The following is a 121,896-nucleotide window of genomic DNA, read 5'->3' on the forward strand; positions in this document are numbered from 1 at the left end:
GCCAAGTGGGCTGGGGAACAAAATCAAGGGTGGGCCTCTTAGGCACACCAATTAAGACCAAAAGCAATTTTAAAATAACTATGCCAAACTTAGTGCAATTACAAAAATACCTTTTCGTTCCGTAAAATCCGGGACGGGTTGTTACACTTCATTACCAACGTGCCGCTCAACAATAAGGATGACAGGGTCACCTCAAACGACACACCTAAGCACAAAATAGGACAATTTAGTAACCCTAACATTGAATTTGAGAAAACGAAAGTCGTAATTGGATTCGAGGACGTCAAAAAACCTAACAAGGGACCTCGAGTTCCCTCACGCGTCGTTACGGGGCGGCAGTCTAGAAGGCCATGCGTCATAGTACATGCCGAGTTGAGTTGCTGGAAAGTTGGCCAAAAAGTCGCTAGTGCAGCCATGGTCTCCGCAGAGCACGATACCTCCAAGAAGGCATGTGTGCTCCATGCGCTGGCCATGGCAGCCTTTCACGAGCACCCATACGCTGCAAGTACGTTGTACTTATCTTCTCCACGAATTCTACAGATTTTGCAGGTGGAAGGGCTAACTTCCAAAGCTCATTCCGAGCTTGATATAACACCAAAATGAGTAATTCAAGGTCCTATGTAAAGCTAGAAATATAGGGAAGAAATATATACCCTTTCAAGGCTCAATGGAGGTTGGAGCTGGTTGAAAAAGTGACTGGAAGGTGGCCAAATAGCCACGGTTAGGTTTTCCAAAAATGCACAATGCCTCACATCAGGTTTTCCTTGTATCCACGCGTGGTCAACACCTAAAACTAGCCTGATTGAATACTATAACAATATCTAAAAGGTTCTAGGGAGCTTACCTTTACCGTAGATGGCAGAAACTCGTCGAATGAGGGTTGCATAGTGACAGTGCACAGTGCAAGGAAAGAGAGGAACTTGGGGTAGAGGTTCGTCCTTCAATCCTCGGTTTGTGGGATTCATAAAAGACGTGGGGGGGGGGGAGATGGTGGTGAGTGGTGTCATTGCTAATGTTGTTGTTATGTGTGGTACCTTCAGGGAGGGTTGGTTCGAAGAAAAGAAGAAGGCCAAGAGGTGAGGAAGAGAGTTTTTGAGAGAAAGATGATGATGAAGTCACGGGAAGAAATAAAAGAGGGGGAATGAGAGAGAAAGGGTCGAGAGACAAGGGAACACGTGGGCCTCTAGTTACAAAATAGGGTTCACTAAAGGCAAAATATATAAATATCTCCCAAACGTGAAGTATCCGAAAAACGTTCGACGTCTCAAAATTTGTAAAAACTTCATTGTAGCTCCAAATTCGAATCTGTTCCCGCCCACACGTTCGTGGCGATAAGTAAAATAAGAATAAATAAAAAAAGTTTAGTCACAAGCGTTACGTCGAGACGGTCAACAAAAGTCAACGTTTATGCCACAATGGCAATTTGATAATTTTATATGTTCGATAATATAACATACGAAAAATTAAGGACAGGTATCACATAATTGGCGGGCCTCACCAAGCATGTCAGCGAGCATCTCGTACCCAGATCATAAACGAACCACATGCACCGCACCCGTAACATAAATGAGTAGAACATGCGAATAAGCAACATAGGCCAGCAGGTCAACATAAGGGGCAGTCGATGGCTCTGCTGCCCTAGCAGAGGCAAATCTAAGATGAAGTACAAAGGTTCGTAGCAGAATAGCTGCATGGATTCCAGCGCATTAAAACCATCGATGAAGGTCAACCCCGTGAGGCGCATATCCAAAAAAGATCTAAATGATCCTGGATATGAAGTCCTCTACTACTTTGAAAGAGATACAAGGTCTTGCCAGGCGAGCAGCAGCACTCAATCGTTTCTGCTTGTGATCTACCGACCAATGCAAGCTCTTTTTCAAGGCGATTAGGAAGGTGCGATGAGATAAATGTACCAACCGATGCAAGCTTTTTTTTGAAGAGGTACCTAACATAACCTCCTCTATTATCCAACTTAGAAGCAGCGAAGGACCTATACATTTTATGTGGTGATATCTCAAGTAGCAGTGAGCTCAACCCTCATACAAGAAGAGTTGGGGGCTCGACTACCTATATTCCACAGTTCAAAAGCTCTTCTCGATGTGTAATCCAGATGCTCGAAAATCAAAACATTGATTTTGGCGCTAGTTGTCGTAACTCGGAAACTCAAGTTGTACCTTCAAACGTATGCATTCATCATCATGACATAGTATTTCCCATAATCCAGACGTGTGACGATAAAGGCACAAACATTAGCGGACATTTCGACGAACGCAATAACTTAGCCCAAAAGCACGTTAAAGGCAGACTAGCACTAGAAAGATGCATTAGCCCAACCCTTGTCTTCATTACCTAAACGATTCCATACACGGAGCAGCTTAGCACCAACAATCGAGCACCGCCTCTGATGCGCTCAACTCAGCCCTTGTTTCAGAGACAATTATGTCCAATTATTTTAATCGGAACCTTGTCTCCAACTTTCCACCAAAACCCCCATGACTTTATAACAGTAAAGATTTTTTTTATTTGTATTTTTATTTTTAAACAAAAAGACCGTATCAAAATTTAAAAAAAATTGGAACGGAAGTAATGCAGTGGCGGTTCATGGAGCCCACCCCACTCCAGTCTCCCACTTATTCCCCTTTATTTTTTTTTTTTTTTGGCAGAACGCTTCTTCTTCCTTCCATTTATCTTAGACTTGTCTAGTACGCTTCTCGACCTTCTCCTCTGTCTGTTTCTATATCATTCAAATTTCTCGCAAAATTTTTCGGCCATTTTTCTCGTTTGCGGGTTTTGAGTGACTCGGCTTCATGACTCGGCGGTTCGCGTCCGACTTGGAGTCTACGAGCAAGCGATTCGAGGCGTTCGAGTTCAGCGCCGACGACCAGGTGGTGGAGACGCAATCCGCCAAGATGATGGCCAAATTCCGAAACTTCATGAAGAAGGTACCCAGGAACGCCAAAAAGGCCAAGAAAAAGTGCCTCGGTTCCCCACTCACCCAGTACACGTTCCTCCAGTACTGTAAGTTTTCACCATTCGCTTTTCCTAATTTGCCTTTTGAATTGTGGTTTCTGACTAAATTCGGGAACAAGAAATTGGAAATTTGGGGATTTCGGAAATGCATCGTTCTAGCTCTCCAAAATTGCGCCAATTAATTAACTTCAAATTATCGAATTTAAATTCTGCTTCAAAATGTTGGAAATGAACCGATTGACTTTGACGGTGGAGGTAGTAGTAGTAGTAGGGTCATCACTGCCTGAACCCTTTTACTGATTTTTAAGTTTTCTGAGTTTTTTTCTTTTACTTTCTGTGTAGTTGCAAAAGAAGCAAAGAGTCCACAAAAGAAAATTAGCACTGTATTATTATTAGACGATGATTCTGGTACTAGTGCGGATCGTCAATGTGGATCATCTGATTCGTTTCATGTGGGTACATTAGCAGAGGATGGCGCTGCAAGACGGATGTCTGGGTCGGATGCTTGTGCTCTTTCTAGTTCTTCAAATCATCAAGTAAAATATTCATGCTTTTTCCAATTGCTTCAAGTGTCTAACTCCTAACTTGTCCTACTTGGGCAAATTATTTTCAGTGTGGTTTGAAAACCTTAGAGCAACTGTATTTGGCCCTGAAGTTTTAAATATGATCATACTTGGTTTCTTTCCATTTTGCTAGACTCGTCATTTTACTCATTTTAAGGGGATGCCAAATGTTCACTTTAAGCATATTGTTGATAACGACTTGATTTATATTGTTGCAGAGTAAGCAAGTTTTTATAATTTCAGATGACAATGACAGATTTGAGAAATGCTCCTCATCAACTTTGGCCGTTAGTCCATTAGAGAATGAAGGTGACTTTTTAATTCTGTGACGTACATATCATATAGTTATGGTGCCTCTTTTTCTCATTATTTTGTGAATGCCATTTATCTTACCCAATATTTTTTGCATGATTTTAGCTCCATTAGAAGAACAAACATCAAAGTCAAGTTCTGGTGGATATGCAAGGGTAAGCTTGCCTCCCTTCCCCTTGTTATATTCCCCTTCTTCCTTTTAAATGGTAATTTGAATCTTGTTATGGTAAATGTAAGAAGCATAGCAAACAGGAGGAGCAAGAAGACAAACATAATATAGAGTGTAGAAGTATGAAAAAATGAAATGTTTGATGAAAACTACCCCTCAATGTTTTTTTAATCTCCAGATAGTAGGATATCCTCTCATTATTCTATTCTAAATGTTTGAGCTTGGTGGATCACCAAGTTTATGATTACCATTGTGTCATCAGGACTCGAATTGAAAGGTTTGTTAGAGTTATTCCTATGAGGCTGGTTAAGATTTTGCATCTGAATTGGAGAACATAAAGAAATATGAACGAAATAACTTTGAAATTAACCTAACTCATTTTTACGTCAGCTGGATGAGTATCCGAAACACTTCACCTCTCCTGTCTTGGGAACTTCTTTGAACCAACCTCTTAATCAATGGCTTGATGCTTGGATTTTAGGTTTTAATTGTAAGAAGTTCATGAAAGAGTGGTGTACATGCGGAGGAGGATGCTTTAAAGGGGACATGTATATATGACTAGTAAACTATGAGCTACATGCATAACAGTGTGCTGGAAAGATATGTCATTTTGTGTCTTCCTGACAAACTTAGGTATAATATAAGTCTACTCGGGGGTTTTTCTGGATCGTCCCTCTAGCCTGTTTAACCTTGGGCTTCATACCCTTTGCAATTGTGGTGGAGATCCCTAACCATAAGAGTTTGGTCTTTGGATGCCCTGAAGAAGGTTATTATTCTTTCTTAGCAAGTGTTCCTTAAACCAGCTGGTCTTGAAAGATAAGTGAAGTGTTGCTGTTTATTTATTTATTTTTTTCAAGAACCAAATGTGTCTAAACAACAGAAAAGTTTCCTTTGGGTTTTAGCCTCATTAATCATTATGCTACTGTTATTAACTACGCATTTTCACATCTAGCTGCATTATGATCAAGCGTCCTGTTTCTTTTTTTCATCCTTTCTAAATGCTTTTCAAGCATGGCTAAGACTAGATGTAACTAGGTTGAAATGATTAGTGTTGGGGCATTCGGATAATTTTGGAGTTTTTTGAGATTGGAGTATTTCTCGATATAACACATAGCTGCATAGTCATTCTAAGGGATGCTTTCAACCTAAGGTAGCTCTCGATCCTCAAAGCCTTGTTTAATAGATAACCTGTTTTCCACTTTGTGAAATGGTTTGATGCTAAATATTTTGAATTATTGTTATTAGCTTAGTTGGATGATCTCTGGTTTATAGAAGATATGTCTAGCACAAGAATTACTACGTTTGATCTAACATCATTAGACCCATGACAACCTTAATTGTTGACTTCCTAGTTACAAAGCTTACTAGCATGAATTTGGTATTGTGATGTTTATTTGGGCTACAAGATTTAGTTTTTGGGACTTGTCCCTTCCAATAGAGATCTTTGTATTGGAGGGGAATTATATTTGAGATTGTTTAGCCATATCTGCTTCTACACCACCCTTAAATAGGCAATTGGTAGAATAAATAAATGAATGTGAAGCTGTGACTATATTACAGTGTCCAAGGCCCATCATTATTGCTAACTGTGCCTTTAAACAAAAAAGTTGATGATCAGGTGGATGTTGAAATGTGATTGATCTGTGATAGGGGGAGCTTTATCAAGTAAAAATTGCCTCTCTACACACCAAATAAAAAAAATTAAAATATCAAGTAGTTTGCATTGAAGATTTATTGGTGAAAAGGAAACAAGAACATTCTATGGATAGCTGTTGTTTCTTTCTTTTGCATTAGGGGAGTTACATGATAGTATATTCACATAATGTGTGTGCATGTGGATAAAATACATTGCTTAGACATATCAGTTTTTTTCAGTTTACACTATTTAGTAACTTTTTGTAGTAAATTGTTATTTTGATAGATTTTAGATACTTTATGTGGGACAGAGAATCTCAGTTAATTTTTTTTATGCTGTTGTCTTTAGGTAGATGGTTTAACTGTAAATGGGAATTTGAGCCAAGGGGAATGTTTATCTTGAGGTGGTAAATTGGTGATATTATTGAGATTTGAGTCAGAATGGTGTGGCAGGGTTAGCTGCAACTGCTTTTGTGTTCCCTTTTATTTATAAAGGAAGACTTATATGCAATTAAATTTGGTGTAGGTTGAAGAAGCTACACTCAACCTTCATCTTAAATCAAGGGATTCTAGAGGAGCTGGAAATGCAAATAAAGATTCAGGTTCGTGCATATTTAGATAAATGGTATTGGATCTTTGTGGTATTGGATTGTATCATGTATTTTTCCCCTTAAACACCTTATAAATGTGTAGCGTTACATATTTACTTGAAAGATTCTACCTATTTGATTGAGCAAATAATGATTCTTTGTCTACAAATCAATGTGGTTTACACTTGAATATGGAGTGCCTTAAACAAGCACGATTATTTTTAAAAGGGCCTTCTTCCTAACACTTATTTTTTACTTTATAAAACTTAATATGTAGCTTCTTTCTTCCTCAATTTACACTAACATTAGATTTTATACTAAAGAATTGGTTTCAGCATATTCGTATTGAGAATAGAAGATCAAATTTGATATTATATATATTTGGTTTTACTTTATCTCCATTTTAACCTGTCTTGCTTTGCCTCTCTGCTGTCTTGGATAGGAAGACATTAGATAATGGTATGTTTTGATGATTTACATTTTAATAAAATTTTTGTTTCTCTTCAAATAAAATCTAAACCTTTTGAAGAAAAGTGAATACTACTTTTGAAAATTAGCTAAACTACTTAAATGTTCCATGTGTAACATTTGACTTTGTTGTCAATGCAGGCATTGAGCAGTTGAGCTGTTATGTTTATGAACCTCATGTGGACAAAGAGGAAGATACTAAATCATTGGATGAGAGGTATGGACATGGTGGAGTTTTTGTTTTGATGTTCACCAGATAGTTAACTATTAAAAAGAATTTGAAAGCTCACCACCTTGAATCTTGAGGAAGCAATGCACTGTCACCAAACTTAAGCTTGGCTAGAATACTAGACCTCCAAGGTTTGTTCTTGCATGGCACCAAACAACAGCAGAGTCACTTATCTGACCACAAATACCAATACCAGAGAACCAAATATTAGCATGGTAATCTTACCTAATTTAGCTATAATGGACATGATAATACACTCCAAGCATCAGGTGTCTAAGAGCAGCACATTTGTAACTGTTTCTCATCTGCATAAGGCAAAGCAATAAACTATACATTCTTAAAATTTAGATTAGCCATCTCAATTTTTTTTCTCGAGTTGTTTTTCATTATATTGTGTTAATTTATGTCATTGTAATTTGCAAATTATAGTTTTTTTTTTTTTTTAAAATCTTTTATTATTTCTTTGCAATTTTATACTACCTTTGTTGAGTGTATCGCCCATTATATTTAAAACTACTTGTTTTGGTGTTAAATTTTTGGCAATCTTCTTACATGTATGTTTATTGGCTTTGATATTATCATTCTCATCCTTTTTTACTTCCATTATGGTCCATGTTGGTTGTTTATTGTAGTGCCGATAAGCCTTTTGAAGTGAGTTATCCAGAAGGAGATCCTGATGCAGTTTCTATAAGTAAGAGAGATCTTGAGCTTCTACAGCCGGAGAAATTCATTAATGACACTATAGTTGACTTTTATATTCAGTAAGTTTGACCTGGCCACTTTCAAGTCTAGTTTCTCTATTGGAAGCATTAGAACTTCCTTTTTTTTGCATAACAATGAAGGCATTATAACTTTCAGAGAAATTCGTTAAATGTGTAGGGAGGCTTCTTGCATTTTTTTATCTTTTATTTCTGGATTTGAGCTTTTAAATAGTGCAGAATTTCAAATTTGTTTGGGTTTGGGCTGCCTTTGTGTTCCATATAATTTACTATATTGTGTAGATCATCAAATTGTCAGGCACACATGATGCTTTTTCCTTGCCCAATCCTTATTGATCTGATGCTAATTGATATTTACAACTTGAATGTCTATATTCACTTTGAATTAAACATCAGCTTCTTTTTTTATTTTTTTTATTTTTTTTGAGGAACTCATATAACCATATTAATGTGTAAGTAAGACTTTCAGGACAGGTACTTCAGAGAGGAATCTATTTCGTTGATGAAACAAGCCATTCCCCTTTCTGAGATCATAGTATTCTTTTGATAGTTTACCACCTTTACCTTTAATTATCAAACTTGAGAACTACAAAGTGTAAAGATCTACTTGCAGTTTGGTTCTAGCTCCTATACCCTTTCCTTTTATCTGATTGTACTTCCTACTTCCAGATTAAAAAATAGTCGATATTGAGTAATTTTCATTTTTAACTTTCTCACAGATATTTAAAAAGTAAAATTCAACCTGAGGAAAAGCATAGGTTCCACTTCTTCAATAGTTTTTTCTTTCGGAAACTTGCTGATCTAGACAAAGACCAATCAAGTGCCTGTGAAGGCAAGGCAGCATTTCAGGTTGTTCGTAAATGGACTAGGAAAGTGAATGTGTTTGAAAAGGATTATATCTTCATTCCTGTAAACTACAGGTGAGAAAATGCCGTGCATTTTTTTTGTTGCTGCTTGTGGCATTGGAGAATTAGACCACCGTTTTAATATGAATTATTACTATATCTTGTGCAGTCTCCATTGGAGTTTGATTGTCATTTGTCATCCTGGAGAAGTGGTTAATATCAAAGGCAAGATCTTTTAGGACTGTGATTAATTTCCCTTATGTACTATGGTTTTATTGTTTCAATTTGTTTTGTCTAATTATCTTGCAGATGAGAAAATTGAAAGCTTATCAAAGGTTCCATGCATCTTGCACATGGATTCAATTAAAGGAAGTCATAGAGGCCTCGAGAATCTTGTTCGAAGGTAGCTTCTTATAGCTCAACCTCAATAGTCTCCTTCTGGTTGCCAGCCATAAAAATTCATTGTTCTGGATTTCAACAAAAGCTATTATGAATTTTTTTATTCATGCTTCTACTTGAGTCTATTTTGGATTCTATCAGTCTTCTGATTTTGTTTACATTTGGTCGATGCGGAAGCTAGAATTCCCATTCTAAAAAATTAATGGGCCCACTTGTGCAAATTTTTTCTATCAAACAAAAATAACGATTTCATTAACTAATAGTTGAGGTGTTAGATGTAAAAGAATATATTGCTTATATTGGAATTTGTTCTCTTATCAAATTATAAATTAATCCCAATGATATGCTATAACATTGAAAATTTGAAACTATGTCCTTCAGTTTGAGACTACTGATCACAAGGATTTCCCTGATAATTTACATTGTCATGAGATGACAGATACCTATGTGAAGAGTGGAAAGAGAGGCATGGTGACACATCAGAAGATGATTATTCAAAATTCTTACATTTGAGATTTGTAGCTCTGAAGGTAATGCCTTGTGTTTTTAGTGACATCTGTATCATTAACTAAAGAAACAATCTCTTTCCACTTTAGATATCTAACATTTTCTTACTATTAATCATGGAAATTTTTTAAATATTGGGGAGGAGTTGGATAGTATGGGGATGATTGGCAGCTTCCATGTCAAAACATTTTAGACTCTTCAGTTTGATTTGTCTTGATGGGAGGGGAATATGATTTATTGTTGTGTTTATGCAGTTAGTTTTTAGTTCTCTTCTCCAAGGTGTCCTTTTTGTCATTCTTTCCTTGTGCCCTTTTTTCCTTAATAAATGTTTGTCTAACAAAGGGAATTAAGTTACCATTTGTGATATTTGCTTTTCTTTCATATTATTCAGTTACCACAACAGGAAAATTCATTTGACTGTGGCCTCTTTTTGCTTCATTATGTGGAATGTTTTCTGGAGGAAGCTCCTGTCAACTTTAGCCCTTTGGAAATCACAAAGTCCTCCAAATTTGTAAGTCATCCTATCTCCTTTCACCAGAGCCTAAGCAAAAAGATTGTATATGTTCTGTTTTCCAGGCCTTTATGAATGATACAACTTTTCTTAGTCCTATGATCCTATCTCCTATCAGCATAAAAAAGTTAGTTTCGTTGTCAAATTTTCCCTTGTACCTTCTGTTGCTCTCTCGTGTTTTTTGGTTGACTTGTTCTACTATTATTTATTGATTACACTCAAATTTAATCCATAGTAATCCTTAAGTTGTCAAGCTTATGTTGCCTCCGCATGTTGTCAAAGTCATGTGCACCATCCATAGTATATACTGTTGGCCACATTTTGTATGAAGCATTGGGTTTGAATGGATAAGCAACTATTTTCAAAGGAATGATGAAACAAGAAATGACAAATTTGTTGCCAACTTGGTGGTAGAAGATGGATTACTCAAGAAGAAAACCTCTCCCTTCTAATTCTTTAATTCCTATTCTAATCTCCTTAAAGTGAAAATCATGCTCTTTGACCTTAAATTTAGAGGGTTTATCCATTCTAGTCCAATCCTCTATACCAAATGATGCCAAATAGGTTGGCAGATATCCAATACATCATGCCTCATGGTAAGTTCTTCACCCTAGCGGCTTTTGACGATATGTATAAGCAACTAGATACCAAAAGGAGAGTTTGATATCTATAAACTAGCTAGAGCAAGGGAAAAGAAGACAAGGGACCTAAACCAGGTAAGGTGCATCAAGGATGAGAATGGAATGGTTCTTGCTACAGAGAACGCGGTCAAAGACAGATGGAGAGGTTATTTTCATAATCTTTTCAATGAAGGACATGAAAGGAGTACTTCTTTGGGGGAGTTAAGTAACTCAGAAGAGTGTAGAAACTACTTCTTTTACCGTCGAATTAGGAAGGAAGAAGTTGTAGCTTTGAAAAAGATGAAGCATAGAAAAGTAGTGGGCCCAGATGATATACCAATCTAAGTGTGGAAAGTCTTGGAAGAGACGGGTGTAGCATGGCTCACAGACATTTTCAATAGGATTTTGAAAACGAAGAAGATGCCAAATGAGTGGCGAAAGAGCACTTTGGTGTCTATCTACAAGAATAAGGGTGACGTACAAAATTGCATGAACTATAGGGGTATTAAGTTAATGAGTCATACAATGAAGCTCTGGGAGAAAGTAATTGAGCATAGACTGGTGCAAGAGACATGGCTCTCGGACAACCAATTTGGGTTCACGCTAGCGCGCTCTACCATGGAGGCAATCTATCTGTTATGAGGATTGATGGAAAGATATAGAGATATGAAAAAGGATTTGCACATGGTCTTTATAGATTTGGAAAAAGCGTTTGATAGGGTCCCAAGAGACATTCTTTGGAGGATTTTAAAGAAAAAAGGAGTACGAGTAACATATATCCAAGCTATAAAGGATATGTATGATGGAGTGAGGACTGCCGTAAGAACTCATGAAGGACAAACCAAAAGCTTCCCCATAACTGTAGGGTTACATCAAGGCTCATCTTTAAGTCCTTACCTTTTTGCATTGGTAATGGATGAGTTAACGGGACGTATTCAAGATGATATTCCTTGGTGTATGCTTTTTGCAGACGATATAGTGTTGATAGATGAAACTCATGAAGGAGTAAATGCGAAGCTTAACCCTTGGAGAGAAGTGTTGGAATCTAAAGGTCTTCGCCTAAGTTGGTCAAAGACAGAGTATATGGAGTGCAAGTTCAATGCAAACGGAGGCTCAAATGAGTTAGGGGTGAGGATTGGAGACCAAGAAGTACCAAAGAGTGATCGCTTTCGCTACCTAGGATTCATCTTGCAAAGGAACGGAGAATTGGATGTAGACCTGAACCATAGAATACAAGCTGGATGGATGAAGTGGAAGAGTGCATCCGGTGTGTTGTGTGACCGTCGTATGCCACTGAAGCTTAAGGGAAAATTTTATAGGACGGCAATAAGGCCACCAATGCTTTATGGCACAGAATGTTGGGCGGTGAATTATCAACACGTACATAAAATGGGTGTAGCAGAGATGAGAATGCTTCATTAGATGTGTGGGCACACGAGAAAGGATAAGATTAGGAATGTGGATATCCGAGGTAAAAGTGGGAGTAGCAGCCGAAATTGAAGGAAAGATGAGAGAAAATCGATTATGGTGATTTGGACATGTGAAACAAAGGCCTATTGACGGTTCGCTTAGAAGATGCGATTACGGGACAAAGGTTAAGGGCCGGAGGGGTAGAGGAAGACCTAGGAAGACTTTGGGAAAGACTCTAAGAAAAGACTTAGAGAGAAAGGATAAGATTAGGAATGAGGATATCCGAGGTAGCAGCCGAAATTGAAGGAAAGATGAGAGAAAATCGGTTATGGTGGTTTGGACATGTGAAACAAAGGCCTATTGATGCTTCGGTTAGAAGATGCGATTACGGGATAGAGGTTCAGGGCCGAAGGGGTAGAGGAAGACCAAGGAAGACTTTGGGAAAGACTCTAAGAAAAGACTTAGAGTACTTTTTTTTTTTTTTGACTTAGAGTACTTTAGATCTAACGGAAGACGTGACACAATCGAGTGCAATAGCGTTCTAGGATTCATATAGCCGATCCCACTTAGTGGGAAAAGGCTTTGTTGTTGTGGATCATCTAACTGCTATTATCCCAGCTTGAAAACCCATCTTGTATTGCACCCCAAATGGGAACAGATAGATGAACAAATTTATTATCGATAAAATGATGGATTGTGGGGCCTAAGGTTACTTGTTCCCTACTATTTCCTTGTGTTTAGGATATGGAGGCAGGGAATTCATTGTTCTTCTACCCTCTGCCAAGGTTGATAAAAATTTACTGTTTCTTCACTTGTGGAAGAAACTAACATAAATTTTTATTCGACTTTTCATTTGAGAGGATTTACTGATGCATTTGACCATGTATTTTTATCTTTAACTGGTGTATGACTTTGTAACTGTGGGAAATTAATTTGATATGCTACAAAAATTTTATAATTTTTCAGCTCACAAAAAATTGGTTCCGTCCTGAGGAAGCTTCTGCCAAACGATCTCATATTAAGAAGTTAATTTGTGAAATCCTTGAAGATCATTCTCGGGAAGCACTAAATGCTGATTGTACCGATAAGCATCCTTCCTCTCAAGGGATGGACGAAACAGACAAGCTAGAAACTGGCATGAAGTGTCCTGAAGATCTGTCCAGCTTAACAAAAAAAGTTCATGGTAATTCCTCCAGTTCCAATGCTAGTGGAATTGAAATTTCGTTGTTAGGAGATTCTCCTCCTGTACAGGTACGGTGCTTTAGAAAATCATGAAAGGTTTATTTTTTTGTTTTTGTTTGGGGGGGGGGGCTCTGTGCGTTGTAACCAAGAAGTTCTTTCGGGTTAATTTCTGATGTAAATTATCTGCAGGTTGCTTCTCGGGTTATGAGTTTAATGTCGCCAATAGAGGTAATCCTTTTTTATTTATTTATGATCCAGAAGTTCCTTTGGCTTTTGGGTGTTATTATTTGCAAGTTGCTAATAATGCGTACCATGTTTTTGGAACTTGACTGAAAATTTAGTGCTGGATGACATTACGAATGTGCTCCACCATGATTATATTGCATCAGTTTGACCACACTACATGCCATTTATATGTATCTGATCGTTCAGTGTACCATGTGTGCTTTGTATTTATTATGATTCCAAAGATACTTGACATGCAACTGATTATAAACTAACTGAAAGTACAAAGAAAATGATTTTGCTATTTTCATAGAAGATTATTTTACATAGAAACAACGATGGTGCATTGCCAAAAAACCGTCCAAAGAAGATTATTTTACATAGAAACCGTACAAAGAAGATTATTTTCCATAACAAGTATTTTGAAGACAAACTCTGCTAGTCTCCAAAATTTTCCCAGAAACTGTTGGAGCGTCTGCCCTTTGGCCATTAATAACATCAATGTTTTTTAGATTTTACTAGATGCTTTGTACGTTGCATAAAGTTCGCAAGGTGTCTGTGATCCTTGCTCCCAAGAAAAACAAAAAATAGTTGTACCTGCTTTTAGTCCTTGACAACTCGTCAGGCATGTTTAGTTATGATATCCGGGAATGCTGTCTAAAGTTGCGATGACTGTTCAAAGCTTATATTGCCTTAACCATAGTGTTCATATGGATTGTCATAAAAGAGTAACGTCAGACACGTGTGCCATGCATTCTATGGAAATTTGCTTCCAGATTATGTCGTGTGTGGTGTGCACTATTATTAATTTTGTCGACATTATGCTCTGCGAATGGTTGAAAATATTTCCAAACAACTAAAGGTGTCCACTTTATCTTGCTTGATACAGGAAGTTGACGATAGTGATGATCAGATTGCTGATTCACCGGTCAACGTGGAAGATTGTCAGCAAGGGACTGGATTAGCTTCGAAATCACTCCCAAAATCCTGTTTTGAGAAGAGATTTAGAGTTGCTAGGCATATGGGAGGAAATGGTGATGCATCTAATAGCGGATTACAGAATTTATCTGCAGTGGGGATAGATGAAAACCGTTCGATAATGGAAAATGAGGCTTTGAACTATCCAAGGAAAACAGATGCACCTGAATCTTCAAGTGAAAATTACAAAGATTATGTTGTGCTGGATTCTCAAGACGAAGACGACATGCAAGGCGACTACAAAGATTGCGTTGTATTGGATTCTCCAGACGAAGACGACATGCAAGGCGACTACAAAGATTGCGTTGTGCTGGATTCCCAAGATGAAGATGAAATGCAAGACGACAATGAGGTTAAATACTTTTCTTCCTCTCTAGAAAACGAACCTTCATTTCATCAAGATTCTGACTCAATCCAAAACATCGATCGCGAAGGGATTCAAACGCGAGTGAGTCGTGAGGATCCAGAGTCGGGATCAGTCGACCAGCAGCCTCGAAAAAGGCAACGGATCACTCGTGCAAGACGTAGAAGACGGCTTACGCCCCTTTTAAGGGGGTTGCATTTGTTCTGGTCGTTTTGGTAATACAGCACTAGTGATCTTTTACTGTATTAAGAATAATTGCTTAGTAAAAAGCAGTGGAAAGGGTAACGAGCGTTCGGAAGTAAAAAAGCTAACACAATGGTTCCGTCGTGTATGCCTCCAAGATCTTACGGTGGACGAAGAAGTGATCTTCGTTCAATTTACTCCCTCCTCGAATAATTTCGCCAACGAAGAAAACAAATCTCATCACCTGCAAGTGGTCCTTTACTACAACAGTGGTAGAAAGGTGTTGAACCTTTGCATGACGACGTGAGTTCAAACTCCAACGGTGGCTAATCTAATATATAATCTTATAAAAATTTATCGCCTTACCAAAAAAAAAAAAAAAAAAATCTCACCACCAACACCACTTTTCTATTATTATTAGATGAGTTTAAATTTTAAAATTTGTGTAGTTTTGAGCGGTGATGAATAGGGTTGTTAGAGCATCTTCAATGGAAGTCCTCATTTAGGGACTCTCACCACTATTTTGAGTTCTTATTTAAAGACTTAAAGTGAATCTTTCTGTCCTTAAAAGAATACTACCTCCAATAGTAGAGTCCTTATAATAGAATCCTTAAATTTGAAGTTTTTATGGTTTTACGTGATAATTTGATTTAGTGCACAATTTTTGCTTATGTTAACTCTTTTTATTAATTAATTAAAAGCATTAAAAGAAAAATCTTCAATCAGGATTGTGAGTACAGTTTTCCACTTGTACTGTTGTTTGTTTATGTTAACCATTTTTTAATTAATTAAAAGCATTAAAAGCTACAATCAAGATTGTGGCTTCGTTTTTTCACTTAAAGTTTCCCTATAGAGTCCCTATATGTGGGACATACACTATCTCACTTTCCGATCCATTGCAGATTTATTTTATCCTTATATTTTTATACTCATTTATACGATGATTGTTTCTATTTAAGGACTCCAACGGAGATGCTATTAGCAGTACCCCATTTAAGGGGGGTGAGTGAAAATGCATCCAAACAAAGTAATTTCTAATAACACACGTATGTCCAGCGTGGCTTTCTCAATTTCTTTATTAATTAGGTAATGCCAGTGTATGCCTACATGTAGTCCACACAGAAATAAGCCTTCCAAGTTTTTGTGTCCTCTGTTACTTTATTATTATGGTCTAGTCGTATTCCTCTTTACTTGTAAGTAAGAAGTTTTAAGTTCGATTCTCGCCAAATGTGCATTTGAATCATATTATTATGGTTAATCCATTATAAGACTTAGAGGGGTGTATTCAATTAGGAATTTAAGAGATTTTCATGGATTTTTATAGGAGTTTAACTGATTTGTAGAGATTCTATGTAAAATTTTGAATTCAATTCCCTAGAAATCTTATGGAGAGATGTAAGATTTGTGGATGCTTAAAATACATTACTAAATCTCTCTAATTCATTCTAATTCCTCAACTTTCCAAATTCTTTAAATTCTAATTCTAATTGAATACCCTTAAATGTTATAAAATTATAATTGAATACTTGGATTTCTAAGGATTTTAATAAACTATCTTAAAATTCTGATTGAATACACATTAAATTTCAAAGAATCACTTAAAATCCTGTCTAGATTCATTAAAATAATTAAAATCCCTCAAAATCTCAATTGAATGGTTTTAATAAAATTCCTCCACAACTAGGAACCGACAAAGTATTACTAGCAGGTTTAAAATTTTTGAATTAAATGGTCCGGACCATATGGAAGCCGCCAAGCCAGACCCCAAAACAAAATTAGAAACAAAATTAGAACTTAGCATAATATCTTTCTATACAAATTCTTTTGGGAAATTTTATTTGAACCTATGTAACTTCTTTTTACACTTAACTTACTTTCTTCACCCATTTTGTTTTTTTATTAAAGAATTAATCTCTCTTTAAACCTAAATTTATTACCAAAACTATCATCTCAAACCCAATTCAAAATGTTAAATTATCTTTACAGTCATTCCCTTTATAAAATAACATTTGTAATTGAATATTAAAAAAAAAAAAAAAAAAAAAAAAAGAAGTAGCTATGGAAAGGCTATTGGGAAGAGGGGGTGGAGCAAGGATGCCCTCTTTCTTTTTTTTTCCTCCTACCAAACTCAAACATTTGCCTTTTTTATTTCTATTGATGTGCATAAGCAACAAATCAAACAATTCATCCTCTTATATTTATCAACAAGCAAGGAAGTTTATAATTTAAGAATATTAGTAAGAAGTTTTTCCTTAGAATTTTCCAATTGCAGAAAGTTTAACAAACCATTAAGGACATTGATGAAAAAAATTGAAACCCAAATACTCATCTTCTAAACTTTAAAAAAATTGAAATCAAACGAACAAAATATTCATAAATTGAGTCATATCTTAGTTGGAGGATTCAAAACTTCAAAATCATCATCCATCAATAAAAAAGTTTGTTTTTCTCTACAAGACCTATTAGGGTTTTAACTAGAATGAACATAAGATAAACAATAAGTGAGAGTAAGGTTTAATGGGTTTATTGATAAATTTGAATTTTATTATTAATTTAGTTTTTTACTTAATAGTAATTATGTAATAGGGTAAAATAGACAATTAACAATTTAAATTTAAGTTGAGTGTAGAAAGAGATTACATGGATTTAAATAAAATTTCTCGTTTCTTTTTTTATTTATTTATATGGCCTAATTCATCCAGGAACGCAGGCAAACTGGAAGCTTTACATTTGAGAGAGACAGAGAGAGAGAATGGCTGACGACGATGGGGTGAAGGCAGAGGCTTTAGAGATACTGGGAATGTTCCAAGTGCTTCCGCGATTGGTTGTGTTCGACCTTGATTACACCATCTGGCCTTTCTATTGGTACGCTATTTTTTCTCTTTTTTTCTTTCCCGACTACAACTTGTTTGGTTGCCCAGAAAAGTCAAGGAAATTCTTGTTTTTCTCTCCTTTTCCCATGAAGCAGCGAAAAGCTTCCATTAATTGTGATAACCCAGATGACTAATGAATATATGTAATCCTACTTTCCCTGTCAACTGGAAACAAAACCATGATTTGAGGTTTCGGATGTTGTGAATATTCTTCTGCATGGTCCATTATGAATCCTAGAATGCCACAACTCTTGGGTTTGTACCTTTATGAATCCTAAAACGTCAAAACTCTTGGTTTTGTACCCTGTATTCTGTTAGCTCAAAATACTTCGTATCCTTTCTTAAATCTCTTTTCAAGTCTTCCTAGGGTTTATGGTTTAGGGTTCACATTTGTAGGCTATAAGCCATGGACGGAGCTAACTTGCGCTAGGGGGCGGATGTGCGTGCTCAATTTTTTCGTAGGAAAAAATGTCCATGCTTGTGACATTAGTAAGGTGTATCACTAGTTAACTTACTTGTGACATTAGCATTTTTTTAGTATATCCATATTTTTACACTAAGGGGAGGGGGATTTAACTCTTTCAGTTGCTACTGTCAACGTTGAAAGAGCATGTTCGTCCATGAAATTTTTGAAGAATTGATTGAGAAATCGAATAGAAGATCAATGAATGAATGATAACATGATTATTTTTCTAGAGAGATATTTGATGGTATTGGTAATGAAGTTGTCATGATATTTGATGGTATTAGTAAATACTTTAGCCTTTTAATTGTGACTGTTGTTTGAGGATGCCCCCATCCGCACAAATCTCTAGCTTCGCCCTTGCTATAAGCCATCCATGGATAGACACAAAGAAAAGAGGAAACAATCTGTGAACTGAGTTATGTCTAACATACACAGTTTAGCATGTTCTCTTTGTTGAATTATAAGTCTATAGCTGATTAAGTATTAGAAATAAGATGAGTTTTAATGTGTGTATTCACTTGAACATATCTGCCAAGTGTAAGGTTAAATGATGTAAGGCCATGAGTGCCATGTGGTATTTGATCCATGTAATTAGGTTGATGAGTGACTAAGATTAAAAGTAGTGTTTTGTGTGGTCCTAAAGCTAAGGCCATCAATTAAATGTAAAGCAGTGTGAGTGCGCATGGTGTGTGCTGTACAAAGATTATTCCTCTGCAATACTTTTGCAAGAGAGAACAGAAAGTAAATTTTTCGGTTCAGCTTCTTCTGTCTTTTGTTCTTGCTTCTGTTCAGCCTTCTGGAAATCAAAACCCAGCAGAAATCAAAGTAACACTAACATGGCCTCAGAGCCTTGTTTCGATTAGATCTGGGCGTGTTTTCTGTGAGCTCAAACATCACCGTTTCTGGACTCGGTGAAGTTTGCCGGAGCTTATCTGTAATCTAAGAACTACGTGTTTCTGGATTCACACAAGCTCACGATGGCTGGATCGGTGAGAACTACGAGTTCTGGAGAATCAAAATGGTTACAATTTTCAAGTCATATGGACTGTGGAATCTGGTGGAAAATGGGATTCCGGTTTCTGATTCGAAGAAGAAGAAAGCTAAGACTGATGAAGATACAGATGTTGATGCTGACGATGATGAGAAAATGGCTGCAATCTTCATGAAAGATGCAAAAGCTCTCGGAATCATTCAAAACGCAGTCTCTGACCAGATTTTCCCTCGAATCGCAAACGCAGACTCAGCAAAAATGGCATGGGATCTGTTATATGGCGAATATCACGGTGGGGATCAGGTAAGATCTGTGAAACTCCAGAACCTTAGACGAGAGTTTGAATACACTAGAATGCGTGATGATGAATCCTTGACTGGGTATCTTACTCGTTTAAATGATTTGATAAATCAAATGAAGACGTTTGGTGAAACTCTGTCAAATGAGAGATTAGTTCAGAAGGTGTTAATCAGTCTCACTAAGATATATGATCCTATATGCTTAGTGATAGAAAACACCAAATGTTTAGAATCTGTTGAACTGCAAGAGGTACTAGCTATATTGAAGAGTCAAGAGCAGAGGTTTGATTTGCATTCCTCAGATGTAGCTGAGAGAGCATTTTCTTCTCTTACTGTTAGTTCAAAAGGGCAGAATCGAAGTTATGCTCAGTCTAGTACTTTTAAACCACAGAAAAATTGGAATCAAAAGGGTAAGAAATGGGATTCGAAACCAAAGTTTCAGCAGAAATCATTCACAAATGTTGCACAGAATAGTACTCCCTCACAGATTATGGGTCAAGAGGGTGTAAAACCTCAGTGTAAGGTCTGTTCAAAGTTTCATTATGGTGAATGTAGATATAAGGGGAAATCCAGGTGCCATAACTGTGATAGATTTGGTCATTGGGCCAGAGAGTGTACTGTTGGAAAGTCTGTTCAAAAGGCAAACTGTGCAAGTCAAATGGAAGTAACAGGAAACTTATTTTTTGCAAATTCTGCAGTTGCTGAGACTAAGGTTAATGGAGATTGGTACATAGATAGTGGCTGCAGTAATCATATGACAGGAAATGTTGATCTTCTTGTTGATGTGAATACAAATGTTGCAGGGAAAGTTCAAATGCCAACAGGAGGGTTAGTTAATGTGGCAGGAATGGGATCACTGGAAATTGAGACTAATAGAGGAAGAAAATACATTCGAGAAGTCATGTACCTACCTGGTTTGAAAGAGAATCTATTAAGTGTAGGACAAATGGATGAGCACAGATATTATCTTGTGTTTGGTGGACATATGTGTACTGTTTTTTATGGTCCTTCTCTGAAATGTCAAATTATCTGTGTAAAAATGAAAGAAAACAGGTGCTATCCTCTATCTCTACAGCCTGAGAAACAACTTGTGTTGAAGACCAGTTTTGCTCATTGTTCTCTGACTTGGCACAGAAGATTAGGCCACCTACACTTTGGTGGAATCAAGAAATTGAAGGATAATGACATGGTTCATGGATTACCATATCTGGATGAGTATGACAAAGTGTGTGAAGGCTGTCAATATGGTAAGCAACACAGAGAAAGGTTTCCTAGTGGTCAAGCACAAAGAGCTAGTGCTCCACTTGAATTGGTTCATGTAGATCTGTGTGGACCAATGAGAATCGAGTCTACTGGAGGAAACAAGTACTTCATGTTGCTTGTAGATGATGCAACCAGGATGATATGAGTGTATTTCCTTAGATTCAAATCTGAAGCTTTTACTTGTTTTCAGAAATTCAAGGCCATGACTGAGTTGCAAAGTGGAATGAAGGTAAAATGTGTAAGGAGTGATAGAGGAGGGGAGTTCTTATCAAATGAATTCAAGCAATTTTGTGACACAGAGGGAATCCAAAGGCAACTGTCTCTCTCTTACACTCCACAGCAAAATGGAGTGGTTGAAAGAAAAAACAGAACTGTGATTGAAATGGCCAAGTCTATGCTTCATGATAAAGGAATGCCTTATTATATGTGGGCAGAAGCTGTGCATACTGCTGTCTATCTGTTAAACAGATGTCCTACCAAATCACTGGATAGTATAACACCTTTTGAAGCTTACAGCAAAAGGAAACCTGGTATTGCTCATTTGAAAGTTTTTGGCTCGGTTTGTTATGTTCATACTCCATCCGAGCTAAGACACAAGCTAGAACCCAAGAGTATAAAAGGAGTCTTTGTTGGATATGCAAAATGTGAGAAAGGTTATAGAGTATTTGATCCACTCTCTAAGAGACTGATTCTGTCAAGAGATGTTGTGTTCGATGAAAACTCAGCTTGGAATTCGGAAAGAAGCGCAGAAAGATATATGTCACTGCCTACTTATGAAATTGACACGGTGGATACACCAAGAAGTGAGAATACAGAAAATGACACTCAAGGTTCAAGTGGTTTATCACCTGGTATATTGGAAGAAGCTGCAAGTGGTATTGATGATACACATGACAATTCTCAGTCAAGTGCAGGTGTGAGTGACACTCAGGCATTTGATCATACTCCATTAAAATGGAGAAAGCTGGATGATGTACTTGCTCAATGCAATCTGTGCATTATAGAACCAGAGAAATTTGAAGATGCAGTTAAGGATGAATCTTGGATGAATGCTATGAAGGATGAGCTCTCCATGATTGAAAAGAATGCAACTTGGGAGTTAGTAGACAAGCCAAGTAACAAGCCTGTAATTGGAGTAAAATGGGTGTTTAAAATCAAACTCAACCTGGATGGATCTGTGCAAAAGAACAAGGCAAGGCTTGTTGCAAAGGGATATGCCCAGAAACCAGGAATAGACTACAATGAGACTTTTGCTCCTGTTGCTCGGTTAGATACAATCAGAACCCTTATAGCATTGGCTGCACAAAAGAGGTGGAAACTCTATCAACTTGATGTCAAGTCGGCTTTTCTAAATGGTGTTCTAGAGGAGGAGGTTTATGTGGAGCAGCCTGATGGTTTTGTAGCTAAAGGGGAGGAAGACAGGGTATATAAACTTCACAAAGCCTTGTATGGCCTAAAACAGGCACCACGGGCCTGGTATGGAGAGATCAATACATATTTCTTACAATGTGGTTTCACAAGAAGTTTAAGTGAACCAACACTATACATCAAGGCAGAAGAGAAAGACATTTTGATTGTGTCGATCTATGTGGATGACATAATCTATACTGGGAGCAACAAACAAATGCTTGAAAAATTCAAGGAAGACATGACACGAAAGTATGAGATGACTGATTTGGGTCTTCTCCATCATTTCCTTGGAATGGGAATAATTCAATCAACTTCAAGCATTTTCATCCACCAAAAGAAATATGCAAGCTCTCTGTTAGACAAATTTGGTCTAAAAGAGTGCAAACCTGTGCTTACTCCATTGGTTGCAACTGAGAAGTTAACCACGGATGATGGAAGTGGTGCAGCAAGTGAAGAGTTATACAGAAGCATGGTGGGAAGTCTCTTATATCTCACTGCAACCAGGCCCGATATTATGTATGCATCCAGTCTGTTAGCCAGATTTATGCACTGCCCTACCAGTAAGCATGTTGGAACTGCTAAAAGAGTGCTAAGATACATTAAGGGCACACTTGATTATGGTCTGGAATATGTGAAAGGTAAGAACTCAATGTTAATTGGGTTATGTGACAGTGATTGGAGTGGTCAATTGAGGACAGTAAGAGTACTTCTGGTTATGCTTTCTCCTTTGGCAGTGGAGTATTCTCTTGGGCATCTGTGAAGCAAAATTGTGTTGCTCTTTCCACTGCAGAAGCAGAGTACATTAGTGCTTCAGAAGCAACTACTCAAGCCATTTGGTTGAGATTTGTTCTTGAAGATTTTGGTGAATTTCAAACTGAAGCCACTCCAGTGCACTGTGACAACACCTCAGCAATTGCAATCACCAAGAACTCTGTGTTCCATCAAAAGACCAAACACATTAACAGAAGATACCATTTCATCAAGGATGCACTGAAGGATGGCATCATTGATCTGGTGTACTGTCCAACTAATGAGCAACTTGCTGATATCTTCACAAAACCTCTGCCTAAAGATCGGTTTAATTATCTCAGGAGCATGCTAGGAGTGAAATCAGCTCAAGACTTAAAGGGGAGTGTTGAATTATAAGTCTATAGCTGATTAAGTATTAGAAATAAGATGAGTTTTAATGTGTGTATTCACTTGAACATATCTGCCAAGTGTAAGGTTAAATGATGTAAGGCCATGAGTGCCATGTGGTATTTGATCCATGTAATTAGGTTGATGAGTGACTAAGATTAAAAGTAGTGTTTTGTGTGGTCCTAAAGCTAAGGCCATCAATTAAATGTAAAGCAGTGTGAGTGCGCATGGTGTGTGCTGTACAAAGATTATTCCTCTGCAATACTTTTGCAAGAGAGAACAGAAAGTAAATTTTTCGGTTCAGCTTCTTCTGTCTTTTGTTCTTGCTTCTGTTCAGCCTTCTGGAAATCAAAACCCAGCAGAAATCAAAGTAACACTAACACTCTTGCAAACAGTTTTGGCAATTTTATGTTCAGCCAAACTTACATTTGTTTTCTTTTTTTCAGTGAATTGCGCTCCGAAACTGAAATGCCATCGATGTATCCCCATGCTAGAGCAGTATTGAATGCACTGAAAGAAAAAGGAATCGACCTTGCCATTACTTCGAGGTCACCAACTGTGGATATTTAGACATTTTTTGAAAAATTGAACATCGAGTCAATGTTCGTTGCCCAGGTGATGCTTCAGAGCACAATGCCTTTTTCTTTCTTCAGTTTCAATTGGGATTAAGAGAGCTGCCAAAGATGTGCTGACTGTAACACTTCGTCGATTGAGTTTTATTTGTAACTCTGAATTGCTGTTTATACAGGAGATTTTTCGGAGTTGGACGCACAAGACAAATCATTTTCAGCGAATTCATACGAGGACTGGGGTCTCCTTCAACTCAATGCTTTTCTTTGATGAGGAAAATAGGAACGTCCAAGCGGTAAGATCATGCCTTCCATTTCTTCTGTTGCAATTGTTCTTATTGCTATTGTTACGATTACCTTTTGGATTTGTGCTATCAACTTTTGAATTATTATATTTCTCACCATCACCACCACCGTCGTCTCTTAATATCATGAAAATAAATATGAATAAATCATCTGTTGACCCTTGATCGTTTCCAAATACATGACTTTTGCCTAAAATATTTTAATTTAAAAATAATGAAGAAAAATTGTGTGAATTATTTGCTAGTGTTTAAGAACTTACTACGGCTTTAAATTTTGATGCTTACGGAGGATGATGGTATCAAAATGTTTAGAAAAAGAAGTGATTAGGGTTAGTAACGTTAGTTTTAAGTGTCGACACTATGCGTGACATGACTTTCTCCAGCACACTTGGGCAAAGCTGAAAAGGAACAGTTTACAGATCTAATCATAGGCAACTTTTACAACACTTAGAAGCTGGTGTGAACCAACTCCCTCTTTTTTGGTGCGGAAATAGCCCCGCCCTTTTTCCCTTCCAATTTTGCTTCTCCTTATCAGAAATCACTGTTTATCTATACAATGTGTGACAGAAGTGTTACTTCGCATCAAGTCTCCGTGCCAAGAGATTTTATTTTTATACTCAGTCTCACCCATTTATCAAAATTTTGTAATGGTATTTACAGGTTTCAAAGATGGGCGTAACAAGCATTTTGGTGTTCAATGGGGTAAATGTTGCAGCGTTGAGGCAGGGTCTTACAAATTACGCCGAAAATGTGAATACATATGAGCGGAACATGCAGAAATGGCGCACAATGTACCCCAAAAGTTCAAGCTCATCTGGGAAGAATGAGAAGGAATAAATCTTCCATAGATGTTGAAATACGTACAACTTGAAACTTATTGATGCGGTTCCCTGTATTGTAAGCCGGTTATGGCGATGATTTGTTGTATCAATTACCAAGAAACGCCCTAGACAGCTAGAGCCCTCCCATCTCGCCGTCTCCTTCATGTGTATTGTAAGCTGGATGTTCAGGAAACGGTATCAGTCAACCAAATAAAAATTTGATGTTATTATGAAGTAGTAATTTTCTATGCCATATATGAGTTTTGAGTAGATTTTGGGTCCCAAAGTGATCCCTCTGTGTTGTTCTTGTAGCAGCAGCTTCAAGGTTTCGGGTATATTCCGATGAAATATAATTTCTCAGACCGAGCTGATAATCGTTTAATCTTCTTGCATTCGAAATCATCGTTGTGATTATGTCGAATCTCTGATTCCAAACTACAGTATCTCCATTACATTATCAAATAACATTGTTAATTTTTTTTAACAACTGAAATTTACAATTTTCAATAACACAAGGATTTTATAGGGCTGATTGCATTTGGGAACTGAATTCCAAGTGCATGTTTCGTCACAGCTCAGTCTCATACAAAGGAAAAATTATAAGAGCTTCGTGGCAACTCACAAAACAACACACAGCAGTAAATACAAAATATTTGTTTGCCCTTGCCATTCGCTAACTGGTTCAAGCTCGATACGGTCTCAAACCCTTTCACATTCGGAGTACATTCCTTCGATTCTGGCGCCTCTACACGAACAGAAAACATTACAGTCAAATTTCCCACAAATATTGAATGCATGAGAATGTGTTTCTGAAGACTCTAACAATACTCAATGCCCTCGACACATTGGTTGCATTCGACTTTGATATGCACTCAGCATGATCTATGAGAAACAAATAAAATTCTGAAACAACTATCTCTTAACTCCAAAGCGTAACCTTTAAGGCGCTGCATTTTCATCCTGCCCTCACCCATTTGCCCATTACAGAATATGCATAATATCCCAATAAGTGGGAAGATTACGTAAAAAGAACGACTCACATATGCATTTAATGTTCCTGTATGTAATAAACTAAAAAAAATTTCGATAACTCCTGAAAATTAAGAATTAGAAGATGACAGTAAAAGAAGGCGTGGGTTTTGAATTACCTCGTGTCATATTCTTTAGTGAAAACTTGTATTCCTTCTCTTAGTTACAAACTCCTGCTGATTCATTTCTTTCAGTGGTGATCTTCCAGTAATACATGCTTCAAGTTTTCTTGCTGAGGGTGATATAGAATTGTTTTCATTCTCTTGGGTAGAATCATAGAGCTCGTTATCCACTTTCAAATTCATTGCTGGTTTCACCTCTTCCTTGCACGTTTGCAATATTGTATCCAAAAGATTCATCATCTCCACATCCTCACAAGTGAATTCACCCATACGATCACAGAATTCTTCAAAGTGAACAAGAACGTGCTCCCTGTCTTTTGATAGACTTGCGGTGTCTTGAAAGAGAACCCGTTTTTCAAACTCAAGCTGTTTGGCTATGCCTTCCAGTCTCCTCTGTTCACCCATCAGTTTGTCATTTTCCAGTTTGTTGGCTTCCAATAATGCTTGAAGTCCAACTGCTTGTCGTTTTTCAGTAAACAAGGCTTCCTCCTGATTTTTCAAACTTTTTCGCAAACCAGATACTTCCTTCTCCAACTCAATGAGTTTTGTGTTCTTCTCTTCAATCTCTAGCTCTGTCATATGTTTGGCCTCCTTCAAAGCTTCAGTAAGCTTTTCAATTGTAACCAAATTTTCTACAACTTCTGAGAAGGACGATATAAATGCACTTGTCAAGTCTTGCTCTAATGACGATGCCAGTACCTGAAGATTTTTTATTTCCTCATCTTTCTCATTTATAACCTTGAAAAGCTTGTCTTTCTCTAGTCCAACGGTTTTCTCTGCGTCAATGCTTGCAAAAATTGCTGCTTCCACTTCTCTTGTCATGGCCTCTTGCTCCATCTGCATGATATCATTTTGGAGTTTTTCTATGCAGCTATCCTTCTCCTGCGCATTTTCATAAGGTTCTCTGTGATTTCTGGGATGAATTCCACTTCCTCGTTCTTTGCTGCAACTGTAGCTTCTAGAAGGACAATCTTCTGCTGCAAAACTTCCCTTTTTTTAGTCTCCTCTTTGATAATGGTGATGAGGCTGTCTTTCTCGTGCATAAGGGTTTCTTCATACTCAGCTTGTGCAAGAAGTGAATCCTCCATTTGTCTACATTTTTCTTGATTTCCATGCCAGCACACTTTCAATCTTTCAGCTCGAGATTTCCAATTCTGTAATTCAAATTCTAGCAGACTTGCTTCACAAACTTCCTCAGCCAATTCAAGATTTGCCTTTTCTAAAGCCAAAGATACTTCTCGTTTCTCCATTTCCATCTGCACTAATTGTTCTTTCATGTAAAGTTGATGCACAGATGATTCCTCAAGCATCTTTTTAAGTCGTTGAACCTCTTCCTCCATGATCACCTGCTGCTGTTCAGCGAGTTCCAAGGACCTTACCCTCTTCATTAGCATTTCTGCTTTGACGTGCTCTTGTTCAAGCTTAAGATGAGCATTTCTTAAATCACTGTTCTTCATCTCCAACTCTGTTTGAAGTAGAGAGATCTTGTCATCCATTCTATTACACAGCTCCATCTCAGTGCTTTCATCAGATTTGTTGGAGTAAGCCTCTGAGAGTTCTGATTTAAAGATCGTAAGTAGTACTGAAATCTCTACATTTAAAACGTCGATCACTGAATGGCAGCTTTTTAGCTCCATCTGAAGCTTCTGTATTTGCTCCTCTCTATCCTTCAATTCAAAATTGTGCCTGCTTTCATCTCCTTTCATCTTCTCTATTAGGAGACTCACTTCAGATTCTTTTGCTTTCAGATTTGTGGAACAGTTGCTATGTGTCTGCTCCATGCCCCTAAGCTTGTTTCGCAACTTTGTTAGAGAAGCTGGGGCACAATTTCTGATTTGAGCTTCCTGCAGTTCTTTTATAGATTCTCTCAATTCCCGATTCTCTTGCTCAAGGTGAACAATTCTAAATTCCGTTTCTTTGGAGAGTGATTCTTTTGTTGACAGTGAGTTTCTTAGCTTAGCAATCTCTTCATCCCTTCGAACAGTCAAGCTATCAAACTTTGACCTTTCTTCTTCACACTGGGCAAACACATTTTCGTAACGTGATCTGAATTCAGACACTTCAACCTCCAAAAACTTCCTCTTGCTTTCTTCATGAGCTAAAGCATGGTTGCACATTTCCAAACGTTTTTGAACGCCTTCAAGAATTCTAGTTTGGGAATCCAAGTTTGTCTGCAACAAAGAGAGCTCTTCAAGCAGTGCTGATTTTTCCCTCTCCCACTCCTCTTTAGCCAACTGGAACTCAGCTCGGAGCCGTCTATGCGCTTCTTCAAGATGTGTAAACTGTTCTTTTTTCCATTTCAGCTGATCTTGAGCATTTCTATTTTCCTCCTCTAACCCCATTATGACATCATCTCTTTGTCTCAGTTCTTTGGCTTCACGAGCTTTCTGCTCTGCCTCGAAACACTTCCTCTCTATAGTCGATAAGAGTCTTTTAAGGCCCTCAATCTCTTTAGTACTTGCACCAAAATTCTGCTCCAACTCTACGTTTCTCTCAGTAGCTTCATCTAAGGCAGATACTAACTCTCTATTTTCCCCTTCCAATTCTTGCAATTTCTTCTCACTATCAGCTCGGAGTTTTTCATGCAAAGTAGTCAAATGCCTAAGCAACGATTCTTTTTCAAGCAAACGAGACTGGAGGGTTTCAGAAGCCTGCCTTGATTGAGAAATTTCCTCAAGCTTGACATTTAGTTCTTGAGCTTGTTTCTCATTCTCCCGCTTCGCTTCTTGAAACTTGATCAACTGCTCATTGTGAGCTTTCTTCAAAGCATTAGAGAGTTCAGTCTTAACCCGGACTTCAGTCTTAAGCCTCTCCACCTCTGCTTTAGCTTCGTCTAGTTCTTCATATACGTCCTCCATTTCCCCTTATCATCAACTTGTGAGAGGCTTTAATGCAGTAAAGATCTGAAGCATGAAGAAACACATTAACGTGAGCATTTTCGTATAGAAAACTGAAAACAACCAACCACATAGACAGACGCATGAGAAGAAAAAGCGGGGTTTGAAGTATTTAAGACTAAGAATTCCATGAGTATCATGTGCCTTTGGTAATCCCACATCTGCAGCATATGGGATTAGTTGTGGTGGGTATATGGATCATGGCACTCTTTCCTGCAACTTCTGCCCCGCTAGTTGACACCCTTTGGTATCGGAACATACACTAGGTCGTGTACAGAATTGGGCATAGTATGGTTATGACTCCATTGCTACCTACCTATAGACAGTTGGGATCTGCTGCTAACGGTGACTGGAATGGGGCTCCTTAGTTGTGAAAAGGGCAAATTGAGCCATAAATTCGACCAGATTTTCCGAATATAATTTGATCGAAAACTTGCAAGTATCTACTGGAAAAAGAATAAAAACAGATGAAAAACACAAACATGAACCTGATTCTCGAAACACCAATCAATAAATGGGGCAACAGAGAAAACCCACATTAGGATTTCTTATCAATGTACTTGTCTGAGTGCAAGAAATTTCACCAAATCGTCGAACGGGTTAACGAAACTAGAGTTAAACGATGGTCAAAACTCGAGATTTTCATGATTCAACTTCGGTTTTGGAAAGATTTGGGCAATATGGAACCTAGAACACCAAAATTATGACCTTGGAAGTGGATTTATTCAAAATATAAGCAAGAAATTAAAGGAGAAAACGAGAAATACCTGGAACGGAATGAGTGAATAGCAGATGAAGGGGGTTTATGTTTCTTTTTCTGTTTCTGTTTCGAATCTGGATTTGTGTGTGTGGGATTCAAATGGTTGAGTTGAGTGGGAAGCAAATTCGAATGGTTTCAAAATCTGATATGAGGGCCAAAATGGGAAAATTCGTTTTTATATCTTTTCGCAACCACAACGGTCAGAAATTTCTTTTCGCACCACAACGGTCAAAAAATCTCTTTTAAAAGGATAACCTTCTTAAAACAAAAATATTATTCTTCTATTTCTATAACATTTATATTATCTTTTTAATAAAGATGAGACCTAGATGAGTAACTGTAGTATTATTCTTCTTAAAGTCATAAAATATTTCGGTTTGAATGTGGACTAGTCATCAAACCGTCACCCATTAATACAACACCAACATTATTTGATTCCAAATTCAGAGCAATGCCTATGGTACCCTCTTCAAATTCTACTAATTCACCTACCATTACTTCATCAAGACCATAAATACGAGCAATGTCATCCCCTACTTGAAGTACAGTACCGGTATGTAAAATCTTTACTTCTCTATTATATTGCTCAATACGCTCGCGGATAATATTACTAATTTCATCTGCTCGAATGGTTACCATGAGTATTTCTTTTTTTTTTTTATGGAAGAAAAAAATAATGCCTGCAGTAGAAGGACTAATCCGTTATTTGTATAGAAGTAAACTACATATTGTAATAAGTTATAATTTTTTTGTCCCAATTTAAGGGCACACACCTCTACATAGTAATAATTGTCGATAAGTTCAAAAATTTTGCAACATTTTTCGGTTGCAGAGTCAAGGCTTCTGCTGGCTTTGTGATTAGAGATGAAAATCGAATCCCTAGAGTTGCGGGTGCGAGAAGTATGAGAAAAAACACCATTTCAGTTGCGGATGCTCTCGCGAGGCATGATACTCTAAAAGTTGCTTAGAATAAGGGCTTTAAGAATGTATGGGTGGAGGGGGATTCTAAGCTAGTCATTGAAGTGGTTAAATACAGATACAAGACTCCATGGAGAATTCGATCCATTACAAAGGATATTAGAAGCTTGGCGGCTTCCTTTCGGACTATTTCTTGGAATCACATTTTTCGGAAGCGAATTTCCTTGCAAATGTAGTCACTAGTTTAGGAATTGATATTACTGATAACTACGTTTGGAAACACAGTTCCTAGTGCCAAACTTGCTTATGCTTTTGATGGAGTTGGAACTGGTTATAATTGTGGTTTTTTTATTTAATGAAGTTATTTTGACAAAAAAAAAAAAAAAAAAAAAAAAGAAGAAAATATGTAATATCACAAATAAAAGTTAAAGGTAGCCTAAAATATTCCTCTAAAGTTGTTCGGGGCAATGCTTTACTTTTTAGAGTTGATGTCACGTCTTTGAGCTTAAGAGTATATATTACTTTGTCAACATGGACATTTCTTAGTACAAGAATTCAATTTTTCTTACCGTTGGAAATCAAATGATTGAGAACAACCCATGTCGACCACTTTCAGGGAGTTGTGAGTGCGTTGCCAAGTGGGCTCCGCCACCTGCTTTTGGTCGGCTCACTCGTTATCTTTCGCACACGAATGCCACGCGCCTGACACAAAAAATAATATGATGTGGGTGACGTCACCAAATCGCCTCAAGCAAGGCCTCTGGCCATTTTAGGCCGACTGCTTGGTACACGAAGTTGGGCCCACAATATGTGGGGCAATTGGCATGAGCTGGAGCATGTTTCGGGGGTTCAATTGTCCATTGGGTAGTGCAATTGTAGAGGTGGAGTTGCTCTAAAGGCCGGAGACCCAACCTTTGACTTTGAGGGGTTCCCGAAAAATTTCAAAGCAATGATTTCAGATCGCTAAGGAGTCCTGAAACCGCTTAGGTCCCCTATAAAACCGCCATTGGCTCTGGATACCGGTTTATAGGAACCAGCAGTGCGTATAAAAAAGCAGGGAAAGAAGATAAAGGAGAAACAAAAAGAGGCTGTTTCATTTCATGGAAACCCAATTGACATTGACAAGCAGAGGCATGTAAACCATAAGCTATGTCTCACACTCACAGCCGGGCAAGCCGGTCCCCAGCTGAGTCATCCAAATACAAAAACACATTAAAGCTACTATTACAATCCAGCTTATTAGTCTAACAAAATGAGCCTTACATGAACCAAAAGCTCAACAATCATAAAAAGCATTATTCTGATAAAAGCATGGAAGATTCAAATTCACAGGTTTGCATCTTCTTGAAAGCATTCGTGGAAGACAATTGTGTCTCTGCCGACATAAAGGGATTTCGCGCGTGAACCCTTATGGTTTTTTTTTATCAGTTCGCAGACTCGTCTTTCTTCACGAATGAATAACATTTAACATCCTGGATCCTCTCCTTTTCTTAAGTAAATAACATTGGCAAATACTTGCTGGAAACAATCAAGAAGCACCCAGCATGCCTTTTCACACAACTATACAAACAACGAATACTAATTCAAATGCAACTCACTAACAGAATCACGAGATTGGAAACATGAGCAAGGTTCACCGGTGTCACTTTTTGCCTACGTATGGTCTCTTTCCTCAATAAGCAAGTGTTCAAGTTCTTCCCTTCGCCGCTCCAAGTCCTATGATTGTTCCATACAGGTGAATGAATGTAAGCAAGCTTCCATGATAGATTAAACATACATAACGTTGACAAGCACAACTTAACATAACTCAAAACAGACTATTTAGAAATACTAGTAGATTTTAGCAGAAATCTTATAGTGATTTAAGCCTTTGATGTCACGGGCCTCACGGCTAAAGCTTGATATCCCTATAGTAAGAAGCATACAGAAAAGGAAGCATGATAAGCAAATGGTGAGAACTTACCTCAAGATCCTTTACTGCTTGCTCCCTTGAAATTTCTGTCTTCTGCCGAGACCGTTTGAGAAAGCCAATGCATAGGATTCCCTTAAAATTCAAATATTAAAGATTAGTAGTTTGAAGGGGCAGAATATGAGGAAGAAAAAGGGCACACTAGACTTTAAGTTATATTTGAAGTGGCAAAGGCAGGGCAAATGGCTCTCAACATATAGATGTAATATATTCAGACCAAAAGATATTGAACAATAACGGGATAAATGATTTGTGAGGGATAAAGAAAATATAAAAGTTTAGGGAATACCCATGCATCTCCTACTGCTAGTTAATCATAATTCATGAACCAGAAAACAAGGGCTGCACTATAGATAGCCTAAGTAGAGCCATAGCCCCTCCAAGAACTTTACAATCCCCCTATGGTTGATGTTACACAGCTCATATATATGAAGGGAAAGTTTAAACAACTAGGTGAGTGCCCTTCCACCCCAACGCACAACAAATTCCCTGAAGTCGTGAATGGGTTAGTTGCTTAGCAACAATTACCCAATCACTCATGGAATTAATCGTGTTCCTAGAAGAGAAACGTTAACCTCAGCTAGCAACAGGAGCCATGCTGAGTCCTAGTTAAAGAAGAATCTTAGTTTTGATTACAATCGGCTTCATCGAACCAAATAAACATTGGATTCTTCCAATTAAAAGAAGAAACAGACAAAACCACATGCATACTCACGCACAAGTTTTCAAAATTGTTATAGGATTCGGCTATTTAAACCTACCGAAATAACATAGATCCCACCACAAGCAAGGAGCATATAGCTCGCTATGTCCTCTAGAAGAACTAGATCCTTTTTTGTACTGGAAGTGCTAGGAAAAGCTCTTGTCATGACCGCAAGGCTGGTACAAAGAATCACAGCGTCAGAAACCACGTAAAATTTATGCAACAGCCATAAAAAGGACTTGCTTCAGCGTAATACAGGCACACGCTATCCAAATTATGGCACTAAAGCAAGCTTAACTTTAATGTTAGCCCCAACATTATTATACTGTTACAAGGCTAGGCAATATACAGATTGGAACGAATTCAGTCGTGCTCCAAAATCTCGAGGTGCAAAAAAAATACTCTATGAGAGTGAAACATGACATTTCTCACTACATCTGCAAACTTACAAGATTTGTAGCATACCTCTACCAGCCCAATACTCCAATACCTGCAAATAGTTAACACAATATTAAAATTAGATCATGGATGCAAAATTCGGCACCCTAGCACCAATATTTCAGTTAACTTTGATGCAACCCTTAAATAGTAAATTGCTGATTTAGCCTGAACAGAGTCAGAATGAGAGAAATGGAGACGAAAATTCATCGTGACTGCCGTTATCAGCAAAGATTTAATGTTATCAGGTGCCAGTTTTGACGGTTGATGCATGCGCTACTAGCTAGAAAAACATATAGTTTCAAAAAGATAGTTTATTTGATATTCAGTTTTTATTGTTTCAATATCTTTGGAGTGGAGATAATGATAGCATCTTAGAACACCCCCTTCCATCAGTTGTTGGAGAGGAATGGGGGTCCCGATCATCGAAAATATGTGAGAATCCAATTTGAGAGATCATTTTCATAGACATTTGAGGTTCAAGGAATCCTAAGAGAGATGTCTTTTTACACTATGTTTGGTATCAAAGAGTGAGGAAGAGAAAATCAAAGTTCAGAAAGTTGTAAGGTTCTCTTGTGTTTAGTCACATGAAGTACATAAAGCGCAACCCCAAGCCAACAAGGCCCTTGCTTTTGCGGGAACCGGGAAACGTCTATCGTACGCAACATTACTCTTAAATAGATTGTTTTCACGACTCAAAAATGTCACAAAGCAGGAGGGGATCCAACACAAGGACTTCGCAGGAAGTACATGGCAGGAAAGTTTGATTAGAAACTACAAAACTTGGTAACATGTTAATGGGTAAAAATCGGTTCAAAATTAATTTCGAATATCGTAATTTAAATTTCATAAAAGTGAAAACGAACCTTCCAGAACTTCATAACGAATCCCCATTCCGTCTCGGCCACCACCACAATCACTCCAATCACGACGGCGTAACACCGAAATATCCCATCGAAAACCTGCAATTCACAACCACACACACAACCCCATTTGTAACTAACTCCACACTAATGCATAATTCACATACATACATACATACATACATACATACATATATATACACACAGAGAGAGAAGAGAGAGAAAGTACATCAGATCCATCACTGAAAGATTGAATGGCAGAGAAGACATTGACGACGATGCAGAGAAGGGCGGTGAGAGCGGTGAGGACGCTGAAGCATCTGCAGAAGATCAAGAAAGGGTCGGGTCTCGCTCTCGGTGTGGTTGTATTCGAAACTGGAGACGTTCTCTGTCCTAGGCCGCTTTCTACGTCGGCTCCATTGTTTGTCGACATTTTCTCGCGCTTTCTCAGCTCCGAGAAAATTTACAAGTAATGACACCAATCAATGCAGGTAGTAGCTCATATTTACGAATCCTAATGCATTGTCGGTTTCTGTCATGGCTATCAGGTTATGGATTTGGCGCTCTCTCTCTCGCTGTGAGCGGGATATTTTCCATACTTTGACCTGCTGGCGAAGGAAGGAACTGTATCGAACCGCAACGTGGATCGTTGATGGTAGGGCCTGGTTTGATATTTTATAACATCTCCTTCTTATCCAATCTTCAACGCAATGATATTTTAATAAACGGATATTTTATTTAAACGAGTTTTAACGAAAAGTCAATCCTGGTACTATTTATTTTTCCATTTATTTTATCCTTATTATTAAAACTAAAAGTTTTCAAAACCTTTTCATTAGCTTTCTTTTTTTTTTAAAACATATTTCTACACTTAACTAACTTTTTACATCTATTCGGTTTTTAACCAAACTATCATATCTCTTTAAATAAAAATTTATTATTTTAAATACCCTCATAAGTCTAATTCAATATGTAAATTTATCTTTACATCCATTTGGAAAATTAAAAATTCAAAATCAAAGCATTTTATTAACCTCAAGTCCGACAACTTAATTTTCTTCTCTTTCCCAGTCTTGTTCATAAATATCTCTACCAACTTTATAAATTTTGACGTGTTCATCTTTATCTGATTTCTCCCCTATTCTTATAGTTATTCACACCTGCAGAAATCACTTTCATCTTATCATGCTTTGCCTAAGATGCCTTGGTTGATATTTCACCTTCTAATGTGCTAAAATATGAGCCCCTTTTAGGGTTCTTTAGCCTGTTTTGTCATGTTTGGATGTAAATTAATTGAAAGGAGTAATTATATGTCCTGAATAATTCATAAATCGAGTCACAGAGGATTTAAAAGTTCAAAATCATCATCCATCAATAAAAAAACTTGTTTTTCTCTATAAGAGCTATTAGGTTTTAGCCGGAATAAACGTTGGATAAACACAGATTGATGGTGGAGTTTAATTATAATGTGTGCGTTTATTAATAAATTTGAGTTTTATTATTAATTTTATTTTGTACTTAATAGATGTGATTAAAGGCAATTAAATTTAAATTCTTTAGTATAAATTGAGTTAAAAAATTTCACTTAAAAATCCTCCATCTTTGAATTGGTTAATTCATAGATTAAATTAATAGGGACGTCTGACTTTTTTAAGTGATAGACTTTCATGGATGCATTAATTTTTTTTTTTACTGACTATTACATACTCTATAAAACTTCAGACTTCTAATTATATACTTTTGCAAAAAAAAAAAAAAGTACATGATAGATTTTTGCAGAATTTTAAAAAGTTCAATGCTAGAATTTTGAAAATTATGTGGCTGCCATGGACTTTTTAATACTAATTTTACTAATAAGTATTATTATTTTTAAGTTTTTATTATTGAAATGATGATCATGCCATGATAAAGAGGTTTTATGAGGTGGTGGTGGTGACAGAGAGGTCTTACATTAGCATCTCTCAATTTTTTTCTCAATCCGCTTGGACAAAACTTTACGTTCATAGTATTGAGACTGTATGGAGAAGTGTGACATCCCGTCCCGGAATTATCGGAAACGTACGTGTGAAAAGACTGTTTTGCCCCTAGTTTGTTTTCGTTATGTTTTTGGTTGTTTTGTGTGGTGTTGGCCAGAGTTGGACCACACACACACCCTGTCACTTTCCCTCTCCCTCTGTCTTTTCCCTGTCTCTCTCTCCCGAGCCCATTTCCTTCCTCTTCCTTTTGAAAGTGTACGGACACACACAAACACACTCAACCACTTGCAGATCGAGGGAACCAAGTACACCATCAAGTTCGTGAGGCTGAGAGGAGTCCAATGGTGCCATTTTCAGGTAAGAACTTCGACGTTTTTACGTCGATTTCACAAGCTCCGTTTGGGGTACTATTCATGCAAATTTAACCTAGCTAGTTTTTGGGATTTTGAAGCTTGTAGTTGTGTTTGTGAGGTTCCCAGGAGCTTGGGAGTGCTTCGTTGGATAAATTTGGACGTCGGGAAAGCTTGGTTCGAAGTTGGCCGGTTTTTGAGTTTGAAGACAGGTATGATCGTGTGGTTTTTAGCCTTTAAAAGTAGTCTATCGTGATTCTCCTAGGTTTAAGCGTCATTTTGGTTCAAGAATCATGAAAATTGGTTGAAAAATGAGTGAGAAAACCTAAGTTGCAGGTTTTCCCAGTTTCCGGCGCCGGCGACGTTGCGGCGATCGAAGGAAGAAGGCGACGGAATATTCCGTCAATTCTGACGGAATATTCCTAACCCGTTAACGGAACCAGTTAGACTTAACGGAATATTCCGTCAGTTTGACGGAATATTCCTGACGGCGTCTGTTGACCCGTCAGTGTGCCTGGCACGTTGGCCGCGCGTGGGTGGCGCGTAGGGCCGTGCCTGTTCTGGCGCGTGGGGCGCGTGCGGGGTCCAAAAATTATTTTAAAAATATGGTTGTGATCCTGAGGTTGTGTAGAGCACGTTGGTATATTCATTTGTCCATTTTGAGCAATGTATGAGAAGTTATTACGAGAAACGGTGTTATGTGCTTTAAAGTTAACTTTTTATAGTTGTTTCGCATCTAGGTGACACGTACCCAGAGGACGAGCGTGCACATGCGAGACAGGGGGGCTACGACCCTTCTACATACCAGTGAGTGGGCTTTTGTTTTCCGTATATACCTATATACATTTATATTCCCAGAAATTGATTTAAAAAGGGTTATTTGCCTTATGCCATGTACTTTATTATTTATCGTTTATGCATCGTTGCATGCATTATTGTGGCATACATATACATATGCATATGTCATATATATTTATGTGTGGTGCTGTGGAGGCATAGGTAAGTGCCAGGTAAGCGTTAATTAACGATTGCATTACATAGTGTTTAGAGATGCTTAGAGAGCTCATAACCTGCACCCCCGGTGTTAGTGCTCCCGCCCAGAGTAGGGCACAGTCCTTCACGTGTTGTTCACCTCCCGCACCATACGCTCAGCTTGGATCCAAGTTAGGTGCATAGGCCTGTCGTACAGACCACAGTAGGTGGTTCCGACTCGTAGGTGACCCGCGATTATTCGCACAGCCTTCACGTGATCGGAGCACTAGAGCGTACATACATGTTACACCCAGGCCTGTCGTACAGACCCCTTTAGGTGGTTCCGACTCGTGGGCAGGTTTAGTTGTTGAGATTGAGATTTGAGCTATAGATTCAGCCGTACAGGTCACTTTAGGTGACTCCGGCTGCCAGTGATAAGTTATTGACACGGTTTATACCTGAGCACTTGCATATTATTATGAGGTTTTGAGCATGACGGCATACCTTTGAGCATGATGGCATATCCTTGAGCATATTTGGCATATTTATACCTACGTATATATGTTTATTTTCTGGGAAGTATACAGGTTTTACGGCGATGGGTTAGAATGTATTTTATGAAATGGTTTTCAAAGAATTTGTTTTTGCCCACTCACGCTTTTGTTTTGCGCCCCTCCAGGTTCTAGTAGCTTAGCGGGTTCGGTGGTTTTCCCAGAGGACGTCCCGGCATTTCTGACAGACATGCACCGATGTAGGGTCACCTTCGGGTGCACTATTGTTGTATCTTTTCTTTGGACTGCTGTGGTCTTTAGGCTCTAAATTCAGCGTCTCACTTACGCTAGCACCTATTTTATCACATTACATATGCTAGTTTTAAATTATTCGTACTTTTATATTATTTCCTTTAGCTTCCGCATTGTGCACTTGGCTACGTCACCTCCACGTGATGGCCAGCATGCCCTGATTTCGGTTGGGGTGTGTCAGTTTGGTATCAGAGCCTAAGTTTGGCAGTCCTGTGTCTTTTGTGAGTATTCTAATGGTTTTGGTGCCTTCTGTCAGAATTATGCCGCCTCGTCGGGAACCACGTCGCTCCGATGAGTCTAGTTTCCCCGATATCACTAAGCTGGGGGAAGCTATTGCTACCGTTATCCAAGCAGTTATTCGCCTTCCCCAGAGGACTCCTCTGGAGACTATGTACAATCTGAAATTGGATATGTTCCACGGTCATGAAGGACACGAGGAAGCAGAGCGTTGGTTGGAGCATATTGAGAAGACTTTTCGAGTATTGAATAATCAGGGGAATCTTCCTGTGGAGAGATGGGTCAAGATGACCTCATGGTTTCTGGGTACGGAGTCTACATCCTGGTGGGAGCAGGAGCTTCGTCGTTTGACTCCAGCCGAGCAGACTGACTGGAATGTTTTCATTAGATTATTCAAGAGGAGATTTGTGCCCCCTGAGTACATCGATCGCAAGAAGCAGGAATTCACTGAGTTGAAACAGCGGAAGATGACTGCGAACGAGTACTATCGGAAGTTCACCGACTTATCTCGCTACCACCCTGAGATTGCTGGTAATCCAGCAGAGATGCTTCGTCGTTTTCGCATCGGCACTAAGAAGAAGTGGCGTTCGATGTCGACCTCCACTCATTGTGATACTTATCAGGAGTTCTACGAGGTTTTGCTGAGAGTTGAGGACTCTGAGAACATGACAAGCGAGAGTGATGACGATGAGAAGAATGGTAATCAGAAGAAAGATGTCAAGGGTAAAGGTCAAGCGTCGCTCGGGCCTCGTCAGACTCAAAACTTCAAGAGGGGTGGTAATAGCTCTAGTTCTTCTAGTGGTGGTTTCAGTGCCACTGGTCAAGGACGAGGAGGTAGATTTACTGGTGGCGCTCGAGGCCAGAGACAGGGTGATGGTGGTCGAGGTAGGGCCCCACTTTGCCGAAGGTGTAATAATCGGCACACTGGCGAGTGTAGGCGGGGCAGTAGTGGTTGTTTTACTTGCGGGCAGATGGGACATCGAGCCACGCAATGTCCCCAGAGTCAGCAGCAGAGGCCGCAGCAGACTTTCCTGCCACCACCTGCCCCTATCCAGCAGATTCAGGGTCCGAGCAATTATGGACAGGCAGGTCGGGGTGGTGCCTACCACTACCAGGGTGATGCTGTTCCTTATGCCCCGGGACAGTATCAGTATCCTCAGGACCCCTATTCCCAGGGTGGTTACCCTCAGTATTCTGGCGGCTATATGTCGTACCCTCCAGCTCCAGCCGGCGGTTCTCAATGGTATCAGGGAGGACAGTTTCAACCAGGAGAGATTGCTACTAGCAGTGCAGGGTCTTCGAGGCAGACCGGTCAGCCCAGTCAGGGGCGTGGTACGCAGGGTCGTGGTACTCAGGCGAGCAGAGGTCGTGGCGGACGACAGCAGGGCCAGGGGCGTATTCACAACATTTCTCTGCAGGATGCTCAGAACAACCCGGATCTGATCATAGGTATGTTAAATATTCTTGGTTATTTTGCTAGAGTCTTAATTGATTGCGGAGCTACACATTCTTTGATTTCTCATACATTTGCTCAAGTGATGCAACCTCGCCCCACACCTCTAGGGTACGAGTTAGAGTTGGCTATGCCTAGAGGGGAGGGATGTATCATAGATCGTGTGTACCCAAGATGTCCAGTGACAGTTAAGGGAGTAGTTATGCCAGCTGATCTTATCCCGTTAGATATTGTTGATTTCGATGTGATTTTGGGCGCGGATTGGTTGCACCCCAATCGTGCCAATATTGATTGTTACGGGAAAATAGTTACGTTTCGCCGTCCTGGACTACCTGTGGTTACTTTCGTGGGTGAGCAAAGTGGGGTGAGACATGGCGTTATTTCGGCGTTACGGGCGAAAAAGTTGTTGACTAAAGGTTGTCAGGGGTACTTAGCCCATGTGGTGTTGGATGAGGCTCCTCCTAGTAGTGTTGGGGATGTGAGGGTAGTCCGACACTTTCCAGATGTTTTCCCCGAGGATTTGCCTGGGTTACCACCAGATCGAGATTTGGAGTTCACTATTGAGTTGCTTCCAGGTACTAATCCTATTTCTTTGACTCCTTATCGTATGGCACCTGCTGAAATAAGGGAATTGAAGGTGCAGCTGCAGGAATTAGTGGATAAGGGTTTTATTCAGCCTAGTACTTCTCCGTGGGGAGCTCCAGTATTGTTTGTGAGGAAGAAAGACGGAACTTTGAGGCTGTGTATCGATTACAGGCAATTGAATCGGGTGACGATTAAAAACCGTTATCCGTTGCCACGTATCGATGATTTGTTCGATCAGCTTAGAGGTGCTTGTGTGTTCTCTAAGATTGACTTGAGGTCTGGATACTATCAGTTGAAGATTAATAGGGATGACGTTCCTAAGACGGCGTTCAGGACTCGTTATGGTCATTACGAGTTTCTGGTTATGCCATTTGGGTTAACGAATGCACCAGCAGCTTTTATGGACTTATGAATCGGGTGTTCCAGCCTTACTTGGATAGGTTCGTCATTGTTTTTATCGACGATATTCTGGTGTATTCTAAGTCGAAGGCGGAGCATGTTCGACATCTTACTTTGGTGCTGAAAAGGTTGAGGGAACATCAATTATATGCTAAGTTTAGCAAGTGCCAATTTTGGCTAAACCAAGTAGCGTTTTTGGGGCACGTTATTTCCGCTCAGGGTATTTTGGTTGACCCTCAGAAGGTTGCAGCGGTGGAGAATTGGGAGCAGCCGCGAACCGTCACCGAGGTGAGGAGTTTCCTTGGTTTGGCGGGGTATTATCGGAGATTTGTTAAGGATTTCTCCTTGATTGCCTTACCACTGACGAGATTGACGAGGAAAGATGTTAAATTCGAGTGGGATGATAAGTGTGAACAGAGTTTCCAGCAGTTGAAGCATTGTCTCACTTAAGCACCTGTTCTGGCACTCCCGGACGATAGTGGTGATTTCGAGGTTTATAGCGATGCTTCCTTGAATGGTCTAGGATGTGTGTTGATGCAGCATGGTAGGGTGATTGCTTATGCTTCACGTCAGTTAAAACCCCATGAGTTGAATTACCCTACTCATGATTTGGAGTTGGCTGCTATCATTTTTGCGTTGAAGTTGTGGAGACACTACCTTTATGGTGAGAAGTGTAGGATCTTTACTGATCATAAGAGTCTCCAGTATCTTTTTACTCAGAAGGAACTTAATCTTCGCCAGCGGAGGTGGATGGAGTTGCTCAGGGTATTGTGCACTTGGCTACGTCACCTCCACGTGACGGCCATCATGCCCTGATTTCGGTTGGGGTGTGTCAAGAAGAGTATTAGAGCATCTCCAATGGAAATCCTAAATAAAGTCCCGACAATAGTATGGTCCCTATATAAGGAGAAAAGGCTTCTAATGGGTTAGAATAAAAGTTCTCAAAGTATCTTAATATATAGGAATTCGTCGAATATCTCAAAGCAATCCTCAAATGTGATAGGGACTCAAAAAGTGAGTTCACCGTTTATTTTGAATGAGAAACAAGTCCACCGTGTGGGAATGCCTTCCTTTTTTTGGTATTTTTTTTCCTTGGTTTTTCTTTTCCAAAAATGGCGATAACTTTTTTGGTTTCTATTAAAAGCAACAATACTACAACGAAATAAACCATGATTTTTTAATATTTTAATTCCTACATTTAAGAATTGGAGGTTACAAAATTCAAGTTTTTTTTTCCATGTAGAAATTATAATTTTTTTTATATTTATGATTCTAAACTAGTGAATTGGTGCATGTCATTTTATAAATTCAGAATATTATCAAAATTCCAAGTTTATTTCTCTCATATAGAGATATGTTACAGACTCGAATATTCCTCCAAGTTGACTGTCGGAGTCTCTAAATAGAAACTCTCATATAGTCTGTCATCAATGTGTAGTGAAATACCTCATGAAAAAAATCATTTGTTTAGATTAAAAAAAAAAAAAGGAAAAGGAAAAATTACACATAAGAGTATACTTTTAATACTTAATTGTATATTGAGACAACACTTTTTAAATATTACAATGAAAGACGAAAGTTAATACATGTAAAATATGACATTATTGCCTTTTTGTCTTTTTTCACACTTTTATCTCTTCATTTATTGCTCCATTCTCTCTCTCTCTCTCTCTCTCTCTCTCTCTCTCTCTCTCTCTCTTCTTTTTTTTAAAGAAATATTTGTTCCAATTCATCCGGCTCATTAACTAACCGGGAATTCCACCACCTCATTTTTCATGCAACCTACAATTTAAAGAATTATAAAATAAAACATATCGAGGATCACCCCACTATCTCTCCTTCCTTTCTCTCCCTTCTCCAGGAAACTAAAAGGGTAAAAATCACCACCACCTGCATCCAAATGTCTGCCGTTACCACTCCCAAGATCACCCACTTGATATTGATTCCTTCCACCCAACAACCACATCATGCCCACCACCATGAACACCCACCCGAAACTCCAATCTTCATATTGAAATATGAAATTGGTACATTGTGCTTCTTTTTCTCTAGTCATGCCAACTGAAATATGATTTGTAAGAGACATCATAATTTTGAAATCAAATAGATTTTAAATAATGTAAATGCAAAAATCTTTTTTGTTCTTTCAGTTTCCTGGAGAAGGAGAAAGGAAGGAGTGGGGCGCAAACCCCAAAATGTTTTTATGTTTCTTTAAGCGGTGGGTTGGTGTTAAAAATGAACATGTGTTAAGTTATGGTTGGTGGACTCCAAGTTAGCTAACGAGCCCGGAACCTAGAATAATTTCTCTTTGTTTGGGGGCACCATTCAAGCAATATGCATTGTTGAGAGATCCAATAAATGGTGTGGTTTTATAGTCACAATTTAAAAAGAAACTTTTTCGATGATTGGATTTCTCTGTGGTTGACACTTGTGATCAAAATGGTTGAAATTTGTTTACTTTTCAAGATAATATTTGTTTTTTGTTAATTTTTTTTATGTATTAGTTTGTCCAATGTCGAATTGAATCTCAAATCCACAACTCACTGGCTATAAAATTAAAATAAAAAAAGTAACCAACTTTATTAAATTACTAATATTAAGAACAATACTAGGCTGAGTAGTTTGAAAACAGTAGTTGGTGTATGGGTGAGTTTTTAAATGGATGACAACAAATGTCCACACACAGGCATGGTGACATATGATGACAACAAGTTGAACTGATTATGCAAAAGTAGTTGAGGACAGAATAAACTGATTCTGCAAGATTGAGGACGGGATTAATTGATTCTGTAAAAATGGTGGATAATGGGTTGAACTGAATCTGCAAAAGTGGTCGATGACTGATCGAACTGGTTCTGCAAAAATGATCGAAGACAGATTGAACTGATTTTGCACAAATGGTTGAAGATGGGTTAATTCTGCAAAAATAGTCGAGAACGAGTTGAACTGATTATGCAAAAATGGTCGATGATTAGTTGAGTTTATGACACAAATTAATTTTGTTAGAGTTATGAAGGCTGGTTTCATAAAGGCTTAGGGGTATGGTTTGTATTTTAAAATATTAGTTCCATGTTTTTAGGCTAGGGTTTAGTTGTTTTTGTTTCTCATTAACATGTTTAAAAACTAGTGAAGTTTCTTAAAATATAATGAAAGTTTTTGTCTCTATATATAAAGCTTTCAAAAAAATAAAAAATTAAAAATAAAACCATTGATTATAATTTCAATATAAAAAAGAAAAATAATGAATACACACTTTTCTAGGAAGCTTTAATGAAAATCAATTATCTCAACTTTTTATTAATAAAAAAACCATACACTAACTTTATTTAATAAAGAGGCTTTAAATTTTAATAAAAAAGACTTAAGTTTTAATAAAAAAAACAAAAATTTAACATAATAATTAAAAAAATCAAAAATAAAAAACAAAATCTGATGCGCGTGTCCCATCACTCAGTCACACATACTTTCCCTCCCTCTCTCTTTCTCCCTCAGCTGTTATTAGCTCCTCTCTCTCTCCCCTCTTTCACATATTCTCATCAAATTTCTCTCTCCTCTCACCTCACCCATTCACATCAATTTTTTTTGGGAATTTTAACGAAAAGTTCGCAGTACTAAACCATAGTTTAACACTAAAAAGTCAATCCTGGTACTATTCATTTTACCTTTTATTTTATCTTTATTATTAAAACTCAAAGTTTTCAAACCATTTTCATTAGTTTTCCTATTTTTTTTTCTCCCATCTCTCATATCACTCTGATCTCATAAATATTACAATTTTTACTTGTTATTTTATTGTATGTTTATTTGACTATTGTTTAATATTTTTTTTGAAACAAACTAAATAATAATATTACAAGACAAAAAATAAAGAAAATTTTCATTTTTCAGTTTGATAAACAATGCTTATTTCAATTTCGAAATAGTGATTTTATCTTTAGTTTGGACAATTTTTTTAAGTTTGTGTCATATCATGTTAACACTAGTTATTTTTACAACTGAACATTGATTATTTATAGAATCGAACACTAATTATATTTAGAACTTAACACTAACTATTTCTCAAACCAAATAATGACTAACCCTTAAACCGAACACTAGTACTATCATTATTTCTTAAACTGAATACTGACTATTTCGTAAACTAAATACTGACTATTTATTAAACTGAAGACTAATACTATCACTATTTCGTAAACTAAACATTGACTATTTATTAACCCGAAAACTATTACTATCACTAATTCGTAAACTAGTACTATCATTATTTTGTAAATTAAATACTAACTATTTCTTAAACCGAACACTTATATTATCACTATTTTGTAAGCAAAACACTAACTATATCTTAAACCAAACACTAGTATTATCACTATTTCTTAAACTGAAAACTGGCTATTTCTTAAACTAAATACTAATACTATCACTATTTTGTAAACTAAACATTGACTATTTCTTAAACTAAATACTAATATTATCACTATTTCGTAAACTAAACACATACTATTTATTAAAACTGAACATTGGTACTATCACTATTTCATTAACCATGGCAGAGAAAACAATGGACAACAAACGAAGCTCAACTAGAAAATGCACACTAGCATCTATGGTTTTGGGGGCCAAGAAATTAGTGGGCAATGGTTTGAAAAATAAACTTGGAAAAGGCATGTCATCAACATTAACTAGATACAAATGATTAGTTGTTATACTAATTAATGGATGAATTGTGAACATTCTAACAATGAATAGCAAACCCAAATAATTATTCTATACACGAGAATGTTGTCAAAAGTATTATGATGGTCGAATCTCTTCAAAAAGTGTCATCCAAAGCAATTAGTCATTTAAGTATGAAGATAACAGGTCTTTCTCTAATTTTAGGAAAGATGAGAGCCTATTCCATTCTCACAAAAAGTTCAAATAGGAAATCATTAGCTAAGATTATTACGGGAGATAGTTTATTACATTTTCGTTGAAAATGACGAGGGCGGGAATATGAGGGGAGCATTGAAAGTACTAACTATCATCATTAAAGCTCCTAAACATGAAATAAAGAAAAGGAAAGAGGCACGTGGGGTTATGAGGCTAGGGTTTGAAGCTACTAAAGAAAATAATAATAAAAGGTTTAGCCCACTGTAATATATATGGTAAGTTTACATAATTTGCAATGCACACGTTTTATTAAGGTTATTTTTTGTTTTTTTTATTTTTATCTTTATCATTAAATAATTTTATAGGATGATTTTTGGTTAAAATGCAAACTTTTGAAACTATTTTCATTAGTTTTTATTTTTCTATTCCTCTTAAACCATGTTTCTTGTTTTAATTTGATGTATTCTATTTGTTGCATAAAAAATATATATAAAAAACCGAATAATGCGTTTGCATAGAGAGGTTAGAATAGGAATTGGATCCTCTCGAGACAATGCTCAGGATTCCACTAATCGGACAACATGAACTGTTGAATTTTGATCCAACGACTACAAATAGAGTGTCCTTTTAAAATTATAATAATTGTAATTGTTGGATCAAAATTCAACGGCCCATCTTGTCCCGTCAGTGGGATCCGAGGCATTGGCTCGGAGAGGATCCAATTCCGTTAGAATATTCATAGGAGTGGAATCGGTTTTATGTCAGTTTCAAGTTTGTCAGACAATGTCAATAATTTAATAATCATCAGCACCAGCAGCACCTGAAGAAACGTATTACCTACTACCACTCCGCAGTTTGCGGTCTGCAGTCAAAAATCCAGAGGAGGAAGGAGAGGAGAGAGACGAATAATGGAGAAAACAGACGCCATCGATGGAAAAGTTGACGAGGCTTCTTCTCGTGAGGGTTCCGTTTGTGGGTACGACTCACTCCATCACCTCTTGAGCGCCAATCTCAAACCCCATCTCTTCCAGGTGATCCATTTTCTCATTTATTTGATTCATTCTTTCAATATTTCTGGGCTGGGCTGCCTATCGATTCTGGAGTGGCTCAACGATTCCGATCAGGATCTGCTTTTCAGATTTGCACGGTGGATTGTTCTGTTCATTACCAAATAGGAAAATAACTCAGCTAATCCAGTTGTTCATATCCTTCCTTTTATACAAGTGAAGCGATTGTCTAAGACTACGGGAAGGGAAATTCAAACTCGAGTGCACAAACATTTGTTCGTCAAATTTATTTAGAATATAGTATCTCTGTTGACTCTAAATACCATTTACATTAAATTGGCTGTTAATTTGCTTGTTTGGCATGGTTGCTACCTGAAAAAAAATTGGATGTGTAATGGCGTTATAAGATTCATACAGCGGACCTCGCTTAGCAAGATAAGGCTTGGTTGTTGTTGTTTGGTGGTGGTGGTGGTTGTTGTTGTAATGTTATTGTATTCTTCTGTTTCTCGTTTCCCTTTCGGGAATTGAATTTCTAAATACTGATCCCGGAGTGAATTAAAATTCTTGCAGCTTCCGTTTAAATCAGATTATATCACTTCCGTGATAGTTGGTTTTATTTGTTATTTTGCATTGAACGGACTCGGACATGTTATGGCTTATCTTTTTTTATGATGCAATTAACTTTTTCAGGAAGTCAGCCGTATTCTTTTGGGTCTGAATTGCGGCAAGGCACTTGAAACAATTTCTCTCCCAGAATCTGCTAAGGCTCTCTCTTCAGGACATGATTTTGACCTCCAGGTAGGAAGTTACTCTTAACTTTTTTTTGCGATGGCATAACTGTACCGTTCACATACGAGTAATTCACAATCAATGGAGGTCTGCTAAGGCTCTCACTGCAATTTGCAAAAGTACATCAAGGCGTATTGAGTCTCGAAATTGTTATGGAAATCATCTCTTTGTTACCCTTTAGCTCATTGAGCTTTTCTTTTATGCAAATGTAATGGAGTTTTTATACTTGTGCACTTTCATATGGCTTATCCTGAAATCAATTTCTCCCTGACTAGTCTGAATTTTTTTATCCATTCTTTCAGGCCTACTGCTTTCTTGCTGACAAAGAGTTGTTGAGAGAACCCCGAATAGTTAGGGTTGGTCTAATTCAAAACTCAATCGCTCTTCCAACTACTGCCCACTTTTTGGACCAGAAGAGGGCAATCTTTGAGAAAGTAAAGCCAATAATTGATGCTGCAGGTGCTTCAGGTGTCAACGTGTTATGCTTGCAGGTTGGTGCCCTTGTGCCATGTTGGGTGAAACTCTTTCTGATTAATTTCTACTGGTGTCTGATAATTTCAAGCGAATTCATTTCAATTTAACACAGGAAGCATGGACAATGCCGTTTGCCTTTTGCACGCGGGAGAAGAGGTGGTGTGAATTTGCAGAGCCTGTAGATGGGGAATCAACGCGATTTATCCAGGATCTTGCAAGGAAGTATAACATGGTCATTATAAGTCCAATTCTTGAGAGAGATGTCAATCATGGAGATACTATCTGGAACACTGCAGTCATAATTGGTAATAATGGAAACATAATTGGCAAGCACCGAAAGGTAAGCGAATTAGTTTATCTGTTGTTATGTTATACGTTATATCTTTTCTGTTTAATGCATACTAAAGAATGGTAGCGGACAGAACCATATACCAAGAGTTGGCGACTTCAACGAGAGTACTTATTATATGGAAGGGAATACTGGGCATCCAGTGTTCGAGACGGCTTATGGAAAAATTGCTGTTAATATATGCTATGGAAGGCATCATCCTTTGAATTGGTTAGCATTTGGCTTGAATGGTGCAGAGATTGTTTTCAACCCTTCCGCCACTGTGGGTGAACTCAGTGAACCAATGTGGCCCATTGAGGTTAACTATTGCTCATCTGTTTCATTTTCACGCGTCACTGCTTTGCTTTAATTTCTCTCATTTTAATCTGCAAATCCATCTGGCCTGAACTAAGTTACTGTTTAGTGTTTACTCATTCTTCATTTTATAGGGTCCACTATTTCTTCCCGTAGTCATCAACTAACACACGGTTGGACTGTTCTGTGTTATAGGCTCGTAACGCTGCAATTGCAAATAGCTACTTTGTTGGATCAATCAACCGTGTAGGAACTGAGGTTTTCCCAAATCCATTCACTTCTGGTGATGGGAAGCCAGGGCATGCAGATTTCGGGCATTTCTATGGATCCAGCCATGTTTCAGCCCCAGATGCCTCGTGCACTCCATCTCTTTCACGCCATAGGGATGGCTTGTTGATCTCGGACATGGACCTCAACCTCTGCAGGCAGTTAAAAGACAAGTGGGGATTCCGAATGACTGCTCGTTATGACCTGTATGCAGACCTGCTTGCTCGTTACGTGAAGCCGGATTTTGAGCCCCAAGTCATTTCCGATCCCTTGTTGCATAAGAAGTCTCCCTGAGTTTTAGTTTCAAGTAGGCATGCAATCTGAACATGTAACATGTGATTTCAAAAAATGCATTTGTAAGAATCCATTTCTCATCAGTTTCAAAATAAAAGTGTTGGGTATCTGTAGAATCCAGTTCCTACAGATACTTCCAACTGAAGTTTTCTTCAATAGCCCGTGAGCAGTCCTGGAAGTGAACGGTGAAGATTGACTAAAACAAATGCAAAAGTATACATGAGCAGTCGAAAAAAAGGCGAGAAGGGATGAAAATCACCATCATCAACACCAAATCAATATAGGTAGTAAAACTGCTTAATTGGGTTTAGGCCTAACTAAAGTTTAGTCTAAGATTACAGTTTTGAGTTAAAAACCGAACCAAACTGGGTGAATTAGTTCGATTCGGCTGGTGGAGCGGGTTGGTCCTTTTTGCTTTATCCCCAAAGATAGAGGTGTACTTTTTGAGCCTAAAGCATCATCTCCGGATCTTTTGGTAAGATCTTGAGAATTCATGAATTGTATCCGTTCATCGTTTAAATAAAAATATTTAAAATGATTTCTGACTGGACGATGTACGACATGATTTACGAAGCCCTAAAATCCTCACAAAAAAAATTCGGCGAGGATTGAAACTCTTTTTTTTGGAGAAATTCTAATGTACAAAATCAAATGGATATACCATGTCACCGTGCTGTTGTGGCACGTTGTATTATCTTTTATGATCCATGAGGTTGTTGTATACAGAGTAGCGCATAAAAAAATTCCTCTGATCTTATTATAAACCTTGAATTTTTGTTAGTGCTTTGTAAATTGAGATTCTAAAATTTTTAACTATTAAATATTTGGTAAAAAAGCACAAAAATAAAGATTTTACTGTTAAAATTTTGAAAAACCTTTTTTCCTTTTGGTTGCTTGCTTTTGAATAAATAATTGACATTATTTTCAGCAGCATATACTGCATTCTATTTGAGTGTGATACTTCTGCCCACCGTAATATTTTTATGTACAACTTATTAGATTTAATTTTTTTTTGTCATGTTACAAATTATAAGTAAAAGGTTTTAGATTCAATTATCGATAAAGACGAATTTGAACTACATTATTACTAGTTTATTATGAAACTTAGTCTACCTCTTTTGATATCATTTGTTACAAAAAAATCCATTTGAATTTCATAAATGATTGGCTTATTGTTTTCATGTTGTTCTATCAATTGAACATCACGAGTGTGTAAGACGACCTTATCCACTAGTTTGGCGGCCACAGCGGCCCCTCTCGCCCCTCTTTTTCATGCACAAAAACAAGACGCGCGCACGCACCAACGCAACACATATCCTCCTTCTCTCTCTCTCTCTCTCTCTCTCTCTCTCTTGCTGTATCAATGGCTTCCGTATCTGCTCCCACCCCAAGTCCTCACAAGCTCAACTTCCCCAACCCCAAACCATACCCCTCCTCCGTCGCCAAAAGAGCATTCTACCCTTCCTCCCATTCCCAAACCACCTTCTCCTCGAGGTTTCCCGATTCGTCCCTCTGCCGATGCCAGAAGACCCCTTCTTCCTCCTCCGACTCAACTCAGTGGAGATGGGACTCTGCGCTCCAGAACCTCATCAAAAACGCCGTCAAAAGCCTGGATTCTTGCGTCAATTTTAGACCACAACCAGACGCCCAATCCGCATCGTTTCAGACCGACGACCCTGATTGGGACTGGGATCGCTGGCGCCGCCATTTCTTAGAGGTCGAACAACAAGAGCGCCTTGTCTCCCTTCTCAAGGTCTCTACTTTTACCACAATTCCTTCTCTCTCTCTCTCTCTCTCTCTATATATATATATATGTATATGTGTATTTATATATCTTGAAGCGATGATGATTTTGCTTATTTATGTGAATTTTGTGTTTGAAACTTGAACAGTTGCAGTTGGGTCGGGCTGTATATGCAGAGGACTTTGAGGATGCTGCGAGGCTCAAAGTTGCAATTGCCGCTGCAGCTGCAAACGACGTCGTTGGAAGAGTCATTTCTCATCTCAATGTATGTGCTTTTACCTCCCTTCACTTACTTTCTTTGTTTGCACTCTAATTTTGGTTTTCATTCTCTGAAAAGAGATTTTGTTCGTTTTCAAATTTCAGAGAGCTATACAGGAAGAACGATACCAGGACGCCGCATTTTTCCGAGATACTGCTGGTGCCGGATTGGTTAGTCAATTCAACAAGGAAATGAGTTTCTGATTACTAATATGAAAATGTACCTGTGTTTCAGTTTGATGCATTTGGATTAAGTGTGTTTGGGTTGTCGAATTTCAATTGGGCATTGATAAAACTGCGCTTGGTTTAATTATATGTGTACTTCCAATTTTGGGTTCTAGGTGGGTTGGTGGGCTGGTCTTTCTGAAGATAAGAAGGATCCCCATGGCATAATTATTCGAGTAACTGCGGAGCATGGAAGATATGTCGCAAGGAGTTACAGTCCCTGGTAAGTTGTTTGCTTTGTTTGTTTAATTTAGGGTGTACCTTTTGTTTTTTGTTGTAACCAAGACCAGCAGAGAATTGGTTATTTGGTAACACTAGCTTCTCAACCAATAAAAAGTAAGAGAAAGTTCAAAATTAATAGTTTATAGTTTCTTTATTTTGAATTGTAAGACCTAAAGGTTTAATATGAAGCAGTGGGGAGAAGTATGGGGGTTGAGAAGCCAAAGAGTCGACGCATGTTAGCATAGGGGAATCCAAACTGACGAAGACTAATGAAATTGATTTTCAGCATCTTATTCGTTTATTGTTCGTGAAGATTTATGAGGGCCTGGGATAACCCCTTTTTCCTTTTCTTAAGCGGACTTTTATCTATACCCATTTTAGATGCTAGTTTGTCCGAGTGGCTTTGCATATGTTCTCGCCAAAAAAGAACAGGAGTCTAAAAACAAGGGATGCTACTGAATTGGATCTGATTATACTAGGAGCAAGATACTGTTTTAAAAATTCCCCGTGCATGTCCCTACTTATCACCAGTAATCTAAAAAGTGGTTTAGGCGGTGCTCTGCCGCGATTAACCCGAAATCATCATTACATCAGCAAGGCTATTAGGCGGTTCTCCACCACGATTAACCCGAAATACTGTATAAGATATATTTATGGAATACTTCTCATGTCTCATTTTTTGTTATACTTCTGGTTTTGTTAAGACTTATATATTATTATGTAGTTTCCATTTAAAATTTTACTTTGGGTTTCAAGTAATTTATGCAGAACGGATTTTTCCATTCTGCACGCTACTGGTGCTTCCTGCAATATGTATTTTTTTTTATTAACTTTCATCTTCTTCAGGGAGCTTGCTACTGCTGCAGCTGGTGTCCCACTCTTTGAGATTTATTTAACAACAAATAAGAATGGTGAATACAGACAGCAGGTAATCTTGTCATGTAGAATTTTTTAGTTTAATCTAATGCATAAATTACAACTTTCTAGTGGTTGAAATTTAAAATGGGCAATAATAGGCTTGCATTTTCCAGTAAATGCTTGGGACTGTTTTGACTTAATTACGTTGCATGCCTTTGAAAAATGTCAAGAACCATAGGAAAATAGAAGAGAACTCTCTTTTTCAATATTGCTTCTCAAAACCTGCCCCTTCAAAATCTTACATAAAAAAAATTTCATTTAGGCAGCAAACCCTAAGAGAAACCTTTAATCTTCGATAATAACAAGCAGTGAAACATAATGGATGAAATATAAAAGAGTAAGTAATGTTCCACAACGAAAAAGGGTAGGATTTTTAAACATATAAAAATCACACAAGATCCCAAAACAAATAATGGTAAGATGCCTTTGAGTGTTCTTCATCAAATAGACAGATTCGGGTATTTTATTTATATAAAGAATCTGTTATCACATGCATCTGAAATCCATGGTCGATGAAATCTTGAATTATGAAATTTATCTTGCCGGATAGTCTGGCACCATAAGATGGTTATTTTGACAAACTGAGTTTGGACCGTTGACTAATTTGAATGTGCTGTCTAGATTCATAGGATGATATCGTTATGTTGCCGAACTATATTATCTTCAAAACAGAAGTGGGATGGGCAAGCGTAGAGGTTTGACAGGGCCAGTTTGGAGGTTCAATTAGAATGACATAATATACGCACATCAGTATTTTAATTGTAGTGTTGAATATTCAACTACAAAAATTTAGATTGTTGAATACTTTTAAAATTTTGTCAAATGAAAATTTTGAAAAATAAAATTCTGACTTTTGTGACAATTAACATTTGTTTTCCCAAAAAAATATGTGTAAGGAGAAGCGAGAAAGTGCTGATGATTTACTTGTGCACTGTCCACTAGCTGTAGGTTATGGTCAAAATTATTCGGTGAGGCAGGGTGAGCTGTGTGGTTCCAGCAGGATGTTGCGCATTATTGACTGAAAACAAAAGACATTTTCCTTTTGGTGGTGGAATGAAGGGTAAAATCCTGTGAGGATGCAGCTCTTAGTGGTAATTGGATCATTTGTCTGGAAAGGAATAGGACATTAGAGTATTATAAAGGTGTAGTGTGGAAGAACTATGGGTACAGTTTGTGCTTCAAGTTGCCTATCAGTCTCTAGATATGAAAGAGGTTACTTTTCTTAATAACAATTTTGTTTAATGTTGGTTGAACTGACCAAACCCGTTTTGGGGGTTAGTTAATGAAGTGGCCAGTTGTTCTAGTTCCTGGTCAATCCTATATTTGTGTCGATCCAGTCTGGTTTTAATATATAAGCAATGGCATTTGGTGTAAGTTAGTGAAGACTTAAATTATTCTTTGGTGTGAAATAGGATTGGAATAACAAATGATAATTTTGAAGTGGTATTTCATTAATTACTTATTGCTTGTCTAATGCACAAGTATGATTTATCAATTTGTATGCTTAGAAATTTGCAGCTAATGTACTTAATATTTCTATGCCATAAATTTCAGGCTGTGTATTTAAAGCAGGGAGGGGTGTTTCAGGATTCTTCACAAGTTAGCTCCAAATCATTGGATGCCAGTGGCAGCTTGAATCCCTTTGATTCAACTGAAGAAAGAGGTGATCTATTTGTTGCAGATAGTGAAGATGCTGAAGATTGTGATGATTCAGATGATGGCTCTGATCTTTCTGAGGACATCTCTGGTTTTCAAAGTTTCTTGAGAGATATGATTCCTAATGTGAAGGTCAAGGTTTTGAAAGTGACCTCACTAGGGAAGGTAGACAGGGATCTAATATCGAAAGTGATTGAACAGATTATTGAGGAAGATGATGAAGATAAGGATAGTGAAATAGTGAGTTTAGATGCTGAAGATGAAGAACAGGTTGAAGGTGACGAAGAGACAGATGTCATTGAACTGGATGCTGATCCTGGAATTATTCAAAATGCAGAACGACGTGAAATTGCTGTCAAAGTTGTTGTTGGTGGTCTTGGGCAGAAACTATCAAGCAGACCGCCTACTAAAAATTTGCTCCGAGTACCTGCTAAAATAGAGAAGAAGGGACGTTTATCATTTTCCTTTACTGTTGAGAAAGATATTAACCAACAGGATTCCCGTGGAAGGGAACAGTCTTCTGTGGATAAAAAAGCTAAACTTGGAGGTCAACAAGGCATTGATAATGTTATGTTTGATCTCTCTAAGTTCATGGGTAAAGAGAAGATACCACAGAAGGTGGGCTGAATTTTCACTGTACAATTTGAACAACATCCACCACTGTTTATACACTAAAAGTTCTTGCTATTCTATTTTATGTTTTGACTATCAGGTACTCAAAGATGTTGGCGAGTTAATAAATCTTGCTCTCAGCCAGTTTAACGACCATCAACCACTGTCAGGAACAACCACTTTCAATCGCATTGAAATGCCGGCTTCTCCAGATCCTTTAAATGGTGATTTTCTTCAAAATTATGTTTCATCTTTTCCACTTTTTGATGCTATAACGAGGAGGAAAGTGAGAGCACAAATCTGTTTCCCCAACCCAACATCCATCCCAAAATTTTACTGTTTCTCCTTGTCCCACCATAAAGTGACAAGAAGAAGAAAAAGAAGTTGATCCCTTGAGAATTTTGTATCCATAGACAGAGACATCATCCCTTGATCACTATCTTGGAATCCCAGCTATATTCATGCGACTCATATGTGCCTGTTTAATGCAAATCTCCACACCCATCTCCCAAGTAACACTTAATTTCCTTTCATCTAATGTCCCACCCTAATCTCTTTTTCCATCACTCTAGGTATATCCCAAATAAGCATATTGTCCTTTCCCCTCTTTATAATTTTGGGAAGTTTTTTGTACACAACTTTTTATTACCGGAGGGTTGCTATTCTTTAAAAGGATTTATTGCCAAACTTGCTTGTATTATACTTTTATTAGTAGGAGCTTGTTAGTTTGTAGACTCTGAATTCAGTGGATTTATTTTCTTTTCCACCTTTTGATTACCGAAATCCGGTTTCTGATCTCTCCCTCCTCCGAAAAGAGGGAGAGAAAAAAGTAATGTTTGATGCTGTGCAGAAGTTCTTATGGTTGATTACCCTGTTTTGTTTCTAGAATCCTTGATAAACTCTTCAGCTCACATAGGTTCATTTTATCAGGGATTTACATTGGTGCTCATGGGCTCCACACCTCAGAAGTTATTCACCTGAGACGTAAATTTGGTCAATGGAAAGAGGATGGAGGGACTGAAGAGCCTCTAAACCTTGAGTTTTATGAATATGTAGAGGCCTTAAAACTTACTGGGGATCCTTATGTACCTGCTGGCCAGGTAATTTAATTTTTTTATTATTTCTAGCTTCATAACATTATATTGAAATAAAACCTCATAGGGTATTTTGTATTGAAACAAAACTTCGTAGGCTATTTTTCTTGCTGATACAAGTTGTTAAGACTTGGTTGACTGGAAACAACCTTAGCTATTCCAAAGCGCTGGTCTCAACTTTGGAATGAGCATTTGGGCTTAAGTTTTGTTTTTCATTGACTAGTTACCTAGTTTTTCTGAAACTTGGTCCTTGTACCTTATCAATTGGTTTCTGCAGGTGGCATTTCGTGCAAAGATTGGGAAAGGATATCAGCTTCCTCATAAAGGGATTATACCAGAAGAATTTGGAGTGGTATGGTCTTAGCTTGTTAGATAGAATTTTTTCTGATCACTAATTATTTTTCTTTATCTTTTGTCCACTTGGCATGCGTGTGTTTCCTTTCTTCAGAAGAGTATCTTTTCTTGATTTTTATTTGTTTTGGAAACTCAGGTTGCTCGATATAAAGGACAGGGGAGGCTTGCTGAGCCAGGGTTTCGCAATCCCCGATGGGTCGATGGTGAACTTGTTATTCTTGACGGGAAGGTTTTATACTTCTCTGCTTTTTATATTTTCCTGTGTTTTTATTTCAAAAAGTACTCATTCAGTATCTCTAGAATGCATAGTGACTATATGATATACCTTTATGAAACTGTTGCAGTACATTAAGGGTGGACCTGTTGTTGGATTTGTTTACTGGGCTCCCGAGGATCATTTCTTGGCGTTCTTCAATCGGTTGAGGCTTCAAGAGTAGCTTTCCATTGTACATAACATTGCAGTTGATAGATATTTTTGCGAAATTTTGTAGGGTAAGTTCTTTCTCATTAAAATTATTCATTCAAACTATTGATGTTTTAGAGTAATACCACAAATGTTGCTGTGTTTTCTGCTAATCAACTCTGCAATTCGTCATAAACTCATATCTTGTCTAGGGAGGTAGTTCAATCCCTGTTCTCCTGAACGTTGCTCGCATACATTGGAGTTCTCTAAATTCCAGTGACAATTTTTTGCTACACTACACATCATCATTTGAATTTGAGTTGGTAATTAACTTTTGATACATAATGTAACAAACCATAAGGTGGGGTGTTCGATATGATTATAGTGTACTTATCTGAAATTTTTATTAATCATCTCAAAAGAGGGACGATCAAACTTAAAAGGGGATATCAAGGCACCAGGCCTATATGTTTCATTACTAGAATTAACGTTTTTTTTTTCATAGGGTTTCCAAGTAAACAATGGGTATTCTGAATTCGGGGTGGTGTAATGAGTAGATGAGTTGGTGCAATAGATTATACTGGGAAAGGCTTAGACTATATATACAGTTAGTTGTGAGCATGGTATAATATTATGTAGGATTTCTTTCTAAAGAGCTGATAAGAGGTGATGTGCGGATGCAACAGTGGCCTTATTATAACCCATCAACTATAACCAGCCATGCTCTTTGAAAGGAGGGACGTTTTGGTGGTTTTCTTGTATGGACACCCGTCGTGAATTTGCTAATCATCGTTAGCAGGCTTTCCTTTGTGATTGTATTCCTACGTAATATGTGAATAGCAAGTTATTTGAATACAACACCAGTATGATAGTTGATGCATTCCCCTCTGATGAAGGTTTCCTTTGCTGTCTCTTGTGTTATGCAGTTTAGAAGATATTTACTATATGTCTACTGGTGCATTTGCAAGCATGTTAACTCAAAGCAACTGCGCTGAAGCTTTGGAATGCAATAGAATAGATAGCTCAAAAGCATTGTCGCAACGTTTTGGAGCTCTGCGCGATTGCACCTTTCGCTCCTCCGAAGCAGCCTCTGAACAACGTATACCAAGTACATTCTGCGTACTTCTCTAACTTATTCGGATGAGCACAAGTGCGTGCATAAAAACACACACACACATGTATATATTCCATTTAGCTCAAGTAATACTCCTCCATTTAGAGACCCATGGGTTTTTTAGCTGCAGCCAAACACAATTGGCTCGCTGTTTTGGCTCCTCTTTCTTTTTACCACTGACCAGCACAGAAGCATTGTGTTACTGTGTAGAGACATGTTCTGTCTGATTTACCTGTGGCATAGGCGCGCGAATAAACGACTGCATTCTTCGAAGGAGTAAGAAACGGCGGTTTCATGCTAATAAAATCAGAGGTTGGGGTAGGCAACTCGTGTCTGGGTCCGTAAGGATGAACCCATGCCAAATAAAGAAGCATTACAAAAGGGGGTGTGTGGGTCACGTGCAGAAGTGCACAAGCCCAAACACAGCAGTCTTGGGTCTGTGAATAACATGATGATGACTAGAAGATGATGAAATGCCTCTATAATTTTTTTGGGTTTTTGAAAAAATAAACTACTGTAACGAAATCATCATTTGATCACATTTTACGAAAAAGAGAAGATTTTTAACCCTTAAAAATACACAAATATCAGTTTTTAAAGAAAATTCAAACATAGTTAAAAACTCATGCCAGTTGGCCAAAGTACCCACAAAATTGAAAACCAAACACCAAAAGGGAAAGAGCTTTTTCTTTTTGGGTAAGCTGTGGTATAACTTCTTGAACTATTTTTATTTAGTAAATTAACTCTTTGAATTACTAAAAATCAGTTAATTAATCTCTTGCAGTTAGATTGTGAAATCAATTCTATCAAATTTAAGGGAAAATTAGTCGTTTCATTATTAATTGTTATTTATCAGCTATAACTAATTAACTATCAATAAAACTTTGACACATGAACACAAAATAATTAAAAAATAAGAGAAATTTTTTCAGGTGACAGTTGCTGAGCTGGAATACCACCTTTTAACATCTGACACCTAAGATGAGTTATGACACTTATTATTTACTTTTAGAATATAATTCAAATTAATTAAATAAGGAACCCAGATTCATCTTTTTCTTGATAAAGAAAAAAAGAACCCAGATTCCTCCCATCATCTTCTGTTACACCCCACCCCATCTCTTCATGTTTTGTTTTTCTTTCTGAGATAAAACTTATGATTTTGTGGGTTGTAGAAAATGCAGCGGGTGGTGAAGCCCAGGACTCTGCACATGCAGCGGATCGTGAAGCCCGGGACTCTGTGGCTGCTGAAAATTGCAGCTTTCATGGGTTGGAGTTTGTGGGTTGTAGAAGCTGTGGGTGAATGTTCAGAGCCTCCAACATCGCCATCTTCAGAGCCTCCATCGCCTAATCAACCACAAGATCTTGTCGTCCATCAACTTCCCCACTCTCCTCACCAGCCTAAAATCGACAGCACCGGATCGCCCCGCCCTTCACAGCCTTCATCTTGCTCGCCTGCTCTCTGTCACGTCCTCGGTCGCGTTGTCCACCATGCGCAACACCAACAAGGGCTTGAACCCGGCAAAGAAAAAGGATTTTGTATGTTTAGGAGTTGGGCGAATCTGCAATCTACCAAGAAAGAAGATGAACAGATTGAAAAATTTATGGAGTTTTAACCTTTTTTTTTTTTTTCTTTTTCTCACATATGAAATACTTTATGAATAGACTTATCTCGAACAAAACAAAAACACAGGCATGAAATTTAATAGAAAATAAACTTGCCACCTGTCAGACATTTATTGGATCGGTACTCCAGCTGTCTGCTATATAAAAAACCAAACGTTTACATAACAAACATTCTCATTATTACACATTATTTTATTTTTACATGTCATAATTATATTATTCATTATAATTAAATAAAAATTGATGAAAGAATGACTAATTTTCTTTTAAATTTGACAAAAAAGTAAATAGAATCAACAGATAAAGTAATTTAGGAATAAACTTTAATTAAAGTATTCAAGAAGTCAAACGATAATTTTTCTTTTTTTAGGGTTTGAATTTTGAGAATTTTAACAAAAAAATTTTAGTACTGTTTAAAAAAATCATATTTTTACATTAAAAAATTAATTCTAATACTATTTATTTTATTATTTTCGATAAAATTTAAATTTTCAAACATTTTTCATTAGTTTTGTTTGGTTTTTTCCATACGGAAAAAGTAAAAAGAGAGCATGATGATTGAGAGGGATTCGTTTTAATTGAAATTGAGCCAATTAAATTGTCAGAATTAAAAAACCTACAACCAAGACGATGATGAAAATTTCACAAAACTATAAAATCTGTAAATTAATTAATGGTTTCCTGAAAATTCGTAAAAAACGTTTCTAACAGTGTTCTTCAAATATTCGTTCTGATGGGAATTGGCCCCAGTTTCTGCAACCCAACACCAAAGACTCCGGCCTCTTGGGGGAGACGAGAGTAAGTGAGAGAAAGAGAGAGAAGCTAGAGAGACAGAGAAGCTACTTGTGATCCTAGAGAGAGAAAAACCGCAGCGGCAGCAGGTATGTATATTTAGAGAGAGAAAGAGAAAGATAGAGAGAGAGAGGGTGTGTAAGCGAAACCGAAACTTTTTGTAGTGGGAGAGAGAGTATTATGGGAAGCACCTTTCTCTCTCTACCAGCGAAGCGTTCCCTATCGACGACAATGTCTTCTGACTTCAACCCCAACTTCGAAAACGGACCCTCCAAGCGCTCCAGGCCCCCTCCTCCTCCCATCAGCGTCCCTCCCGCCCACGTCGCCTTCCGCATGCTCTGCCACGCTTCGCGCATCGGCGGCGTCATCGGAAAGTCCGGTAGTGTGATCAAGCAGCTCCAGCAAGCCACCGGAGCCAAGATCCGAATCGAAGAACCCCATGTCGAATCCCCTGACCGGGTCGTCGTGGTCATCGCTCCGAGCACAATCGGCTCCAAGGTATGGCTGAGAGCTCCAGTTCTAAACAATGTCTACAATGGTGGCGGCGGTGGTTTTGAAGAGGAGATTGAGGTTTCCAAGGCGCAGGAGGCGCTTCTGAGAGTGTTCGAGAGGATTCTGGAAGTTGCAGCGGAGACGGGGGCGATTGCGGCGGGGTTTGGGGTGGTTTCGTGCCGGGTTTTGGCGGAGACGGCGCAGGTTGGGTTAGTGATAGGGAAGGGGGGGAAGGTGGTAGAGAAGATTAGGAAAGAAACTGGGTGTAAAATTAGGGTTTTGAAGGAGAAGCTACCTGCTTGTGCTGCTGCCACAGACGAGATGATCGAGGTAAAGGTTGTGTCTTTGCTTTTCTGAAATGGGAATTGAGTTTTATGTTTTAGTTAGTCGGATTGTTTGTGATTGAGTGACTCCTGCATTGTTTTGGTATTGATATTTGTGTATGATGTGGTGAATTAGTCCCATTTAGTATGGACTCTCGAACTTGATTTGTAAGTTCTGTTTAGGGTTATGTGGAAATCGAAACTTGTTGGTGCACTCGGTGTATGTATATGCGACTGAACTAGTAGGTTGGGAAAGGTGTAGTTTAGTTTTGCTCGACTTTGTTGCCAATAGGACCAAAACATTGAGTAAGATAGTATGGCAGTCTGTAGCTATGCTGAATTTCAAAAGTTGTTTGTGGTTTCGGGTTTTTTCGCATGTTTTCAGTTACATATACAAATAGAAATGGACTGTATCTGGGCTAATTGTTTTGAAGTAGGACTTGATACCAAGAAGACAGCAATAGAATACTAACTGAGCTGAAGGTTTACATACCAAGAAGATAGCAAGTAGAATACTGACGAAACATTGTTAGAGACAAGGGAAAAACTAGAATATCTGTTTTGTCATCCAAAGTGGTACGAAGAGCTTGATTTAGGTAATGTAATTTCTGGACATAAAAGTTTTCAATTGGATATTGACAATTATGATGCTAATTTGGAACCAATGTGATAGGATGTGATAACACAAGCGGTTTCTACAGATATCAGTGATGAGGGAGGTGGATACATATGTACGATTACTTTTAGAATGTTCCAAGGTTATCATGTCTGCTCTGCTATAATTAGGATTTTAATGACTGTTTATCAAAATGAATGAAATCTTTAGGGGGTTATAAATGGTAACAATATCTGTCAGTTACTGATACAAAGGCTGGCAGTTGTAGATCTGCTAAGTTGGGTTAGTTGGGCATGTGCCATTTGCATACTTAATTTTGATCTCAACCATAGCCGTTGACTGGATTGAATTAGGTACCAAATAGGCGGAATGAACTTAGTAGTTGTTAAAGGCCATCATTTTTTTTCAGGATCTTCTTATGTATGTACAATTTATGTAGCTTAACTTCTGACTTCACTTGCCTGAGAACTAGTCCAGTTCTAAACAATGTCTATAATGGTGGCGGCAGTGGTTTTGAAGAGGAGATTGAGGTTTCCAAGGCGCAGGAGGCACTTCTGAGAGTGTTCGAGAGGATTCTAAAAGTTGCAGCGGAGACGGGGGCGATTGGGGTTGGGTGGTGTCTTGGCGGTTTTTGGCGGAGGCAGCGCAGGTCGGGTCAGTGATGGGAGGGGGGGGGGGGAAGGTCGTAGAGAAGATTAGGAAAGAAACTGGGTGTAAAATTAGGGTTTTGAATGAGAAGTTACCTGCTTGTGCTGCTGCCACAGACGAGATGATCGAGGTAAAGGTTGTGTCTTTGCTTTTCTGAAATGGGAATTGAGTTTTAGGTTTTAGTTAGTCAGATTGTTTGTGATTGAGTGACTCCTGCATTGTTTTGGTATTGATATTTGTGTATGATGTGGTGAATTAGTCCCATTTAGTATGGACTCTCGAACTTGATTTGTAAATTCTGTTTAGGGTTATGTGGAGATCTAAACTTGTTGGTGCACTCAGTGTAAGTATATGCGACTGAACTAGTAGGTTAGGAAAGGTGTAGTTTAGTTTTGCTTGACTTTGTTGCCAATAGGACCAAAACATTGATTAAGATAGTATGGCAGTCTGTAGCTATGCTGAATTTCAAAAGCTGTTTGTGGTTTCAGGTTTTTTTTCCGCATGTTTTCAGTGACATATACAAATAGAAATGAACTGTATCTGGGCTAATTGTTTTGAAGTAGGACTTGATACCAAGGAGACAGCAATAGAATACTAACTGAGCTGAAGGTTTACATACCAAGAAGATAGCAAGTAGAATACTGACGAAACATTGTTAGAGACAAGGGAAAAACTAGAATATCTGTTTTGTCATCCAAAGTGGTACAAAGAGCTTGATTTAGGTAATGTAATTTCTGGAAATAGAAGTTTTCAGTTGGATATTGACAATTATGATGCTAATTTGGAACCAATGTGATAGAATGTGATAACATAAGCGGAGTCTACATATATCAGTGATGAGGAAGGTGGATACATATGTACAATTATTTTTAGAATGTTCCAAGGTTTATCATGTCTGCTATGCTTATAATTAGGCTTTTAATGACTGTTTATCAAAATGAATGAAATCTATAGGGGGTTATAAATGGTAACAATATCTGTCAGTTACTGATACAAAGGCTGGCAGTTGTAGATCTGCGAAGTTGGGTTAGTTGGGCGTGTCCCATGCATACTTAATTTTGACCTCAACCATAGCCCGTTTACTGGATTGAATTAGGTACCAAATAGGCGGAATGAACTTGATAGTTGTTAAAGGCCATCATTTTTTTTCAGGATCTTTTTACGTATGTACAATTTATGTAGCTTAACTTCTGACTTCACTTGCCTTTAAGGTCTGTTTTAACAGAAAATAGAAACAAAATATTCCTTTCCCTTATGTTATACTAATGCTTCTGGTTCTTGATTGTCTGTTTGCCTCCACCTTAGCGTACTTTACTAATTAAAAAGAACATCTTAATTTTTTTTCTTCCCCGGAAATTGATTCATTGGTGTGGCAGATAGAAGGGGATATTTTGGCTGTAAAGAAAGCACTTATTGCTGTTTCTGGCTGTCTTCAACAATATCCACCAGTTGACAAGACAAGGATGAGTGCAAGCAGGCCTGAGGCAGTTCCTCGTGAGACTCTACCTGATCTGCGTTTAGATCATCTTTCGCAGAGGAACTCAATGCTTAATTTGCCAAGCAGCTCCATGAGTTATGTTTCAGGAGTTCGTCCATCATCAAGAGAGGCTGAAAGGATCCCCACACTTGAGACAAAACAACAGGAAGTTTCTTTCAGGATTCTTTGTGCCAATGATAGGATTGGGGGTGTAATTGGAAGGGGGGGTTCCATTGTTAGGGCTCTTCAAAATGAGACAGGTGCTGCAATAAGTGTTGCTGCCTCTGTGGCTGAGTGTGATGAACGATTAATTACTGTTTCTGCATTGGAGGTTTGTCATTCTGTCTTTTTTCTTTTCTTTTTCCTATTTTTAATATCTATATTTTTCTTATATCTGCTTCATATTCTATAGAATCCTGAATCAAGGTACTCGCCAGCACAAAAGGCTGCTGTTCTTGTCTTCTCAAGGTCCGTAGAGGCAGGCATTGAAAAGGGGCGAGACTCAAGCTCAAATAAAGGGTCACCCCTTACTGCACGGCTTTTAGTTCCATCAAACCAAGTTGGTTGTTTGCTGGGAAAAGGGGGTGTAATAGTTTCAGAGATCCGGAAGGCAACTGGCACTGGTATACGAATAGTAGGGGGTGACCAGGTCCCGAAGTGTGCCTTAGAGAATGTTGAAGTTGTACAGGTGTGGTGCTATCACATTCTTTAAGGAAGGGATAATAATTGGTTTTCGATTTGGTCCTATTGGTGAAATTCGTTATATTTAGGGATCTGAAGTTGATGATATGAACTTGCAAGTTTCTCATATATTTATCATTTGTTTCCCAGATTTCAGGGGATTTTTCAAATGTGCAAGATGCTTTGTACAATATTACTGGTAGGTTACGAGATAACCTTTTCTCCAGCACAGTAAGTAATTCTGGAAGAAGGAGCAGTTCATCCATGCTAACCGATATAAGTCCTTATGGAAGACCCAGGGATCTGAATCCTATTGGATATCAGCCATCATCATCGGTTGGTGTTACTCGTGATCTGAGCCGTCATTCAACACTAATTCAAAATATGGATCATCTTGGTCTTTCCCATAGTTTAGATCCTTCCCCACCAAGACCATGGGCATCACAGGTAAGTCTCTCACATGGTCTCGACTGTATTTTTTTGTATTTTGTTTTTTTTTATATTTTAGTTGATTTACGGATTGTATTGCAGATGTCATCTTTCACAGATGTTGGAAGGGGTGTGACTTCTTTAAAAAGTGGCACAGATATTGGCAGGTTAGAAAATTATGAGATTGGGCTAAGCTGCTAAGCTATAAATGGGTCTGAAAATGAAATGGATGTTGTTTTGAAGCATGAGTAAATAGCTTCAGATCGTGAGAACTGAGATGCTTGGTGTGAATAAAGTTGTTAGATAGGAGGTCATTCCGTTATGATTTTCCTGGCTTGAGTTACCATTTAGTGGGCTGTATCTGAATTTATGGATGTGAAGTGAAACTGAAATTTGTATAATATATTGGGATTAAAGTCGGCTAGTAGTTAAATTAGACATTGTTAGTAATTTCCTTACGGACTGCACTCTTTGCTCTTGCAGTTAACATCAACTAATGATATTAGGCGTTAAAAACATTTATATCTAGATTCACATTTCTCCACTTTCTAGGAACTTGACCGCTCAGGCTAGTCAATTGTCATGCACAGCCTTATTTCATAAATAATTGAAATACCCTGGACTGTCACCTAAAAGTAATCATAGACTAGTTACCTCTCTATTATTCCATATCACACCTCAATCTGTCACTTAATTGAAACACCCACCTCATTCGGTTTCAAATGGATACTGAAAATTCGTGCAATTATGTACTTAAAGTTTCTAATGGGATGCGCTTTCCATTTTTTATTTGTTTTTTATTTTTGTTTCTTGAACTCTGTCCTTTTGTAATAGCAGTGGGAGCAAATCTGCTGTTGTGACAAATACAACTGTAGAGATCATAGTTCCTGAAAATGTTATTGGCTCTGTGTATGGGGAGAATGGTGCCAATTTGGCTCGTCTGAGACAGGTATATATCATGATTTTATATTGCTTCTTTGATTTTGTTTTAAGGAAACTGTGCTCTTTGTGTGTACCTAGCAAGCACGCCCTTCTTTATAAGGTTTTTGCTTGCTGGATTTCAAACCTCAACATAACCAGTTTGGCTCTATTATATTTTGAGGGCTTCCCATGTCTACTATATTTCTATTTAGTATTTTATTCCTGATAAGGAATTGTGCAAAATTTAAGAGCACATTGAAGTGGCTGGGAAGAACACAGTTATGTTGCCATAGAATAGTTGTTTTTGCTTGGGCGAAGGGGCCTTGTGTTGTTATAAGATGCTTGGGACCGTGAATTGGGGTGGGTTGCAGTGTGGCTTTGACCCGAGCATCTTTGTAGTGAACGCCATCATGAACTTCAAGGATATCACAGTTGCATACTGTTTCAAACTTCACACATATCTGTTTCTACATCAACTTAAACTTATCTTTTGTATTTTTCCTTCTTTTTTTCCCTTTTGAATCAGATTTCTAGTGCCAAGGTCTTTGTGCATGAGCCCCGTCCTGGAACAACTGACAGGATTATTGTCATATCTGGGACACCTGATGAAACCCAGGCAGCACAGAGCCTTCTACATGCATTCATTCTTACTGGACCATCATGACAAATAGTTTGTCTGTGAGACATGTTTGCAGGAGGAGATTCCACCAGGTTGCTTGGTAACCAATTGGGTTTTGATTTTGTCAAATACTGTACGCTAGGTAGGAAGATTCATCCTTCAGGGTTCCTTTTTAATGCCGATCTGGAACTAAGCGACGTAAATTTTGCTCTATCGGCTTTGTCATTTTGTTGCATAGAGAAGTCATTCTGCCATGATTTACTATGTATTCTTCAGAAACAATGTGGAAAGTGTTTGACAAGAGAGCCTTTGCCTAGTTACCTCCGTCTTTTAATGAATTAATCTTTTTTGCTCCATGTAAATTTTATTGTAATGTGACACTTGTGAAAGAGAAAAAATGTGTTTCAATTATTCTGTGAAGGTTAACAAGGTGATGTGTTGATGTGTATAATTCCTCTCCTTAATTTAGATGACAGTAGAATTAAGCGTTAATGAGTAGGGTTTTGTTTGGGTAAGGAGCGGAATAAGACAAGGAAACGAGCGCGGGAAATTCTCAAAGCATGTGAATGTGAGTTAGGTCAGTTATTTAGGGCAGTGCTCATACGCTCATACTCAGGCACATGAGTGCGAGTTCTCTTTCTCGTAAACTAGTGTAGATTACAATATTGCTTTGCCAGTGCCCATACTTTTTTCATTTTTCTTCTTGGGGAGAGGTAAGACGGGTTCGAAAGCACAACAAATAAAACAAACTACAATAGAGGATCAAGAGAGGTTTATGTTGTCTAAGGCCTTTCACAGTAGGCCGGAAAAAGTGAGAATGATGCCAATATATTGAACTCATACTAATGTAATAGTAGTGTTAAAGAAATTAAACTCAAGATGCCTGATTCCTATCTATAGTTATCACATTCACCTGAATCATCGTGAAAGGCCTAAAATATGATCCATATGGTTTTAGGATCAAGAGAGGATGACCTTGGAGTCTTAGACGTCTTAGACCCTTCGACTCTTTGTTTCTGTTAGCTCAACTCATTGAAATGAACACTGTCACATTAAATTACTGGAAGCATACAAGTAGATGGAGGCAACTCAACTGGCAAGTATGGGTCTCTCAAAAGTATTTTACAGTCTCTTTCACACAGACAATACATGAAATTGAAACAGGTGCATGATACTTCTAACTTGTCCCGACTGGCACTGCAGTAGTTGCCTCTGCCGCTGCTGCCGGTTTTGGTTTGAGTATGATCTCCACATTGTCATGGACACCCTGCAGCAGTAGCTCACCGTCGTATGTGAGAAATTTTCGCCTCTTTGCTGCTCTTAGCGTCCCAACCAACGCTTCGAATATGTTTGCACATCTATCATCATTAAATAGCACCCCAAATGTGACCTACAGAAATAGCACCCCAAATGTTCATACATTGTAGGAAACAGAAGTATGATTTACACAAACATTGAAGCTTAAGGTACACGAGTAAAAGGTCGTTAAAAAATAGTTATAAATCTTGTTGGTGAGTGTATGTGTGTGTCAAAGTTTTGTACTCTTTAAGGCCATTGAACTGACATAGCCCAAACAGCAGAGTAGATAACAGAAACCTGAAGAAATCTGACAATCAAAATGAGCCGAATTGACAGACGATGATTTTGCAACATATCAAACACCAAATAATTTAATTATCCTGAAAATGCATCAGCTATAATTGCTTCCTTCAATCCAGACAAGATCAGTTCTTTCTCCGTCCCTCTCAAGTGATAAATGGGAAGAAAATTGCAGTTTTACGACACGAGGGATGCAGAATGAAGATAAAATTCTAATACAGTCCGTTTTAAAATTAAAAGTCTGCCAATCACAAAATTTATAAGCTAATATATGCTCATTTGTCACAGTTTTTCTACTTAAAATTGAATTATCATCCTGTGAACGCTTTGTATTTACCCATTTTTCACATACCAATTGAAAAGATGAAATACATTTACAAAGTTGAATCAAAAGAAGCAAAGATCTTGATACGAATCACGAAGAAATGCGTAAAAATACAAGGAAATCATATCATCTTGAGTACCAATCGATTCGAGTCTTTTTTTTGAAATTATATGTTTTGATGAATGATCAATTACTCAGCCAAGATCAATGATACCATCAGAAACTTGTAAACAAGTAGAATATTACAGATCCAGCATTGACATGGCCCAACAATTTCTAGATCCAAACAGTGAAATCAATACTTGTAATTCGAATTCTAGAGCAGCATTACAATTGCAATTACATATGAACAGTAAGAAAAAGGAAGAGGAGAGGTGGAAAGAGTGGGATTGGATTGCATGATGGTGTTTGTGTGTGAGCGTTGTTACCTTGTAAGAACCATCGTCTTGGAGCTTGCCGAGCCTCTGGATTTCTTCTCTGAGACGCTCGACCTCTTCTTCTACATTCATGGCTGATGATTTGATGGCTTCACTTCTGCAATCCTCCTTGTCTGTTTTCTGCGTTGGGTGTGGAAAAAGACTCAAGGCCGGATCACAACCCACCAGTTGCTTAATCTCTAGCCTTCGGATAACGTAAAAAAAATAAAAAAAAAAGTTGCTATCCATGTACTTTTATCAAGTTTCAGCTGTCGGATCAAATGTGTGCGGTAAAAAAAAGGTGTGAAAATCACCGCCTAAAAGAAATTTAGAATAATAACAAAAACACATCATTATTTAGTTTCTCATATCTTTGTTTAATATTTTTTGGTCGAAAAACTAGGTTGATGACCCAAACAAAGTTATTCAATAATAAATCTAAACCGGTACATTCCAAATTGATCATCATGAACAAAACTAAATTAACGAGAATGAGAATTATCGAAGTAAAAATTGTCTAGATCTATACTCTTGTTTAACATTATTTGATATTTTTGTGTGATTTATTCAAGAAAAAATTTGCCTAGATGAGCAAATTTTGGGCTACATTTCATGATGGGACAACACTTTTTTTCTAAATAGCAAAACTAGGCATGAGAAAGACCACAAGAGCTTCTACATAAAGGTTCGAATGTTCCAACAATATCACAATAATCCAAGAATATGTTCCAACTCATTAGCAAAAGGAAGAGCAGATTTCGTAGCAACAATTTCTTTTCTCCAGAAACAATACCAAACTACCAAGGCACTTAGTTGTATACAAAGAATGTTGTATTCAATTCTAACACACTGAGAAAATGTTTCAACCCTCTGCTCTCTTGCATTGCTCTTTTTTTCTTTCTTTCTTTTGTGTGTTTCTTTAAGTAGGCTTTCAGTCCAAATAATATTGTAGTTATATTATTATCTTGTTAAACTGACGATCATATTTTGTTTGAACACTATGTTACAGTTGAATGATTGCCATAAAGATAACTTGACATTAACAAGGGTACAATACTTGGTACCTATGAGTTTAGCCATTGTGGCCTCATATGAACCACATCGAATTTCATGTGCAAGGTTTTATATCTAGTTCTTAACTTGTTATAATGGTCATTTGACTATTAAACTAAGCCTCAATGCAAATTTGGTATCAAATCCCTATTTTAGCATTTTAATAGTATAATTACAATAATAAAGTACATTGAGGACATAAATTATCAAAACAACTGATATCACACACCCACTTATTTTGCATGAATATGTTCTATACTTTTCCTTGTAATCCATTTTACAAACCATTAGCAGAAGTTTATTGTCCTAGACACTCTACTATTACTAGCATAAGAGATATTTAGGACATAAGAAACAAAAATCTACTAGCAAGGTAAAAGAAACTCACCATAAGTTAGTAGAAGCAAGTATTCATACTTTAGAAACTTTAGGAGGAGAAAGAGAGTATTTACAAAACCAATTAGCAATAGACTTATAAAAAGGTAAGTTCTAGTTTATGATAGATTATTTCATTTAGATTAGTGAGCAACATAAAAGGAAAACCACTCTAGATGAAAATAGTTTAGTTTATTATTTTCACTTACGAAACACAATCATATTTTGCATAGTGAAAAAAAAATCCCAAGTAGATAATATTGTAGACCTTATTGTTAGTCAAACAGAAAATATAAACTAGAACAAGAATAAGCATAATAGTTTATTAAATCAATATATAAAGATTTTTTATTAAGAATTTAGATTATATTACATCTCAATTAGAAAATAATAATGAACATATTCAAAGATTTTCTAGTAAGAAAATAAATAAATAAATAAAAGAGCTAATTGATCTCATAAATATAAACCTAAGTACATTTAGAAATAGTTGAGAAATTAAAACTAAAAGTCCAGAAAATTCAATTAGTACAGAAAAAGTTAAAAAGTTAGTTGAACAACTCTTAGGTTATTTGTTTGATCACTGATTCTCAAACCAATAGAAAATATATTCAAACTTTACATGAAATTAGAAAATTAGATAAGGAACAAGTTGGTTTGACAAATTTTGCAACACAAGTAGCTAAAAAAATTATTTCAATTTAGACAAATAATTTAGTTATCCAGTTAGTATTAAATTTAGCATAAAAATTAGATCAAGTTGATGAACAAATAGTAAATATTATTAAAGTTTTACATAACACATTTTCTTCATTACAACTGTCTTTAGTACAAAAATTAGAAAATCCAACATTGCACATATAACCATATTAGAAGACGTAAGATTAACCTTTTTGATAAATAGAAAATGAAACTTTTCAGAAGAAAAGAAAAAGACATAGTGAGAGCAAAAAATATTTATCCTAAAGAGGAAGAAGCATAATAATTTATTAGATATTTATATGACAAAAATAAAACGACTAATAGGAGAAAGAATTTCGACAAATTGTTGACCCCAACACTTGGAGCTGCCGGAAGAACAATGCATTTCCTAAGACACTTTTTTTCTTTGAGATGCTTTGAGTCTAGTTCTTGCTATAAAATGTTATAAAATGTTGACGTGGCTTAACCGTGACTACACATTACAGGAGGACATAAGGAGAGTATGAAATGGGAGGGCAAACAATCTATCTCCCACCAAGACTTCATTTTCTTCTTTACGGTACAAGCCCGAGATAACCTTCTAACAAATAAGAAATTTTTCAATGTGTCAGGAATACGATCCGGTACTTTAAATGTCATAATACAAGTAGTAATATAATTGAATTTTTTTTCAACTACTTGTATTATAACATATGGTGTATCAAACTTTGTCCCTAGCAAAGTCCCCAACAATGGCGGGTAGGCTAGTTTGCTACGGCAGTCTGCAAGTTCGAAACCTCATTCTGTTTTCAAGTAATTTACATTGTCCTCTTGTTAAAAAACAAAATAAATAAATAAATAAAATAATTGTCCAAGTCAGTGGCATATCCTGTAAATGTGACAGACTTGCAGGGTCGTTTTCCTAACCGGTCATCCTCCTCAACCTCAAACTCCCACCTCCTTTTCTACAGCTTTCAGATAAAATTTTGTTGTTGTGTTTTTTAATAAAAAAAATTCAAGGAAATCAAAATTAGGGTTTGGATTTCCCCAATTAAGTTCCATTGCTTTCAATCAACTCATAATTTGCGCGTGATACGACTCGTTTTGAATTTTGGGTTCTGGGTTAAATATTTTTCGTATCAGAAATGGCAGAATCTGATCACCAGGATTCAATGTACAGCACCGGAGGAGGAGTGACACAGAGTAACCAAGTTGACGACCAAGACGACGACGTTGAAGAGCCCATTGACAACCCTAACATACGCTTCGAAGATAGCACCGCCATTCCTCCAAATCAACTCTACCTTCCCAGCTCCGAATACCCTCCGCCGCCCGCCGCAAACGGTGCCTCTGATCAGCTTACTCTGTCCTTCCAGGGCGAAGTTTATGTCTTCGACGCTGTTTCGCCCGATAAGGTAAGGTTTGGTGCTCAACTTGTCCAGTTTGGCATTCCTGAAATGTCTTCCTTCTTCTCTGAAAGTTTGATTTTTGATCAACTTGTGAGAAAGGGTTGCATAAGGAGCTTGAGCTTTTGTGGTTCTCTTTCACAGGTGCAGGCGGTGCTGCTACTTTTGGGTGGATATGAAATCCCTTCTGGCATTCCTTCCATGGGGCCGGTTCCTCTTAACCAGCAAGTACGTACTTTTAGATATGTATAAATCATGACAAGTTTCTCGAAATCGTAGTTTTTCGGTTGGTTTTAACTTTTATTTTTCTTTTCACTTTGCTGCTGTAATGACTTTTCTTCCAGGGTATGAATGACTTACCTGCAAAGCCAATTCAACCGCAGAGAGCTGCATCTTTAAGTCGGTTTCGCGAGAAGAGAAAAGAACGTTGTTTTGATAAGAAAATCCGTTACACCTGTCCGGAAAGAAGTTGCACTGAGGTATGGCAAGATCATTACTTATTTAATCATTTTCTTTAACTTTTCGTAATTGAAAATTGTTTCTCCTTCCTCTCACACAGACACTCTGTCTCCTTCGGAAATGTATATCATGTTTTTTAACGCTGTTTACCACCACAGCTTTTGATAATATAGTTGTTTTTATTTTATGAGACAAATATATACTGAAGAATGAGAATTGGTATGATATGTAAATTGCGGTCATTAGTGTTCATATGGTCTTGATGCTGGTATGCTCATCATCAAGCAATCTGTACTATTTTAAAGAATAGTAAGATGTCTTCCTTTGAGGAATCTTTGTTGTATAGATTCATGTACATATATATCTTTTAATATTCAACTATTCATATTATTTTCAGTTTGCTAAATTGCAGAGAGAAGAAAAGACATTCCTAAAATTAATTTAAAACAACCCTCGAGTCTGAAAATAAAATGTAAGATGATAATTCCCAAAACTCAGAAGAAACTGAAGCCCAAACGATCACAACCTTACTTCATCTGAGGAAACGTCGACCACTTCTCTATAATTTTCAAAACTTCTTATGTTTCTCCTCCAACCCAAACTAGGCCAACACTGCACGGTTCCATGTAACCGTTTCTTTTTTCCTCCCCCAAAGAGTTAAGTATCTCCCAGGAAGTAGATACACAATCAGCTGGAATTACCACCTCAGACCTCCGCTAAACACAACTTCATCCACAATCTAAAGCAATAGGACAGTGAGGAAATAATCCTCCCTTCTTTTTCATGTTGTCTTTACTTATTGAATAGTATAGATCTTTTTAGACATTTTGATAACCTCATGTCAGGACAATTACCATAAGTTCGTAGCGCATAAGAATCTGTGCGCAAAAGACTGGTTGGATGGTAGATATTTTGTATATGATTTTTTTCTTTCTTTCTTCAGTTGAGTACTTTTAAAATGAAATGTAAAGGTTATCTCATTCAATATCACAGTGCAAATGACATGGATATGAAATGAAAATGAAGTTCATGATTTATGTCGTTACCATAGACCTGATAGACAGCTTAAGGCAAATATTAATGGAAAACCACTTGTCCCTTACTTCTATGCCTTTTTCTTTAATGACTTGACGTTTGTGTTATTTCAGAGTCCTTTTTGTCCTAGCCAACTTTAAATATATGGTGTGTACATATTTCAGAATGCAGCGTAAAAAGGGTCAATTTACATCGTCCAAGGCTAGTTCTGATGATGGAGGCCCTGCTTCATCAACACAGGCCTCTGGTCAAGATGAAAGCATGCGGGAAACTTCGTGAGTGTCATTCATTATTCTCATATTGCTGATTATGTTTTTAGTACAATTAGATTTTTATTTTTGTTGTACTCTAATTGTGTATTTGTTATTTCAAGACAAATACTAAAATCCTGTGTGTTCTGAAAAATAATGATTACTGCCTTTTCAGGTGCACACACTGTGGGATAAGCTCAAAGTCAACTCCAATGATGCGTCGTGGCCCAGCAGGTCCAAGGACTCTATGTAATGCATGTGGGCTGAAATGGGCCAACAAGGTTTGTAGGATTTATAAATCCTTAGTTATTATTGTCTTTTAATCCTCTTTACTATGTATGCATATTTAAAAAGTTATATATGAGTGCAAATTAGACATTATATTGTTTGCGTTGTCATAACTGCCTTGTGGAATATTCAGACGCGTAAATGAGAGAGAATAGATCCATCTAATTATGAGAGACAACATACTTTTAGCCACACAAGAAACATCAAGTAATGAATGCACAATAAGAAATTGATTCTTTACGTGATCTCCACTTCTGCATTCTTTTGTTTCACTTACCTACTTAAAGTGTTTTGAGAGTTTGGGGTTAAATTCTAATTTCTTCTTAACCGCTTATGTCACTTTTCCTCTGTGTAACAAGTGTCCTTAGCGCATCTTAAAGCATTACAGTCATTTATATCAATCCTGAGAACTTCCTGTTGGGGACCTTAGCAGAGAACAATTCTTTGGTCTACAAGTTCTTAGTTGAAATAAGTGACCATTTCTATTCCTTTACATTTTATTCCACGGTTGTGACAAACACCTGCAGTGGGAATGTTTTCCTTTGAAAAAAAAGAAACTTTTATTAATCGCAACCTTTACACCAATGTAGTGGACAATGTGTCCAAGGTCAGAACAAAACAAATTTTTGTCAGCTTGCAAAATTTCAGTCCTGAAATAAAAGAAAAAGGCTGGCTGGCAAGTTACCAATAATCGGAGAGACTTTAGTTGTTATATACTGAAATGAAAAGCTTAGAATGTCCCGATGTAAGACTTCATGCTTTCAACCCACCCCTAATGGATGGATAGAGATAAGCATGTGGATTAATTAGTTCAAGTGTATGGCGAAACTGGACCTGACTTGTAGAATAATTGCCCTCTATAAAATGCATTGTTGAACAATGTTTTTGAATCTTTTGAACCAAAAAATGGAAACAATGTTAAAGGAGTATGTTTACCAATCGTTAGGCTAAGACCATTTCAGCCACCTTGCATCTTATTTGTGTACTATAAATATGATGGAGTTGGCAGCTTTGTTGGTCGCGGATACTGAAACTTTATCGAAAGTGATTGCTGGTGATTATTCACTCATCTCAGTGTATGCTCAACATTTTGCAGGGATCTCTAACAGGTGTTCCTAAGGTTTTAAATGTAGGTATCCACGATCCTTCTTTAAAAGGAATTGAACAGGTACATCATCTCAAGCACCCCCTGAAAAATGATAAGGAAAGTTTTTTATTTTTATTTTTTTATATCTGGAATTTTCTTCATGGATTCATTTTGTGTTGTTGTAAATCAGAGTAACGGCGAAGTTCAAGACTCTGATGTTGTAGCCATGGGTGCCAACGTTGACCCTTCCTCAGCTAATGGCGATAATCCAGCCATGACCGTAGACAGGAAATTGTGAAGTCCCTTGCAGCCTGGTTGTTTTCTGTTTGCTGTATTATTACAGAGGATGTAGATGGAAGAAGTATGTCATCGAGAGTACATACAGATTAGGGACTTAGAGCTATGAATAAGTTGGTTTGAAAACTCTTTATTTTGTGTAATCTTAAGTATTGGGACCATTTAGAAGCTAGCATTTGCAGTAGCAGCGGTAATACCCTTGCCGGTTCTTCCTTGTCTACAATATAATCCATAAAGTTAACTACTAGTGATCAATGCAATCTTTTCCTTTGGTTCGTCAAATGATCAATGTAATCGATGTGTAGCGGCCAAATGATCAATGTATCACTAGACTAATTCTTAGTCTAGTGATAGTATTTCTCTCCTCAACGTTGAAAGAAAACCCAAATTTCAATCTCCCATCACTGTGCATGCTAACATAACAAAGGTTAAAATTCTTATAGCTCTCCATCCCATAAATCTTCAAGTGACTTGTATGGCGATGGGCCGTTCGTTGAAACCAGGTCTTCTCTAAGCATCATTTTGCGCTGCGGGATTTGGTTGATCTTCTCAATGTCATTTTCGGAAAGCTCCCAGTCAAAGATGTCGACATTTTGCTTTAACCTCTCCTTGTTGTAGCTCTTAACAGCAAGTGTTGCTCCTGCTTGATACACCCATCTAATACATACCTGCCAAAAGTACCAATTGTGTGTTTAGGGTTAGGGTGGGATTTCCTCTCCTAGTTGTCTTTGTATTCTTGTAAAGCAAGTAACCTTACCGTCATTGACACCTCCTCGTAACAAATTAAAGAAAATGAATGACAAGGTAATAGAGCATTACTTGAGCGATAGTCTTTCCTCGTTCCTTCGCGATCTCCTGAAGGACTTTACTTTCGAAAACATGATTACTGCCCCAGCACGACCCTATGCCACCCAAAGGAGAAAATGCAGTCACAATTATACCATTGGCTTTGCAGAAATCTCTAAGCTTCTTTTGTTGCCATAACGGGTTCATCTCGACTTGATTCACGGAAGGACGAATTGTAGCGAAAGAGAGTATATTTTCAATCTTTTTGGTAGAGAAATTGCTGAGTCCAATGGATTTGGTGAGGCCAAGTCTCTGGCATTCCTCCATGGCTGCCCACACAGCCTTGACGTCCATGGGCGTAAGGTCCTCTGCATTCAGTGGGTACACCAATGTTCCTGGTTTAGCACTGATGGGCCAGTGAATGAGATATAGGTCTAGGTACTCCAGTTGAAGATTTCTGTACACAATTTAGAGTATTTACATTTTCAGCATTGGATAATATTATCTACATGAGTGCCTCGAGTAAGTTTTGTTTTAGTGGGGATTTTTCGATGCGTTGATTCGGGTGTGATTCTATCTATGTCATTTCGGCTTTGCTTGCACATTCATTATGAATGTGATGTTAAGATTAGTCAAAGAGGAATGTTTTTAATCCATATTCAAATGACATGCTTGTTTTTCATATCGATGTCTCTTGCAATTGAGATACGTAGTACCCTTTTTCATGTTACATTGCTTTTGCATTGCAGCAAAACAGAAAAATTTGAATGCTTGAAATAATTAATGAAAAAATAAAACTATAAATATTGTGATGAGATAGTGAGAGCGGAGTACTCACTGAAGTGATTTGTACAAGGCAGGAACAACAAGATGAGGGTGAGCATCAGTAATCCATAACTTTGAAGTGACGAAGACTTGGTCTCGAGAAGCAACCAAACCAAGTCCAAATGCTTCTTGGATGGCTTCTCCCAGAGTCTGCTCAGACCCGTACATAGAGGCCGTATCAAAGTGCCTGTAACCGAGCTTGATGGCTTCGACAACCGCTGTTTTCAGAACATGAGGTTGTAACTTGTCCGCTGCTGTGCCGAAGCCAATCACCGGCATGCTCCTCGAGCCGGTCGCCGATGCCAGCACCACCTCTGGGATTTTGTCTGCAGCTGCCAACACATCTGGTGCATTCGCCATCTTTTGTTTCTTCTCTATGAAATGATTTTTTTTTCTTCGTTATTACAAGTAATATTTCAAGCTAATTTTTCTTTTCTTGGTATAAAATAAAGTTGCTTTTAAACGTCTAAAATTAATTAATTGTCGGATTTTTTTTGTCAAACTTGGTTGGAAACCGAAATAGGATTATATAACTCTCCTCTATGAGGCTGTTAGGATAATTGATTATGTTATTAATTAGGCTGAGTTAAGAACGGTTGAAGAAGTAAAAGTGAACGTTCCCGATTTGCCATTTTCTTTCTTTCAGTTTTTTAGATTTTAAAAAAATTAGTTTTACGTGATTTTCTAGTGAGGTTGCCATCTTCCTTCCTGCACTTCACAACTATGATCCTCTCCTGTATATGTCAAATGAATGTCATTATTCTTCTGCATCGTTGCATCGAACCAATTACAAACAAAAATGATCTTTATATTCATGTGAATCAAAATCTTATACTTTTTTTAGTACCGATCAGCCAATCCTAACCCCCTAGGCCATCTCTAATCAAGAGGGTTAAAGATACAAAAGTCAAAATATGATATGATTTGTCTAAAAAAATCATCTTCAACTGATGACCAAGCTATAATTTTGTGGAGTCCACCAAGTCATTATTTAGCCAAAGGATCATCAATCTGGCCAAATGTAGCCCCCCTTAGCCCTTTTTTGGTACCTAACTATAATTGATTCAAATTCAACAGGTATATTTAAAAATTCCAAAGGTAGTTTAATTAAATTAACCAATAAATTTAAAGTATAAACTTAAAACTAATAAACTATTAAGGGAGCTATGTTTAGCCCCTTCGGTTGAAGATGATATATGAGTATGGTCTAACACGTTTATTTAAAATTAATTTTATACAAGACTATAATTTTGGATGGAGTTATATTTAGTCCTTTCAGTTTGGAATGATCTTATACGAAGATTTCTTGACCGTTGGTTCATTCCCAAGGGAAACTAGTTAGAAAGCCATGGGAAAAAGGTGTCTTACACAAACTGATTAAATGGAATGAATTATCTTCATTTTTAATATTTCTGGTGGAATCTGGAGCTTCTTTTATGCCTCCATTATGATTTATTCTTGACTTCGCTACTGTATAATGTGCTTTCAGGGCTTATTTTTTATGATAGCCGATTACTAGTTATTTGAATTTCTTTTCAGATCAAGAAATTAGTTACTCAAAAAGACATATCAATTTGACAACTTAATGTATTTGTTATGTTCTTATTGGCTTTCATGCACGTGCTCACGCGTGTGCATAAGGTATTTTTTGAATCATAACATGCTACACGCGACTTACACATTTTAAATGTATTCATATGCATGACTTAACAAAAGGAAAGTCAAATATTTGAAGTAAATGAATAATCTTAGATCATGCTAGAAAAAACCCCTCACAAACCAATCAAAGCAGCTAAATTCACATAATAAAATCGGTCTTTCAATTTTCATCTACATTCTATTGAATTCACATTAAGAATAGAGAAAATAATATTTAATAAACAACTGATTGAATCACATTATTGCTAGCCCATTATAAGGCCAAGCCCACCCTCTCCATCTTAGTGTAGATAATATCGTTTGTCAAAAAAAAAAAAAATAATAATAATTTGACAACTAATTTAATCATATTATTATGATCATACGAAAGACCTTTTTTATAACCGGTATTACATGTTTCTTAAGATGTTTTGAACGTGTTTAAAAATAGATAAAATAATATTTAATGAACAATTTATTGAATCACATTATTGCTAGCCTATTGTGAGGTACTAATTAAAAAAAAAAACTACACAAAAATAATTAATTATTAAAAAAAAACACTGTTAAAATGACAAAAATACACTGCATTATTTTGAGCTGCTTTTGAAATTTTTTGTTTTGAGAGCATTTTTGTCCAAAATTTTTGGTGAAGCTTGTGACCCCAAAAGAGATTATTGGCTTTATATTTAGAGATTAATGAAATATCCGTCAAAAGAATAGGATAAAAAAAGCCCAAGCAAATTAAAGACCCATTAGTGATATGAACTTAATATCGCATGCGGTGTATCATTGAAACATAGAATGTGTATATGCTCCTAATTGATGCATACTAGGCTAATAGCAAACTGATACTACATATTTCTTCTGTTGAGAGTGAATCCAACTTGATGGGAGAAATGATCTTGCATGGGTTATAAGTAAGTTGAGCTACTCCTCATACTGTCAATTAGTTTTATGGTAGAACCTCAACTTTCTTCATGGTATCTGAGCAAGTTGTCCTATATGTGAAGCGTAACGGCCACACGTCCTCTATGTCATTCGAATTGTGTTATCCACGTGTTAGACTTAAAAATTTGCCACATGTGAGGGGATGTGTTGAGAATGAATCACACATTATTATTTTTTTTTTTGTCAAAATGGATCCCACATTGATTGGATGAGGGACCTTATCTAGGCTTATAAGTAAGTTAAGTTACTCCTAATACTGTCAACAATGGCGGAGCCATAAAGTATTCGGTTGGTAGACTAAGCTAAAGGGCTGGAATTTAATACTATTAAATTCTTGAACTGATCAATTTATTTAGCATTTAATTAATCCTTAGTTTTTCTGAAAGTAGTTATATAGTTGAGACTTTTTATTTGCTACAGTCCACTGGGGCCTTGTACTTTGCTCTTCTAGGCGACTACTAATTGATTTTACGGTGGAATCTCAACTTTTTTCACCTTTACCAGTGATTGAATTCATGGTAGGAGTTTCATCACACCATTTGAAACGTTCTTGTCTCTCTTAATTTTTTGAAGCCATAAAACCATTAAACAAACCAGTTAGAAATAAATCTCCAACACATTCTTATATATTGTTTGTTGAACACTTGAAAGGGCATTCTTCTTGAAAATCCATCCATTCTGTTAGTAGGATTTCGATCCAAATTTCTTAACCTTTCCTCATTGAATCATCGAGTATGTCCGTGATCGAAAGCTCGGAGCAACGGCATGTTGCTGTTCTTGCATTTCCATTTGGTGGCCACATTAAGCCCCTGCTTAACTTGGTGTGCAGGCTAGCTAGCAGCACATCCCCAGATATGTGTTTTTCTTTCCTCAACTCAGAAGGATCAAATAACCTGCTATTTTCGGAGAAATCAGAATCCAACATTCCTAGCAACATAAAACACTACAATGTGTCAGATGGTGTACCTAAAAATCATGTCTTGAAAGGGCATCCAATGGAGGCAGTGGAGCTATTCCTCAAGGCCACACCTGCAAATTACAAAATTGGAATAGAGAAGGCGGTGGCGGAGACAGGCAAGAAGGTTACTTGTTTGATTACAGATGCATTCTTGGTCTTTGCTGGAGAGATGGCTCAGATTGGGGTGTTCCATGGATTCCTCTTTGGATACCCATGCCATGCAACCTCTCTGCTCACATTTACACTGATCTTATCCGCAGCAAGCTCTTTCCAAATTATGTTGGCCTTGACAGTGATAACCAGATTGGTAATGACGACCATCGTTTGCACAATGATAATACACTGGAAATTGTTCCAGGGCTGTCCGCAATGCACATTGCGGACTTACCTGAAGAAGTAGTTCCATGTGATTCACTTTTGTCACAAATGCTAAGTCAAATGGGGCGAGTGCTGCATCAAATGACAGCTCTTGTCTTGAATTCCTATCAAGAGATAAATTCCACGCTCCTGAATAACGATCTCAAATCGAAGGTCCCCAAGTTACTGAACGTAGGTTTTCTCACAGCCTCGTTACCAGCAGTCCCAATGGTTGCACCATCAAGTTCGGATGCCACGGGTTGCCTTTCGTGGTTAGATGAGCAACCAGCTTCATCTGTGGCATATATCTGTTTTGGAACTATCGGAGCTCCATCTCCGAATGAGATGATAGCCTTGGCAGAGGCATTGGAAGTAAGCGGCGTATCATTTCTTTGGTCTCTCAAAGACAATTTTAAGGACCTATTGCCAAGCGGATTTGTAGAAAAGATCACATACAAGCATGGAAAACTAGTGCCGTGGGCACCCCAAGCTCAAGTGTTGGCTCATACTGCAATCGGTGTGTTTATTACGCACAGCGGGACAAATTCCGTGTATGAAAGTGTTGCAAATGGGGTGCCAATGATCTGCAGGCCATTATTCGGAGACCAAAGAATGAACGGGACGGATGGTGGACGATGTGTGGGGGATCGGAGTGAAAATTGAAGGCGGAATACTCACAAAGAGTGGAGTGCTCAAGAGCTTGGAGTTGGTTTTGGGAAGTGAACAAGGGAAGAAGATGAGGGAGAAGGCCAGAGCTCTCAAAGAGATTGTAGCAGAGGCTGCTGGGCCTCTAGGGAGTGCTGTACAAGATTTTACAACTTTCGTGGACGTAATTTCTTTGCATTAGCGCACGGTACAAGTCTCATAGATATCCAAACAAAAAGAAAAACTAGAAATAAATCTAAAATTCCAAAAATTATTGTAAAATTTATTGATTGTTATGAAATTGAGGATGTGTGCAGCGAAATAAAATAAATGAGACACAATATTTACGAGGTTCGGCAAGTATGCCTACATCTTCGAGACTTCATTATTTAAAATAATAGGATTACAAAATAATTGTCACTATTTTCTCTCTCTCTAGCCTGGTTCACTGGTATTTTCTTTTGCATCTCTCTTCTTTCTTTCCTTTCTATCTCTTCTTTCTTTTCTCTTCCTTTCTTCTTTTCTTTCTTTTCCTCTGTACGTTTCTCACTTTTCTTTCTTTTATTCTTCAATCTTTTATAGGCAAAAGGTTTAACAAACCTACCAAACTTACTGAGCCACTCTGTTTGACAATGTTGTCAAGCTATGATCATACTTAATTGCTTTATAATGGACATTCATACCTCCATTTACGACATTTTTCTCAATATATATCACTTTTTTTTTCAATGCAAACACTTCAAATTCCCCATCCTCGCCGTAACCAATACTGTCAATATCATCACCATCACCATCGTCGTATCTCTCTTCTACATTAACATTTTTGCTTAACAACAAGCAATCTGCATTTGGCGAAGTTTCCAATGATTCCACCTTTGAAGAACAGACATCATCACCAAAACCACACTTCGAACAAACCCGATTTCTGAAATCTCTTGATTTACCTCTAAAATCAAATAAAAATTCCGTAGAAAATTCCGAATGAACCCAACTTGCAAAACCTTTAGCCCCAAAATAAACACCAAAAACAACCCCAACAAGTTGAAAACTGGCAAGAAACGGCCAAACATGAAAAACCACATCCAAAATCACTTCCCTGATTCAAAAACTTGATACATGAAGCACTCCATCCCCTAAATCCCTAGAAATATCTGCAAAAGCCTCTTAAATAACTGAAGAACAGAACAAAACACAAGCAGCAAGCAAAAACGACTGAAATCTGCATCTACCTTCTCTATAGCATCCTCTAATCGAGAGTACATACAGTTTAGAGACTTAGAGCTATAAATAAATTGGTTTGAAAACTCTTTATTTTGTGTAATCTTAAGTGTTGGGACCATTTAGAAGCTAGCATTTGCAGTAGCAGCGGTAATTCTCTTGCCAGTTCTTCCTTGTCTACAATATAATCCATAAAGTTAATTACTAGTGATCAATGCAATATTTTCCTTTTGGTTCGTCAAATGATCAATGTAATCGATGTATAGTGGTCAAATGATCAATCTTATTCTTTTCGGGTTTATCGATGTAATTTTTTTTGAGTTATATGGAGTAAGAAATAAAATGTGGTCGCTATATTTATTGCGGAGGCCGAGTTGGGAGAGAGGGATTTCATTAGCTTTTACAAAAATTCTCAGTTTGAAGTTTGAATTCAGTTCTAACAATCTTTGTAATTCCCATGGCCAAGGGAGTCCCCATGCTTGTCCCGTTCAAAATTTGTATATTTTATAACTAACTCTTAGTTTAGTGATAGTATTTCTCTCCTTAATGTTGAAAGATAACCTAAATTCGAATCTCCCATCACCATGCGTACTAACATAACAGAGGTCAAAAGGCTCTCCATCCCATAAATCTTCAAGTGACTTGTAGTGTGATGGTCCATTTGCTGAAACTAGGTCTTCTCTAAGCTATTTTGAGTTGCAGGATTCGGTTGATCTTCTCAATGTCAATTTCGGAAAGTTCTCAGTCAAATATGTCGACATTTTGCTTCAACCTCTCCTTGTTGTAGCTCTTAACAGCAAGTGTTGCCCCTGCTTGATACACGCATCTAATACCTACCTGCCAAAGTACCACAATTGTGTATTTACTGTTAGAGTAGGATTTCTTTTCTAGTTGTCATTGTATTCTTGTAAAACAAGTAACCTTATCGTTATTGACACCTCCACAAAAACAAAAAAAATTAAGAAAATGATGAAGAGGTAATAGAGAATTACTTGAGCGATAGTCTTTCCCCATTCCTCAGCGATCTCTTGAAGGACTTTACTTTCGAAAACATGATTACTGCCCCAATAGGACCCTATACCACCCAAAGGAGAAAAGGCAGTCACAATTATACCAATGGCTTTGCAAAAATCTCTAAGCTTCTTTTGTTGCCGTAACGGGTTCATCTTGACCTGATTCACATAAGGAGGGATTGTAGTGAAGGAGAGAATATTTTCAATCTTTTTGGTAGAGAAATTAACGAGTCCAATGGATTTGGTGAGGCCAAGTCTCTGGCATTCTTCCATGGCTGCCCACACAACCTTGAAGTCCATGGGCATAAGGTACCCTGCATTTAGTGGGTACACCAATGTTCCTCGCTTAGCACTGATGGGCCAGTGAATGAGATACAGGTCCAGGTACTTCAGTTGAAGATTCTTGTACACAACTTAGAGTATTTACATTTTCAGCACTGGATAATATTGTATTAGGTATATCAATGTTCATATGACATTTAATTTTGTTTTGTTTTGTTTTGAGAGTAACAAAATTGTATAGACTCTTCACTACCTAGAAGAGTTGGTTTTTTTTTTTTTTAATTTTTTTACTATGCTTTTTGTGTGGATATGTTGCTTTTGCTGATGTCTGGTCAATCTACATTAGGGCCTCGAGTAGGTTGTGTTGTAGTGGCTCGATCAGGGATCTTTCAATGTGTTGGTTTGTGTGCGATTCTATTCATAATATTTCGGCTTTACGTGCACATCCATTATGAATGCGTTGTTGGGTTTAATCAAAGGGAAATGCTTATAACCCATATTCAGTGTCATGTTTGCTCTTCATATCGATGTCTCTTACAACTAAGATAAGTAGTGCACTTTTTTCATACTACATTGCTTTTGCATTGCTGCAAAACACAAAAACTCCCATGCTTGAAATATGAAAAATAGTGAGAGTAGAGTACTCACTGAAGTGATTTGTGCAATGCAGGAACAACAAGATGAGGGTGAGCATCAGTAATCCATAATTTTGAAGTGACGAAGACTTGGTCTCAAGAAGCAACCAGACCAAGTCCAAGTGCTTCTTGGATGGCTTCTCTCAGAGTCTACTCAGAATTGTACATAGAAGTCGTATCAAAGTGCCTGTAACCGAGCTTGATGGCTGTTAGAATTCCTCTGTCTCACATTAGCCAAAGGCTTGAGAACAAGTCCTTTAAATAGAATTACCCCACTCTAACTATCACTGAGGCATTTTGTATTAAAACCCCACACCTGACGGATTGAGTAGGTGGCCAAGTAAGGACAATATCGGTATTGTTGGAGTAGGTCCATGACCCGTCTACTTGAAATTTAAGATGGTATTAGAGCCAGGAGACGGGTTCGTACATCCACGTGAATGGGTGGGTCCCCTTTGGCCCCACGCAAATGGGTGAGCCCCGACATGGCTCCACATAGACCAAGAGATGTCACATGCCACTAGCCCAGAGCGAACGGGTGAGCCCCGGCTTGGCTCCACGTGGTTTGCCGATGTGTGAAACTTCACTTGTGACCCATAAAATAGGGTCTCAAATGCAGGAGAGTGTTAAAATTCCTCTGTCTCACATCGTCCAAAAGGCTTGAGAACAAGCCCTTTAAATAGAATTACCGCACTTTAACTATCACCGATGCCTTTTATATTAAAACCCTACACCTGACGGATTGAGTAGGTGGCCAAGTGGGGATATTATTGGTGTTGTTGGAGTGGGTCCATGACTCGTCTACTTGAGATTTAAGAATGGCATCCACAACCGCTGTTTTCAGAACATGAGGCTCGAACTTGTTCGCTGCTGTGCCGAAGCCAATGGAGGGGCATGCTCCCTGGGCCGGTCAACGATGCTAGCACCACCTCTGGGATTTTGTTTGCAGTTGCCAACACATCTGGTGCATTTGTCATCTTTTGTTTCTTTTATTTGAAATGTACATTTTTAATTTTTTCTCTTTTTTTTTCTCTGAAAAGAGGGACAGCTGGTGGCAAACCATGGTAATCCACCTCTTCCGAGGGCTGGAAAGACTGACAGAAGCATTTTAGCCTCCCCTGAATTTTTTTCTCTTTTTTATTACAAGTGACATTTTGCACTAATTTTCATTATTTTAGTATTAAACTAAATGATGTTGCTTTTAAATGTCTAAATTAATTAGGTTGGAAACAGAAAATAGTATTATGTAAGCCCTAGTTTGGTACTGAGGTGATTCAGAAAAAAGTGGATATCAAAAAAATTGGGAGCTTTTTTATGTTTGGTAAACATTCAGCTTCAGCTTTTTTTCACAGTTTTGAGTGAAAAAAAGCCAAAAACACAAAGCTGCAAAACCCAGCTTTTTTTCACATCTGTTTTACATAAAAGTTTATCAAACACTATAATATTGTTTTTTTTTTTCAAAAGCACTTTTACAAAAAAAGTTTACCAAACACTCTGCTGCTTTATTGCACAGCTGCTTATTCTCACAGCACAGCAGAAGTAGTTTTTTTTTTCAAAGCACAACAATACCAAACTAGCCCATGTCGCCACTTAGTACTACGGTCTAGTGGTATTCCTCTTCATTTGTAAGTGAGAGGTCTTAGATTCGATTTTCGCTAAAAGCGAATTTGAACCACATTGTTGTTAGCTCATTGTGAGGCTAATCTCATCCTCTTCTCCTAGTGTAGATAATATTGATTGTTCTATAAATAAAATAAAAATAAAAATAAAAAAACACTCTCCTACTATGTCTTGTCCAAAAATAAAAAACTCTCCTCCAACGAGGGCGTTAGGATAATTGATTATGTTACTAATCAGGCTGAGTTAAGAACGGCTGAATAAAGTAAAAGTAAATGTTTCCGATTTGCCATTTTATTTCTTTCAGTTTTTTAGCTTTTAAAAAAATAGTTTTATGTGATTTTCTAGTGAGGCTGCCATCTCTTGCACTTCAACAACTCTGATCCTCTCCTATATATGTCAAATGAATGTCATTACTCTTAGTCTTAGGTATCAAACTAGTCAAAAATTAAAATATTCTATTCGTATCATTAAAACCTTAGATCTTTTTTAGTCAACTAGAGACAACTATCATTAAACTAAAAACTGGATGGTAAGTGTTACTAATGAACTCATATATCATTTGCCAAGAGACAAATTGTTAAACCTGTTTTTTATTTAATTGAAAAAATTGGTATATGTAATATCCATTAGTATAGTGACAGTGGTAACGGTAAAGAAATGCTACGGATACAGATTTGTCGTCTTTGTGGTAAATTTGTGCATGCAGGGCTTATTTTTTGTGGTAGCCGACTGTAGCATGTGTTTACAATAATTATTGGTTATTCGAATTCCTCTTCAGATTAAGAAATTGGTTATTTGAAAAGATATACAAATTTGACACCTTGATGTTATTAATGAAATATCTCCATCTGCCACAAATATAAAAAGAATAGAAAAAAGCCCCGGCAAATTAAAGACCCATTAGTGATATGAACTAAATGACACATATGATATGGCATTGAAACATAAAACGTGTATATATTTCTCCTAACTGATTCATACTAATAGCAAACTGATACTATATTCCCTTTACTAGTGATTGAATTCATGGTAGGAGTTTCATCTCACCATTTGAAACATTCTTGTTTCTCTTGAGTTTTTTTGAAGCCATAAAACCATTAAACAAAACTAGTTAGAAATAAATCTCCAAAACATTCTTATATATAGTTTGTTGAACATTTCAAAAAACATTCTTCTTGAAAATCCATCCAATCGTTTAGTAGGATTTCAATCCAAATTTCTTAACCTTTCCTCATTCAATCATCAGTTATGTCCGTGATCGAAAGCTCGAAGCAACGGCATGTTGCTGTTCTTGCATTTCCATTTGGTGGCCATATTGAGCCCCTGCTTAACTTGGTGTGCAGTCTATAGAAACCCAAGTTTTCCAAAGAGCTTTTCTTAGTGAAGAAGAAAAGTGTATATTCACATTAAGTCATCAATGAATGATACAACCACTAATAAATAGTCTTTGGTTATTTACATTGTAACTGACTAAAACTAATTACATTGTAACAAACAAGTAACAAACTAATAACAAACTATAGTCATGATGTGACATCTTCATCTTTACACCCCCTCAAGCTAAACTTGGAAGAGTCAAAGGTTCCAAGTGAAGGCTTGGATTGTAAGAACAGAAACCTATTCTTGGACAATGACTTTGTATGTATATCTACAATTTGATCCTGACTATAAACATATTGAACTTAACCAAATTGGCAAGAACTAACTCCTGGATATACTGATAATCAATTTCGACATGCTTAGTTCTAGCATGGAAAATGGGATTAGATGCAAGAGAAATGACATATATATTGTCACACCAGAGTGTAGGCTTTTGAGAGGAAAGAAACCCAAAGTCTTTGAGCGCTTTGCATGTCCAATTAACCTCTGTAGCAGTGTGAGCCAAGGATACTCTGCTTCAGTGGATGAACGAGCTAATGTGGATTGCTTTTTGGCACTCCAGCTGATGAGATTTGTGCCTAGAAAAATACAAGAACCACTAGTTGACCTTCTGTCAAAAGTACAACTAGCCCAATTTGCATCAAAATAGGCTGACAAGTGTATAGAGCTCTTTTTAAACCAGAGTCCATGTGAGAGTGTACCTTTGAGAAATCAAAGAATGCGTTTAGTTGCATGGATATGAATAACATTAGAGGCATGCATGAATTGGCAGCCCTGGTTAATTGCAAATGAAATATCAGGTCTAGTCCAAGTTAAATATTGCAGAGCACCTACAAGTGATCGATATTCAGTTGGGTTGGCAAGTAATTCACCACTGTGATCTAACTTTGTACAACTAAGAGGAGTACAACATGGTTTAGCTCCATCCATGTTAGTTTTCTGGAGCAAATCAAGCAAATATTTGCTTTGATGAAGAAACAAAGCATTAGTGGTTCTTTGAACTTCCAATCCTAGAAAATAATGCAATGGCCCCAGATCTTTGACAGAAAATAGAGTGCTTAATTTGTGAATGAACTGCTTGCAGATATTAGAATCAGGTCCACTAACTAGAATATCATCCACATAAACCAAAACTATAACCAATGTTGGAGCTTGAAACACAAAAAGAGATGCATCAAATGAAGACTAATTAAATCCCACAGATTTGAGAGTTTGAAATAATTTGTCAAACCAAGCTCTTAGAGCTTGTTTAAGTCCATAAAGGGACTTTTTGAGCTTAAAACATGATGTGGCGTGATGGGATCTTGAAAACCAGGAGGTTGTGTCATAAAGACTTATTCTTTTAAGCCACCATGAAGGAATGCATTGCTTATATCCAACTGGTTTAGAAACCAGTTAAAATGAATTGCAAATGTTAATAGAAGCCTAACAGTCCCTGGCTTTGCAATTGGACTAAAAGTCTCCTGGTAATCAAGACCTTCATTTTGATGAAAACCTTTAGCCACATGGTGTGCTTTATATCTCTCAATGGACCCATCAGGGTTCTTTTTTATTCGAAAAACCTATTTGCATCCAACCACATTTTGAGAAGTGGAAGGAGGTACAAAAGCTCAGGTGCCAGTAGACAAAAGAACATAGAACTCACTGTGCATTGCCAACCTCCAATGTTCAGATTTAGAAGCTTGAAGATAGGTATTTGGAATGATTTCTGTAGAATGAGGTAGTGTATGCTTAGTGGCAGTTAAAGCTTTAGGCTTGTAGATTTCTTTTTTGGATCTAGTAACCATAGGGTGAACATTTTGTGCAGTTTGGAAAGAGTGCACAGGTTATATAAACTGAGTGGGTTGGATAGGAGAATCAGGTTGCATAGCTTGAGATGATGACAAACTTGAAGTTGAAGACAGATCATGATGTGGAGCACAAGGTTGTGATGGAGAAGGATTGAGATAAGTGAATTGTAGGTCAATATGTGATGAAAGAGATGAGGAATGATCAACAAATGATGAGATATGTTTGACATTTTAAATGGAAATGTGACTTCATCAAATATGACATGCCTGGAGATATAGACACGATTTGTTTCCAAATCCAAGCACCTATAGCCTTTGTGTTGTAAGCTATAGCCCAAGAAAACACATTTCCTGTTTTTCCCATCAAGCTTAGAAGAAATATATGGTTTTAATCATGGATAGCAGCTGCAACCAAATACCTTAAGCTTTGAATAGTCGGGATATTTGTGAAACGATAACTCCCAAGGTAATTAGTTTGTCCAGATATAAGCAGCCTAATGATAAGGGAAATTGCAATGGTAAAGGCTTCAACCCAGTATTGATGAGGAACACTTAATTCAACCAACAAAGTTCTAGCTATCTCAATAAGATGCCTATGTTTCCTCTCCACACAACCATTCTATTGTGGTGTGTGTGGACAACTTAACTGATGAACAATGCCATGAGAATTGAGAAAAGATTTGAAACACAAACTAGTAAACTCACCCCCTGAATCTGAACGTAAAGTCTTGATTTTGTTTCCAACAATATTTTCAACATAAGCTTTGAACAATGCAAAAGTAGAATGCACATTTAATTTTGCCTTCAAAGGAAAACACCCACTATATTTGCTAAAATCATCAACAATGAGAAATAATACCGAAAGCCACTCACTGAAGGTACATGAACTGGACCCCATAAGTCACAGTGCAAGAGTTCCAAACTATGAGAAGTTGATGGTCCGAAAGGCAATTTGTGATTCTTAGCTATAACACACTTAGTGCAAAAGAAATCAACAAATGTTGTACCATGAATGGCAAGCTTATTACTAGTTACTACTCTTCGAAATAGGGTTGAGGAATGATGTCCCAGCCGGCTATGCCAGAGCTTTATTGAACCTTTAGTACTTTCAAAAGCTTGAGAGGAGCTAGGAAATGAACTAGTGGAGTGACAACTTTGCAAAAGGTAGAAACCGTCTTTAACTGGACCCTGCAAAAGTGTCATCCCTGTATAACGATCTTTTAGAATTGATCCATCAGAGTCAAGAGTCAAGGCACAGTAGTTTTCTTTAAGAAATTGGTATGAAAATAACAAATTATGTTTCATTTGAGGAACATGAAGCACATTGCTCAATTTAAAAGCAACATTAGAATAGTGCAATGAAGAAGACCAAACATGTTGAATAAACAAACCTTTACCATCACCTATGTAAATTTTGTCCTCTCCAGTGTAGGGTGTTGGTGAAGAAATGTTGGCAATGTCATTGGTAATATGAGAGGTAGCCCCAGAATCAAGAAGCCAAGATGTAGAACCTTTCTGAATTGACTGAAGGCGAGATTGAAGCTGATAATCATAAGCATCAGAAACACCATTGAGTCGTTGCTCAAGCTTGATATAAGGATCTCAAGAAGAAGAGACACCAACTATAAACGAAATTATATCTTCTGAGAGTGTAGAATTCAGCCAAATTAGAAGATTTTGATCATTCTCGTACTAGATTTCGAAAGCAGGGTTGATAGAGCGATTTGGAATAAACGGCGACGGGCATGATTCAATACCTTTAACAATGTTGAGAAGTTCGTACCGCTGGAGAATCAATGCAAATAGAGCACACTATGGGAGATAGTTAGACCATTTGAGCTTAATTGGAACCATGCTTCCGATGTTTTGAATTGTGAGAGAAGCATACGAATTCAACAAATTAGGGTTTGACGAATGATTTGGGGATGAATTTTGAAGAGATTCATGTGGGGAAAAAGAATAGAAGGAGAAGCCACTGCAGAATAGAGGGAGAAGCCATTGCAATTTGATGCAAGAAATAGATCGAGAATCAAAGATGCAAAGCGCAAGAGACGATCGAATCGGCCATGAGGCAAAGGGTGAAGGATACCATATAGAAACCCAAGTTTTCCAGAGAGCTTTTCTTAGTGAAGAAGAAAAGTGTATATTCTCATTAAGTCATCAATGAATGATACAACCACTAATACATAGCCTATGGCTATTTACATTCTAACTAATTAAATTGTAACAAACTAATAACAAACTATAGTCATGATGTGGCATCTTCATCTTTACAGGCTAGCTAACAGCACATCCCAAGATATGTGTTCCTCAACTCAAAATGATCAAATAACTTGTTATTTTTAGAAAAATCAGAATCCAACATTCCTAGCAACATAAAACACTACAATGTGTTAGATGGTGTGCCAAAAAATCATTTCTTGAAAGGGCATCCAATGGAGGTAGTACTAGAGCTATTCCTCAAGGCCACACCTACAAATTACAAAATTGGAATAGAGAAGGCGGTGGCGGAGACAGGTAAGATAGTTACTTGTTTGATTACAGATGCATTCTTGGTCTTTGCTAGAGAGATGGCTCAGAATTATGGTGTTCCATGGATTCATCTTTGGATACCCATGCTCACATTAACACTGATCTTATCCGCCACGAGCTCTTTCCAAATTATGCTGGCCTCGATAGTGATAACCAAATAGCTAATGGTGATGGTAACAACGATGATCCTTTGCAAAAAGATAATATTTTGGAAATTGTTCCAAGACTGTCCACAATGCACATTGCGGACTTATCTGAAAAAGTAGTTCCATGTGATTCACTTTTGTCACAAATACCAAGTCAAATGGGGCGAGTGCTGCATCAAATGACAGCTTGTCTTGAATTCCTATCAAGAGATAAATCCCACGCTCCTGAATAGCGATCTCAAATTGAGGGTGGAATACTCACAAAGCCAGGAGTGCTCAAGAGCTTGGAGCTGATTTTGGGAAGTGAACAAGGGAAAAATATGAGGGAGAAGGCCAGAGCCCTCAAAGGGATTGCAGAAGAGGTTGCTGGGCCTCTATGGAGTGCTGTACAAGATTTTACAAAAGGAAAAACTAGAAATAAATCTAAAATTCCAAAAATTATTGTAAAATCTAGTGATTGTTATGAAATTGTAAATCTAGTGATTGTTATGAAATTGAGAACATGTGTGCAGTGGAATAAAGTAAATAAGACACAGTACTTATGAGGTTCGGCAGATATGTCCACGCATTTGGAGCTTCATTATTTGAAAAAATAGAAGTACAAAATAACTCTCACTGTTTTCTCTCTTCTCTCTAGCCTGGTTCACTGGTATTTTCTTTTGCATCTATCTTCTTTCTTTCCTTTCTTTCTAGCTCTTCTTTCTTTTCTCTCTTCATTTTCTCTTTTCTTTCTTTTCCTCCGTATGTTTCTCACTTCTCTTCTTTCTTTTATTCTTCAATCTTTTATAGGAAAAATGATGCGGTGCCATTAATGTAGTTTGGTGGCTGGTTCAAATTCGATTTAATACTTCATAGTAACTTAATTTCCTGCAAGTGGTGTTTTAATTAGGAATTGTGCTGTCATTTAGTAATGGTCATTTACTATGCTATAGTGGGCTAGGAACTTGTGTTTGTAGTTATTACGGTTGCTGGCTAGGCTTTCTAGGTACTCAGAACATTAGAGACTGCAGGGGATTTTGATGTATTCCAGATTTCAGTAAAGTCCTTTCTCTATCAGCAACCTCCATTATCTGGTACCAGAGCTTCATTACGCTCTTTGGGTTTGCTTATGCCCATTTGTTTCTAAATGGCAGCAATGAGAGGTAGAGGAATGAAAGGTAACCATGGTCCAGAAAATCACAGGGATGAGAGAGACGATGAAATTCAAGAGTTGTAACCTTGCAACTTGAACGCCAACATGCTCACAGCAAGCGTGGAGGATCAAGTCAAGGTTATTCAAGTGATGAATCTGACCAAAATCCATTTGGCAGACATGAAAGAGGTCGTGCTAAAAGATTCACCCGTGACTTTGACACAATCAAAATTGATTTGCTAGAGTTTCATGGTCGGCTGATTCCTGAAGAGTTTCTTAAGTGGCTTAGTGTCATTGAGAAGTTTTTTTACTATAAGGACATACCTAAACATCAACAAGTCAAGTTGGTTGCAACAAGACTTCGTGGCTATACGTCTACATGGTGGGATAAAGTCCAAGAGATGCGGCTATGTAAAGGAAAGCCTAAGAGTTCCTCTTGGGAAAAGATGAAAACAAGATTGCAAGAGAAATTTCTCCCACCAGACTTCACTCAATATAGTTTTTCACAATTCAACCTTCGTTAGGAAACTAAGAGTGTCATGGAGTATACCGAAGAGTTTACAAGTTGTCAGCATGTAATGATATCCAAGAAACTGAGGAACAACTCACTACAAATCATGGTGCAGCTGCGGGAAGTCAAAGAAATAATACCAACAACTCTAGTTCTTGTTTCAAGGGTGGCCAAACCGGTCATCAATACAAGAGTTGCCCAAAGCGGCAAGTTGATACACGAGTGCGTTTTGGCTATAAAGACCACAAGCCTAAATACTTTAATGATTCTGTTCAGCCTAATTTTGATGAGGACAATGATGTGGAACGTGAGGAAATTGAACCTGAAATTGGTCAGAGTTTGGTGATTGATCAAGTGCTCTCCAGTTGGTGATTGATCAAGTGCTCTCCAGTTTGGTGATTAATCAAGTGGTTTCCATTCCCAAGTCAGAATCAAATGAAGACTAGCTCCAATCAAGCATTTTCAAGACATGTTGCAAATCTCATGGCAAGGTGTGTACTCTTGTAATTGATGGTGGCAGTTGTGAAAATATTGTTTCTCAAGACATGATAGATAAACTAAAGCTCCAGACGGAACCACATCCACGAACTTATCAAATCGCGTGGTTCAAGAAAGGAAATGAGGTAAAAGTTTCCAGGAGATGTCTTGTTTCATTTTCAATGGGGAAGAATTACAAGGACCAAGTTTGGTGTGATGTAGTTTCTATGGATATTTGTCACATACTCCTAGGAAGACCATGGAAATTTGATAGGCGCACTACCTATGATGGTCACAAAAACACCTTTACCTTTCGAATGGGAAAAAGTGAGATTGTTCTCTTACCTGGCAAGAAAGAAGCAGCTATTCCAAAAATCCAGCAAGAGAAAGGTAACCATTGTCTTACTTTGTCCAAATTCTTAAAAGAAAGTGAAGATATAGGTATTATGTATATGTTGGTTGCTAAGGAAGCAGGGAAATCCACAAATGTCTCTAGAAAAGTAGAGCTTGTCTTGGACGAATTCAAAGATGTTATCTCGGATGAGTTGCCTAGTGGTCTTCCCCCACTTAGAGACATCCAGCACCAAATAGATTTGATTTCTGGTTCAAACCTTCCAAACAAAGATCACTACCGCATGAGTCTTAAAGAGCACAAGGAGCTGAAAAGACAAGTTTCAAAATTGCTTGAGAAAGGTTATATCAGAGAAAGCATGAGTTCGTGTACGGTACCAGTTTTGCTTACTCCAAAGACTGATAACACATTGAGTATGTGTACAGGACAGTCGTGCTATCAATCGAATCACTATCAAATATAGGTTCCCTATTTCGAGGGTTGATGATATGTTCGACAGGCTTGTTAGTGCCAAAGTAATCTCCAAGATTGATCTTCGAAGTGGGTACCACTAAATCTAAATTAAACCTAGTGATGATGGAAGACTGTCTTCAAGACTGTGTGAGGGCTTCTTCGAGTGGCTTGTTATGCCATTTGGGCTCTCTAATGCCCCGAGCACCTTTATGAGGGAAATGAATCAAGCACCGTGCTCTTTCATTGGTAAATTTGTCGTTGTCTACTTTGACGATATACTCATTTGTAATGTTGATGAAAGAAACCATATGGAACATTTGAAGGCTGTGTTAATTGTTCTGAGAAAGGAGAAGCTTTATGTAAACCTCAAGAAATGTTCTTTCATGACCGAAAGCCTAGTTTTCCTAGGCTTTGTCCTAACTTCTACAAGTCTGAAAATGGATGAAGAGAAAATCAGAGCTATCAAAGATTGGCCCACACCAAACAGCTTGCAGGATGTAAAGAGCTTTCATGGGCTACCTTCATTTTATCATCAATTCATTAGAAATTTTAGCTCTATTTCGGCCCCTTTGATAGATTATATGAAGAAGGGGGAATTCAAGTGGAGTAAGGAAGTTGCGAAGAGTTTTCAGCTTGTGAAAGAAAAATTGACCAACGCTCCTGTACTATCTTTGCCCGACTTCGAGAAAGTGTTTGAAGTTGATTATGATGCATCTCATGTGGGAATAGGCGGTGTACTCAGCAAAGAAGGTCATCCAGTAGCTTTCCCTAGCCAAAAATTAAATGAAGCAAAGAAGAATTGTTCCATTTATGATCTGGAATTCTATTCCATTGTTCATTTACTTCGTCATTGGCGGCCTTATCTTATTCAAAGAGAGTTTATCTTGAATTATGATCACGAGGCTCTCAAACACATAAACAACCAAGGAAACTTGAATAGATGCCAATTGGGTTGCATTTCTACAAGAGTATACTTTTGTAATAAGGCACAAGAATGGGAGATACAACCAAGTTGCGGATGCTCTTAGAAAACGGGTGTCACTTCTCAATACCTTCCGTGTTCAGCTGAAAGGCTTTGATAACATTAAAGAAATGTATGTTGGTGATACTGATTTTGGGAAGGTTTGGGAGTTTTGCTAGGAAGGACATCATAAGGATTACCTTGTCCAAGATGGTTTTCTTTTTAAGGAAGCATGTATGTGCATTCCTAAATGCTCATTTCGGGAATATATAATCAAGGAACTGCATTCGAGAGGTTTAGGTGGGCATTTTGGGAGAGACAAGACAATCTGTCTTGTAAAAGATAAGTATTATTGGCCTACAATCTATAGGGATGTGACTCACTACGTGACAAGGTGCAGAATTTGTCAAACATATATGCAAAGGCCAATCACAGAATACTGGTGTTTACACCCTCTTACCACCTCCCAATGCTCCATGGGAGCATATTGGCAAGGATTTTGTGGTTGGTTTGCCAAGGACTCAAAGGGGAAATGACTCCATCTTTGTTGTTGATCGCTTCTCCAAGATGGCTCATTTTGTTCCGTGTAAGAAGATTATGGATGCCTCCTATGTTGCTGATCTATATTTCAAAGAAGTGGTTAAACATCACGTTATTCCAAAATCTATTGTTTCAGATAGGGATACCAAGTTCTTTAGTCATTTTTGGAAACACTTGTGGGGTAGATTTGGCACTAATTTGTTGTATAGTAGTGCTTATCACCCTCAAACTGATGGCCAGACCGAAGTGGTTAACAGAACATTAGGCAATCTGCTCAGAGCATTGGCAGCCAAGAAACCAAAGCAATGGGATATGACTCTTTCTCAAGCTGAGTTTTTTTTATAATTACGTTGTAAACCGTTCTACCGGAAAGAGTCCCTTTGAGATTGTTTATAGGAGGACTCCAACACATTATCTTGACCTTGCTCCCATTCCAAACTTTTCATTACCAAAACCGAAAAAGGCTGAACATTTTGCTGTATCCATGGCCAGAATACATGAAGAAGTGTGGAAAAAGCTTGAAGACAGCAATATCAAGTACAAAGAAGCTACCGATAAACATCGCCGTGTGAAGAAATCTGATGAAGGTGATCTAGTGTGAGTATATTTGAAGAAAGAGCGTTTTCCTGGTGACTACTATAATAAGCTCAAAGAAAAGAGGATTGGTCCATGCAAGATCTTGAAGAAAATCTATGACAATGCTTATAGGGTTGAGCTTCCACCAGACCATAAACACTCACCCAACTTTTAATGTTCGAGATTTGTCAGAATATCATGGAGAGTTAGGTTCAAACTCGTGGGCGAGTTCTCACTTGGCAGGGGAGGATGATGCAGTGCCATTAATGTAGTTTGGTGGCTGGTTCAAATTCGATTTAATACTTCCTATAACTTGATTTCTTGCAAGTGGTGTTTTAATTAGGAATTGTGTTGTCATTTAGTAATGGTCATTGACTATGCTGTAGTGGGCTAGGAACTTGTGTTTGTAGTTATTATGGTTGCTGGCTAGGCTTTCTAAGCACTCAGAACATTAGAGACAGCAGGGGATTTTGAATTTTGAAGTGTACGTAAGCAGAGAGTATTCTCTAATTGTTCTTTTTTCAAGGTTGTATTCCAGATTTTAGTATAGTCCTTTCTCTATCACCAACCTCCATTACAAAATGTCTAACAAACCTACTAAGCCACTCTCTTTGACAATGTTGTAAAGGTATGGTCATACTTAATCGCTTATTACAATGGGTATTCACACCTCCATTTACAACAATGATTACAGTATATATCTTCCACATAACATTTTCTCTCTCTTTTATTGTGTTGTGTCCCTTTTGTGCCCCTTGACAAAGTTACGTAATTTTACAGGGTTTCTCTAGCGTGTAAACTCTGTTTTTATGACAAGGGAAGAGTTAATATTTCTAGGAGTTATGGTTTTTTTTATCTTTTTAAAAAAGTGACTAGCTGGTAGTTTTGCCACGACAGTCCACCCTTCTGAGGACGGAAAGTCTCACATAGACATTTTAGCCTCTAGCCATCACCGTGTAATTCACTAGCATTAGGAATTGAACCCAAGACGTGCCGTGTAGGATATGGATATATAATTCGTTCTCAACCACTAGACCACCTCGTGGTGGTTTAAGAGTTAAGTTGGTTTAATTTTGAGGCTATTTAAAATATGGAGCCTCACATAGAGTGACAAAAACATAACTTACATTACCTAGAATTTCACTACTTTTCAATTATTTCATGGAAAGACAAAAAATCAAAACACACTAAACCCAAACTGAAAACAAGAAAAATCATTTTTCCAGCACTTCCTCTGGAAGTCCATTATTCAACTAGGGCACAATTGTAACTGGAAATTCAAAGTATAGACATAGGTGTTCGAGGGAATATGTAACATAGAAGGTTTCTATGTGGAATTGTAGAGTGTGTCGAAAACACAGTCCGGTACATTAAGTATAGTAAACAATTGAATGAAAACTTGAAGAAGAAAAAAAGTTCAACAAATTGTATTATACCACTGAATATATCAGCTGTGTTTTCGAGAAAAATTTCCCATGAAATTGTTTTTACTGGTTTTACATTGACAATTAACCTCTCTAACCAGAAGGACATTTCGTACCAATCCACTAATTAATATATATTCAAACCAAAAAATAAATTAATAAAACATGTGTAACATATAGGACATTGTCTGTGGTCCCCTACTAATCCACAAGACTTTTGGACCATTTTCAACCTACAAAGCTAAATCATAGAGGAATGATTAAATTCACACGACATTCTCTTCTTCTTTTTTCATTGCACGTCAATAACAGAACATGACAACGTTAGAGTTTTTAAACAAAATCATCTAAACACCAATTACCAAATAATCATATAAAAACAAAGAGTGCATGTAGCACCTTATTTACTTAATTTACAAGATTACATGGATAAAAGAGAAGGTCACATTTGTGTTCATATACACAAATGCCTCCTATTTGATTCAACAGAAAGACAAAGAAAAGTATGTTTTGTAAATAAAATTACTCGATATGCATTTCGGAAAGGAGCAGAATTATTTGTACCGCATTTACGATCTAAGTCATAAACAATATTTATCTATATATATTCACTGATTCGCATGAAGCACATCATCTCGGCCGTCTACGGCATTTTCCACATGTAAGCGGACTTCAGGTTATTGATGTTGTGAACCACAATGTGGTTCATAATTGCGGTCGCACCGGCTCCCACGGATCTACGTCAAACCCATCATCCATGCAATTCTCGATTAGGTTGGAACTCGGATCAGCTTCTTGGGATTGTGCCACCGTTTCATCACCCTTAAGACATTGCTGCAACTTTTGCCTGTACAGCCTCAGTTGCTCCTCCAGTGGACTCCTCTCCGATTCGTGTTTCATTATAATCCACTGCATCGATTGGAACATCACTTCATCGTACTGCTGCTTCTGCTCCGCCATTTGACGGTACTGCTTGGCTTGGATTTCAATACAGCTTTTCTCGTTTTGAAGACGCAGGATCATGGCCATAGCTTCCTCAGCTGCAGATGCGGCAGCCATCCTTTCCTTCTCGAGCTCTACGCGAGCCTCATTCCTCCTTCGCCGCTCAATCTTCACCATTTTTCTCAATGCAAACACATCAAATTCCCCATCCTCGCCGTAACCAACACTTTCATCATCACCATCGCTATCACCATGACCGTCGTTAATATTGACATGATCTCTCTCTTCTGTTTTGACATTGTTGCTTAACAACAAGCAATCTGCATTTGGTGAAGTTTCCAATGATTTCACCTTTGGAGAACAGACATCATCACCAGAACCACACTTCGAACAAACCCGATTTCTGAAATCTCTTGATTTACCTCTAAAATCACATAAAAATTCCATAAAAATCTCCCAATGAACCCCAACTTGCAAAACCTTTAGCCCCAAAATAAACACCAAAAACAACCCCAACAAGTTGAAAACTGGCAAGAAACGGCCAAACATGAAAAACCCACATCCAAAATCACTTCCCTGATTCAAAAACTTGATACATGAAGCACACTCCATCCCTAAAACCCTAGAAATATCTGCAAAACCCTCTTAAATAACTGAAGAACAGAACAAAACACCAACAGCAAGCAAAAACGACCCCAAATTTGCATCTACCTCCTCTAGAACATCCTCTAATCCAATCTTCCCACCACCTTGATATATACACTAATACTTTAAATATAATTAAGAAATAAATTAAAAGCCTTTACGAAATTAATGAGAGGTGCCTACGCAATGACCCAATTGGACTTGGGCTGTTGTTTCTTTGTAAACTCGATTACATAGAAGGTTCAAAGGCACTAATTAAGCTTCCATAGCAAGAACAAGCCTTACCGTTCGAGAGATGGCCAGAAAGTTGGGGACTTGCATAGAATGTATGTAAACAGTGACAGTGAAGAGTTGAGCTGGGTTGGGGATATTGGGATTCGAGATAAACGTGGGGCGTAGAAAACGAGGAGTGAGGTGCGACCAATGTGGATGATGTGGGGCTGTCTATATATTGGTGTTATTTATATGACTTTTTGTCACATGCCACGCTGCAGTCCGATACGGTGAGTAATTGAGTCCCTCTCTGTTGCAGAAGACCGTTGAAACGTTACGATCCCGTTCGGTGGGCATTCTTTCCTGTAAACAATGTGTCGTCGGCAAGTGGCGGCCTAACCCTAAGGATCGTTTGTCTTAATTAGTGTAAAATATCGATATCGGGTAAATATTTATATTTATATTTATAAAAATATTTATGAATATATTAATATTTATATTGTGACTGCAATGATGAAAATTTGCTAAAAAATGTGAAAATTTAAAAGGATATTGTTGTTGTTGTTTGAATTGTTTTTAATAAATAGAGGAGGAGGAATTCGAAACTATTGCATTAATTTAGGTGGGGGGAAATATCGAATCTGGACGCATGAGTGGAAAGCCAACACTTTATCTACAATGATATTGAACCACATGCTCTTATTTGAGTTAAGAATGTTCTTATTTGAAGATTATTTGAAGGGTAATGCTATGGAGACTAAATTTGAAAACTAAATGATGCGTCACCAATAAGAATGAGCACGTTTATCAATGCTTAAGTAATAATTCAATCATCAACATCCATGTCATTTAGTTTAGTAAATTTTATTTACAAATTTAGTCAGAGATAAGATTCAACCAAAGAAAAAAGATTATTTGGATAATGATTCCGTTTTAGTCTCTTGTATGCAAAAGATGGAAAGTTATATAGCATTTAATAATTAATTCTTAACTAATACATGTATTATAGTTTGATATGACAATACTGAGAGTACTAATTTGAAGATGAAAAGCTTTAATTGTATTGGGTACATCAACTCATTCATATTTAGTTGAAATTAAAGAAAATTTTATCAAATTTTTTTTAAAAGTTCAAAACATGCAATGTGTTTCAGCGGAATTTCCGTAGTAAATCGGTAAATATAGTCTATATTCATGAATTTTCCATTATCTCGTCAATATAGAGTGACTGTATTCCCCCTTCCCCACCCCCCCCCCCTTTTTTCTATATCAATTCTCTATTTTTTGGGTATTTCGACTAAAATGTCGACAATTTCCAACACACACTCCAATACCTCCACCTATAGTAGACTTCACAGTCTCTTCTCTCGAAAAAATTCTCAAGACACCCATCTTTACACCCTTCATTGAATTAGACCATGATCGAGACCGACTTTGATGGCTTGGATTGACAATGACTTCTGTGATAAAGCCCCGTAAATATCCTGTAACCTGTTTATGTGTCACATCAACATATGACAGAATTTTTGACAAAATTGTGACTGAATGACCATATTGATTTGAGACACCTATTTTCAAGGATTATACTGATAGTTTTTTAATTTCAGAGATCATCTTGATAGTGTGGGTCAATTTCAGGGATCATTCCTTAAATTTATGTTTCTTTTTGTAACTTTAACCCAACAGTTAAATTACCTAGATGATAAGGATCAAGTGCATCTAATTCCAAATTCTAATGGTTCATTGATTCAATCCCATTGCGTTATCTGCAGTGCCAAGAGAGTTATCGAATTGTGCGTTTGAGGACTAGGCTAATGAACATTTTGGTGGAAAGAGGAAGCCTCAAGAGGCCCAATCCCTTTTTAATGGGTTAATTGAGGGAGGCGACACATGCCATCATTGATATCATACACTCCTCTCTTGGCTGCCTTGAGTGCCCAGAAGCGCTTCGAGTCCATTCGTTTTGTTATAACACAGGTAGAAGAAAATGGGATGAGTCATAATTTGATATTCTTCAATGCTGTTGTCAATGCATTTTCTGAATCTCGGAACGTAGTAAAACTTTTAGGAAGATGAAAGAGGGTGGATTGAAAGCCACCACCAGCAGTTACAACGAAACTTAGGTTTGAGATCTTCAACCAACTCGCCTAATGTAAATTAATGTAAAAACTATATATTATCATACGCAAGGGGAGCAACTAGGGACAAATTATCAATGTTTATGAATGTTTTATATGCAAAGGTGAGGTTAGAAAGTTCTGAAGTGCCGATTAGCGCGATTAGTAAAGAAGGAAGTTCTACTATATATGTATCTAGAACATTTTGGACAATGAGCAGTTCAACACTGCTTTAAACTTAAAAAATGTTATCCTACCGTATGTTGTTCCTCGTTATAAAGGAGGTCACATAATAGATTTTTACATGTATGTAAATATTAGGGGAGCTTTATACATGGAGACAAAAAAATTCACTATATTTTAAAGAACTCCATCAGTTTTTAAACATGTCAAGGAGAGAGAAAAACATAAAAACAATTAAAGCACAGCCTAAAAGCATGAAAACAATGTTTTAAAATACCATCCATAACCTTAAGGCCTTAGGGGTATTAATAGAACTCAACCCTCACAACTCTGACAAAATTAATGTATCATAAGCTCAACATATCTTCGATTATTTTTGCAAAATCAATTTTGAAACTATATGTAGAATCAATTTGTATCATTTACTACTAGAATTAGTTTAACCCGTCATCGATCATTTTCGAAAAATCAATTCAACCCATCCTCGACCATTTTTGTAAAATTAGTTCAACCCATCCTCGACCATTTTTGCAGTTTTGCATAATCAGTTCATGAGCTAGGGTGTGAGCCATACCTTAACTATAGAAATAAATTCTACAACCAAGATATGGTGGAAAAATTAAAATAAAATTACACAATACATCATGTAACAAAATCTTACATAAAATTTATCGAATGCGCAGTAGGATAACTTAGTGCACAAATTAATTTACAACAAGAACTACCAATTAAATAATAATTAAATTGTAACAATTCTTTCAAATGCATGAAATATATGCAAATGAGATGGATGAATGTACTCACTCCTTCTAATCCCGCTAACACATACCTAAGGTACCAAGCCTGCACATCCCATACCATGCTTATACCACTTGGCTCCGAATACCTTAGAATATGAGATAACTCCCATTCATCCTTTAGGCCCAATTTTTTATAATTAAATTCTCAATTTTCACTTTATTATACAGGCACTTTCCCCGACGCCCAATTGTATATTCAAGCCCTTCCCCCGACGCTTGACATATACAAGATTTCATTATTTTATAACCATACTATACTTATACCACTTGGCTCCGAATACCTTAGAGTATGAGCTAACTCCCGTTCATCCCTTAGGCCTAATTTTTTATAATTAAATTCTTAGTTTCCACTTTATTATACAGGTACTTCCTCCGACACCCAATTGTATATTCAAGCCGTTCCTTTGACGCATGACATATACTAGATTTCATTATTTTATAACCAACCGGTTGCATAATCGAGCCCTTCCCCCGACACCTGGCATATACAAGATTCATTATTTTATATTCAAGGCAAACTTCAGCCCTTGAATATCCTCACAACTCAAACACAACTTAACTCTTTTTCTTACTTTACAAGAATGCTTATGTATATGCCATGTAACAAGAATATCAATAATCATATGCTCTAAAATATCTGCAATACTAATCAAATTGTTAGTAACCAAAATTGTATTATATTATCAATAATATAGTATTGATAACACACAACAATCTAATTGAGAAATATTACCTTACCATTTTACTCCATCCCTCTCTAGGTGATATTGATGCATGACTCCATTTGAGTTCCATAAAGCAATTCTGTTGGGTAAGCTCTCATGCATTTTCTAGGTTTTGTCTCTTATTTTACAACATTCTCAAGGGAAGTAAATGGATATTTTTGATGGTTTGGTAGGAGTGCTTCCCATAGCAATGGAATCCAAAATTAAGCCTTCAATGGCATGTCCCAAATTCTTTGCTACACCTGGACATCTTGTAATTGGAAGCAATAATATCTAATCATGTTATAATCATTACCATGCATGTGGACAAATGCTCAAAAGCCATGTCCAAACTCTGCGGAATATGAATCCCACCCGTTCTCGCCTCATTGGAAGATTTGAAACAAAATTGAATAGAGAATATTGTAACCAAATGATTAAGATTCCTCTTACCCTTGTGAATCAACACTCTAAAACCGCAAAATATTGCCAACTGATGCACTTAGACACATGTATAAGCCAAAGGCTTCCCACCTCCACATTTAGAGTGGTGAATAATCACCAAATCGTTAACTCCTAATGATAACAAACTTTCCAACTCATCCTTATGTAGACTTCCACCTCTTATTTTAGAATGATGAATAATACATACTCTTTATTCTCTAATGATTGTCAAAACGACATCTTGCCTTTGTAAGAAAAATCAAGCCAAACTCATATAATCTCAACTTAATCTTAGCTCTCCAATTCAAGCTAAAGACCTCTCTAATTAAATATGAAATAATATATACTAGCCAGTGTTGAAATAATTTTGTAGCAAAATAGTCTTACATTGAGACTAGTTTATATAACAAAAATATACGAGTACTTGTACAAAAATACGAGTCCTTGTATAAACATAGTGTAATAAAGAATTTAAAAAAAAATTACAATTTGAGGTAAAAAGAGTTACACACACACACACACACACATATATATATATATATAACCAATTTCTTTTAAATAAGGGGTATTACAAGTTTAACCTGTCCTCGATCATTTTTGCAGAATCTGTTCAACCCGTCCTCGACCATTTTTGCAGAATCTATTCAAACCATCACCGACCATTTTTGCAGAATCAGTTTAAACCGTCACTGACCATTTTTGTAGAATCTATTCAAACCATCATCGACCATTTTTGCAAAATCAATTCAATCCATCATTGACCATTTTGCAAAATCAGTTCAACCCCGTCCTCAATTATTTTTTTGCAAAATCAGTTCAACCTGTTTTCGACCATTTTTGCAAAATCAGTTCAATCCGTCGTCGACCATTTTTCTGAATCAATTCAACCCCGTCATCGACCATTTTTGCAATCAGTTCAACCCCGTCATTGACCATTTTTTTCAGAATCAATTCAACCCGTCCTCAATCATTTTTTTGCAAAATCAGTTCAACTTGTCTTCGACTCAGTTCAACCCCGTCCTCGATCATTTTTTTCAGAATCAATTCAACCTGTCCTCGATCATTTATTTGCAAAATCAGTTCAAACTGTCTTCAACCATTTTTGCAGAATCAGTTTAATCCGTCCTCGACCATTTTTCAGAATCAATTCAACCCCGTCATCGACCATTTTTGCATAATTAGTTCAATCCCGTCCTCGACCATTTTTTTTTAAAATCAATTCAACCCGTCCTCAATCATATTTTTGCAAAATCAATTCAACATGTCTTCGACCATTTTTGCATAATTAGTTCAATCCGTCCTCGACCATTTTTCAGAATCAATTCAACCCCGTCATTGACCATTTTTGCAGAATTAGTTCAACTTATCTTCAACCAATTCAACTTGTTCTCGACCATTTTTGCATAATCAGTTCAATCCTTCAACTATTTTTGCAGAATCAATTCAACCCGTCATCGACCATTTTTGCAGAATCAGTTCAACCCGCCACTGACCATTTTTGCAGAATCAGTTCAAACCATCTTTAATCATTTTTGCAAAATCAGTTCAACCCGCCACCGACCATTTTTGCAGAATCAGTTCAAACCATCTTTAATCATTTTTGTAGAATCAGTTCAATCCGTCATTGGTCATTTTTGCAGAATCGGTTCAAACTATATTCGACCATTTTTGCATAATCAATTCAAACAGTTTTCGACCATTTTTTCAGAATCGGTTTCAAATAACTTGACCCTAGTAAAAATTATTGAGTTAACACTGCTTCACTAATCTAGGTACATAGTAAACAAAGAGAGATCCTTAAATCCTGTCGAGCCGATGACGAAAATCTAATTTCTATTCCAAGCCAAAATATTGCTACCACCACTATATTATGTCATTAGACTTTTAGCTTTCTTCCCCCTCCATAACACTTTATGCAGTTGAATGGTATTATGTATGACATTGAGAAATAATAATATTCAAAAATTTAATAAAAAAAAAAATTTTGCGACTAGTTTTGTCGTTAAGTCTCCATGCTTTTCTCACACTAGCTAAACTATTACGGTTATAATAATTGTATATAAATATTTACACCAACAGGTCCACCACCGTGGGTTCCCCATCAACCATAAATGTTAATGACCTTGCTTCCAGTAATACCTGCATCACCCATGTCCAACTTGCACAACTACAATGATTGTCGTTCCAAGCATTGGATAGATTTTGACTAGTATTTGATGTTGTTCCCAACACCATTTGTGTCTAATTCAAGCCAACTTTCCTACTACCAAATAGAATGACAGTGCATAAAGCCTTTTTTGTCGATGAAGCATTCCTCTCCAGTCTAATTAATTCAGCAAACACAATTTGTATATTTGCTGCGAACAACTCAAATAAGTGAATTCCTTCACTAATTGAGATGCCAAAACATGAACCACATATCATGCATTACCTGCTCGATGCAGTCATATGATGGATAAGAAAGGTCATGAAATTGAAGAAATTATTGTAAATTTTTTTATTTAAAAATAAATATAAACAGTACTTGACGAAAACTGACTGCACGATGTAGGATGAACAGACGTGATCGAAGAATCTCATCTTCCAATCACATTCATTCATCGTACATTGTGAGGTCAGAAATTATTGTAAATTTTTTTATTTAAAATTAAATATAAACAGTACCTGACGAAAATTGGCCACATGATGTACAATGAAAAGACGTGATTGGAGGATCCCCAGAATCCTCACAAAGAGGATCCTCGTTCGTGACTAATGAGGATCCTCTCCGAATCCTCTTTGTGAAGACCTCGAGGATCCTCCAATCATATCCTTTCATCGTATATCGTACAATTAAAAATTATTGTAAATTTTTTTATTTAAAATTAAAAACAAATAGTGTCTGACCAAAACTGGCCGTATGATGTACGATAAACAGACATGATTGAAGGATCCCCAAGATCCTCACAAATAGGATTCGAAGAGGATCCTCGTTCTATTGTGACTTCACTCTTCTCTTAGCTATTTCATCAAACAGTTATGGTGTGTGCAAATAAGACTTTTAGAGGTATTTTTATGCACTTTATTTGCACACACAATCTCAATCCATCCATCATAATATGTAGAATGAATTCCCATAAGCATATCTAATCAAACAATAAAAGAACTTTTATTTGGAAATTAAGAAAAGGAACATTTGATTTCGAGCCTATTTTTGCAGGCTTGGGACATCCAACAAATTTGTACATTCATATTAACAAGGCGTTGGCTTGGGGCATTTGATTCCGAGCCAGTTTATGCAATATCACCATTAACAAGGCGCAGTCTAGCAAAAACAATGCGGGTGGTGGTGAGGAATCTACAACTAGGGAGGTGGGCATAGCGACCATGGGAGAAAGTGTGAGAAACAACAGATGAAAGGAGATAGAAATGTGAAGACATTACTAGTATAGAGGAAATTTTCGTAATTTACACTCAAAACGGAAAAAAAAAAAACAAAAAAAAGCCTTATAATATCCTGTTTTGCACTTTTGTCCCTCCTTGAAATGTTTAAAAAATGTTGTTTCAATATATAATTAAGTATTAAAACTATACTTTATGTGTAATTTTTCCTAAATATTATTGCTTATCATATATATATTTAGAACATTTTATATGTTGTATGCTGTAAACATGAAAATCCTGTATGTCTACATATACCATTTTAAAACCCGCAGCATGGTGCAGGCACCCTCGTACTCTATGCACTTTGCCAAATTTTGCAAGTGTGCGGTACACGTAAATACCATTAGCTGCCACAATATAGGCAAACATGCAGCAGGACCAATCGGTTTTGCTCGTCTAAGAAGTTTTTAGTGGACAGTCTAAGCACAAAAATTTGTAGCTTTATCTTGCCAAAACTTTGCAGCTATCTTCTAGTCGAAGAAAATTTGTAGGCCCCTAATTAACATGTATTCCTATTAATATGTTGGTGGCCACCACGAGTGACAAGAATGCTTTGTTTCGGAAATAACCCAAACAATAAAACAAATGTGATAAGACTCCTAACATATTTTGTATTTTTATTACATCCAATTTTACAGTTTCACCCATACGTTTTAGGTCATTAGATGCAAGATTTGTTTAGGTAATTCTTCTAGATGTTATTGTAATATTAATAGTCATGGTAATTATCTACAAGGTTATATTGGTTATGTTAACTTCTTGATAATTGTTGAAGTCACTCCAAGGGGATTGAATGGAGATGGTGTTCAGGCAGGAAATCTCGAAGGTAGGGCGTTCCTAGCTCGAGCACACAACTTCCCGAGGAGTTGGCACTTTGGTTGGTTGTCGAGCTCCTGCTTGTCGGGATGCTGTAAGAGGAGGACACAGTTAGTTCTGAAATGTGTCTTTGTGGGGTCTTAGGTGTAGGCTTTGAGGCTCGCAACCAAAACTAAGTGTTAAGGCATGCCGCTGCCATCTCTGTATGGCAGATGTAGAACAAGTGTATTTAAGCCGATTACTTGTGCCCCAAGTTATTCTGACTTCTTATTATCAAAGGATTGTCGTGAATGGGTTAAGTCTACATTAAGTTCTTTTCTATGCCTTGAGATCAAGGACTTTTAGTTCTTTATCTTGTATGCTAAAAGGGCGGAGATCAAGATCTGATTAAGTCATCAGTTTTAATCACTTTAAATCTTCTTATGACCATGGAACCACTAAATGAACCAGATATGAGAACTGATGGAACTTTGGATCACCAAAAGACTAGAAATGACTTGAATATGTAATGGGGAATACATTATAACAATAGATCTATTGATTGAAAGACAAAACAAAGAGAGGCGGGCAAGATTTCACCTTGTCGGACAAGGTTGAACGTCTTGCAATTTCTTTGTTGTAATTCTAAAGCGTTAGGTACTGAAAGAGGGATGAAAGGTAAATTGGTTTACACAAGAGAATCAATACTACATCATTTGAAAAAGGTAGCAGAGCTTTTACATAGACAAAATATGTCTTTCTAAAGGAAGTCTAGAGCTAAAAGGGTGCAGAATCTGGACAAAGCACAGCTTTCTGGATATTTGCTTGACTAAGAGGCAAGTTGTATGTTTATTTGTTTGATTGGTTGAGTGTCCTTATCTTTGGGCCTTCTTCCCCTATTTATAGGTGAATTAGCCCGACTGTGCTGTTTATGCTCTTGCCCGAAAGCAACTGGAAGGTAGTAAGTCATCAGCATTTTTACATGTTCTGCCATTCAGAAAAGTGATTTTGGGCCAAGAGTTGGTTGATTTCCATCAGTTGTCACTTCTCTTGTAAGCACCTAACCTTTGCATTTAATAGGGAGCCGTCATATTGTCTTGAAACAGGTATCTGGGCTTGACTCTAGGCCTTGGGCCAAATCTCCTCTATTGAGCTCTTTTGGGCTTCCTCCCCTTTAAGCCCAAAGTTAAATATTAACTCAAACAAATGGTAATTAGCTTTGTGAGTTGGCTTATCCTCCTACTTGCACGTAATGCCAAAAGAGGTGTGGGAACTGTGAGGACATAAATTAATCATATTCAATTGGAATAGGCCATGTGGATACTAGCTTAAGATGATGGTTTTACCTTTGACATCGTGAGCAAATCATCTTTTTCATCTCAATAGATCTAGCAGAATTGTCCATCACCATCATGCTTTTCCGACCTGTTACAGACATCATGAGATTGGCCCATAAAGTCTTTTTCTTACCTTTTGCCCATATGGCTTGAGTAGGCTAGGAATAACTCTACAAAGTCCCCTTGGGTATTTTCCCCGTTGCAGCATGCCAATTACCAAAAGACAAGTCTTCCACTAGAGATTTGCTTTTGTCCAACTCAGGGCATCCCTGCTAGTAGACAACTTAGGGGCAATCTCTCCTATAAGTAACCAAGTTTACCAGAGAAATCGATAATTGCTTCTTCACCACTAAGAACTTTCTTCTTTAAATTCAGTTTCTCTCAAACTTTTTTTTGACTTAGGCATAAAAGGCCCTTTCACAAAAAACTTCCTCCTCCTCAAGTGTTTGTTAATTAGCCTAATAGTGTTATTTGTTTTGTAGGTTTTATCGTAAATTATCCTTGGCAAAATTTGCATCCACAAATTGGTGCTTTCATTGAGATATTTGAAATATACTTATTGGGTGCTTTGGGTAAATCTCAGTTTACTATCCTAAAGTTTCTTGGTTTTCAATATTTCAAACATCAAGTTTTTTTCATCCCAGTTTGGTACCTAAAGTGATCATTCTGGGACACTTTCATACATCCGTTAACTTTTTGTTAAAACAGTCGTTAACCTGTGACATAGTGCCCAAGTGGACAATGATTGGGCGCCACGTGTCAATTTGGGTCCACGTGGATATTGAAAAATTAAAATTAGTTAAAATTAAAAAATTAATATAATTTGCTGCCAATTCATAAAATTTCGTGTTTATAATCAGAATTGTTTAATAAATCACTTTGTAAAGATTATCTCTATAATAAAATAAATTTAAATTTAGGTCGTTTAGTCAATCAATTTAACAATTAGATAGACAGTTTGTAATATTTTTACTGTATCTGACCATTTTTTTTTATACAGTTCGATGACTAAACGATCTAATATTTTGTTATTTTGTTTATTTTTTGTAGAGATGATCTTTACATAGTGATTAATGATTAAAGAGAAATTGTAGCAGTGGTCTCTCAACTTTAATCAAATTGGAGCAATGAACCCTCAACTAAAAATCCATTACCGTTGGTCTCTCAATTCATTAAAACACATGTAGCTATGGTTTTTTTCGTCAACTCCGTCACAATTTTGTCAAAATGAGTTATGTTGGAAAAACCATTGCTACAATTGGGTTAAAGTTGAGGGATCATTGCTCCAATTGGGTTAAAATTGAGGTTAAAGTTGAGGGACCATTGATACAATTTCTTATTTGATTTTCCATGTTTTGCCCCTTAATTCAACCACGTGCATGACACGTGACTCATTTTGACGGAAATTCTAACAAAGTTGACAAAAAGAATCATAGATGCACGTTTTAAAGAGTTGAGGGACCAATGGTAATGAATTTTTAGTTAAGGGATTATTGTTCCAATTGGGTTAAAATTAAGGAATGATTGCTACAATTTACTCTAATATAAATGGGTCCAATCATAAGCATCAGTAAATCAATAACCAAGCATCTGAAGGAGTAACTCCTCATTCCTTTGATTAATATCAATTGAATCGTCTAGAAAGGAAAAAATAAACATAATAAGGAATCCGTCCTTCAATGGATCAAATAATAGAGATGAGAGATGAATTGGAGCTATTGTTCCGTCATCGAGATGGCATATAAAGAATTGGTGGATTCATCAGCTACCACTGACATAATTTGAATGAGATGATACATGAAAACTGGAAAGTGGTAATCGTTGTGATAAAAACTTTTGTTGGTATTATTGCATACCCAACAGGCAAGGCGCATAACAATAATGGGATTCCCCCAATCAAACTCATAGTCATATTGGCCAACAAAGAAAAAAAAAAAAGGCTTCCACTGCGACTGGAGGGAATTGATAATGTACTGGTAAAGCTATTATAAAGTAAACAGGACTCCTGATCAGTGATCAGGTTTCTCGTCCAATTTTCTGGAATACGCATCCTCCTGACTGCATCTTGCTCTTGCATCCAATTTTTGTATGGGTTTTTAGAGAGAGAGAAAGTGGAGAGAGAGTGATCAGGCTCCCATAGAAATATATATTTTTACTAATGGGAATGATTGTGGGGTTATATATTGAATATATAATCAACTTCAAAGTGTTCTGTTCAAATTTCAGTGGAAGTAGATATGTTGAATATTTAACTTCAGAATTAGCCACTTAATATTATTGTTTAGTAGTATTTCTCTTCATTTGTAAGTGAGAGGCTTTAAATTCAATTCTTCGAAGGCGAATTTGAACCATATTATCATGGCTAACTCAAATATCAGATTTAACCTACTTCCTCACTCCAACTCTCATCCTTTTAATACAGATAATATCATCTGTCCAATATAAAAACCTTTAGAGTCGCAGATGTTTGAAACCCTCACGGATAAGAGTGAGGAATTTGACCCAACCGCTGACTGGCCTTGCTTTCCTTGTGTAACGATTCTTCATTTGTTACTTTCCAAAACGTCAAAGCCCAGGGTTTTTTTTTAGTGTGGGTGCTTTGTCAATGAGTAAGTGCTTCATATCACGGTTATCACATTCATCTAGTGCTACAATTTTATGGTTCTAATAATTTGGCAAACAAAGCGTGCAAGTTAAGGATGTAAGGAAAAGTAAGGAAGCATTATTATTATTATTATTATTATTATTATTATTATTACATTTTGCAAAGTCATGTGCAAGTCACATTGTAAAATAATATGATAATTTTATCAACATGTTAAACATGCAGATTTATCAACATGTTTTTTCTCCTTCGTCACTCTGGTATTACAAGAAAAATAGTATGATAATTTTTTCTTTTCTTCAAGGACTATATATAATTGAATATTGTTATTCATGTATCTATCTCCTGTAAGAATATCTGTGTAACAATGAATTAAAGAATGATTGGAACAAATACAGAACTCACATAATTTTTAGAAGATATTAGCTATATATGCGTGTGTGTGTGTGTGTGTGTGTATTGTCTGATGGTTTTCCTTGTCCTGCAGCGAACAATTTTAACATTTTGGTTTGTTATATTGTCTAGCTATTGCGTTCGCTAGCTTAGAGCTTCTTCTATCTGGCTGTGTTGACTGTTCTCTCTGCTTGGGCACGATCCTTAAGATTTCTAATCAATTGTTTTGCTGATAAAAAGATAATCTTTATTGATAAGCAAATTCGTAAATTAAGTTTCTTCCTGAAATTCGAATATACTCCATTTTTAGATGAATTATATAAGAAATAGTTGATTTCATAGTTTCACTATTCAAATTTTCCTTTTTAGATTTTTTTTTTTTGTTTTTTTTTTTTTTTTGTTTTACTTATAAAGCTTTAAATCTCAAAAAAAATTATGTTTAAAGCTTAACACATGGCAAGCTATGAATGGTGTGGCACTGCCACTCAACAATCAACATAGTCCATGGCAAATTAAGAGCATCTTTAAATGAGACGTCAAATTCAAAACATCAAATTTAAATTTGATGGCTGACTTGGTATTTGACATATTGTCAATATTTTCCTTTCACCTAGTATGCCAAACTTTATTGTTTCATTTATGTTTTTTTTTAAACAAAAATAATAAAAGTGGGGTTGTTGTTGGTTTAAAAATAATAAAATAATACTCAAATATGCTGGCATTTAAGGTAAGGCAAGCAGAATGCCTTTGGAAATAGAAAAAATCAAATTTGAAGGCAGCTTCAAATTTGACATCTCTTTGTCCATGTCAGCTTAGCCTTATTTTCCATGTTATCTTTGACATCTTGGTTAGAGTAAATAGTACATCATTTGTTACTATTATATGTCTATGTGGCATTTTTGACATCTCTTTTAGAGATGGTCTAAGCCTTACACAAGTTTTACTGAAGACGCCTTTATATAGTGGGGTGCGGCTATCCTGTTAATTTACATAAATATTTTTAATTTAATAGGAAAAATCAATTATCTAATCAATTGAGAAATGAATAACATACGTAATTGAGCAATCAATAGCCAAAAAGTTACATAAATCAATAAATTAGTGGATAGATGCAAATGTCCTGCGATAATAAGAAAGATTTTAATATAAGTTAGATGCGTGGTTATACCATCATTGTGACATGTGAACAAATTAAAGAAAACATTAAGCCCTAGCTTCCCAAACTGATCATTATCATTTTCAATTCACCATTCTCCAACAATCTGCATTTAACACGCCACACACCAGTCCTCCATGGTCAAAAGGTCACGAAAGGAATACAAAACAGAAAAAAATAAATAAAATAAAAAACAAAAAGATAATTTTTATATAATTTATTTTCTAAACAATTCCTTAAACGCAATACCTTATTGGTTTAAAATAAAAAATTGTAAATTCCCCATTCCCATATGCAAAATATGCTAAAAAAATCTTTTGTTTTGTCAAACGATAAATTTTGTTTTATTAGATATTAGATTAGTCATCAACAGAGTTCGAACCAGCGTCATCATGTAAGAACTCAACACATTTCCATCATTATGGTAAATGATCACTTGCCAATTTATAGATTTGACTCTCTTATTTTTGTGGGGTTTGAAGTCCTTAACTTGGGGAAGGTAGTGGAATAAAACTGGCAGGGTGGGAAATGTGACAAAGTTCATCTGCCTTATAAATGGAGGCCATTAAGCCAGGCACATTCATTTATCTTCACTGTAACCAGCATGGATACAAAAAATTAAACACCAATAAAATAAAGGGGCTTTTCAATCTAAGTCCAAAAACATAGGTAGTTTTTTAACTAAGTCCAGTTATCCAATTACATATTTTTATACCAATTTTGCCTTTTTAGATAAAAATATTTAAATTCTTTAATTTTTGTATCATTTATTCAGTTTTTAATTTTGAATATTTAAATACTAACTAAAATATTATCTAGTAACCACCTAATGATGTTTACCTACAAAACCGATATAATTTAGTAACTACCAATTGTATAGGAAGAAAAATACTTTATACCAACAAAACATATGTAATCTACTGCAAAACAAAAATAAACTACCTATTGTATAGGAAGAAAAATGCTTTATACCTACAAAATAGATATAATCTACCAACAAAATAAAAATAAACTACCTATTGTATAGGAAGAAAAATGCTGAACCTCCATGGCAGAACATTAGAATAGAAATATGATATAATATACCTCCATTAAAGGAACAAATACTAAACAAAAAAAAGGAACAAATACTAAGTTTCAGTTTACCTTTATGATACGCACAAAAATATAATAGAGCAAATATAAATGCATGATACTGTATTATTGCTTGCAATTGATATTGTATTGCCGAACGAATATGTAAAAAAATTGTGAAAGCTATGTAAAAACTGAAATTGTCATGAAGGAATTTGGAGGGAGGAACACAAAATATCACCCATGAAAGATGAGAGAAGAGGATGATCGATTCCATGATCTAACAAAGGGAATTGTTTAGAAGAAGGAAAAAAAAGGAGGGATAAAACAGATTGGGGGTTGAGATTTTATTGCTATAACTAATCCTACAATTAAGGGATTAGTTAAACCACAAATAATCATATAATTAAGAAATTTTAAATATTTCCTACAATTTATAAGTCTAAGGGATAAATATGGTACAAATTACAAATAAGCTTACGTGGAATATCAATTATTGGACCTATTTCAATGCAGTGGACTAATTATAGTAATGGCTCACAAAATTGGATCTATATCAAATTATCCCTAAAATATAAAATACGAAATTAAACATTACGCATAGAAGGGGGTATTTTTGGTAAACCAAAGCAGGTGTCAAAATTGTAAAATTGGGTTCGAAACGTGAGCGTTTCTAGAACCCACCAGTTTAAAAGCATCGGGCTCTGGCAATCTCTCTTGCAAGTCCAAAGAATTTCAACACCCATCTCTCAACATCAAGACAGAGAAGAGCCTCTCTGTCTCTCTGTCTCTCTCTAAAAATTTCCTCTTTTGGAGAGCCGGGGAGGCATTGCAATATCTCTTTCCAATACCCCATTTAGAAACCCAAGCAATCCTCCCTCTCCTTCCAAACATTTTAAGAATTTTAGAGCGAGGGAGAGAGAGAGAAGCGAGAGAAAGAGCTAGAGAGAGATGGGTGGGAAGAAATTTGCAGTGCTTCTGTGCGCAGAGGACACGGAGTTTGTGAAGAAGACGTACGGGGGGTATTTTGGGGTGTTTCTGAGAATGCTGGCGGAGGAGGGGGAGACGTGGGACTTGTACCGGGTGGCGCGCGGCGAGTTTCCGGAGGACGATGAGATTGAAAACTACGATGGGTTTGTGATATCCGGAAGCAGCAGGGATGCCCACGGCAATGATGCCTGGATCTGCAGGCTTCTCACCCTCCTCCAGAAATTGGATTCCATCAAGAAAAAGGTTCTCGGCATTTGCTTCGGTCATCAGGTAATCTTCCTCCTCCCAACAATATTTTCTTCATTCTTTCTTTGTCTCTGTCAATTTTTTATTTTGTTTTTTTGGAAAATTGGTTTTTTTTTTTCAAGAAAGGATGGTCATTTCACATATTATAATATTAGAAAGAACAAAAGTTGGGGAATAGACTGTTTCGTGCTGGGCTCTGGGATTTTCCGTTACTTCAGATTAAGGGTGTAATGGTCTTTCAATGGGACGAGATTAATTGTGATTGGTAAGTTAAGTAATTGTTGTGCGGCTACTTAGTATTACGGTCTAGTAGTATTCTTTTTCAATTGTAAGTAAAAGATTTTAGGTTTGATTCTCGCCAAAAACGAATTTGAACCACATTATTGCGAGTCTATTATGAAGTTAAACCGACCTCCTCTTCTTGTATTTTGAGAAGTTTGGTGTGTAATCCATCAGACGGAAGCTTTGCTGTCAGTGGTCCTGTAACCGTACGATCGTGACTTTTAGCTTCCGCGATTAACATTCATGTCGTTTACTATTTAGTCGTCTTGTGAGCTGATACCATGTGGTCCCACAAAATAATGAGTTTTAGAGAGATGACGTTAGCATGTTAAATAGTTGTTAAGGTAGGAGAAGTTGGTGAAAATCAAATCCGTTCTAAAATATATAAACATAATTACTTTCTATCCCTGTTGTTATCTGCTAAGAACATACTTGTTTAAGTAAGAAAAACTAATATATGGGGTATGTGAGGTTCTAAGGTCGACAGTTTTAGTTGTAAAACACTAATATACACGTCACTTGTACGAATAGAATGAAATATAAAAAGTTTGTGTTATCGTGTGTGACGCTGTAACAGTTTCTTAGATATTTAGTTTGTAACGTTCATATCGAATCAATTTCAACTTTCGTGATCATTTTTGTGGGAATTAATACTATAACCATGACTTATCACATATTACATGATTTGTTAACTTAATTTAGCCTAATACCGACAACGGTAAGGAAGCATGTTTGCATCATCACTTCACACTTGAAGTGACATTCCAACAAGGAAGCGATTTTGCTCACCACCACCATAAATCCTGATGTATGCTTATATCATACACCTAATTATCTATCATGTGTCTTTTCACTTAATTTTGGTTAATTTTTTTCAAAATTGATAAAGTAACATTTAATGTGAATGTTAACTAGAGTTAATTAAAGGAACACGTAACAAACAATTAAGTGTATGATGAGTATACACCATAATTATTATGATAGGCAAAAATGCTCTCTTCCAGCAATTTTGCTCACATCCAGTGGGACCTACCAGTGATTTGGAGCTAAGCACAGGTCTAAGGGATTCCGCTCTTCTTCTCTCTTTGTCGCACCAAGTCAAAATTTGGGCATTGATTAAAGGTTCCACTATATATAGTCTCCTTCTGTTGAAGATTCCTCAAATCAGCTTATTTGAGGGATCTTTTGTAAAGTCCACTGTACATTGTATTTTTAACAACTTAATTGTTTATTTTTTAGGTTTTTCATCAAAGATATATGTACTGAAAGTCATCTAAATTCGAAACTATAACCATTGAATTAAATAGTGGTTATAATAGTGTTTACTCGATGGATCGCTCAACGGACGAGAACTTATATATATATATGTAATATGTTTGTGTGTGTTGACAAAAATATAAAGAAAACTCGAGTTTTAATCAAAATGACAAAAAGTGTTGTAAGTGAATAGTACCATGAGTGATTTTTTAGAGTAAAAATGTCATTTTCGTTAAAAGTGAACAATATCAAAAGTGTTTCATTAAAACTCCCAAAAATATATGAGTAGTATAGTATATCCATAAGGACACTAAATGTTGCAAGATTAGATGTATGCCACTATGCCTACTTAGTCTTATCAGTTTAATTACATTCTTGGAGAACCAACGTTGGTTCTCATTTTGTTATCACTAACTTCTGAGACTTGACTTGGTTTTACTTAATATATTCGTCATCAAACGGTCAGATGGCCCCAAAAAAGCGAATATCATATCCGATCATATTGGTTTTTGTTTTGCTTAAATGCTTTAATTTGTTAGTGATTATCATGACATCATTGTAGTTGTGTTGCGCTTTGCATGTTTCAAAGGGAGATTATTCCCTATACATTTGTGTGTGTGTGTGTGTGTGTGTGTGAGGTAGGTGGCTATACTATTCTGGGGTATGATTTGATTGGATTAGGATAAAGGATAGACACGTGGAATTGATTCAAAAGATGATGGCAGAATTAAATATAATATCTATGAAAGTTGGCAGAATTAAATATAATATCTATGTAAGTTTGCATGACATGCTCTTGAAATGCTTTTTAGGCTCGTGGGTGTTTGTTGTGTGCTTTTCCCGTTTTGTAACTTGTCGGTGGCTAACCTCGATGGAAAACGTGGTTTGCTTTTGGCATTTGGTTTTTGGCTTTTGGCTTTTGGCTTTTGGCTTTTGGTGTGCAATTGCTTTGGCTTTAGGGTGTTTTGGGGTGCTTGTTGCATGGTTTCGCATTGCCCCCCATTCTTATAAATGAGCGTGAGATAAAGGTGTCCAACACCACATTTACACGTTAGAAATAAACTAATTCCATGCAGCTTTGCCTTTATTTGGAGCGACTCAGATTCTCCTCGTGGAGGAATCACTTCACCATCCGATATATGGGATGTCTGACCGACGATATCCTCTTCTGTCCATTGCCGCTGCCTTATTTCAGACATGCGTTATAAATGATTTATACGGAATTCGTATTATTCTTATTTTGATTATGAATTAGTAAACGAGTCTATGATGAAATATTGTGATATATGTAGAATCCACTTAATGTGACAAAACATTAGGATTAGTCAATTCTATTAATTATTTAATTAGTTAGTTATATTTCTTTTTAGGTTACATGAAAATGGTTGAGCTGTCAACTCCTTATCCCACCCTTTAAAGTAATGCCTCATTTCTTGTTATGTCCTCCACAATGAGCTGTCTTTATCTACTCTCTATACATGTGTGATTGTGATGAATGAATGATCGAGAGTTGTTTATATATGATTTTGATTAGATATTGAGCCGTGCGCTGGGAGGAAAATCTGGTAGAGCCATCACAGGCTGGGATATCGGAATCCGAACCGTCCACTTGTCACCATCATCCAAGGCCTTCTCCTCTCTCAACGTTCCAGCTCTTCTCTCCATATATGAAATCCACCAAGATGAGGTGTGTATACTTCTCCGTCGTCGTCGAATATAAATTTGAATTTCCTGCTGAGTACTTCAGTATTTACGGTTTACCATGCATGAAACTCAAATTTAATAAATAAATTCATGTTTATTCTCATTTGAAAAAAAAATAAAAAAATAAATAGGTGTGGGAACTTCCTCCCAAGGCAGAGTTGATTGCATGGTCGGATAAGACGGGTGTGGAGATGTTTAAGTATGGAGATCACATGATGGGCATCCAAGGCCACCCTGAGTACACCAAAGATATTCTTCTCAATCTTATCGATCGCGTTGCCAAACTCGAATACATCTTGGTAAATATATATATCTATAAAAAAAGATTTCCAAGGATAACGATTTTGGCACGTAGAAATTCTATAAATATTCAGTTTGGAAGGCCAAACGCTAAACTGGGAGTACCAAAATCGTTATCCTTTCGAATGTTCAGCTAGTTAACAAGTCATGCAACAGTTTAATTTGATTACACGATTTGTTCTTGTGGATTTGGTTTCAGGTCTCGGAAGCTGAAGAATTGAAGGCCAAGGTGGAGGCATGTCAACCAGACAGAGAGACATGGAAGAGGGTTTGCAGAAGCTTTCTCAAGGGGGGATTATGATGATAAATGACTAATTATTTATGAGAGAGAAAAGAAATTAAGTGTAGAAATGTTGTGTTTTGAGGAGAGGCTCAAAAAGGGTGGTTAGTTTTCACAGTTTGATAGGTTGGCAACTTAAGAATTAAGATGTTAATTTAAGAATTAAGATGTTATCAAGTTTAATTTGAAGGAAAATTTGCAAAGTTGCTTAATTTTGCTAATAAAATCATTGCATTTTCTAATCATCTCACTGAAGTAGTACAATATAATTGACAAATGGGCGACTGAATTTTCAGAGTAACAAATAATCCTAGAACGGTTCAGATGGGCGACATCCCAGGTATAGAAATATTATGGTCCAAACCATATTAAGCTTATGAAGTTTTGATTTCCGTTAGAACAGTATTCATATTGACTCTACTAAATGCAATCTTTCTACTAGGGATAGAATTTTGACTTTTGCTCCGTCAATTCC

The 121,896-nt window shown here is 37.1% G+C and overlaps 11 protein-coding genes, 1 non-coding gene and 4 pseudogenes across 16 annotated transcripts; 10 read left to right on the plus strand and 6 right to left on the minus strand.

The window, feature by feature from the left end:
• Positions 1-2,722: 2,722 nt before the first annotated feature.
• Positions 2,723-15,025, plus strand: LOC103957806 (probable ubiquitin-like-specific protease 2A). 2 transcript variants are annotated; one of them, XM_048581037.1, is made up of 16 exons: positions 2,723-3,018; positions 3,313-3,506; positions 3,752-3,842; positions 3,951-4,000; positions 6,176-6,251; positions 6,849-6,924; positions 7,569-7,697; positions 8,375-8,575; positions 8,670-8,725; positions 8,810-8,903; positions 9,339-9,429; positions 9,798-9,917; positions 12,914-13,198; positions 13,319-13,357; positions 14,244-14,684; positions 14,767-15,025. In XM_048581037.1, exons 1-16 carry the CDS (start codon positions 2,808-2,810, stop codon positions 14,782-14,784), a joined length of 2,172 nt encoding a protein of 723 aa, XP_048436994.1. In that variant the 5' UTR covers positions 2,723-2,807; the 3' UTR covers positions 14,785-15,025. The 2 variants fall into 2 exon arrangements, with proteins under 2 accessions (XP_048436994.1, XP_009368299.2); XM_009370024.3 differs by having other exon boundaries at positions 14,244-15,025.
• A 2,562-nt stretch (positions 15,026-17,587) lies between these two features.
• LOC103957807 lies at positions 17,588-25,247 on the plus strand (annotated as a pseudogene).
• Positions 25,248-26,167: 920 nt separating this feature from the next.
• Positions 26,168-29,975, minus strand: LOC103957813. Its single transcript, XR_007257169.1, has 2 exons — positions 29,829-29,975; positions 26,168-29,067 (listed from the first exon to the last, which is right to left on the minus strand). It is a non-coding gene; the product is annotated as an uncharacterized protein At4g38062 (transcript).
• A 1,838-nt stretch (positions 29,976-31,813) lies between these two features.
• LOC103957811 lies at positions 31,814-35,292 on the minus strand. The gene is made up of 6 exons (XM_009370029.3): positions 34,942-35,292; positions 34,716-34,811; positions 33,861-33,901; positions 33,470-33,587; positions 32,703-32,783; positions 31,814-32,455 (listed from the first exon to the last, which is right to left on the minus strand). The coding sequence occupies exons 1-6, from the start codon at positions 35,143-35,145 to the stop codon at positions 32,393-32,395; spliced, it is 603 nt and encodes a 200-aa protein (XP_009368304.1). The 5' UTR covers positions 35,146-35,292; the 3' UTR covers positions 31,814-32,392.
• Positions 35,293-47,051: 11,759 nt separating this feature from the next.
• Positions 47,052-49,989, plus strand: LOC103957810 (beta-ureidopropionase). The gene is made up of 6 exons (XM_009370028.3): positions 47,052-47,390; positions 48,057-48,164; positions 48,458-48,646; positions 48,742-48,969; positions 49,052-49,276; positions 49,468-49,989. Exons 1-6 carry the CDS (start codon positions 47,268-47,270, stop codon positions 49,831-49,833), a joined length of 1,239 nt encoding a protein of 412 aa, XP_009368303.1. The 5' UTR covers positions 47,052-47,267; the 3' UTR covers positions 49,834-49,989.
• A 1,131-nt stretch (positions 49,990-51,120) lies between these two features.
• On the plus strand, positions 51,121-60,164 carry LOC103957809 (protein EXECUTER 1, chloroplastic). 3 transcript variants are annotated; one of them, XM_048581038.1, is made up of 13 exons: positions 51,121-51,586; positions 51,726-51,842; positions 51,941-52,006; positions 52,177-52,283; positions 53,129-53,210; positions 54,755-55,474; positions 55,569-55,692; positions 56,399-56,568; positions 56,840-56,914; positions 57,053-57,145; positions 57,261-57,408; positions 58,246-58,427; positions 59,609-60,164. In XM_048581038.1, exons 1-11 carry the CDS (start codon positions 51,197-51,199, stop codon positions 57,351-57,353), a joined length of 2,037 nt encoding a protein of 678 aa, XP_048436995.1. In that variant the 5' UTR covers positions 51,121-51,196; the 3' UTR covers positions 57,354-57,408; positions 58,246-58,427; positions 59,609-60,164. The 3 variants fall into 3 exon arrangements, with proteins under 3 accessions (XP_048436995.1, XP_048436996.1, XP_009368302.2); XM_048581039.1 differs by lacking the exon at positions 59,609-60,164 and adding an exon at positions 58,644-58,754; XM_009370027.3 differs by lacking the exon at positions 59,609-60,164 and having other exon boundaries at positions 58,246-58,543.
• A 400-nt stretch (positions 60,165-60,564) lies between these two features.
• LOC103957814 (KH domain-containing protein HEN4) lies at positions 60,565-67,468 on the plus strand. Of its 2 annotated transcripts, none has more exons than XM_048581040.1 (7): positions 60,565-61,673; positions 64,307-64,738; positions 64,820-65,095; positions 65,239-65,535; positions 65,620-65,684; positions 66,355-66,466; positions 66,965-67,468. In XM_048581040.1, the coding sequence occupies exons 1-7, from the start codon at positions 61,032-61,034 to the stop codon at positions 67,100-67,102; spliced, it is 1,962 nt and encodes a 653-aa protein (XP_048436997.1). In that variant the 5' UTR covers positions 60,565-61,031; the 3' UTR covers positions 67,103-67,468. The 2 variants fall into 2 exon arrangements, with proteins under 2 accessions (XP_048436997.1, XP_009368307.2); XM_009370032.3 differs by having other exon boundaries at positions 60,566-61,673; positions 66,352-66,466.
• Positions 67,469-68,089: 621 nt separating this feature from the next.
• LOC103957815 (costars family protein) lies at positions 68,090-69,601 on the minus strand. Its single transcript, XM_009370035.3, has 2 exons — positions 69,410-69,601; positions 68,090-68,447 (listed from the first exon to the last, which is right to left on the minus strand). The coding sequence occupies exons 1-2, from the start codon at positions 69,488-69,490 to the stop codon at positions 68,235-68,237; spliced, it is 294 nt and encodes a 97-aa protein (XP_009368310.1). The 5' UTR covers positions 69,491-69,601; the 3' UTR covers positions 68,090-68,234.
• A 2,871-nt stretch (positions 69,602-72,472) lies between these two features.
• Positions 72,473-76,611, plus strand: LOC103957816 (GATA transcription factor 18). Its single transcript, XM_009370036.3, is given in 8 exon segments — positions 72,473-72,921; positions 73,057-73,140; positions 73,257-73,367; positions 73,369-73,391; positions 74,571-74,681; positions 74,833-74,938; positions 76,042-76,113; positions 76,223-76,611. Coding segments are annotated over 8 exon segments (885 nt in total). The 5' UTR covers positions 72,473-72,651; the 3' UTR covers positions 76,331-76,611.
• Positions 76,612-76,722: 111 nt separating this feature from the next.
• LOC103957867 (NAD(P)H-dependent 6'-deoxychalcone synthase-like) lies at positions 76,723-78,479 on the minus strand. The gene is made up of 3 exons (XM_009370089.2): positions 77,954-78,479; positions 77,149-77,572; positions 76,723-76,997 (listed from the first exon to the last, which is right to left on the minus strand). Exons 1-3 carry the CDS (start codon positions 78,298-78,300, stop codon positions 76,767-76,769), a joined length of 1,002 nt encoding a protein of 333 aa, XP_009368364.2. The 5' UTR covers positions 78,301-78,479; the 3' UTR covers positions 76,723-76,766.
• Positions 78,480-81,262: 2,783 nt separating this feature from the next.
• Positions 81,263-82,738, plus strand: LOC103957868 (annotated as a pseudogene).
• Positions 82,739-83,098: 360 nt separating this feature from the next.
• LOC103957869 lies at positions 83,099-86,851 on the minus strand (annotated as a pseudogene).
• A 5,611-nt stretch (positions 86,852-92,462) lies between these two features.
• Positions 92,463-93,562, plus strand: LOC103957870 (annotated as a pseudogene).
• A 1,845-nt stretch (positions 93,563-95,407) lies between these two features.
• Positions 95,408-96,131, plus strand: LOC125475776. Its single transcript, XM_048581144.1, has 2 exons — positions 95,408-95,950; positions 96,003-96,131. The coding sequence occupies exons 1-2, from the start codon at positions 95,408-95,410 to the stop codon at positions 96,129-96,131; spliced, it is 672 nt and encodes a 223-aa protein (XP_048437101.1).
• Positions 96,132-99,905: 3,774 nt separating this feature from the next.
• Positions 99,906-101,576, minus strand: LOC103957817 (myosin-binding protein 1; the record flags this gene model as incomplete). The annotated part of the gene is made up of 2 exons (XM_009370037.2): positions 99,906-100,897; positions 101,404-101,576. Coding segments are annotated over 2 exons (834 nt in total), but the record flags the coding sequence as incomplete, so codon positions are not given.
• A 15,510-nt stretch (positions 101,577-117,086) lies between these two features.
• Positions 117,087-121,666, plus strand: LOC103957818 (gamma-glutamyl peptidase 5). The gene is made up of 4 exons (XM_009370038.3): positions 117,087-117,622; positions 120,672-120,824; positions 120,973-121,140; positions 121,341-121,666. Exons 1-4 carry the CDS (start codon positions 117,314-117,316, stop codon positions 121,440-121,442), a joined length of 732 nt encoding a protein of 243 aa, XP_009368313.1. The 5' UTR covers positions 117,087-117,313; the 3' UTR covers positions 121,443-121,666.
• The last annotated feature ends 230 nt before the right edge of the window (positions 121,667-121,896 follow it).

Source organism: the organism of the source record quoted next, unplaced genomic scaffold, assembly GCF_019419815.1.
Source record: "Pyrus x bretschneideri cultivar Hongxiangsu unplaced genomic scaffold, Pyrus_bretschneideri_v1 Contig16, whole genome shotgun sequence".
NCBI lineage: Eukaryota > Viridiplantae > Streptophyta > Magnoliopsida > Rosales > Rosaceae > Pyrus > Pyrus x bretschneideri.

Bases quoted from the DNA above. Each gene is read 5' to 3' on its own strand.
- LOC103957811 (XM_009370029.3), bottom strand. From the start codon at position 35,145: ATGTCGACAAACAATGGAGCCGACGTAGAAAGCGGCCTAGGACAGAGA. The intron at 33,588-33,860 runs GTAAGTTTGCAG...TCTTTGTACCAG, and splicing joins AGAGGTATGCTACAAATCTT to CCTTGCGGTCATGACAAGAG. The intron at 32,784-33,469 runs GTAGGTTTAAAT...TTGAATTTTAAG, and splicing joins GTGGGATCTATGTTATTTCG to GGAATCCTATGCATTGGCTT.
- LOC103957867 (XM_009370089.2), bottom strand. From the start codon at position 78,300: ATGGCGAATGCACCAGATGTGTTGGCAGCTGCAGACAAAATCCCAGAG. The intron at 77,573-77,953 runs GTGAGTACTCCG...AATTGTGTACAG, and splicing joins GCCTTGTACAAATCACTTCA to AAATCTTCAACTGGAGTACC. The intron at 76,998-77,148 runs GTAATGCTCTAT...TACTTTTGGCAG, and splicing joins GAGGAAAGACTATCGCTCAA to GTATGTATTAGATGGGTGTA.
- LOC103957814 (XM_009370032.3), top strand. From the start codon at position 61,032: ATGGGAAGCACCTTTCTCTCTCTACCAGCGAAGCGTTCCCTATCGACG. The intron at 65,536-65,619 runs GTAAGTCTCTCA...ATTGTATTGCAG, and splicing joins CAAGACCATGGGCATCACAG to ATGTCATCTTTCACAGATGT. The intron at 66,467-66,964 runs GTATATATCATG...CTTTTGAATCAG, and splicing joins ATTTGGCTCGTCTGAGACAG to ATTTCTAGTGCCAAGGTCTT.
- LOC103957806 (XM_009370024.3), top strand. From the start codon at position 2,808: ATGACTCGGCGGTTCGCGTCCGACTTGGAGTCTACGAGCAAGCGATTC. The intron at 9,430-9,797 runs GTAATGCCTTGT...CATATTATTCAG, and splicing joins TGAGATTTGTAGCTCTGAAG to TTACCACAACAGGAAAATTC. The intron at 9,918-12,913 runs GTAAGTCATCCT...ATAATTTTTCAG, and splicing joins TCACAAAGTCCTCCAAATTT to CTCACAAAAAATTGGTTCCG.
- LOC125475776 (XM_048581144.1), top strand. From the start codon at position 95,408: ATGGGGAAGAATTACAAGGACCAAGTTTGGTGTGATGTAGTTTCTATG. The intron at 95,951-96,002 runs GTACCAGTTTTG...GTATGTGTACAG, and splicing joins AAAGCATGAGTTCGTGTACG to GACAGTCGTGCTATCAATCG.
- LOC103957815 (XM_009370035.3), bottom strand. From the start codon at position 69,490: ATGAATGTAGAAGAAGAGGTCGAGCGTCTCAGAGAAGAAATCCAGAGG. The intron at 68,448-69,409 runs GTAACAACGCTC...CTATTTCTGTAG, and splicing joins AAGACGATGGTTCTTACAAG to GTCACATTTGGGGTGCTATT.
- LOC103957809 (XM_048581038.1), top strand. From the start codon at position 51,197: ATGGCTTCCGTATCTGCTCCCACCCCAAGTCCTCACAAGCTCAACTTC. The intron at 51,843-51,940 runs GTATGTGCTTTT...TTCAAATTTCAG, and splicing joins GAGTCATTTCTCATCTCAAT to AGAGCTATACAGGAAGAACG. The intron at 56,569-56,839 runs GTAATTTAATTT...TGGTTTCTGCAG, and splicing joins CTTATGTACCTGCTGGCCAG to GTGGCATTTCGTGCAAAGAT.
- LOC103957818 (XM_009370038.3), top strand. From the start codon at position 117,314: ATGGGTGGGAAGAAATTTGCAGTGCTTCTGTGCGCAGAGGACACGGAG. The intron at 117,623-120,671 runs GTAATCTTCCTC...GATTTTGATTAG, and splicing joins GCATTTGCTTCGGTCATCAG to ATATTGAGCCGTGCGCTGGG. The intron at 120,825-120,972 runs GTGTGTATACTT...AAAAATAAATAG, and splicing joins ATGAAATCCACCAAGATGAG to GTGTGGGAACTTCCTCCCAA.
- LOC103957810 (XM_009370028.3), top strand. From the start codon at position 47,268: ATGGAGAAAACAGACGCCATCGATGGAAAAGTTGACGAGGCTTCTTCT. The intron at 48,970-49,051 runs GTAAGCGAATTA...GGTAGCGGACAG, and splicing joins TAATTGGCAAGCACCGAAAG to AACCATATACCAAGAGTTGG. The intron at 49,277-49,467 runs GTTAACTATTGC...TCTGTGTTATAG, and splicing joins AACCAATGTGGCCCATTGAG to GCTCGTAACGCTGCAATTGC.